This window comes from Cololabis saira, chromosome 14 (genome assembly GCF_033807715.1).
Source record: "Cololabis saira isolate AMF1-May2022 chromosome 14, fColSai1.1, whole genome shotgun sequence".
In the NCBI taxonomy this organism is placed as follows: domain Eukaryota; kingdom Metazoa; phylum Chordata; class Actinopteri; order Beloniformes; family Belonidae; genus Cololabis; species Cololabis saira.
In genome coordinates this window covers 2,197,987-2,342,165 of record NC_084600.1, presented here as the reverse complement: position 1 = coordinate 2,342,165, position 144,179 = coordinate 2,197,987, and the positions used below count along the sequence as shown (strand labels likewise).

General features: G+C 41.0%; 7 protein-coding genes across 7 annotated transcripts; all 7 read right to left on the bottom strand.

Moving 5' to 3' along the window:
- Positions 1 to 3,606: 3,606 nt before the first annotated feature.
- LOC133460202 (olfactory receptor 1E16-like) lies at positions 3,607 to 4,554 on the bottom strand. Its single transcript, XM_061740776.1, has one exon. The coding sequence runs from the start codon at positions 4,552 to 4,554 to the stop codon at positions 3,607 to 3,609; it is 948 nt and encodes a 315-aa protein (XP_061596760.1).
- A 17,298-nt stretch (positions 4,555 to 21,852) lies between these two features.
- On the bottom strand, positions 21,853 to 22,800 carry LOC133460201 (olfactory receptor 1E16-like). Its single transcript, XM_061740775.1, has one exon. The coding sequence runs from the start codon at positions 22,798 to 22,800 to the stop codon at positions 21,853 to 21,855; it is 948 nt and encodes a 315-aa protein (XP_061596759.1).
- Positions 22,801 to 28,920: 6,120 nt separating this feature from the next.
- Positions 28,921 to 29,868, bottom strand: LOC133460200 (olfactory receptor 1E16-like). The gene has a single exon (XM_061740774.1). It carries the CDS (start codon positions 29,866 to 29,868, stop codon positions 28,921 to 28,923), a length of 948 nt encoding a protein of 315 aa, XP_061596758.1.
- A 14,654-nt stretch (positions 29,869 to 44,522) lies between these two features.
- LOC133460199 (olfactory receptor 1E16-like) lies at positions 44,523 to 45,470 on the bottom strand. The gene has a single exon (XM_061740773.1). It carries the CDS (start codon positions 45,468 to 45,470, stop codon positions 44,523 to 44,525), a length of 948 nt encoding a protein of 315 aa, XP_061596757.1.
- A 5,294-nt stretch (positions 45,471 to 50,764) lies between these two features.
- or80a3 (odorant receptor, family 80, subfamily A, member 3) lies at positions 50,765 to 51,739 on the bottom strand. The gene has a single exon (XM_061740714.1). The coding sequence runs from the start codon at positions 51,737 to 51,739 to the stop codon at positions 50,765 to 50,767; it is 975 nt and encodes a 324-aa protein (XP_061596698.1).
- Positions 51,740 to 53,582: 1,843 nt separating this feature from the next.
- On the bottom strand, positions 53,583 to 54,368 carry LOC133460198 (olfactory receptor 1-like). The gene has a single exon (XM_061740772.1). It carries the CDS (start codon positions 54,366 to 54,368, stop codon positions 53,583 to 53,585), a length of 786 nt encoding a protein of 261 aa, XP_061596756.1.
- A 26,102-nt stretch (positions 54,369 to 80,470) lies between these two features.
- Positions 80,471 to 139,040, bottom strand: ubl3a (ubiquitin-like 3a). The gene is made up of 5 exons (XM_061739404.1): positions 138,492 to 139,040; positions 93,154 to 93,262; positions 88,884 to 88,970; positions 84,854 to 84,931; positions 80,471 to 82,102 (listed from the first exon to the last, which is right to left on the bottom strand). The coding sequence occupies exons 1-5, from the start codon at positions 138,516 to 138,518 to the stop codon at positions 82,050 to 82,052; spliced, it is 354 nt and encodes a 117-aa protein (XP_061595388.1). The 5' UTR covers positions 138,519 to 139,040; the 3' UTR covers positions 80,471 to 82,049.
- Between the last annotated feature and the right edge of the window lie 5,139 nt (positions 139,041 to 144,179).

Below are 144,179 nucleotides of genomic sequence, written 5' to 3'. Positions count from 1 at the left end.
TCCAGATATTATTATATAAATCTAATAAAACATTTCTTCTATGTCACAAAGATTAAGCATACAGTATAATCTATAATTTTCCCCTGGAGTCGATTTTCTTATTTAACTGTTGAACGGGAGGAAGACTTTTGGTCGGCCTCGAGGAAATTCTGGAGGACCGTTCGGCGCCTCAGAAGGGGGAAGCAGTACTCTGCCGGCACCGTTTACGGTGCGGGTGGGGAGCTGTTGACCTCGACTGGGGACATCGTCGGACGGTGGAAGGAATACTTCGAGGATCTCCTCAACCCGACTGACATGCCTTCCACTGAGGAAGCAGAGAGTGGGGACTCTGGGGCGTGCTCATCCATCACCCAAGCCAAGGTCACTGAGGTGGTTCGTAAGCTCCTCAGTGGCCGGGCACCGGGGGTGGATGAGATTCGCCCTGAGTACCTCAAGTCTCTGGATGTCGTAGGACTGTCTTGGTTGACACGCCTCTGAGACATCGCATGGAGGAAGGGGACAGTACCGCTGGAGTGGCAAACCAGGGTGGTGGTCCCTCTGTTTAAAAAGGGGGACCGGAGAGTGTGTTCCAACTACAGGGGGATCACACTTCTCAGCTTCCCCGGGAAAGTCTACTCCAGGGTACTGGAGAGGAGAATACGGCCGATAGTTGAACCTCGTATTCAGGAGGAACAATGCGGTTTTCGTCCAAGTCGCGGAACACTGGACCAGCTCTATACCCTCCGCAGGGTGCTCGAGGGTTCATGGGAATTTGCCCAACCAGTCTACATGTGCTTTGTGGATCTGGAGAAGGCATTTGACCGTGTCCCTCGTGCCATTCTGTGGGGGGTGCTCGGTGAGTATGGAGTCCGGGGCCCTCTATTAAGGGCTGTCCGGTCTCTGTATGATCGGAGCAGGAGTTTGGTTCGCATTGCCGGCAGTAAGTCAGACTTGTTCCCGGTGCATGTTGGACTCCGGCAGGGCTGCCCTTTGTCACCGGTCCTGTTCATAATTTTTATGGACAGGATTTCTAGGCGCAGCCAGGGGCCGGAGGGGATCCGGTTTGGGAACCACAGGATTTCATCTCTGCTTTTTGCAGATGATGTTGTCCTGTTTGCTTCATCAGACCGGGACCTTCAGCATGTGCTGGGGCGGTTTGCGGCCGAGTGCTACGCGGCAGGGATGAGAATCAGCACCTCCAAGACCGAGGCCATGGTTCTCCACCGGGAAAGGGTGGCGTGCCTTCTCCGGGTGGGTGGAGAAGTCCTGCCTCAGGTGGAGGAGTTCAAGTATCTCGGGATCTTGTTCACGAGTGAGGGAACGATGGAGCGGGAGATTGACAGACGGATCGGTGCAGCGTCCGCAGTTATGCGGTTGATGTACCGGACCGTCGTGGTGAAGAGGGAGCTGAGCCGAAAGGCGAAGCTCTCGATTTACCGGTCAATCTACGCACCTACCCTCACCTATGGTCATGAACTTTGGGTAGTGACCGAAAGGACAAGATCGCGGATACAAGCGGCCGAGATGAGTTTCCTCCGCAGGGTGGCTGGACGCTCCCTTAGAGATAGGTTGAGGAGTTCGGTCACCCGGGAGGAGCTCGGAGTCGAGCCGCTGCTCCTTCACATTGAGAGGAGTCAGCTGAGGTGGCTTGGGCATCTGTATCGGATGCCTCCTGGACGCCTCCCTAGGGAGGTGTTCCAGGCATGTCCCACCGGGAGGAGACCCCGGGGCAGACCCAGGACACGCTGGAGAGACTATGTCTCTCGGCTGGCCTGGGAACGCCTCGGACTCCCCCCGGAGGAGCTGGAGGAAGTGTCTGGGGTGAAGGAAGTCTGGGCATCCCTGCTGAGGCTGCTGCCCCCGCGACCTGGGAACGGATAAAGCGGCGGACGATGGATGGATGGATGGATGGATGGACTGTTGAACTTGTTCATTTGAAAATTAATTACATTGTTAACCTTATTTTAATCAGCACCTCCTATTTTACTTAATTTTATTTCTTCACTGCTTTTCCTCACTATTCAAATGTTTGCACCAGCAATTCTGCCTTCTCTTTATTACCAGTTCACAATTTCCTCCCCTTTTAAATTATTGGACCATCAAAATATTTTCTTTAATCAGCACAACCTGAGTACAACTCTGTTAAAGTAGTGAGAAGTCAGGGCAAAACGGAGTTTGTTTCTGGATACACGATGGACTCCTGGAAGACGTGGAGGATTGTGTGTCTGTCCATACTGTTGGTCGAGGATGTTGAAGATGTCTACATAATTGGATTTCTGATAATAGGATTTCTGCTTTTTGGAGCGGGCGGCTTGCTGGCATATCGACAAATTCGTAAATTGTCGACAGATATTGTAGCCCTTTCAGAGCTGCCTGGCGTGGCCTAACGTTGGGGGAGCAAAATCCCAAGTTGGATAGGAATTCTTGAATAGAATCGCAGCCTAGCTGCGGTTTTTGATCTCATTGGCAGGACCTTGGAGAAGTTCGACTTGGCGGGAATTGACCACAAATTGGTCTGTTTGGAGTCGCCATTGATGAACAAGAGACTTAAGGCAGACGGAAAATTACTGGTGTCTGCCTGACCCAAAATGCAATCGTTGATTCTACAATCTGACCTTGACAGAGCGGCTTGGCAGGCCGCTCTAGTCACAATCTCCCTGAAGGAATGAAAACAAGACGCTCTGCTCCCACTAGCCTTCCCCTTCCCCTCAGGACACCTGTGGACCTGTATCAGAACTATACCGAGCAGTCTGATAACATCGAGGACAATTGCTGAGGAGTAGATCTGGGCCATAGTTCACAGACTTACCACTCACACACACACTAGGATAAATACACCTCCCTCATTTTCAACACCTTCCCCGGCTCCCCTCTTATCAGCCCCCCAACACGGTCACCAGGTTGGAGCGCCACGAAGGCCGCGCCGCTCACTTGGATGTACGAGTATGTTGCTTTTCTGTGCTGAGGTGTTTTTTGCATCTTGACACTGTACCTATACAGTCTCAAGGTGCCTTTTTTTCCCTCCTCCATCCCAGTGTCATCCTCTTTTGGAAAAATAGTGCCTTATAACAACTATGGTGCCAACGGTGTTAACCGAAGTCAAATTATCTGTTTGATATGTTCAAACGTTGTCATTAAAGCTGATTCTGATTCTAAAGCTGCATTTGGAAACAGTAAGGAGAAAAATAAAGATGATGGCACGGAGAAAGAAATCATATGTTGCTGTTTGTCTGCATGAGTCTGCTGTTTGCATATGTTGCTGTTTGTCTGCATGTGTCTGCTGTGACATTTCCCATTTTCCTTGATTTCCCAAAGATGAAATTTGACACTCATCTCATGAGAACATATTCAGTGTGGATACATCTTTTAATCAAGCCTTTATTTGTCTACATCGAAAACACTTCTTTTCAGTCAGATATCAAGTTATAATCTTGATAAATTCAATAAAATGTCTCTGCCACACCTTACATCATATTACAACAAGATATACAAAAGGTAACCATCCATTTAGCTTTAATTGCAATCAAAGTAACTTTTAACAAAGAGGAGGTACATTGGATCCTTATGTGATTATTTAATAAAAACATATGTATTTACTCTCCACTTGATCTTTATCAATAAAATAGATTACCTCCTCATTTTTAATAATTTCCTCAGTGATCCTCTTATTTCTTGCGTCTGCAGAACGTAAATGATGGGGTTTAACATGGGAGGGAAGATTGAGGCCAAAGACCAGTTGACTATTCTAACATTTGGATCTATTTTTGAAGCCAGGGTGAATATGGTTAATATTGGGATGAAATAGACTGCCACTAATGACAGATGAGCTGTGCAGGTTTTAAAGGCCTTTGCTCTGTCTTGAACTGTGGTTATTTTGGATAACATGTAGCCGATACAAAGGTAACTAGACACAATCAACAGAACTGGAAGCCAAACAAAAATAACTGGAAACAATTGACTAATGAAATCATTAGGAAAGTTGTCGTTGCATGCAAGCCGATAGATTGGGCCATGATCGCAAAAATAGCTGTTAATAACCAGAGAGTCACAGAAGGAAAGTCTCGTAAGTAATCCAACAGCAACAAGAACAGCAAATACAACAAAGATCCAGAAAGAGGCAATCAAAGAAAACATAAACCTGTGTGTCACCTTCACATGATATTGCAGAGGAAAGGCGATGGCCACGAGGCGATCATAGGAAAGAGCAACCAGATTAAGAGTCTGCATTGAAAGGTATGTGAAGCTGAAAAAAAAGAATGTCAGGCAGTTGTTGTACGAAATTACATTATGGTTAAAGAGAGAGACGTCCAGCACCTTTGGAACCAGAGCTGAGCTACCTAACAAGTCCACAAATGCAAGGTTAAAAACTGCAACGTACTTTGGAGTTCTCAGATTATGATCCAGGTATATTACAGCCATCACAGCTGAGTTCCCCAGCACTGAAAAAACATAAACAAAGAAGAGAAAGACATAGTAATACTTGATATTGGGTGTACCAATAAATCCTCTTATTATGAAATATGGAGGACGCACAAAGGTGATATTTCTTCCTAGAGCAGAGTTAAATAAATCCATTGTGAAATTGAAGTAACCCTTATCCTGTCTACGCACTGTTAAACATCACTCTATAGCAACACTGTAATTTTAAGTGTGGTTAGTTCTTCTCTTTGTCATTCTGACTTAGATCATAAAGCTCTGTCAAGCTTTTTATCATATCTTGTTGACTGTGCATCCGATCCCTTGGGATTGCTTCAATTACAAATGTAAGTTGCCTTTGCCGTTACAACTTTTTCCCCCTGTTTGTCCCTTCAGTTTCCTGTGGAAAAATACTACACATGTGCAGCATAGTAAACCTTAAAGATGATATGACATCATACTTTACTTAAACATACTGAATTGCATTAATCATACATTGTAGCAACAGCAACATTTGAATTTCTCTCAAAGCTTAGAATTTGCTTTCATCTGGAGGGTTTCCCAGTTGGTCACAAGATGTGTTCAAATCTCTATTTAGGATTCACCTTTTCTTTGCTTTCAACTCAATGACAGTAGGGTCATATTTATTGCCAATGTCAAGAGCAAAATAGCGTAGCACAACATTTTAACAGACGGATTTATCACTTGTGGTTGCAGAAATAACTGCAATATGTACAAGACAAGGCAAGATCACTGCACCCAATGGAACCTGCCATGTCAGCGTATGACTTCATGGCCAATGCTTTAAGACATCACAGCCTTCACAAGTATTTTTCTCTTTTTTCCGATTGTCCTATTACTAATAATTTACATACATACTACCTACTGGAAATCATCCCCAGGTCAGGGATAAAAATATAAATAAAAATAAAAAATCTTGATACTCTCCCTCTGCCAACCCTGGGAGTGCCCTGCACTGAGCTCAAGTCTCCTCCTTACTTGAGGAGTGAGAAGGCCGCTTCTTTTCACCAGGGGTGAAACAGGGTGGGGCTGGACATGGCTGGACCTTCTAGCTGTGATACGGCTACACTACCAGCTATGTCACCTTGCCCCTTTTGCGTCAACTACATGAAAGCATGGATCCATCCTGCCCCGTATCAACGGTTCAGGATGGTGGTGATGGTGTAATGGTGAGGGGGATATTTTCCTGGCACACTTTGGGGCCCATTAGTACCAATTGAGCATTGTGTCAACACCACAGCCTACCTGAGTATTTTTGCTGACTATGCCCATCCCTTTATGTTCCTAACAGAGCTCCGTTCTCAGAGTGCAGGTTTACTCGTAGTTCCTAGAGTATCCAAATGTAGATTTGGAGGACAGGCCTTCTGCTATCCGGCACCATAACTATGGAACCAACTTCCAATCTGGGTTAAAGGTATAGTCTGTAATCGTATTCAAAAACATTTATTGTTATACTGGGTGAAATGGTCCTTCCATCCTGAGAGTAGCCAGTGAATAATGTGTTCAGAAAAAGTAAAGAAAAAATCCGACCTCTCTGACAGCTTTAATCCTGTAAAAACTCTGACCAATCTGTTTTTTGCGCACCGAATGACATGGATTGGTCAGAGGACCAGAGGATTGGCAGGGGGGAAAGAACCAATCAGATGCCTTCATTTTAAGTCCCCACCACGCCCCCCTCCGTCCCATGCGCGGATTCTGCTTCCAGCTGCCTCCAGCCCCCCGTGTCCACTTCCCACGGCTCCTCCTCGGCTCAGAGTGTCCCTGTGTAACCCCGGGACCCAGTATGGGGGTCCGTGGCAGACCCCCAGTAGCGGACCCCCAGTATGGGAGTCCGTGGGGATGGAGGCGTCTCCATTCCGGCGAGAGCGGAGAGCGTCAGTGCGGGTGGCGGTGCGCTGCGGTGCTGTGCAGGCTCTGAAGCCACGGCTACGCCGCAGGGTACGACGTAAAAAAAATAAAGGATCCCCATAACTTTGATTGGGTGGGCAGGACGCACGTTTGGGTGAGCACACATGTGCGATCGGAGGAACATTACATTGTCATCAAATTCCAGCAAAGCCAGACCCGGCCTCCCCCCAGAGTTTATGGCCCTGTTGCTATCTTCTCGCTCAGGCCAATTTATAACCCTTGTGGCCTGGTTCGAGATGGCCTGCACGATACGGCCCCAGATCGAAAGGGCGCCCACGGAAACAGAACTCAGGTTTATGACACCTAGAGGGGGGTCAAAAAAGCGAACCAGCAGGATTTCTGCCAGGAACAGACTCCCCGGGGGTTTTACGGCACCTGGGGGGGTCAGACACCCGGAGCCCGAACGCCAGACCTCAACCGGCCGGGGGAGTGGTTGGCACTGCCTGTTGACCAGTCCCACCTCCAAAGAGACTACAAAAGGGAGCAACCACCTGATGCTTCTCTGCTTTTTTTCTTCGTTTCTCTGCTTTTTGCATTTTTCCGTTGCTAATTTTTTTGGCATCAGGCCAAAACTTGGAGTGTAGCTCCAAAGTTTTCTTTTTCTTATTTTTTATTTTTCCCTTTTCACTTTTCCATCTGCCCGGCCTTTTTGCCTGCTGGCAGAGGTGCAATTTTTCCTAGCCCGACTCCCACATCCAACCAGCGCAGCATCTGCTCCGCGGATCCTGCCAGCCGACTCCGTGGGCGCCACCGCGGTAAAACGGTCTTCCCCGGGGCATCCCGACATCGGGGCCCGGCGCCGACCGCCAAAAAGGACCACTGGAGATCTCAAACGCTGGTAATAGGGTCGCCGGTCCTGCAATCCTGCCCTGTGTTCCTTTTCCTCAGAGTCGGACAGGGTGAGACGGAGCCCCCCCCCCCCCTCCCGGGTGCGCGCAAGGAGCATACTGCACCCACGGGCTGGACGCAAACCCCCTCCTCCTCCTCCTCAAACCGAGCGGCTGCTCTCTCACCTACTGCAAAGTAAGAGGCTAATTAGTGTCTGGGCAGATTTAGTTTAAGGTTTATTTCGGTTGTTTTGATCCCGTTTATTGAGTTTATGCATTGTGTGACGTGTTGATTGTATTGAACGCCTGTTTACGTGAGCTTTCACCGCCGAGTGATCGGACCGCGGCTCCCGACTATCTCAGAGCGGGTGGGGGTTACTCCCGACCCGGTTCTCGAGTGGGACCTGCGGCCGATCTACCGAACCGGCCGTTAGAGCTCACAAAACCCCTTTGGGTCCCCCCGGCTGCGGTGTGACCACCTGCAGCCGCGCATCTGTGTGACGCGTCGGAGATCCCGCAGGCACGTCGGTGCGACGTCCGAGCGCGGTCCGCTGACCCGCTCCTCCACCCCCCCCCCCCCCTCTCTTCACTAAACCCGCTTGCGCGTCAGATCCACGTGGTGTTTCACCGTTGTTTTATCCGTGATCTGCTGTGCTTTCCGTCACATTTCCCTCACGGCTGTACTGCCGTGGGTCGCCTTCCGGGAGGCGTGTTCACGTAGCGCGACGTAGCACGCCCCTTCTGGCAACGTGCTCACGTACCGCAGCGTGACCCGCCCCCCAGACCGCGTGACGCGCAGCGTAAGCTGCTCTGACGCATACATGCACACACCCACACACACACACACACACACACACACACACCAGTCTCAGCCCGGAGGATCCCAAGAACCCCTCCTTTTTATCTTATGATTTTGTGTTTCTTTTTGTGTGATTAAACGATCAGAATTTGTGAGTGTTGCTTACCAACTGTTTGACACTAATGTGAATAAATTTCTGATCACAAAAGCCGTCTCTGTTTATTCTGTGCATATCTGCCGCCAAGGCTGGGTGACGAAGTGTGTGTTCCGATCTCACCCCCTTCAACTAATAACTGGGTATAGTAATTACTTTGAGACTGATATTCTGCTGTTAAGTTATCATTTCTCCGGATTTAAGGCCCGGAGTGGTGCCCCGAGGATTTTATTTATCATATTGGTCATTCAATTTGATAAATAGTCGACTTTATTAATTATTAATAATTATTAATAAAATTATTAATAAGCCTTCGATAACTGATCAGCTTAGCTACCCGAGTTGCACAACAAGCCACTTCCGGTTGACCTCCGCTTAACAACAAGGAAAGGAAAAAGTGCATTCTCACTGCTTTCCTATTAATAATCTGTCTAAAACAGCCTTTCTCAACCTTTTTTCAGTCATGACACCTTTCAAAAGTGAATAAAATCTCACGACACCCCAGAGTAAAATATAATTAAAAACCGCACTGCATCGCTCTGACTGTAAATGCATAAGTCCAGTTTATTTTGTAGCAATAACTTGAACACGTTAACTGCACCAGAGTAGAAGTCATCGTTCACTGTTGTGCTTGGGTGCCACGCTGATGGACAGAAACTATGGTGACTTTTAAAAGAAAAGACTGCCTAAAGAGACTTTTCCAGCCGGCTTCACGCCGGCCGTTCAAAGTGAAGCCTGATTTATGGTTCCGCGTTAAATCGACGCAGAACGTACGCGGTGAAGCGCACCGTACGTGTGCGTCGCCGCATAACCTACGGCGTAATCTCTGCGTTGGTTAACGCAGAACCATAAATCAGACTTAAGGCTGCAGCGCCGTGTGAGCGACGGATGACTGAGAGGGAGAAGAGTTTCTCCAGGAGTGGAAGGCAGTTATGCCACAGTTTGCAGATGGATTGTTGATGCGTGGGCTAACGTGTCTGCTGGGATTATTTTGCAAGCTTTTGCAAAAGCGTGCATTTCCGAGGCGCCGCACGGCACGGAACGTGACTCTGACAGCGAGGAATTCGGACTGGTAGCTGATTTAGCGGAGCTCAGTTTCTCAGTTATTAATTAGAAGTATCTCATAACCATCATTGTTCTCCATTGTTCTTGTGGTCTGTTGTGCTGGTCTGCCCCCACCCCCCTGTAAGGAGACACTACCAGACTAAACATGTTAACACATACGACAAGCTAACAGGGAGTGACCTGTTAGGTTTCTAAATCATCAACATACATTAATTAACTTAGAAAAAGACACCGGAGACTATGGAATGATTTTTCAGGTGCTCCTGCAGGAGGGGAAAGCAATACTGACAGAGGCAGCCCCCTGACAGCAAATGCTTCCCAAAGACCCTCCCTTGCAGGAAGCTTTTTATTTGGTAAAACTGACAGGAAACTTGACCATATTTGGTAAACAATGGACAATGGTAAAAACAGATCAGATGATAGTTGAAAAGTCACACCTTATGACTTTTCAGTTAGTAAGTAACTTATCTGTGGTGTGCAGAGCAACAGACATCCTTTTAGAATTGGTCAAGGGGGTTTTGTTGTCATGAGATGGTCTTAAACCCTTAAAGACAATGAGACGGCTGTCAGTCGACCCCCCTGAGTCTCTCCAAGGAAGTTTATCTGTTTAGAGCATGTGATGGGGGTCTTGGAACGGATGTGCCTAAAAACAATGGTCCATTTGACCAACGAGGAAGTCAGCAGTTTTAACCTCCTGCGTGGCAGGCGAGAATTCTACCACTGAACTACCAATGCATGTCATGAGAATAACAGGCAGTTTTCTAATTCTGATTCTGGCAGTTTCACAATGATAAACTTGGATTAATCTCACATTTCCCTCCTTTTTATCATTTTGAAACTTCAACAGTAAACAAAATAAAACACTCCAGTGTCATCATAAACATACAAGTAATGAAAACACAGAGAAGTACAAAGACAGTGATAGTCAGAATCGGAATCTCAGTCATTATGTCAGCATGACTCAGTAGTGAAAAAGTCTCTTCCATTCCTCGGACTCCTCTCCTAGTTTGTTGTCGCAAGTCAGTTTGGCTAGTCATCTTCAGGCTGTGGCTGGCGAGATAGGCATCAGATGATTTCTTCAGCGGGCAAAGGTTTGAGTACCGCCCGACTTCCTGCCTACTCAAGCCTGGCACGTTTCTCCGCTAGCTTTCACTGCAACTGGTGAACGCAGTAGATCGTTCAGCAGCCTTTACTGCTGCCGGTGTCCTGAAAAAGCAAAAAGGGTCCGTCCTGACGGAGTGATGACGTTTCACCACTCGACTCAGGATCTGGTCGCCAATTTCAGCAGTTCCTGCTTTAGGAGAGGGGGAGAGGAAGAAAACAGCAGCGTACAAGAAGACGATTCTCATGTACAGGTCGACTAATGGCCGTCATTCAGGCCATGGCTTTCCTTGAGCCTTAACTTAACAGCCATTAGTTCACTCCAAGAATGAAATCCATATGAACAACTTCAAATGGATAGGTCCTTTCATGTTGTATCTGCAACATGTCGGAAAACTCCTACTAAAAATTTTTAAAGGGTATTTAGTATTTAATCCTCATGATGTACCATATGTACCCCTACTCCCTCCTGTTGAGCCATAGAAATTCCCTATGGCTCAACTTAGCCACCAGGGGGAACAACTTCCTTGGAAGCACCAGTTTGCTTCGCTCCAGACAAAGGCCTTCTGAAGTTACAGTAGCTAGTTGCAGTAGCACCTTCATTTAGCCAAATGCTTTACTCTCTTTGTAAGAGCATCGTTTCTAATGTCAACAGGGGTAGAGGGGGTCAGGACTGCCTGAGTCCTGACTCCTCCCCAGATAAGTGGCCCTCCCACTTCTTGACCTCTGCATCCTGGCAGGTCGGCAGGTCTGACTTAATGATTCTCTAGGGTTGGATATCTATGTCCCTCAGAGATCCCCCCCTCCCATCACCAGATTAGATGGGGGCAAAAACCTTTTAAATTCTGTCTCCCACCGTAGATTAGACTACAGAATTTCTCATTGAAAAACGTTCTTACTTCAACCCAAGTAGGTTATGGTCTTATTAAAGTAACACACAAAAACTGTCAGTGCAGCAACTCTCCTGCAACCTAAACAGTAGTCTTCAGTGAACTTATATATATATATATAAACAATAATTCACAGTCACAAAACGTCGGACTGAAAGGAATCATTCTATCAAATAATGCCTTCTCAACTGTTGTTGAGCTATATTTTCCCCAAATCAAAAAAGAAATGCCAGAAAATTGTCAGAAAATTGTCTCCAGATAAATCATGAGTACTTATAAAAGTCTTCAGGAGATTCTTAACCTTCTGTTTGCATGCTGCAACGCAAATGCATGCTCTTCTATGAAAACTTATAGAAGTCTTAAGAAAATTGTGGGATAAATTCCCATGCGTAAACTACACATAGACAAAAACCCACTAACATTAAACACACACTTCAGATCATCTGCATGTGGGTTTGTGTATCAGTGCAAATGTGTAAATTACTTCTCCTCAAACTAAACTAACCAAACTCAATTGGTGCATTTCAAATTATCTCCAAAACTAAATGATAGCAACACTGATCACAAATGTACACATTTTCAGTGTGAATAAGCTAGTATGCACTCAGAGTTCTTCTTTTCTAAAAAGATTGTACAACGGGTTTGTTTCTCCTGCATACAATCCGAGTCAAATACAGTATTACAAAAGTAATCTGCAAATTAAATGATGAATTAACCCAATTTAAAACTTCTATGATTCTATGCCTTCATTCAGGGCTTAGAATGATAGAACAAACTATATTTCTCCATTTTTCTATGTTTTTTCCAAGAGGAGAGCTCAAAACCCCCCTTCTTCCCAACAAACACAAAAAGTTCTCCCTCAGACACAGAGCCTTGCAGCCGCTCGTAAAGCGGAGAATCCTCTCACGCACACACAGACACACAGCTGCAGTCGTTATCATTTTAACAAAACCTTCGACAGAGAAGCTCATACGAATTTAAACTTTTTACCTCTTAACATATTATCTTATAATATCCAAACATATTCTAACATGTTTCTTCTATTCAACCCCTTTCTAATATTTTGTGCTACAGACAGACCCAAACAGCCCCTCCTCTCTCTATTGGAGGCTGCATCTCCAAGCACCATAAAATCTGCTCAAAGCAGATCACGATCTGAATGAGGACTTTTACGTATCTCACCTTTTCTGTCTTGATTCAATTTCTCATTTTAACGTACAACTATGTCAATAGAATCATATTTCTCTTTCTCTTAAAATGACAGAAACTTTCAGCTGTTTACAACGTGTCATTAATACACACACACACTAACAGTGTCTCTCACATACACACACACAGAGACACTCAGAGAGCTGCAGCTTGACACACACACACACACACACACACACAGAGTCACACCCTGCTGCAGCCTTCTGCCCTCCCAGTCTCTCATCAATACCTCTCTCACCCATTTTTCTTCTTGTTTTTTCTTTTAGTCTTAAATTAGTTGATTTTCTTCTTTTTAAGTTCCCTATATTTCGCAAGATTTTACCTAAAGTTTTTAGGGACATCTCCCCATCAATTAAGCATCTTTTAGAGATTCTTTAAGCATAAGTTTCAGCTTAACCACGCATTTGCTATTTTTCGCCAGTTATTTTCTTTCTTAAGTTTCTCTCAGGACACAAGTTTCCTTTTTTAACAGTTTGGTTTTAGCCTGAGCTTTTAGTGAACAATTTAAATTTTGCCCTCTCAATTTTGGAAACCCCACATTGAACACAGTTTCCTGTCATAAACATCAGACAAACATTAGACAAACAATAGACAAGACGAACATTAAACAAAACCCATTAAAAATCATTCCAAAGAAACCTCTTCTTGTTATTCTGTCGGGTCCGAAACCCCCGTGTTGGCCTTACGCACTGCCCCAGGCATAGTATTTTTAGAGGCCCCTATGCCTTCATAAAAATCGTGTCCCCGACCTGCTGCCAATCACCTCTTTCACTAACCTTCTTGTTAGTACACAGAATTTCACTCGTATTTACACAAAAATACTTCAATACCACAGGTATTTAAGTAAGAGGAGGCTTCTCACCATTCTCCTAGTGCTTTCCCCTGGCTGGGAAATCTCGTCGTCTGGACTCTGGAACAGCGCAAGATCAACCTGGCCCCGTCCCTGAAGTCGGGAACGGCTGTCGACAGATTTTTAGATGGCCCGTTGAATCTTACGCCACCCCAATCGTCACAGCTCGAGAGATTCCGGGTCTTTCGGCACCAAAATGTTAGGTTTCTAAATCATCAACATACATTAATTAACTTAGAAAAAGACACCGGAGACTATGGAATGATTTTTCAGGTGCTCCTGCAGGAGGGGAAAGCAATACTGACAGAGGCAGCCCCCTGACAGCAAATGCTTCCCAAAGACCCTCCCTTGCAGGAAGCTTTTTATTCGGTAAAACTGACAGGAAACTTGACCATATTTGGTAAACAATGGACAATGGTAAAAACAGATGGTCAAACAGATCAGATGATAGTTGAAAAGTCACACCTTATGACTTTTCAGTTAGTAAGTAACTTATCTGTGGTGTGCAGAGCAACAGACATCCTTTTAGAATTGGTCAAGGGGGTTTTGTTGTCATGAGATGGTCTTGAACCCTTAAAGACAATGAGACGGTTGTCAGTCGACCCCCCTGAGTCTCTCCAAGGAAGTTTATCTGTTTAGAGCATGTGATGGGGGTCTTGGAACGGATGTGCCTAAAAACAATGGTCCATTTGACCAACGAGGAAGTCAGCAGTTTTAACCTCCTGCGTGGCAGGCGATAATTCTACTACTGAACTACCAATGCATGTCATGAGAATAACAGGCAGATTTCTAATTCTGATTCTGGCAGTTTCACAATGATAAACTTGGATTAATCTCACAGACCGTGCTGAAAAAGTGAAGCATGCTCTGATGATTCTCCTCCACAGCTGCAGCTGGAGCTCATTGAGCCGCAGTATGACGATGAATGGCGCGGCAAACACCAGCAGCTTTCTCTTGTTGACTTTTACTGCGAGCTGGATAAAGACAGGTTTCCAGAAATGCGAACATTTGCTAATAAAATGCTGAGCTTATTTGGCTCCACATATTTGTGTGAGAAGACATTCTCCGTCATGAACTTAAAAAATAACTGATTGAGGTCAAGACTAAGTGACTCCCACTTGCGTGACATTTTACGCATTTCAACCACTGCCCTCAAACCAGACTAGGGGCCTCATGATCAAAACGTGCGGCGCACAAAAAATATGCATACGCCACTTTCTACTCTCACGGTCGTATGATCGAAAATTGATTTGAACGTAGAAAGTTGCGGTCTTTCACGGACACATCATGTCCAACACAGTCTCACTCCGGAGGCGTCGGAATCCGATGAACGGTCAAGAGCCTTTGGCGACACCTACTGACGCACAAGGTACCCTTCTGCGTCTCTTTCAGACGCAAATAGGCTCCTATTGGCTGCAATGTAATCCCGTCTGCGGCTATATTTGACGCTCGGAGCAGTTGATCACCGCGAGCGGTTTCCTCATTCCTCTTTTAAAAAAAAATGCATATACTTCAATTTAAAAGATGGTTTGATGACATTTCTAGCGAGAAATTTTCAGACACAAATAGAATACACCAAATTGTATGACATCTCCAATGTAATCCCGTCTATATGTGACACTCAGAGTAGTACTTCAATTTAAAAGTGTGGCCTCGCAGGCAGTGGGTTGCCTCCCTCCTACTTCTCCCCTCTGTGGGGTTGCTGGTGGCCTGGGTTCCGGGTTCTTCCGTGTCGGCCTCTGGTCTCGCGGGTGGCGGGGTTGCTCCCCCCCCTCCCCCGCTATAGATACACTTCAGGTGGAGCTTTGTTTGGTTTATTACACACACACACACACACACACACACACACACACACACACACACACACACACACACACACACACACACACACACACACACACACACACACACATAGCCACACAAACATATACATACACACACGCATAGCCACAAAGACATGTACACACACACGTAGGCATACACACACACACACACACACACACACACACACACACACACATGATCATATACATACACGCATACACACACATACAGTACGTACACATGCAGCGATTCAACATGGTTGCAGATCTGATCTGATAATGACATGCAGAAGATTGGATCAACTTGTCTGATTACACATGCTGTTCTGAGATCAGACTGAATCAGATTGAATAAGCCACTGTAACCAGAGCATGGCTGACTCCGTGACGCTAGGTGGCGCAGTACCCGAGGTAACCATGGTAACCATTTCAACAAAGAGCCTGTTGGGCTCAGCCCATGTGAAAGTATGATGATGAATTCATACTATGTGCGATCGGAGGAACATTACATTGTCATCAAATTCCAGCAAAGCCAGACCCGGCCTCCCCCCAGAGTTTATGGCCCTGTTGCTATCTTCTCGCTCAGGCCAATTTATAACCCTTGTGGCCTGGTTCGAGATGGCCTGCACGATACGGCCCCAGATCAAAAGGGCGCCCACGGAAACAGAACTCAGGTTTATGACACCTAGAGGGGGGTCAAAAAAGCGAACCAGCAGGATTTCTGCCAGGAACAGACTCCCCGGGGGTTTTACGGCACCTGGGGGGGTCAGACACCCGGAGCCCGAACGCCAGACCTCAACCGGCCGGGGGAGTGGTTGGCACTGCCTGTTGACCAGTCCCACCTCCAAAGAGACTACAAAAGGGAGCAACCACCTGATGCTTCTCTGCTTTTTTTCTTCGTTTCTCTGCTTTTTGCATTTTTCCGTTGCTAATTTTTTTGGCATCAGGCCAAAACTTGGAGTGTAGCTCCAAAGTTTTCTTTTTCTTATTTTTTATTTTTCCCTTTTCACTTTTCCATCTGCCCGGCCTTTTTGCCTGCTGGCAGAGGTGCAATTTTTCCTAGCCCGACTCCCACATCCAACCAGCGCAGCATCTGCTCCGCGGATCCTGCCAGCCGACTCCGTGGGCGGCACCGCGGTAAAACGGTCTTCCCCGGGGCATCCCGACATCGGAGCCCGGCGCCGACCGCCAAAAAGGACCACTGGGGATCTCAAACGCTGGTAATAGGGTCGCCGGTCCTGCAATCCTGCCCTGTGTTCCTTTTCCTCAGAGTCGGACGGGGTGAGACGGAGCCCCCCCCCCCCCCTCCCGAGTGCGCGCAAGGAGCATACTGCACCCACGGGCTGGACGCAAACCCCCTCCTCCTCCTCCTCAAACCGAGCGGCTGCTCTCTCACCTACTGCAAAGTAAGAGGCTAATTAGTGTCTGGGCAGATTTAGTTTAAGGTTTATTTCGGTTGTTTTGATCCCGTTTATTGAGTTTATGCATTGTGTGACGTGTTGATTGTATTGAACGCCTGTTTACGTGAGCTTTCACCGCCGAGTGCTGACCCGCTCCTCCGCCCCCCCCCCCCCCCCTCTCTTCACTAAACCCGGTTGCGCGTCAGATCCACGTGGTGTTTCACCGTTGTTTTATCCGTGATCTGCTGTGCTTTCCGTCACATTTCCCTCACGGCTGTACTGCCGTGGGTCGCCTTCCGGGAGGCGTGTTCACGTAGCGCGACGTAGCACGCCCCTTCTGGCAACGTGCTCACGTACCGCAGCGTAACCCGCCCCCCAGACCGCGTGACGCGCAGCGTACGCTGCTCTGACGCATACATGCACACACCCACCCACACACACACACCCACACACCCACACACCCACACACACACACACACACACACCAGTCTCAGCCCGGAGGATCCCAAGAACCCCTCCTTTTTATCTTATGATTTTGTGTTTCTTTTTGTGTGATTAAACGATCAGAATTTGTGAGTGTTGCTTACCAACTGTTTGACACTAATGTGAATAAATTTCTGATCACAAAAGCCGTCTCTGTTTATTCTGTGCATATCTGCCGCCAAGGCTGGGTGACGAAGTGTGTGTTCGGATCTCACCCCCTTCAATTAATAACTGGGTATAGTAATTACTTTGAGACTGATATTCTTCTGTTAAGTTATCATTTCTCCGGATTTAAGGCCCGGAGTGGTGCCCCGAGGATTTTATTTATCATATTGGTCATTCAATTTGATAAATAGTCGACTTTATTAATTATTAATAATTATTAATAAAATTATTAATAAGCCTTCGATAACTGATCAGCTTAGCTACCCGAGTTGCACAACAAGCCACTTCCGGTTGACCTCCGCTTAACAACAAGGAAAGGAAAAAGTGCATTCTCACTGCTTTCCTATTAATAATCTGTCTAAAACAGCCTTTCTCAACCTTTTTTCAGTCATGACACCTTTCAAAAGTGAATAAAATCTCACGACACCCCAGAGTAAAGTATAATTAAAAACCGCACTACATCGCTCTGACTGTAAATGCATAAGTCCAGTTTATTTTGTAGCAATAACTTGAACACGTTAATTGCACCAGAGTAGAAGTCATCGTTCACTGTTGTGCTTGGGTGCCACGCTGATGGACAGAAACTATGGTGACTTTTAAAAGAAAAGACTGCCTAAAGAGACTTTTCCAGCCGGCTTCACGCCGGCCGTTCAAAGTGAAGCCTGATTTATGGTTCCGCGTTAAATCGACGCAGAACGTACGCGGCAAAGCGCACCGTACGTGTGCGTCGCCGCATAACCTACGGCGTAATCTCTGCGTTGGTTAACGCAGAACCATAAATCAGACTTAAGGCTGCAGCGGCGTGTGAGCGACGGATGACTGAGAGGGAGAAGAGTTTCTCCAGGAGTGGAAGGCAGTTATGCCACAGTTTGCAGATGGATTGTTGATGCGTGGGCTAACGTGTCTGCTGGGATTATTTTGCGAGCTTTTGCAAAAGCGTGCATTTCCGAGGCGCCGCACGGCACGGAACGTGACTCTGACAGCGAGGAATTCGGACTGATAGCTGATTTAGCGGAGCTCTTTAATGCAGAAACAGAGGATGAGACTTAATGGGTTTGATTAATGTAAAAACTGAAATAAAGTAGCCTACAATCAAACAAAGTTTTGCTCCCGCTGTATTTTTAAATACGCACACTCCTGTGCTTGTGTGTGTGTGTGTGTGTGTGTGTGTGTGTGTGTGTGTGTGTGTGTGTGTGTGTGTGTGTGTGTGTGTGTGTGTGTGTGTGTGTGTGTGTGTGTGTGTGTTCTTGTGTGTGTGCCGTTTCGGTCGGTGCGCCGTGTGTGTTTTAAATACAGAAATGACACAAGACTGAGGCTATGCCTTTCCACACGGCGCCCGTATGGTCGCGAAAATACAGTATTTATATATGAAATGTCAGAATTGGAAATATTTTGACGACACCCCTGAAGCAGTCAAACGACACCCCAGGGCGCTACTACTGAGCAGCGTTGCGTCGTCTCCTTTCACTTCCGGGTGAATCCCCTCCCCCGGGGGGAAACCCCACCCGGGGGAAATTCTCGAGCACGCGCAGACTGTAATATCCATGTCCCCGTACACATGGCATTAACAAGGCGGTTGCGACTGGCTTATCTAGGTGCTCCAAGCGGGTTGATGAATCCGGTTTGATCAGATTGACTTGACTGGCTTAAGGTGTTCACATGCAGTTTAAAAGTCAGTACGATGTGTGCAAATGATCTCCAACCAGCTTGAATCGCTGCATGTGCACGTACTGATAGACATACACACTGGCTTGTTCACCTGCATGCTGGCTCTGTAGTTTTTGGGGTTAGGTAGCGGTAGCGGTAGCTTAGCTCAGACTTCGATCAGATCTCAAGATTTGGGTCAATTGCTGGTTGTGTTTTGGTCGGCTCCGTGCCGGTTTCGTGTTTTGTTTGTGGTTTTTTGTTGCAGATTTCCAGTGCTTGACGTGTGTCTCCGTGTGTTCCTGCTTCCCGGATTGCCCCCCCCCCCCCCCCCCCCAAAAAAAAAAAAAAAATCACTGGGTTTGTATGTGTATATTTATGTAGGTGTATGCATATGTATATATATGTATATATATTAAATATAGTAATAATGCACATATATATACCTTTGGTTTATATTCAGTCAGAGTGCAGGTTTACTTGTAGTTCCTAGAGTATCTAAATGTAGATTTGGAGGGCGGGCATTCTGCTATCAGGCGCCACTACTATGGAACCAACTTCCAATCTGGGTTAAGGGGGCTGACACCACCTCCACCTTTAAAACTAAACTTAAAACATTTCTGTTTAGTAAAGCCTATAGTTAGTGTTTAGTAAACCTCTAGCTGGTGTTGGTAAATCTCTAGGTAGTGTAAACTTTAGTGTGTCAGAGTCGCTCCTGTGGTTTCTTGTGCTGGCCCCCCCTTCTCCTCCCTTTTCTCTCTTTTGTCCATGTTGCAGCATCCTTTGCCGGACACCGGAACCTGCAGGTGGTCGTGGGTGGCTTGTAGCTTGCATTACGGAGCACAAGTCTTTCCCCGACCCTGCACCCCAACCTGGGACTTGCTGATTGGGCCGGAGCTTCGGGAGCTGCGTGCTGGCCTGCGGTCCCCACCCCTGGTCATCCCGTTGCTGGCCCCCCCTTCTCCTCCCTTTTCTCTCTTTTGTCCTGCAGGTGGCCGTGGGTGGCTTGTAGCTTGCATTACGGAGCACAAGTCTTTTCCCGACCCTGCACCCCAACCTGGGACTTGCTGATTGGGCCGGAGCTTCAGGAGCTGTGTGCTGGCCTGCGGTCCCCACCCCCGGTCATCCCGTTGCTGCTTCCACCTGCCTGCTGTGCTGTTGCCGTCCCTGACCCACCAGTCTGGCCCTCGGCAGGAGGGTCCCCCCTGATGAGCCTGGTCCTGCTCAAGGTTTCTTCCCTCCTAAAGGGGAGTTTTTCCTTGCCACTGTTTGGCTTAAGGTTTTTCTCCCACTAGGGGAGTTTTTACCTGCCATTGTTTATGTAATAACTGCTCGGGGGTCATGTTCTGGGTATGGGTCTCTGTAAAGCGTCTAGAGACAACTCTGTTGTATTAGACGCTATATAAATAAAATTGAATTGAATTGAATTGGTTTCTACCTTCATGGTATCAATCATTAATATGTGTGCAGACAAGGTAAAAAAAAAAAAAAAAAAATAGAGCGGGAGCAAAACTTAGTTGGATTGTGCTTTATTTAAGTTATTACATTAATCAAACCCATCGAAATCTCCATCCTCCGTTTCTGCATTCATCCGAGCCTGATCAATGAGACCGGGAGAGCTGATCAGCTGCGACGGGCAGAGCCCGCAGCTCTCTGGCCACGCTGATAGCCGAGTCATTTTCCTGCCGTGCGGCCCCTCGGAAATGATGCCGGCTTTTGCAAAAGCCCGCACAACAGTCCAACTCAGCAGACACGTCAGCCCACGCATCTATTCTTTAACAATCCTTCAACAGTAAAAGACGGAGCCCGCCGCCCGAGCGGCAGCCGACGCATCGGCTCCCGCTCGGGCGGTGGTTCCTCCGGTCTTCGGGCCTGTCTCTGCGGTGCAGCTCCGCGTCTCCTTCTCGGTAGTCGCCCCGTCCGCTCCAGGCGCCCCACCACGGAGCCTACGCCGAAGGCTCTGCGTCGGTGTAACGCCGAACTATAAATCAGCCTTTACAATAATACTATGGGCGCATTGCGTCATTGGGCGTGTGGTACATTTAAAAATAAAAAAAGACGTTTATATCCGCCTTATATTCCTAAAAATACGGTAAAAAGCATTAGGGGACCGGAAAAAAATGTACCCTGGAACTAAAGTGCAAAAACAACGATTGACGTTGGACTGTTAATTGCAGCGGGACAATATTTGCAGCATCGGACAGAAAGCTTTAAACATCATTCTTCCCTTTGCCACTTCATATCTCTGCGAGAAGCTTTTCAGCTTTTGCTTCTCTAAAAACTAAGTACAGATCCCAGCTCAACATTGAGCATGATTTGAGAGTGTAAGTTTCCAGCCTGCAACCCCGTTTTGAAAGGATGTGCAGTGCAAAACAGACAACACTGCAGCCACTGGTAATGCAGGGAAAGTTCACTTGTTTATGTTTTTGCAAATTAAGTTATGATAACACAACTGCACTTTTATTTTCTCTTTTTGAACTTTGTGTTATTTGTTGTTTTTGATTTTGATTCAGTATCAAATATGACTGATATACTTGGTGCTAGTAATTTCAATACATTTAAAATAATTTGAAGTAATTCGTCAAGATTTTTGTTGGGGCGACGGGGGCAAGTGGGGCTTGAAAATCCCCACTTGTTCAAAGTGGGGAATGACGAAAAAAGTTTGAGAACCACTGCACTAGCCCTTCCCTTCCCCTCAGGACACCTGTGGACCTGTATCAGAACTATACCGAGCCGTCTGATAACATCGAGGACAATTGCTGAGGAGTAGATCTGGGCCATAGTTCACAAACTTACCGCTCACACACACACTATGATAAATACAAGATGAAATTTGACACTTCTTATCTCATGAGAACATATTCAGTGTGGATACATCTTTTAATCAAGCCTTTATTTGTCTACATCGAAAATACTTCTTTTCAGTCAGATATCAACTTATAATCTTGATCAATTCAATAAAATGTCTCAACAAGATATACAAAAGGTAACCATCCGTTTAGCTTTAATTGTAATTAAAGTAACTTTTAACAAAGAGGATGTACATTGGATCCTTATGTGATTATTTAATAAAAACATATGTATTTACTCTCCACTTGATCTTTATCAATAAAATAGATTACCTCCTCATTTTTAATAATTTCCTCAGTGATCCTCTTATTTCTTGCGTCTGCAGAACGTAAATGATGGGGTTTAACATGGGAGGGAAGATTGAGGCCAAAGACCAGTTGACTATTCTAACATTTGGATCTATTTTTGAAGCCAGGGTGAATATGGTTAATATTGGGATGAAATAGACGGCCACTAATGACAGATGAGCTGTGCAGGTTTTAAAGGCCTTTGCTCTGTCTTGAACTGTGGTTATTTTGGATAACATGTAGCCGATACAAAGGTAACTAGACACAATCAACAGAACTGGAAGCCAAACAAAAATAACTGGAAACAATTGACTAATGAAATCATTAGGAAAGTTGTCGTTGCATGCAAGCCGATAGATTGGGCCATGATCGCAAAAGTAGCTGTTAATAACCAGAGAGTCACAGAAGGAAAGTCTCGTAAGAAATCCAACAGCAACAAGAATCGCAAATACAACAAAGATCCAGAAAGAGGCAATCAAAGAAAACATAAACCTGTGTGTCACCTTCACATGATATTGCAGAGGAAAGGCGATGGCCACCAGGCGATCATAGGAAAGAGCAACCAGATTAAGAGTCTGCATTGAAAGTAATGTGAAGCTGAAAAAAAAGAATGTCAGGCAATTGTTGTACGAAATTACATTATGGTTAAAGAGAGAGACGTCCAGCACCTTTGGAACCAGAGCTGAGCTACCTAACAAGTCCACTAATGCAAGGTTAAAAACTGCAACGTACTTTGGAGTTCTCAGATTATGATCCAGGTATATTACAGCCATCACAGCTGAATTCCCCAGCACTGAAAAAACATAAACAAAGAAGAGAAAGACATAGTAATACTTGATATTGGGTGTACCAATAAATCCTCTTATTATGAAATATGGAGGACGCACAAAGGTGATATTTCTTCCTAGAGCAGAGTTAAATAAATCCATTGTGAAATTGAAGTAACCCTTATTCTGTCTACGCACTGTTAAACATCACTCTATAGCAACACTGTAATTTTAAGTGTGGTTCGTTCTTCTCTTTGTCATTCTGACTTAGATCATAAAGCTCTGTCAAGCTTTTTATCATATCTTGTTGACTGTGCATCCGATCCCTTGGGATTGCTTCGATTACAAATGTAAGTTGCCTTTGCCGCAACAACTTTTTTCCCCTGTTTGTCCCTTGAGTTTCCTGTGGAAAAATACTACACATGTGCAGCATAGTAAACCTTAAAGATGATATGACATCATACTTTACTTAAACATACTGAATTTCATTAATCATACATTGTAGCAACAGCAACTTTTGAATTTCTCTCAAAGCTTAGAATTTGCTTTCATCTGGAGGGTTTCCCAGTTGGTCACAAGATGTGTTCAAATCTCTATTTAGGATTCACCTTTTCTTTGCTTTCAACTCAATGACAGTAGGGTCATATTTATTGCCAATGTCAAGAGCAAAATAGCGTAGCACAACATTTTAACAGACGGATTCATCACTTGTGGTTGCAGAAATAACTGCAATATGTACAAGACAAGGCAAGATCACTGCACCCAATGGAACCTGCCATGTCAGCCTATGACTTCATGGCCAATGCTTTAAGACATCACAGCCTTCACAAGTATTTTTCTCTTTTTTCTGATTGTCCTATTACTAATAATTTACATACATTTTTATTTGAAAGTACACCATGGGATGAGCTACTTATTTTTCATACACAATATGACACCCTGACAGTGTGCTACAGTTGACAAGTTGTACACTCACCGGCCACTTTATTAGGTACACTTGTCCAACTGCTTATTAAGGCAAATTTCTAACCAGTCAATCATATGGCAGCATCTCAATGCATTTAGACATGGTCAAGAATATATGGTGCAGTTCAAACTGAGTATCAAAATGGGTAAGAAAGGTGATTTAAGTGACTTTGAAAGTGGCATGGTTGTTGGTGCCAGATGGGCAGGTCTGAGCATTTCAGAAACTGTTGATCTTCTGTGATTTTCACACACAATCATCTCTAGGGATTACAGAGAATGGCCAGAAAAAGAGATAAAAAGAGATATATATTTTTATCCCTGATTTTCCCATTTTATCACCTAGTGTTCCTACCTACTGGAAATCATCCCCAGCGCAGGGATAAAAATATAAATAAAAAAAAAAAATCTTGATACTCTCCCTCTGCCAACCCTGGGAGTGCCCTGCACTGAGCTCAAGTCTCCTCTTTACTTGAGGAGTGAGAAGGCCGCTTCTTTTCACCAGACAGGGTGGGGCTGGACATGGCTGGACCTTCTAGCTGTGATACGGCTACACTACCAGCTATGTCACCTTGCCCCTTTTGCGTCAACTACATGAAAGCATGGATCCATCCTGCCCCGTATAAACGGTTCAGGATGGTGGTGATGGTGTAATGGTGAGGGGGATATTTTCCTGGCACACTTTGGGCCCATTAGTACCAATTGAGCATTGTGTCAACACCACAGCCCACCTGAGTATTTTTGCTGACTATGCCCATCCCTTTATGTTCCTAACAGAGCTCCGTTCTCAGAGTGCAGGTTTACTCGTAGTTCCTAGAGTATCCAAATGTAGATTTGGAGGACAGGCCTTCTGCTATCCGGCACCATAACTATGGAACCAACTTCCAATCTGGGTTAAAGGTATAGTCTGTAATCGTATTCAAAAACATTTATTGTTATACTGGGTGAAATGGTCCTTCCATCCTGAGAGTAGCCAGTGAATAATGTGTTCAGAAAAAGTAAAGAAAAAATACGACCTCTCTGACAGCTTTAATCCTGTAAAAACTCTGACCAATCTGTTTTTTGCGCACCGAATGACATGGATTGGTCAGAGGACCAGAGGATTGGCAGGGGGGAAAGAACCAATCAGATGCCTTCATTTTAAGTCCCCACCACGCCCCCCTCCGTCCCATGCGCGGATTCTGCTTCCAGCTGCCTCCAGCCCCCCGTGTCCACTTCCCACGGGTCCTCCTCGGCTCAGAGTGTCCCTGTGTAACCCCGGGACCCAGTATGGGGGTCCGTGGCAGACCCCCAGTAGCGGACCCCCAGTATGGGAGTCCGTGGGGATGGAGGCGTCTCCATCCCGGCGAGAGCGGAGAGCGTCGGTGCAGGTGGCGGTATGCTGCGGTGCTGTGCAGGCTCTGAAGCCACGGCTACGCCGCAGGGTACGACGTAAAAAAAATAAAGGATCCCCATAACTTTTATTGGGTGGGCAGGACGCACGTTTGGGTGGGCACAGCCCCCCCTGCCCCCCCCCTAAAACCGGCCTCGCTTACAGGTGAATGAGACATGGGGTTGTTTTGTTGAAAATGTGCTGTCCAAAATGTCCTGGAAAACTCTACTCCTGCAAATGCGCGTTCCCCAAAGTTTGTGGGGGCGTGGCTTTGGACGGAGCACTGACGGGAGGGGGAGGAGGGGGCGGGGCTTAGAGGAGGTGCCACTTTCAAATCTTGCTAGCTCTCCAACATCACAGATTATACCTTTAAGGAGGCTGACACCACCTCCACCTTTAAAGCTGCAGCTACAGGACAAGACTAAAACAGTTCATCTGAAACATAGCTTCGTTGTAGATATGCTGCTATAGGCCTACGCTGCAGGGGGACACAAACATGATCCACTGAGCGGTGCCCATCAACCCTCTTTCTCTTTTTTCCTTTCTCAGTTATTAATTAAGTATCTCATAGCCATCATTGTTCTCCATTGTTCTTGTGGTTTGTTGTGCTGGTCTGCCCCCCCCCCGTAAGAAGACACTACCAGACTAAACATGTTAACACATACGACAAGCTAACAGGGAGTGACCGTGCTGAAAAAGTGAAGCATGCTCTGATGATTCTCCTCCACAGCTGCAGCTGGAGCTCATTGAGCCGCAGTATGACGATGAATGGCGCGGCAAACACCAGCAGCTTTCTCTTGTTGACTTTTACTGCGAGCTGGATAAAGACAGGTTTCCAGAAATGCGAACATTTGCTAATAAAATGCTGAGCTTATTTGGCTCCACATATTTGTGTGAGAAGACATTCTCCGTCATGAACTTAAAAAATAACTGATTGAGGTCAAGACTAAGTGACTCCCACTTGCGTGACATTTTACGCATTTCAACCACTGCCCTCAAACCAGACTAGGGGCCTCATGATCAAAACGTGCGGCGCACAAAAAATATGCATACGCCACTTTCTACTCTCACGGTCGTATGATTGAAAATTGATTTGAACGTAGAAAGTTGCGGTCTTTCACGGACACATCATGTCCAACACAGTCTCACTCCGGAGGCGTCGGAATCCGATGAAAGGTCAAGAGCCTTTGGCGACACCTACTGACGCACAAGGTACCCTTCTGCGTCTCTTTCAGACGCAAATAGGCTCCTATTGGCTGCAATGTAATCCCGTCTGCGGCTATATTTGACGCTCGGAGCAGGTGATCACCGCGAGCGGTTTCCTCATTCCTCTTTAAAAAAAATGCATATACTTCAATTTAAAAGATGGTTTGATGACATTTCTAGCGAGAAATTTTCAGACACAAATAGAATACACCAAATTGTATGACATCTTCAATGTAATCCCGTCTATATGTGACACTCAGAGCAGTACTTCAATTTAAAAGTGTGGCCTAGCAGGCAGTGGGTTGCCTCCCTCCTACTTCTCCCCTCTGTAGGGTTGCTGGTGGCCTGGGTTCCGGGTTCTTCTGGTCTCGCGGGTGGCGGGGTTGCTCCCCCCCCTCCCCCGCTATAGATACACTTCAGGTGGAGCTTTGTTTGGTTTATTACACACACACACACACACACACACACACACACACACACACACACACACACACACACACACACACACACACACACACACACACATATAGCCACACAAACATATACATACACACACACATAGCCACAAAGACATGTACACACACACGTAGGCATACACATATACACACACACACACACACACACACACACACACACACACACATGATCATATACATACACGCATACACACACATAGACATACACACTGGCTTGTTCACCTGCGTGCTGGCTCTGTAGTTTTTGGGGTTAGGTAGCGGTAGCGGTAGCTTAGCTCAGACTTCGATCAGATCTCAAGATTTGGGTCAATTGCTGTTTGTGTTTTGGTCGGCTCCGTGCCGGTTTCGTGTTTTGTTTGTGGTTTTTTGTTGCAGATTTCCAGTGCTTGACGTGTGTCTCCGTGTGTTCCTGCTTCTTGGATTGGCAGTGGATGTCGTCACCCCCCCCCCCCCCCCCCCACCCCCCAAAAAAAAAAAAAAATCACTGGGTTTGTATGTGTATATTTATGTAGGTGTATGCATATGTATGCGTATATATATGTATATATATTAAATATAGTAATAATGCACATATTTTTGGTTTCTACCTTCATGGTATCAATCATTAATATGTGTGCAGACAAGGTAAAAAAAAAAAAAAAAAAATAGAGCGGGAGCAAAACTTAGTTGGATTGTGCTTTATTTAAGTTATTAAATTAATCAAACCCATCGAAATCTCCATCCTCCGTTTCTGCATTCATCCGAGCCTGATCAATGAGACTGGGAGAACTGATCAGCTGCGACGGGCAGAGCCCGCAGCTCTCTGGCTGCTGATAGCCGAGTCATTTTCCTGCCGTGCGGCCCCTCGGAAATGATGCCGGCTTTTGCAAAAGCCCGCACAACAGTCCAACCCAGCAGACACGTCAGCCCACGCATCTATTCTTTAACAATCCTTCAACAGTAAAAGACAGAGCCCACCGCTCGAGCAGCAGCCGACGCATCGGCTCCTGCTCGGGCGGTGGTTCCTCCGGTCTTCGGGCCTGTCTCTGCGGTGCAGCTCCGCGTCTCCTTCTCGGTAGTCGCCCCGTCCGCTCCAGGCGCCCCACCACGGACCCTACGCCGAAGGCTCTGTGTCGGTGTAACGCCGAACTATAAATCAGCCTTTACAATAATACTATGGGCGCATTGCGTCATTGGGCGTGCGGTACATTTAAAAATAAAAAAAGACGTTTATATCCGCCTTATATTCCTAAAAATACGGTAAAAAGCATTAGGCGACCGGAAAAAAATGTACCCTGGAACTAAAGTGCAAAAACAACGATTGACGTTGGACTGTTAATTGCAGCGGGACAATATTTGCAGCATCGGACAGAAAGCTTTAAACATCATTCTTCCCTTTGCCACTTCATATCTCTGCGAGAAGCTTTTCAGCTTTTGCTTCTCTAAAAACTAAGTACAGATCCCAGCTCAACATTGAGCATGATTTGAGAGTGTAAGTTTCCAGCCTGCAACCCCGTTTTGAAAGGATGTGCAGTGCAAAACAGACAACACTGCAGCCACTGGTAATGCAGGGAAAGTTCACTTGTTTATGTTTTTGCAAATTAAGTTATGATAACATAACTGCACTTTTATTTTCTCTTTTTGAACTTTGTGTTATTTGTTGTTTTTGATTTTGATTCAGTATCAAATATGACTGATATACTTGGTGCTAGTAATTTCAATACATTTAAAATAATTTGAAGTAATTCGTCAAGATTTTTGTTGGGGCGACGGGGGCAAGTGGGGCTTGAAAATCCCCACTTGTTCAAAGTGGGGAATGACGAAAAAAGTTTGAGAACCACTGCACTAGCCCTTCCCTTCCCCTCAGGACACCTGTGGACCTGTATCAGAACTATACCGAGCCGTCTGATAGCATTGAGGACAATTGCTGAGGAGTAGATCTGGGCCATAGTTCACAAACTTACCGCTCACACACACACTATGATAAATACAATATGAAATTTGACACTTCTCATCTCATGAGAACATATTCAGTGTGGATACATCTTTTAATCAAGCCTTTATTTGTCTACATCGAAAATACTTCTTTTCAGTCAGATATCAACTTATAATCTTGATCAATTCAATAAAATGTCTCAACAAGATATACAAAAGGTAACCATCCGTTTAGCTTTAATTGTAATTAAAGTAACTTTTAACAAAGAGGATGTACATTGGATCCTTATGTGATTATTTAATAAAAACATATGTATTTACTCTCCACTTGATCTTTATCAATAAGATAGATTACCTCCTCATTTTTAATAATTTCCTCAGTGATCCTCTTATTTCTTGCGTCTGCAGAACGTAAATGATGGGGTTTAACATGGGAGGGAAGATTGAGGCCAAAGACCAGTTGACTATTCTAACATTTGGATCTATTTTTGAAGCCAGGGTGAATATGGTTAATATTGGGATGAAATAGACGGCCACTAATGACAGATGAGCTGTGCAGGTTTTAAAGGCCTTTGCTCTGTCTTGAACTGTGGTTATTTTGGATAACATGTAGCCGATACAAAGGTAACTAGACACAATCAACAGAACTGGAAGCCAAACAAAAATAACTGGAGACAATTGACTAATGAAATCACTAGGAAAGTTGTCGTTGCATGCAAGCCGATAGATTGGGCCATGATCGCAAAAGTAGCTGTTAATAACCAGAGAGTCACAGAAGGAAAGTCTCGTAAGTAATCCAACAGCAACAAGAATCGCAAATACAACAAAGATCCAGAAAGAGGCAATCAAAGAAAACATAAACCTGTGTGTCACCTTCACATGATATTGCAGAGGAAAGGCGATGGCCACCAGGCGATCATAGGAAAGAGCAACCAGATTAAGAGTCTGCATTGAAAGTAATGTGAAGCTGAAAAAAAAGAATGTCAGGCAATTGTTGTACGAAATTACATTATGGTTAAAGAGAGAGACGTCCAGCACCTTTGGAACCAGAGCTGAGCTACTTAACAAGTCCACTAATGCAAGGTTAAAAACTGCAACGTACTTTGGAGTTCTCAGATTATGATCCAGGTATATTACAGCCATCACAGCTGAATTCCCCAGCACTGAAAAAACATAAACAAAGAAGAGAAAGACATAGTAATACTTGATATTGGGTGTACCAATAAATCCTCTTATTATGAAATATGGAGGACGCACAAAGGTGATATTTCTTCCTAGAGCAGAGTTAAATAAATCCATTGTGAAATTGAAGTAACCCTTATCCTGTCTACGCACTGTTAAACATCACTCTATAGCAACACTGTAATTTTAAGTGTGGTTCGTTCTTCTCTTTGTCATTCTGACTTAGATCATAAAGCTCTGTCAAGCTTTTTATCATATCTTGTTGACTGTGCATCCGATCCCTTGGGATTGCTTCGATTACAAATGTAAGTTGCCTTTGCCGCAACAACTTTTTTCCCCTGTTTGTCCCTTGAGTTTCCTGTGGAAAAATACTACACATGTGCAGCATAGTAAACCTTAAAGATGATATGACATCATACTTTACTTAAACATACTGAATTTCATTAATCATACATTGTAGCAACAGCAACTTTTGAATTTCTCTCAAAGCTTAGAATTTGCTTTCATCTGGAGGGTTTCCCAGTTGGTCACAAGATGTGTTCAAATCTCTATTTAGGATTCACCTTTTCTTTGCTTTCAACTCAATGACAGTAGGGTCATATTTATTGCCAATGTCAAGAGCAAAATAGCGTAGCACAACATTTTAACAGACGGATTCATCACTTGTGGTTGCAGAAATAACTGCAATATGTACAAGACAAGGCAAGATCACTGCACCCAATGGAACCTGCCATGTCAGCCTATGACTTCATGGCCAATGCTTTAAGACATCACAGCCTTCACAAGTATTTTTCTCTTTTTCCTGATTGTCCTATTACTAATAATTTACATACATTTTTATTTGAAAGTACACCATGGGATGAGCTACTTATTTTTCATACACAATATGACACCCTGACAGTGTGCTACAGTTGACAAGTTGTACACTCACCGGCCACTTTATTAGGTACACTTGTCCAACTGCTTATTAAGGCAAATTTCTAACCAGTCAATCATATGGCAGCATCTCAATGCATTTAGACATGGTCAAGAATATATGGTGCAGTTCAAACTGAGTATCAAAATGGGTAAGAAAGGTGATTTAAGTGACTTTGAAAGTGGCATGGTTGTTGGTGCCAGATGGGCAGGTCTGAGCATTTCAGAAACTGTTGATCTTCTGTGATTTTCACACACAATCATCTCTAGGGATTACAGAGAATGGCCAGAAAAAGAGATATATATTTTTATCCCTGATTTTCCCATTTTATCACCTAGTGTTCCTACCTACTGGAAATCATCCCCAGCGCAGGGATAAAAATATAAATAAAAAAAATAAATCTTGATACTCTCCCTCTGCCAACCCTGGGAGTGCCCTGCACTGAGCTCAAGTCTCCTCCTTACTTGAGGAGTGAGAAGGCCGCTTCTTTTCACCAGACAGGGTGGGGCTGGACATGGCTGGACCTTCTAGCTGTGATACGGCTACACTACCAGCTATGTCACCTTGCCCCTTTTGCGTCAACGACATGAAAGCATGGATCCATCCAGCCCTGTATAAACGGTTCAGGATGGTGGTGATGGTGTAATGGTGAGGGGGATATTTTCCTGGCACACTTTGGGCCCATTAGTACCAATTGAGCATTGTGTCAACACCACAGCCTGAGTATTGTTGCTGACTATGCCCATCCCTTTATGTTCCTAACAGAGCTCCGAGTGCTGGTTTACTCGTAGTTCCTAGAGTATCCAATTGTAGATTTGGAGGACAGGCCTTCTGCTATCCGGCACCATAACTATGGAACCAACTTCCAATCTGGGTTAAAGGTATAGTCTGTAATCATATTCAAAAACATTTATTGTTATACTGGGTGAAATGGTCCTTCCATCCTGAGAGTAGCCAGTGAATAATGTGTTCAGAAAAAGTAAAGAAAAAATCCAATCTCTCTGACAGCTTTAATCCTGTAAAAACTCTGACCAATCTTTTTTTTGCGCACCGAATGACATGGATTGGTCAGAGGACCAGAGGATTGACAGGGGGGAAAGAAACAATCAGATGCCTTCATTTTAAGTCCCGCCCACGCCCCCCTCTGTCCCATGCGCGGATTCTGCTTCCAGCTGCCTCCAGCCCCCCGTGTCCACTTCCCACAGGTCCTCCTCGGCTCAGAGTGTCCCTGTGTAACCCCGGGACCCAGTATGGGGGTCCGTGGCAGACCCCCAGTAGCGGACCCCCAGTATGGGAGTCCGTGGGGATGGAGGCGTCTCCATCCCGGCGAGAGCGGAGAGCGTCGGTGCAGGTGGCGGTGCGCTGCGGTGCTGTGCAGGCTCTGAAGCCACGGCTACGCCGCAGGGTACGACGTAAAAAAAATAAAGGATCCCCATAACTTTGATTGGGTGGGCAGGACGCACGTTTGGGTGGGCACAGCCCACCCCCCCCACCTCCTAAAACCGGCCTTGCTTACAGGTGAATGAGACATGGGGTAGTTTTGTTGAAAATGTGCTGTCCAAAATGTCCTGGAAAACTCGACTCCTGCAAATGCGTGTTCCCTAAAGTTTGTGGGGGCATGGCTTTGGACGGAGCGCTGACGGGAGGGGGAGGAGGGGGCGGGGCTTAGAGGAGGTGTCACTTTCAAATCTTGCTAGCTCTCCAACATGACAGACTGGACTTTAAGGAGGCTGACACCACCTCCACCTTTAAAGCTGCAGCTACAGGACAAGACTAAAACAGTTCATCTGAAACATAGCTTCGTTGTAGATATGCTGCTATAGGCCTACGCTGCAGGGGGACACCAACATGATCCACTGAGCGGTGCCCATCAACCTTCTTTCTCTTTCCTTTCTCAGTTATTAATTAGAAGTATCTAATAACCATCATTGTTCTCCATTGTTCTTGTGGTTTGTTGTGCTGGTCTGCCCCCCCCCCCCTGTAAGGAGACACTACCAGACTAAACATGTTAACACATACGACAAGCTAACAGGGAGTGACCGTGCTGAAAAAGTGAAGCATGCTCTGATGATGCTCCTCCACAGCTGCAGCTGGAGCTCATTGAGCCGCAGTATGACGATGAATGGCGCGGCAAACACCAGCAGCTTTCTCTTGTTGACTTTTACTGCAAGCTGGATAAAGACAGGTTTCCAGAAATGCGAACATTTGCTAATAAAATGCTGAGCTTATTTGGCTCCACATATTTGTGTGAGAAGACATTCTCTGTCATGAACTTAAAAAATAACTGATTGAGGTCAAGACTAAGTGACTCCCACTTGCGTGACATTTTACGCATTTCAACCACTGCCCTCAAACCAGACCAGGGGCCTCATGATCAAAACGTGCAGCGCACAAAAAACATGCATACGCTGAAGGGTTTTATGCCGTCCACTATGGGGCAGTATGAGCCTTACCATCCTGTAGAGGGAAGTAACAGGCTTCATTGTTGTGTGTGGAGTTCACGTTGTTTCAGAGATGCACGTGGTGTTGGTTGGGAGCTCGCCGCATTATAGTTGTAAATTTACAATATATTGCTCATTGGTTTTGCTCATTGGTTTTATGAAACTATAAGGTATAGTTTCTGTTACATTATATTGTTATTTTATTTCAGGATTTGCTTACTTATATGTTATATAAACAATACAATGATTGAGATATATTATAATGTTATTTAAGCAAATTCCTATATTATTTTCACGTGAGATTAAGCCTGCTTATGTTTATTGTTTACTATTTCTGCAGGGCTTCTTCATCTCTGTCATTAAACTAAATAATTGACATTGAGGAGTGTATTTCTTCATATGCCACTTTCTACTCTCACGGTCGTATGATCGAAAATTGATTTGAACGTAGAAAGTTGCGGTCTTTCACGCACACATCATGTCTGGCGTACGCACTTTTCTGAGGTTTTGTCCGTTGGCGACACTCACTGGTGATGCAGTGAAGTGCAGAATATGAGGAAACGTGACGTCAGCAATAAGTTCACTACCACATGAAGGACACGACAGTCCCCACATCACCAGATAAGTTAAGATTGTTGCAGCTCCACAAGAGTGGAGCTGCAACAATCTCACAATCAACCACATGATCTGAACATACAACTAAAGGCAGGAGCTCAACGATGGAACCCGCAAATCCCCCCGCAGCCAGCACCAAGGACCTGGTGTCCCCCTCAGCCAGCGCAGAGGACCCGGGTGTTAGGTTCCTAAATCATCAACATAAATTAATAACTTAGGAAAAGACACAGAGACTGTTAGAAATGATTTTCAAGGCCTTCTGTAGAAGGTTGGAGAGAAGTCCTGGGGAGCTTTAGGGCAACACGGCCCTCCTCTTTAGAGCTCGTCAGGCCTTCTCACAAATTCTCCCTGCAGTCGAGCCCTTTTTATTTGAGCAAGGGTGACAGGTGTTGTGCAACTCAGGTAGCTAAGCTGATCAGTTATCGAAGGCTTATTATAATTCTATTAAAGAATTATTAATAATTAATAAAGTCGACTATTCATCAAATTGACTGACCAATATGATAAATAAAATCCTCGGGGCACCACCCTGGGGCCTTAATTCAGGGAAATGATAACTTAACAGCAGAATATCAGTCTCAAAGTAATTACTATACCCAGTTATTAATTGAAGGGGGTGAGATCCGAACACACACTTCGTCACCCAGCCTTGGCGGCAGACATGCACAGAATAAACAGAGACGACTTTTTGCGATCAGAAATTTATTCACACTAGTGTCAAACAGTTGGTAAACAACACTTTGAATAAATTCTGATGGTTCAATTACACAAATAGAGACACAAAATCATAAAGGAAAAAAGGAGGGGTTCTTCGGATCCTCCGGGTGGAGACTGGTGTGTGTGTGTGTGTGTGTGTGTGGGTGTGTGTGTGTGTGTGTGTGCGTGTATGCGTCAGAGCAGCGTACGCTGCGCGTCACGCGGTCTGGGGGCGGGTCACGCCGCGGTACGTGAGCACGTAGCCCGGAGGGCGTGCTACGTCACGCTACGTGAACACGCCTCCCGGAAGGCAGATCACGGCAGTGCAGCCGTGAGGGAAAATATGACGGAAAGCGCCGCAGACCACGGATAAAACAACGGTGAAACACCACGTGGATCTGACGCGCAACCGGTTTTTAGTGAAGAGAGGGGGGGGGGGGGGGCGGAGGAGCGGGTCAGCGGACCGCGCTCGGGCGTAGCACCGCCTTGCCTGCGGGATCTCCGACGCGTCACACAGATGCGCGGCTGCAGGTGGTCACACCGCAGCCGGGGGGACCCGGGTCGGGAGTGAAGCCCCACCCGCTCCGAGATACAGTCGGTCCGCGGTCCAATCACTCGGCGGTGAAAGCTCACGTAAACAGGCGTACAATACAATCAATACGTCACACAATGCATAAACTCAATAAACAGGATCAAAACAACCGAAATAAACTTTACTAAGTCTGCCCAGACGCTAATTTGCCTCTTACTTTGCAGTAGATGTGGAAGAGCAGCCGCTCTGTTTGAGTAGGAGGAGGAGGAGGGGGGTTGCGTCCAGCCCGTGGGTGCAGTATAACGCTCCTTGCGCGCACCCGGGGGGGGGGGGACTCCGTCTCGCCCCGTCCGACTCTGAGGGAAAAAGAACACAGGCAGGATTGCAGGGCCGGGCCCCGATGTCGGGATGCTCCGGGAAAGACCTTTCTACCGCGGTGGCGCCCACGGAGTCGGCTGGCAGGGTGCCCGGGGCAGATGCTGCGCTGGTTGGATGCGGGAGTCGGGCTAGGAAAAATTGCACCTCTGCCAGCAGGCAAAAAGGCCGGGCAGATGAAAAAGTGAAAAGGAAAAAGGAAAAGAAAAAGAAAACTTGGAAAACTCCAAGTTTTGGCCTGATGCCAAAAAATGAGGAGTGGCCACGGAAAAACGCAAAAAGCAGAGAAACGAAAAAAAGCAGAGAAGATCCGGTGGCTGCTCCTCTTTATAGTCTCTTTGGGGTGGGACTGACCAGTAGGCAGTGCCCCCCTTTGCAGAGGTCTGGCTTTCGGGCTCCGCTGCGTCCGACTCCCACAGGTGTCATAAACCCCCAGGGAGTCTGTTCCCTGGCAGAAATTCTGCTGATTCACTGTTTTGACCCCCCTCTAGGTGTCATAAACCTTAGTTCTGTTTTCGTGGACCGTCTTTGATCTGGGCATAAGCGGGCCATATCGAGCCAGGCCGCAGGGGTCGTACGCAGACCATCTCGAGCCAGGCCGCAAGGGTTATAAATTGGCCTGAGCGAGAAGATAGCAGCAGGGCCATAAACTCTGCTTTCAGGAAGGAGGCCGGGTCTGGCTTTGCTGGAATTTGATGACAATGTAATGTTCCTCTGATCGCATCATATTTTCACATGGGCTGAGCCCAACACAGGAAAAACCATATTTGGTAAACAATGAACAATTAGAAGAAACAGATGGTCAAACAGATCAGATGATGGTTGAAAAGTCACACCTATGACTTTTCAGTTAATAAGCAACTTATATTGTGGTGTGCAGAGCAACAGACATCCTTTTAAGAAACCTTAAGTGGTCTTGTCATCAGATGGTCCACTAACCCTTAAAGACAATGAGACGGCTGTCAGTCGATCCCCCTGACAAAAACTCAGGAAGTGGCTTCCCTGTTATCTGTTAGAGTATGTGATGGGGGTGTTGAAACAGATGCACCTAAAGACAATGGTGCATTTGACCAACCAGGAAATCAGCAGTTTTAACCTCCTGAGTATGTCAAAGAATGTCACGAGGATAAACAGGCAGTTTTCTGATTCTGATTCTGATTTTGATAATTTCATAATGACAACTGTTCAAATCTTTAATTAATCTCACACGAGGTTCCCCATCAGCCAGCGCCGAGGACCCGGTGTCCCCCCTAGCCAGCTCCGAGGACCCGGTGTCCCCCCGAGCCAGCTCCGAGGACCCGGTGTCCCCCCGAGCCAGCTCCGAGGACCCGGTGTCCCCCCGAGCCAGCACCGAGGATCCTTAGTCCCCTGAAGCCAGCACCGAGGGTCCTTAGTCCCCCAAAGCCGGCTCCTTGGGTTCTGCTATGCCCCGAGACCGACCCCAAACCCCGACCGATCCGAACTGTCTCACCGGTCGGCCGGGCCCCGAGGGCGACCCCCCCGAACTGTCTCGCCGGTCGGCCCAGCCCCGAGGGTGGCCTCCTGAACCGTCTCACCAGTCTGCCCGGTCCCGAGGACGGCCCCCGGAACCTTGACCATGTGTTGGCTCAATAAATCCTGCTTTGTGAACTCCTGCTTCCTGCTCTCCTGCGTTTGGGCCCTCAAGAAACACCAATCGTGACAAGCTGACCTTTATGGAGCATGTTGCCTCGGTTTCCCGGTCTTGCTGTTTCGCTCTTTACAACATCAGGAAAATCAGATCCTACCTGACTGAACATACGACACAGCTCTTGGTTCAGGCTCTGGTCATGTCACGTATTGACTGCTGTAATTCCTTGTTGGTCGGCCTCCCTGCCTGCTCAGTTAAACCTCTACAAATGATCCAGAATGCAGCAGCACGTCTGGTTTCCAATCAACCTAAGGGAGCTCATGTCACTCCGCTGCTAATCTCTCTGCACTGGCTTACAGTAGCAGCATCAAGTTCAAAGCTTTGCTTCTGGCTTACCAAACAATTACCCAAACGGCTCCTCAATACCTTCACTACTTGATTCAGAGCTACACTCCCTCTCCACAGCTCCGCTCAGCCAGTGAAAGACGCCTGGTACTTCCACCACCACGTTGTGTGAAATCAGTAACTAGACTCTTCTCCTCCATTGTTCCCCGATGGTGGGATGTCCTACCAAACTCTGTTCAATCTGCAGGGTCTGTACCTACTTTTAAGAGCAAGCTAAAGACTCAGCTCTTTAAAGAGCACTTTGGCATCTAGTAAGATGCCTTCTTAGACGTAGCTTTCTTATTTAAAAAAAAAAAAAAAAAAAAAAAAAACATATATATTCTAGCACTGGCATGGCAGCACTTGTGTCCAACTGGACTCTCAGCAGTCTGACCAGCTCTGATCCAGCTGGACCTCCTATGTGATTTTGTGCTTGTGTTGTTCTCTCATATGTAAGTCGCTTTGGATAAAAGCGTCTGCTAAATGACAGTAGTAGTAGTAGTAGAAAGAGAGAGCAGGCTCTGCTGTGTTTCTGTCTTTTGATCACTACTTATTTCCTCTCAGAACTTCAAGTTATAAACTAATCAGTAACTAATTGTTTTTTTGCAATAATGTTCCCAAACTGTGATCTTAGAGTGATTGGTCTATAACTCTTTCTGGAAGATGGATCTTTTTCTGGTTACCAGATGAGAACAATTACAGTATGGCTTCTTCCTGTCCTTTAGGTAAGGTCCCTTCATTCCAGATATTATTATATAAATCTAATAAAACATTTCTTCTATGTCACAAAGATTAAGCATACAGTATAATCTATAATTTTCCCCTGGAGTCGATTTTCTTATTTAACTGTTGAACTTGTTCATTTGAAAACTCATTAATTACATTGTTAACCTTATTTTAATCAGCACTTCCTATTTTATTTAATTTTCTTTCTTCACTGCTTTTCCTCACTATTCAAATGTTTGTACCAGCAATTCTGCCTTCTCTGTATTACCAGTTAACAATTTCCTCCTCTTTTTAATTATTGGACCATCAAAATATTTTCTTTAATCAGCACAACCTGAGTACAACTCTGTTAAAGTAGTGAGAAGTCAGGGCAAAACGGAGTTTGTTGCTGGATACACGATGGACTCCTGGAAGACGTGGAGGATTGTGTGTCTGTCTGTCCATACTGTTGGTCGAGGATGTTGAAGATGTCTACATAGGAGCCGGGAACACTTTAAAGAGATTAAAACTTCTTAACCAGATACAAACTCTGCAGGCAGACCTTGTCCTACTGCAAGAAACTCATTTAGTTAAAGTCAGCAGATGCATTGGCCACGGCACAATTTCCGCATGTTTTCTCCGCCTGTTACAACTCCAGACAAAGAGGGGTAGCAATTCTCATAAATAAAAAAGTAAATTTCACTGTAAAGGACACACACATTGACTCAGAGGGTAGATATTTAATTTTAGTCTTGCAAATTCAAAGCTTGAATTTATGTATTTCTAATGTATATGGTCCAAATGTTGATGACTCCTCGTTTTTTCACTCTTTTTTCACCTCACTTTCTGCTCACCTAGACAACACAGTCATCATCGGAGGAGACTTCAACATGGTTCTGGACCCTGGAGTGGACAGGCTCAGTAATGCAGGCGGACACAGGAGTTGGCAGTCAGCAAGTCTTGTTAAGCAATACATGAATGATCTGGGTCTTTGCGATACATGGCGCTCTTTACACCCAACCCTTAGGAACTACACTTTTTTCTCAGCCGTACATCACTCATACTCTAGGTTAGATTTTTTTTTAGTCAGTAGCTCTCTGATGAGAGATATCTCAGAATCACAAATTCACCCAATCATTATGAGCGATCACGCACCTGTTTCTTTCACTCTGGGGAAGAGGGGGAGCGTATCATCCTCCAAAATTTGGAGATTTAATACATCATTGCTCAAAGACCCCGACTTTACTAATTTTTTTGAGAAAGAATGGGATATATTTTTACAAAATAACGACCAGCCGGAAATATCAGCGAGCGTTCTATGGGAAGCAGGAAAAGCAGTAATGCGAGGCAAAATAATTTCCTTTTCCTCAAATAAGAAAAAAAAAGACAACTTAAAAACAAAAGAATTAGAATGTGAAATAAAGACGCTAGAGGAGGCCTGCCAGACCTCTGCAGACGAACGTATCCTTAACAGAATAAGGAAAACTAAAATAGAATTAAATAAAATAATTGACGCAAAAACACAGTTTCTAGTACAAAGGCTTCGCCTGGAAAACTTTGCACATGCTAACAGATCGGGAAAATACTTAGCCAATCAACTAAAAATAAACAAGTCCAGTCAGGGGAAGTTACACATGATCCCTGTTTAATAAATTCAGTCTTTAGAGACTTTTACTATAAATTATACTCGTCACAAATTGAACCATCTGATCAATCCATTAATGAGTTTCTTGGAGACATTAATCTGCCGAAGTTACATCAGGAACAGGTTACGAATTTAGATTCACCGCTCTCAATAGGAGAACTCCATGAAGCTCTTCAACATATGCCCAATAATAAAGCTCCGGGCCCAGATGGTTTCCCAGCTGAATTTTATAAGGAATTCTGGAGCATATTAGCACCAACATTTTATAAAATGATTCTAAATGCTAGGGAGAATAAAAGCTTACCCTTAAATATGAACTCTGCTAATATTAGTCTTTTATTAAAACCGGACAAAGATCCCTTGCTCCCATCGAGCTACCGCCCAATTTCATTGATAAATGTAGACCTTAAAATAATTAGCAAGGCCCTTACTGAACGTCTGAAAAGAGTCACCCCTTCTATTATACATCCGGATCAAACAGGCTTCATTAAAGGTAGACATTCCTCTACTAATATTCGCAGATTATTAAATATTATAGACTATTCGACTATCAATAAACAGGAGACTACCATTATATCCTTAGACGCGGAAAAAGCATTTGATAAGGTAAATTGGAAGTTTCTATTGGCAACTTTGCATAAATTTGGATTTGGCGAATCTTTCATTGACTGGATAAAAATATTATACAGCTCTCCCAAGGCACGTGTAAGGACAAATGATCAAATCTCTACAAGTTTTACCTTGCAAAGAGGCACTAGACAGGGTTGCCCTCTCTCTCCCTCATTATTTGCAATATTTATTGAACCTTTAGCAGCAGCTATTAGACAAATTCAAAATATTAAAGGTATACAATGCAAAATATTAGAGCACAAAATAAGTCTTTATGCGGATGATGTACTCCTCTTCCTCCAGAACTCACGATCTTCACTATCACAGACAATTGCACTTATAGAGGGATTTTCATCTCTGTCTGATTATTCTATTAATTGGTCTAAATCCACTGTTTTGTGTGTTAACTGCAATTTTAGGAATATAACCAATACTCAATTACAATCAGGGAACATTAGATATTTAGGCATAAACATCTCCCCTAGGCTGTCAGAGTTAATAAAATTAAATCATGTTCAGCTTATAAAGAAAATAGAAGATGATCTTTCCAGATGGAGCTCTCTCCCCATCTCGCTCATGGGTAGAATAGCCACCATTAAAATGGTGGTTTTACCAAAAGTAAATTATTTTTTCTCAATGATACCATGCAAACCCCCTCTTTCCTGGTTTAAATCGTTGGACTCATATGTTTCAAAATTTCTGTGGAAAATTAAAACTCCACGTATTAGTTTAAAGACATTGCAAAAATCCAAAGAATATGGAGGTTTAGAGTTACCTAATTTTCAGTATTACTTCATAGCCAATAAATTACAGTATATTGTAAACTCAGAGCAAGTGTTTTGTAATGAACTAGAAATCTCAGAGTTACCATTCATTAGTCAAAGTATCAAACATCATCAATGTTTCAAAAGCATTGCTATTAGCACAACTTTATCAGCTTGGTGGGAATTTCTAAAAGTAGCTAAAATTTCACTTTTTCCATGTGACCGTACACCCATATGGAACAACCCAGACATCGTGAAAAATGATAAAAAGATGGTTAATTTCGTTCAATGGAGAGATCAAGGAATACGGTATTTACAGCACGTAATTGTAGGAGGACAGTTTGTACCTTTCAATACACTTATTTTTCAATACGGAGTTAGCAGGAATACATTTTTAGAGTATCAACAACTTAAGGCAATAATAAATAAAACATACAAAATTAGCCAATTAGATTTACAACTTCCCGCTAAGATAACAGATTTATTGAATCTAAGCACTTTAAAGTTGTTATCAAAACTCTACAGGTTAGTGTCTAAACTGGACGATTCAGTCTCTCTCCCGATCTCCAAGTGGGAGGCGGATCTCTCTCTTAATACCGACCAGTTTTCTTGGTCACAAATATGCTTAAATACGTTTACTATGACTAAAAACCCAAACTTACAACTTATACAGTACAAAGTTCTTCATAGAATACATTATACTGGACAAAGGATGTTCCAGATGGGCTTTGTCACCTCTAATATCTGTTCACAGTGCACAGAGAACACTCCTGATAATTATATGCATGCTTTATGGTTCTGTACACCGGTACAGAGGTTCTGGAGGGAGATTTGTGAGGATTTATCCACATGGATCAACCACAGAATCCCAGTGTGCCCCACGGTATGTATATTAGGTCACCTGGGAGACACTCAAATAGAACCTAATTGGACACACCGGCTTTTCACTGCCTTATGTATCGCAAAGAAAACCATTCTAGTAAATTGGAAACAAAAATCCAGTTTATGTATTAACCATTTTAGGAATCTTTTATCAGATCATATTAGTAGTGAGATAATGTCTGCCTCCACTGAACAACATTCGGCTGAATTGCACTCTCTGTGGTCCCCGATTATTGGCTTCGTTACCTAGTGGGGGCGGGGGGGGTGGTGATCTCGTAGCCCTTGGGGTTGGGGGTCGGCTTGGGGGGTCTGGGGCGCGGGCCTCCGGTGGCCCCTGGGGGGGCGGTGGGGGGGGGCGCGGGGCCCTGTCCCTGGCCGGTGGGGGCCTTGGGGGCCTGTGGGGGGGGTTGCCTCATGGCGATGGGGGGGGTGGCTGGGGGGGCTCGGGCGGGGGGCTGTGGCTTGGGCATCTCCGGGTCTCCCGGAGGCGGTGGGTTGCCTCCCTCCTACTTCTCCCCTCTGTGGGGTTGCCGGTGGCCTGGGTTCCGGGCTCTTCCGTGTCGGCCTCTGGTCTCGCGGGTGGCGGGGTTGCTCCACCCCCTCCCCCACTATAGATACACTTCAGGTGGAACTTTGTTTGGTTTATTACACACACACACACACACACACACACACACACACACACACACACACACACACACACACACACACACACATATAGTCACTTAGTCACATGCATATACACACACACACACACACGCATGATCATATACATACACACACACACACATAGACATACACACTGGCTTGTTCACCTGCATGCTGGCTCTCTAGTTTTTGGGTTTAGGTAGCGGTAGCGATAGCTTAGCTCAGACTGCGACGATCAGATCTCAAGATTTAGGTCGATTGCTGTTATTGTTTTGGTTGGCTCCGTGCCGGTTTCGTGCTTTGTTTGTGGTTTTTTGTTGCAGATTTCCAGTGCTTGACGTGTGTCTCCGTGTGGTCCTGCTTCCTGGATTGGCAGTGGATGTCGTCACCCCCCCCCCCCCCCCCCAAAAAAAACCCAAAAACACTGGGTTTGTATGTGTATATTTATGTATGTGTACGCATATGTGTGCGTATATATATATGTATATATATTACATATAGTAATAATGCACATATATATACTTTTGGTTTCTACCGTCATGGTATCAATCATTAATATGTGTGCAGACAAGGTAAAAAAAAAAAACAAAAAAAAAAAAAAAGAAGATGTCTACATAATTGGATTTCTGATAACAGGATTTCTGCTTTTTGGAGCGGGCGGCTAGCTGGCATATCGACAAATTCGTAAATTGTCGACAGCTATTGTAGCCCTTTCAGAGCTGCCTGGCGTGGCCTAACGTTGGGGGAGCAAAATCCCAAGATGGATAGGAATTCTTGAATAGAATCGCAGGCTAGCTGCGGTTTTTGATCTCATTGGCAGGACCTTGGAGAAGTTGGTAGTTCGACTTGGCGGGAATTGACCACAAATTGGTCTGTTTGGAGTCGCCATTGATGAACAAGAGACTTAAGGCAGACAGAAAATTACTGGGGTCTGCCTGACCCAAAATGCAATCGTTGATTCTACAATCTGACCTTGACAGAGCGGCTTGGCAGGCCGCTCTACTCACAATCTCCCTGGAGGAATGAAAACAAGACGCTCTGCTCCCACTAGCCTTCCCTTTCCCCTCAGGACACCTGTGGACCTGTATCAGAACTACAGTATACCGCGCCGTCTGATAACATTGAGGACAATTGCTGAGGAGTAGATCTGGGCCATAGTTCACAGACTTACCACTCACACACACACTAGGATAAATACACCTCCCTCATTTTCAACACCTTCCCCGGCTCCCCTCTTATCAGCCCCCCAACACGGTCACCAGGTTGGAGCGCCACGAAGGCCGCGCCGCTCACTTGGATGTACGAGTATGTTGCTTTTCTGTGCTGAGGTGTTTTTTGCACCTTGACACTGTATCTATACAGTGTCAAGGTGCCTTTTTTCCCTCCTCCATCCCAGTGTCATCCTCTTTTGGAAAAATAGCGCCTTATAACAACTATGGTGCCAACGGTGTTAACCGAAGTCAAATTCTCTGTTTGATATATTCAAACGTTGTCATTAAAGCTGATTCTGATTCTAAAGCTGCATTTGGAAACAGTAAGGAGAAAAATAAAGATGATGGTACGGAGAAAGAAATCATATGTTGCTGTTTGTCTGCATGAGTTTAACGCTGTGACATTTCCCATTTTCCTTGATTTCCCAAAGATGAAATTTGACACTTCTCATCTCATGAGAACATATTCAGTGTGGATACATCTTTTAATCAAGCCTTTATTTGTCTACATCGAAAACACTTCTTTTCAGTCAGATATCAAGTTATAATCTTGATCAATTCAATAAAATGTCTCTGCCACACCTTACATCATATTACAACAAGATATACAAAAGGTAACCATCCATTTAGCTTTAATTGTAATTAAAGTAACTTTTAACAAAGAGGATGTACATTGGATCCTTATGTGATTATTTAATAAAAACATATGTATTTACTCTCCACTTATCAATAAAATAGATTACCTCCTAATTTTTAATAATTTCCTCAGTGATCCTCTTATTTCTTGCGTCTGCAGAACGTAAATGATGGGGTTTAACATGGGAGGGAAGATCGAGGCCAAAGACCAGTTGACTATTCTAATATTTGGATCTATTTTTGAAGCCAGGGTGAATATGGTTAATATTGGGATGAAATAGACTGCCACTAATGACAGATGAGCTGTGCAGGTTTTAAAGGCCTTTGCTCTGTCTTGAACTGTGGTTATTTTGGATAACATGTAGCCGATACAAAGGTAACTAGACACAATCAACAGAACTGGAAGCCAAACAAAAATAACTATAAACAATTGACTAATGAAATTATTAGGAAAGTTGTCGTTGCATGCAAGCCGATAGATTGGGCCATGATCACAAAAGTAGCTGTTAATAACCAGAGAGTCACAGAAGGAAAGTCTCGTAAGTAATCCAACAGCAACAAGAACAGAAAATACAACAAAGAACCAGAAAGAGGCAATCAAAGAAAACATAAACCTGTGTGTCACCTTCACATGATATTGCAGAGGAAAGGCGATGGCCACCAGGCGATCATAGGAAAGAGAAACCAGATTAAGAGTCTGCATTGAAAGGAATGTGAAGCAGAAAAAAAAGAATGTCAGGCAGTTGTTGTACGAAATTACATTATGGTTAAACAGAGAGACGTCCAGCACCTTTGGAACCAGAGCTGAGCTACCTAACAAGTCCACAAATGCAAGGTTAAAAACTGCAACGTACTTTGGAGTTCTCAGATTATGATCCAGGTATATTACAGCCATCACAGCTGAGTTCCCCAGCACTGAAAAAACATAAACAAAGAAGAGAAAGACATAGTAATACTTGATATTGGGTGTACCAATAAATCCTCTTATTATGAAATATGGAGGACGCACAAAGGTGATATTTCTTCCTAAAGCAGAGTTAAATAAATCCATTGTGAAATTGAAGTAACCTTTATCCCGTCTAAGCACTTTTAAACATTAACACTCATAGCAGGACTGTAATGTTAATTGCAGTCAGCTCTCTATGTCGTTCTTTCTCATATCATAAAGCTCTGGCAAGCTGGTTATCATATCTTATTGACTCTGCATCCGATCCCTTGGGATTGCTACGAATGTAAGTTGCTTCAAAGCCTTTGCCGCAACAACTTTTTTCCCCTGCAGCCCACATTTGTCCCTTCAGTTTCCTGTGGAAAAATACTACACGTGTGCAGCATAGTTAACCTTAAAGATGATATGACATTATACTTTACTTAAACATACTGAATTTCATTAATCATACATTGTAGTGTAAAGTATTGTAATTGTAAAGTTTTCAGCTCCCACATAATTGCCATTTGCACTCATCCCTAGCAATAGTAAATGTTGTGTTGTGTTGTATTTATTTTATGTGAAACTTTTAAGAATGTCTATCTGCTGTGCCTGCGCACTTTATATGTCTATATGTTTATATGTCTATATGTTTACATGTCTATATGTTTATATGTTTATACAACACATTCTCACTCCCAGTGACGCTTTCAGATTTCAGAATTCAGATTTCTACGACTTCTGCAACAGTGTTTCCTCCAAAACGTTCTGGCTCGTTAGGAGGGTGTAGAAACCTCTAGCTCTGAGAGCCTCCTGACTAATGGAACTGGGCCTATTTTGTCTTTTTTTGCATAGTTCACTAACGCCTTTAGCTAGGAGTCTGCATTTTGTATATGTTGTTTGGGGGCATCTCCTGATCAGACAGACGTTAGTTTGGTGCAGATCAGACCTGTAATTTTCAATGGGCGGGGCTTTGAAACGTTCCAACATTCGAACGGACACCGTTGCCACAATATTTGACCAAACCAAGTGAAACTTGACCTGTGGCCTCCATATGGGGCCTAGATTGGGCTTGCCAAGTCTCAACTCTGTGAACCCTCTGCAATGCCAACTAGCTCTGTGGAAATCCTACAGCCACGGGACCAAAAGCTCCTAGCAAAGGGCCTTCTGCATTGCAACATAGTCAAAAATCAGCCTCCCAGCTCAAAGCGTTAGTGAATTATTCAAAAAACACACAAAAAAGGCCCGAAAAAGGCACCACACACGGTGACCTTTGGCACTTCCGAAGGTCGCATGGGTCTGGACCTCGGCACAGTGGATGAGAGTCACCTCCTGATACAGAGTCTAGAATTTCAGCCTCCTAGCTCAAAGCATTAGTGAACTATGCAAAAAAATACACAAAATAGTCTTCGCAGGCCGAAAAGCAACAGACGCGGTGACCTTTGACACTTCCAAAGGTCACACAGATCTGAAAATCCGCACAGTGGATGAAAGTCACCTCCTGATACAGAGTCTAGAATTTCAGCCTCCTAGCTCAAAGCGTTAGTGAACTGTTCCAAAATAGACATGAAATAGGCCTCATAACATACATAACAAACCTCCTGTGCCTACTGAGCATTAATAACATGTCATAATCGAAGGAGAACTAATTAAAACAGATGTCCTTAACATGAACCTATTGTATTATTGAATTATCAAGTATTGTGTTTTTGTGTTTAGAAATGTTAAAATAGTTATATATAAATACAAATGATAATAAATAATAATAATAATAATAATAATAATAATAATAATAATAATAATAATAATAATAAATAATAAATAATAAATATAAATAGTTAAAACGATTTTGTCAAGCAAAGCGGACTGGCGTCCTCTCTATAGCAACGGTAGCTGAGGATTATGGGTAGTGTATTGCCTACAGTTATCCATCACTGATAAAACAACTCTTTCTTTCTCAGAATCGAAGGGAAAAACATGAAAATTGATGTGCAGGAAATTAACCCACTAATGTTGTGTAATTAACAAGGATACAGTGGTGTTTCTGCCTTAAGAAATGTGGCAGATATCACTGTGAAAATCGCCGTTAACGTCAAAACGGACAGTAATTAGAATACTTCTGTGTGTCCGATCCTCGGTTATCCAATGGGACTGATGCTCTCAGCGGCTTGAAACGACGCGGCCGGTCCTCACTTATCCAATGGGACTGATGCTCTCAGCGGCTTGAAACGACGCGGCCGGGTTACATTAGAATCTGTTGAGAGCCCGCTGCGTCGGTGCTTGACGCTGAGGGCGACCTCGTGCGTCAGAAACTGACGCCGAAGGGCCCTGACCAAGCATCGGTTTTTGACGAGCTGGGAGTGAGAATGTGTTGCTATTTGTGACTTTTTTATTTCAGTTTTAAGTTTTTCATTTAATATTTATTTATTATTTCAGGTTGATTTTTTTTTTTAATTTCATTTGACTCATACAGTCAAACTACTTTATCTATACATACCGTACATTTGTTAAAGGAGACCTATTATGGCAACTAATACCAATATTAAACAGGTCTTGAATGTCTTAAAAACAAGCTTTTGATTGCTTTTGATTTGTTTTTGCTAAATAAATTAGAAATTCAGCCTCTGAGCCATGTCTTTATCTTCCCATTCTCTAACCTCATTATCTATGTGGGATTCTGAGTGGGTGGGAAGGCTATGTTAATGAGGCACTGTGCTGATTGGCTGCCTGGATGACGCGATACACCGCTATGAAAAAATGGCCGGCAGAGTTAGTTGTGGGTGTGGTTTGATGCATCGGAGGCCAACCTATGTAATTCGCTCCTGCCGTTACGTAACAACGGGCGCAGAATCTAAACGGCTTGTAGAAGTCACATCACACTGGACGGCTCATCCAGGCGGCTGTACAGACACTGCAGAATCTGGTTGCTTTCCTCCTTCTCTGAGTTGGCAGGCTGAGGGGAGACCACTTTATATATTTTAAAGCAAGAAAAAACGTGTTTTTCATAATAGGTCCCCTTTAAATGGCATGTTGTGATACGGTGATTATGTAGCAATTATACATTTGGGATGGGGAGAGGTTTGAGGGCGGGGGGGCCTCCAAATAACATTTCATCATAGGGCCCCACTTTGGTTAGGGGCAGCCCTGCCCATACACACTCAGTGTCATCACTCTCCAGATCCATTCTCCTTTTTGCCTGCAGTGTCTCTCTGTCTCTTCTGAAGAGTTCATAATCCTTAACTGTCAGCGATTCATCCGGTACAGTATATTATCATGCGCCCACGTTTCAGTAACACATCCAATGTCAGCGTTCAGGGTATTCAACAATAGTTCATATTCATCAGTCTTTTTTATCAGTGATCTCGCATTGCATAGAGTCAGTTTTGGCATCCGGCTTTACTCCGGTGCAGATTTTTCACAGCGTATTTTAGTCAGTACACTTGTTTCCTCCTATGCTTGGGCTTCGGTCTGTGTCCTTCTATTATTTTTATTTTCCCCCGTCTGTTCTTACCGGCTTTAGATCCTCTTGCCCGGCTTCTTTTGCAGATTATCCCAATGCTTTTCAGTGTTTGTTTCATGTTCCCATTCAGCTAGGTTGCGCATTTCCTTAGATTAACTAAGAGGTGCGGAGAGTATTTGTAGTTATTAACTCCTTCCATCTCCTTTCAGATTTACCGATGGCCACACATGATGCAAAAACAGTTAATTGCAGGCTGCCTTGAAATAAAACTTTCAAAAATACGACTAATCAAAAGTAGAAAACCTTTAGCACACCGCATATGCAGAAAGGTGCGTCGGAGGAGGAAAGCTGCAGCCAATTTAAAAAGAAAACTCCTGCAAACCATCTTCTCACCAGACTAGACTCAGACTCTCACTAGACTTTATGTTCATGTTCTGGTCTCTGGAAAGCGTCTAGAGACAACATCTGTTGTATTAGACGCTATATAAATAAAATTGAATTGAATTGAATTGAATTGAATTGAATTGAACTAGTGTTTTATTGGGCCAACATTTCGGTCATAGACCTTTCTGCCTTGATGATAGTCTGGTGAGAAGAAGGTATGCAGGAGTTTTCTTTCTAAAAATACGACTAAAACATTTTTAAAAAGACATAAATAGCTGAGGGCGCACGCCGACGAGAAACACCTGCGGCTGCCTTGAAGCGCCACTTAATTCTGACTTCACTACTGTCTTTGGCGATGTTTACACAGAGCCGGGTATTTACAAAAATGGATATTTACTTATTTTTATTTATCTACAGGGGGCAGTGTAACGAGAAGCATAAAGTCGTGCTAGCCAATAAGAATCCTGGAAAAGAACGTCAACAAATGACACTAGTAACTTCCAGTTACTTCCAAGATGAACGACAGTCTTTCGTTTGGCGTGACAGAGAAGTGGAGTTACTTTTAAGTGTGACTTTAGAATATAAAACGGGTAAAATACGAGAAAATATTGACGGTGGCCAAACATATTGTAAACACAGGTCGCACACATGACGCTGGTGACGTTTCTGTCTCATAATGTGATGTTCTGAAGCCTAAATGTCTGTTTCCCTCTGTTTAGAAGCAAACGTGAAGACAGAGTTTTTGCAAATCTCCACTTTGGCTGGAGTTTTCAAAAATGATCATTTTTGGTGACTTTGAGCTTTGTTTTCGTGTAAACGAACGGCCAAAACGCATGAAAACACCACCGTTTTTGCTACGTGTAAACGGGGCCTGAATGTGGCTGTTAAAATTACGTTCTTAGTCCAGAGCCACTCCTGGATTTCTGGCTTGGCTATTGGTTCTTAGCCTCCCTTTTGTCTTCATTTAACTAAAGTTCTGGCACATTCATTCTTTAATTTGATCAATGCTTTTAATCAGTGGTTGAACTGGAATATAGTCTCCTGGTGAAATAGTTATAAAGATGTATGTAATCTGCATAGTTATGGTGACACATTTTGTTATTTCTCATAATTTGAGCAAGTGGGAGTAGGTGTTAAACAACAAAGGCCCCTGCATTGGGGGACTCCATGTCTTTTTTTTTTAGCTCAATTTTTTGCTTACTTGCAACCTCCCAGCTTTTCAGTTTGATAGCATTCTGAAATTTATAAAAAAATCAAAAATGAAAACTGCTTTTCTTTCACCGCTAAGCTTTGAGTGATACATTGGCTGCCTACTTTCTACAGATCAATCAGACACAGGTTTGGTGAAACAGGGACAGCGGCCAAATGATCTTGTCAATGGTTCCTTTACTTTTTCGATGTGCTCCTACTTGTGAATGGTAATAGCTTTAGGAGTTTAATGCATAATAAAGTTAGAATTCAGATACATGGTTAGGTTTGGGTGTCAGCAAAGTACGTAGAATGGGAAAATTTCACATTATACCAAAAAATAATACGATTTTAAAATCAGCTCTTTTACTGGAATACTATTTAATGTTCACCAATTTACAGCTATGTTGTTCAGCCTTTGTCTTCTGAACAGATTCTTAATAGCATTCAACACTTCTTCAGTCTTCAAAGAGTACACAATAGGATTGAGCAAAGCTGGTACAATGTGTGTCAGAGATGAGTTTATCATTCTTGTGTTAGGATGGAGATTAGACACTACTACAATTATATTTGTTACCACCAGTGGTAGGAAGAAAATACCCACAAGTATCAGGTGAGAAGTACAGGTTTTCAGTGCTCTGAGTTGCTCTTCTCTTGATGCAATCCTGCTCAGAGCTATGGAAATACAAACATAAGTTAAAGCTATCAGTATCACAGGAATGCACAGGACTAAAAGTAAACCTGCGTATGCCATTATGACATTTAAAGATGTGTCATTGCAAGCCATTTTGAAAATTGGTCCATGATCGCAGTAAAAACTGTGTACAACCAATGATCCACAGAAAGAGAGGCGATCAATAAGGCCAACTGTAAGTGCTAATAGACTCAGTAAAAAAGACCATGAAAACAGCAACATTGCAAGAACAGACTTCTTAGTCACGATACTGTGATACCTTAAAGGGAAGCAAATTGCTATAAATCTGTCAAATGCCATAGTGACAAGTGTCCATGACTGCACAGATGCAAAGAATAAAACAAAGAACATGTAACTTAAGCAAGCCTCATAGATGATGTATCTCCTGTTAAACAAAAAAGTGTCCAAGAGTTTTGGGATCAGAGCGGTGCTCCCACACAAATCCGTCAAAGCCAAGTTGAACACAATCATATATTTAGCAGTGTGAAGAGTCTTTACAAAGTAGATCATTAAGAGGAGGAACATATTTCCAAAAGCTGTCATGATGTAAACAAAACACAAGAAGATGAAATAATACTTAATATAAGACATGTTAATAAATCCTATAAGATAGAACTTTGCAGGACGAACAAATGTAGCATTGAATTGAGGTCTCACTTCTGTGTCCATTACCAATATATAGACAGTATAGTAAAGATTATGTCGCTGCTTGATAGAAGTAACTATGACAAAGCGCATCCCACACAAGACTAGATTGCACTAGAGTGGGTGGTGCTCTGTAAGACCCCATATTTATGCTTGAAACCATAGGACATTAGAAATGCAGATAGATGAGTCACGTGGTCATGAATAGGATGCAAATCCCCTTCGGCTCATTCACAGTTTCTGTTATTCGTACTGATCAACGTGACTTCGTCAAAATTGTGTAACCAGCTCAACCTGATCTCACAAAAATCCGTGAAATGCCCACGACCTCTCACCACTATTTTCCGTGGTACCAACACGGAAAGTGTTGGTACCACCACAAATGGGGGCTCGTCCGATCATATTTTGGTAGTATTTTTTTGGCTACTTTTGGGTGGAGTATCACACATGACTGTAGTGTTTTGTTAGTTTGGGGAGCATTAATTATTTTTCTAATCCATTTTGGGCTAATTTTTTGAGGTAAACGGATAGTGTTAAAATGTTTGGTGTGGCATTAGTTTGACTGGTGTTCTCCTCTGTGAGGCTTAGCAGCAGGTTCTACTAGAGAGTCTGTTCCAAGTTTTTTTTTGTTAGTGTGACGGAGAAAGTGGTTAGAGCCATTGGCTCGGGATCACATTCAGGGTTTTTTTGGGGGGTCGCTGTTTTATGCAGTTGCCTTCCAATGCCAGAATTGCTGCTGTTGAAGTTGGATCATGAAAAGGAGTTGGAAAAAATCAAATACAAAAGGGAACAATTGAAATTTGATTTGGAATTGCAAAAATTGGCGTTGATTAGGGAAGGTAAAATAGCTGCATCTGCTTTAAATGAGGAAACCACTGGCTCACGTTTTGATGTTGCAAGTAATTTGAAGTTGGTGCCAAAGTTTACTGAAAAGGATGTAGAGGTTTTTTTCTGTATGTTTGAGCGTGTTGCTGACTCAAGAAATTGGCCTGATGAGGCACGAACTCTAATGTTACAGTGTGTCTTTACAGGTAAAGCACAAGAGGTTTACGCCGCTGTATCCTCTGAGGACTGTACAGATTACAATACAGTAAATCAGCTGTCTTGAAGGCCTATGAGTTAGTTCCTGAAGCCTATCGTCAAAGTTTCAGGGCCTGGCAAAAGACTAGTAAACAGACCCATGTGGAATTTGCAAGGGATTTAATCTCACATTTTAATCGCTGGTGCTCTTCATCTGGTGTGAAAACCTTTGATAAGTTATGTGACTTAGTTGTTCTGGAGCAGTTAAAACAATCTGTTCCCGATTACATTGCAACATATATTAATGAACGTAAAGTCATATGTCCTGGTGCGGCTGCAGTGCTGGCTGATGAATATGTATTGACACACAAGCGTATATTTGGTGAGCCGTATAATAGTGACACATCTGAGAAAGCAGATTTTTTGTCCCCAAAGTGTGTACAGCAGCCTTATGGAAAATGTGATCTAGGTGTGTGTAATTATTGCCGTCAAGAGGGTCCCTATGTGAAGTCAGTTGGTTTGGCTGCACCTATTCCTAATCCCACAATTGGTGATGCTGCAGAACTGGTGGCTCCATTTCAAATGCAGGTTCAGCCAATAGACATCTTTGATATTGACTTGGGATATGCTCCATTCATGTCTGATGGCTTTGTAACGTTAATTGGGAGTGATAAGGAAGTTCCCGTTAGAATTTTGAGGGACTCTGGAGCTTTGCATACCTTTGTGAGGGAGGCAATCTTGCCTTTTTCTGCATGTTCAGACACAGGAAACTGTGTTCCAGTTAGAGGGATGGGTCTGCAAACTATTTTTGTACCTGTGCATAAAATGTTTTTGTCCTGTGGTCCAGCTAGGTTGGTAGGAAGAAAATACCCACAAGTATCAGGTGAGAAGTACAGGTTTTCAGTGCTCTGAGTTGCTCTTCTCTTGATGCAATCCTGCTCAGAGCTATGGAAATACAAACATAAGTTAAAGCTATCAGTATCACAGGAATGCACAGGACTAAAAGTAAACCTGCGTATGCCATTATGACATTTAAAGATGTGTCATTGCAAGCCATTTTGAAAATTGGTCCATGATCGCAGTAAAAACTGTGTACAACCAATGATCCACAGAAAGAGAGGCGATCAATAAGGCCAACTGTAAGTGCTAATAGACTCAGTAAAAAAGACCATGAAAACAGCAACATTGCAAGAACAGACTTCTTAGTCACGATACTGTGATACCTTAAAGGGAAGCAAATTGCTATAAATCTGTCAAATGCCATAGTGACAAGTGTCCATGACTGCACAGATGCAAAGAATAAAACAAAGAACATGTAACTTAAGCAAGCCTCATAGATGATGTATCTCCTGTTAAACAAAAAAGTGTCCAAGAGTTTTGGGATCAGAGCGGTGCTCCCACACAAATCCGTCAAAGCCAAGTTGAACACAATCATATATTTAGCAGTGTGAAGAGTCTTTACAAAGTAGATCATTAAGAGGAGGAACATATTTCCAAAAGCTGTCATGATGTAAACAAAACACAAGAAGATGAAATAATACTTAATATAAGACATGTTAATAAATCCTATAAGATAGAACTTTGCAGGACGAACAAATGTAGCATTGAATTGAGGTCTCACTTCTGTGTCCATTACCAATATATAGACAGTATAGTAAAGATTATGTCGCTGCTTGATAGAAGTAACTATGACAAAGCGCATCCCACACAAGACTAGATTGCACTAGAGTGGGTGGTGCTCTGTAAGACCCCATATTTATGCTTGAAACCATAGGACATTAGAAATGCAGATAGATGAGTCACGTGGTCATGAATAGGATGCAAATCCCCTTCGGCTCATTCACAGTTTCTGTTATTCGTACTGATCAACGTGACTTCGTCAAAATTGTGTAACCAGCTCAACCTGATCTCACAAAAATCCGTGAAATGCCCACGACCTCTCACCACTATTTTCCGTGGTACCAACACGGAAAGTGTTGGTACCACCACAAATGGGGGCTCGTCCGATCATATTTTGGTAGTATTTTTTTGGCTACTTTTGGGTGGAGTATCACACATGACTGTAGTGTTTTGTTAGTTTGGGGAGCATTAATTATTTTTCTAATCCATTTTGGGCTAATTTTTTGAGGTAAACGGATAGTGTTAAAATGTTTGGTGTGGCATTAGTTTGACTGGTGTTCTCCTCTGTGAGGCTTAGCAGCAGGTTCTACTAGAGAGTCTGTTCCAAGTTTTTTTTTGTTAGTGTGACGGAGAAAGTGGTTAGAGCCATTGGCTCGGGATCACATTCAGGGTTTTTTTGGGGGGTCGCTGTTTTATGCAGTTGCCTTCCAATGCCAGAATTGCTGCTGTTGAAGTTGGATCATGAAAAGGAGTTGGAAAAAATCAAATACAAAAGGGAACAATTGAAATTTGATTTGGAATTGCAAAAATTGGCGTTGATTAGGGAAGGTAAAATAGCTGCATCTGCTTTAAATGAGGAAACCACTGGCTCACGTTTTGATGTTGCAAGTAATTTGAAGTTGGTGCCAAAGTTTACTGAAAAGGATGTAGAGGTTTTTTTCTGTATGTTTGAGCGTGTTGCTGACTCAAGAAATTGGCCTGATGAGGCACGAACTCTAATGTTACAGTGTGTCTTTACAGGTAAAGCACAAGAGGTTTACGCCGCTGTATCCTCTGAGGACTGTACAGATTACAATACAGTAAATCAGCTGTCTTGAAGGCCTATGAGTTAGTTCCTGAAGCCTATCGTCAAAGTTTCAGGGCCTGGCAAAAGACTAGTAAACAGACCCATGTGGAATTTGCAAGGGATTTAATCTCACATTTTAATCGCTGGTGCTCTTCATCTGGTGTGAAAACCTTTGATAAGTTATGTGACTTAGTTGTTCTGGAGCAGTTAAAACAATCTGTTCCCGATTACATTGCAACATATATTAATGAACGTAAAGTCATATGTCCTGGTGCGGCTGCAGTGCTGGCTGATGAATATGTATTGACACACAAGCGTATATTTGGTGAGCCGTATAATAGTGACACATCTGAGAAAGCAGATTTTTTGTCCCCAAAGTGTGTACAGCAGCCTTATGGAAAAAGTGATCTAGGTGTGTGTAATTATTGCCGTCAAGAGGGTCCCTATGTGAAGTCAGTTGGTTTGGCTGCACCTATTCCTAATCCCACAATTGGTGATGCTGCAGAACTGGTGGCTCCATTTCAAATGCAGGTTCAGCCAATAGACATCTTTGATATTGACTTGGGATATGCTCCATTCATGTCTGATGGCTTTGTAACGTTAATTGGGAGTGATAAGGAAGTTCCCGTTAGAATTTTGAGGGACTCTGGAGCTTTGCATACCTTTGTGAGGGAGGCAATCTTGCCTTTTTCTGCATGTTCAGACACAGGAAACTGTGTTCCAGTTAGAGGGATGGGTCTGCAAACTATTTTTGTACCTGTGCATAAAATGTTTTTGTCCTGTGGTTTGGTAGAGGGAGACGCAGAGGTTGGTGTCCGTCCAGAACTGCCAGTTGCAGGAGTTGACATCATTTTAGGAAATGACCTGGCAGGGGGCCGTGTGTGGCCAGATTTAAGACCAGACTCAGCTGGAAACCCTATGACGACCCCTGCTAAAAAGGTACTGACGCCGAGTTGGGAGATAAGAGAGGAAAACGTCATCGACTCCAGTGCCCCAGCAAAGAGTCATGCTGTACAGCCACTTCTGCCAGTCACTGAGGAAGCTATGTCACCTGCCGGAGGTCATCTGAGCACCCCAGGGCAACCACGCAGACCTCGAACTCCAAAGGCCACATTGATTACAACCACGGCTCCAGAAGAGACCAAGTGGAAGCCTCGTGTTCGAACCCCTAAAGTGGAAAAGATTAAGAATGCTGAAGAAGTTGCCACTAAAGGAGAAGGGGCAAGGGGCAGAAAAAGGAAGAAAGCTCCCAACATTAATGTTAAAGAAACCTCAGTGGTGTCAGGGGAGATGAGGCCTTTCGCACAGGAGGTTGATCCAATAACAGCCGCACTTGAAGCTGTTCTGGCCAATGCTTCAGTCATCCGCCCGACAGTAGGGGAAACTTGGTATTACACTCCTTGTGGAAGAAGAATGAAGTGGGTCCTCTTGGCTAATGAGGAGGTTCCTTCTATAATCATGGCCATCACTGGGCGACGCGGTCGACCGCCAAATCCTGATAAAAAGAAACCTTGCAGAAAAAAAATGAAATGAGAGGCAAAGAAAATGTAGTTGCAGATGCATTGTCACGTGCGCCTTGGTACTAAGATGTCCTTTGGTGGAATGGCCTATCGTTCCTTTAGATTTCTATTTTTCCAGTTTTCGGATGTACTCTTAAACTGCTTCCTCTGGATCTGAGGTTGCTGGGTTGTGTAGACTGGGAGGAGGTGTTAGGGAAATTGTGTGTTGCGGGATTGTTATTATGAGCTGATCTCATTGGATGTTTGGAGATCATAATGGATTAGAAAATTGTCTTTATTAATTGAATGTATCTAAAAATATCTTTTTTGTTCCAGGGTCTGAGGTGGGACCTCACTCTTAAGGAGGGGGGTGTGAAGGCCTTAGGCTTCAAGGCCAAGTTCCTGTTGTTTGGTTGCTGGGATCTGGGGAGTGGCTCGTTAGGAGTGATGGCTGACACCTTGGTTGGTGTGACTGCTCACCTATATATATGGGTGCCTGAGCAGTCAGTCTGTCTCTCCTCTCTGGGTTACTTGTTTTGTTTGGATTTTGGGGGTTGATTTGGTTTTGTTTTCTTACATCCTATAGGTTCATACAGTCACACTTACTTACTTTAAATTTATTTAATACATTTATTTTTTTGAACTTTAAAGAGTCTTGTGTGGTCTCCACTTTTTGTCCTTCCTTGAGCCAGGTCGTGACAATATATTATTCTTTGTTATAGTGGCTAAAGTATACGTTTTTGATGCGCAAGGTACTGTTTGTTACTGTCAGTTTGTAAAAGCATGTTTTTAACGCATTTTTAGCAGTGTTTTATTGAGGTTTTAATGGGAGCACCGCGGATATAGTACTATGCAAAGTCAATGGGATCCGTGGTCTCGATATATACACGGATTATGACATTATTATTTACATATTATTCTTTGTTATAGTGGCTGAATTTTGAGTTTTTGTCGCACAAGGTACTGTTTTTCACTGTCAGTTTGTAAAAGCATGTTTTTAACGCTGTTTTAAACTTAAACTTAAACTTTATTTATTTATATAGCACTTTTCATGCAACTGGAGTGCAACACAAAGTGCTTTACAAAGATACATAAAAAAAACAATCTCCCTTGACCCGCCCCCCCACACACACACACACACACAAACACACACACACTCCCCGTACCCTCATTCATAAGACATACACACACGTACACACAGCATACTATACAGATGCAGACCCACCCGGCACCCCCCACCCCTTGTGATAAAAATGGAGTATGGCTGAGCACTGATAGACCAGGTGAGGAAACACCGTCCTATGGGAGCCATCCACACCGAGAGCTGTCCAAGCCCATGACTACAGGGGACGCCGCCGCAGAGACCCCCCGGACCCAGACAGAGAGGGGCACACAGCACGGCTATAAAGCCCTGGAGCAGGACCCCCAAATATCCAGGCCAGGACAGCAGGAGCCACAACTATCCAGGCCCTGGAGCAGGACTCCCAACTATCCAGGCCAGGACAGCAGGAGCCACAACTATCCAGGCCCTGGAGCAGGACCCCCAACTATCCAGGCCCTGGAGCAGGACCCCCAACTATCCAGGCCAGGACAGCAGGACCCCCAACTATCCAGGCCAGGACAGTAGGACCCCCAACTATCCAGGCCAGGACAGCCCCCCGTAGGCAGACCAAGCTCCCGGCGTGGAGGGCCCCCATGAGGAGAACACTGGCGCTGAGAACTAAGAAACAATAAACAAGATATGAACAGAACTAAAAGGAGTGTAAAACATACTAAAAACAGCATAAATTAATGTTAATATAAAAGATAACTTATGGGCACTAACAGTGCCCATAAGTACACTGACAGTAGAAGCAACATTAAAAAATAAGTAATAAAATAAATAAGTAATTAATAAAAGCTTTAAGAGGAATAAAATGACATAGAGGAAAACATTAATAAGTAGTGCTAAACAAGTAAAAGGAGATTCAGTTAAAAGCTAATTTAAAAAGGTGAGTCTTGAGCCGACCTTTAAAAGCATCGACAGTCTCTATGGCCCTGAATTCCTCCGGCAGGCTGTTCCACAGGCGTGGGCCATAAAAATGAAAAGAAGCTTCACCAAAGGTTTTGGTTCTAACTTTGGGAACAGATAAAAGACCGGTACCGGAGGATCTCAGGGTCCACGAGGGCTGATATGGTAAAAGCAGGTCTGAAAGATAAGAAGGGCCAAGGCCGTTAAGATACTTAAAAACAAGTAAAAGAACCTTAAAATCGGTTTTAGCAGTGTTTTATTGAGGTTTTCAGACACCTAGCTAAAAGCGTTAGTGAACTATGCAAAACAAGACACAAAATAGGCCCCATTCCATTAGTCAGGAGGCTCTGAGACCTATACGTTTCTACACCCTCCTAACCAGCCAGGACGTTTTGGAGGAAACACTGTTGCAGAAGTCATAGAAGTCTGATTTTGTTATATGTTGTTTGGGGGCATCCCCTGAACAGACAGACGTTAGTTTGGTGCAGATCGGACCTGTACTTTTCGATGGGCGGGGCTTTGAAACTTCACCTTTTCCAACATTCGAACGGACGCCGTTGCCACAACATTTGACCAAACCAAGTAAAACTTGACCTGTGACCTCCATATGGGGCCTTGATTGAGCTTGCCAAGTCTCAACTCTGTGAACTGTCTGCAACGCCAACTAGCTCTGTGGAAGTCGTACCGCCACGGGACAAAAAGATCCTAGCAAAGGGCCTTCTGCATTGCAATATAGTCAAAAATCAGCCTCCCAGCTCAAAGCGTTAGTGAATTATTCAAAAAACACACAAAAAAGGACCAAAAAAGTCACCACACACGGTGACCTTTGGCACTTCCGAAGGTCGCACGGGTCTGGACCCTGGCACAGTGGATGAGAGTCACCTCCCGATACAGAGTCTAGAATTTCAGCCTCCTAGCTCAAAGCGTTAGTGAACTATTCAAAAAAAGACACGAAATAGGCTTTGCAGGGCCGAAATGCAACACACGCGGTGACCTTTGACACTTCCCAAGGTCACACAGATCTGAAACTTGGCACAGTGGATGAGAGTCACCTCCTGATACAGAGTATAGAATTGCAGCCTCCTAGCTCAAAGCGTTAGTGAACTGTGCAAAAAAAGATACAAAATAGGCCCCATACCATTAGTCAGGAGGCTCTCAGACCTATAAGTTTCTACACCCTAAGCATTAATAACTTGTCATAATCGAAGGAGACCTAATTAAAACGGATGTCCTTAACATGAATCTATTGTATTTTTGAATTATGAAGGACACTTTCGTGTTTTTGTGTTTAGAAATGTTAAAGATATTAAAAGAAAACCATAACACAATGAGGAAAATACTGTGGCGAACAAGTCGTGCCCAGAGCGTGTCTCGAACCACAGTCTCCCCGACCACAGTCAACTGCACTAACAAGTCGGCCAAATGCTGATGTGTTGCCCAGGCGGGCAAGGCCTTATCTATCTGTGGTCGTTACACTATGTTCCAAAACGTATTGTTTTTAATGGACAAGATCCGGCATTTTACGTTGAAATTTTATTGTTCAGGTTTTAAAATTCTAGTTAAATACATAATAAAGGGAGGTGAGGTGTGAGCTTCATAACAAAACTTCTGTGCCTACTGAGCATTAATAACATGGGGTTAGCCATAGAAAAGGGTGATAATGAGGTGTGAGCTCCATAGCAAGCATTAATAACATGGGGTTAGCCATAGAAAGGGGCGATAACAGCCTCCTGCGCCTACTAGTAGGTAGAGTAGGGCCCTACTGGCCCATATCTATGGGATTATTTTTATCGTTTTGTCCTTCATTCAATGGTATGACAGCAGTCAAATCGGGTGACGGATCCCATTGACTTCGCATAGTACTATATCCGTGGTGCTCCCATTAAAACCTCATTAAAACACTGCTAAAACAGCGTTAAAAACGTGCTTTTACAAACGGACAGTAAAAAATAGTACCTTGCGCGACAAAAACGCATAATTTAGCCTCTATAACAAAGAATAATATATAAATAATAATAATGTCATAATCCGTGTATATATCACGACCACGCCTCCCATTGACTTCGCATAGTACTATATCGGTGGCGCTCCCATTAAAACCTCATTAAAACACTGTTAAAACAGCGTTAAAAACATGCTTTTACAAACTAACAGTAACAAACAGTACCTTGCGCGACAAAAACGCATAATTTAGCCACTATAACAAAAGAATAATATATAAATAATAATAATGTCATAATCCGTGTATATATCACGACCACGGATCCCCTTGACTTTGCATGGTACAATATCCGTGGTGCCCACACGGAATTATACCACTTTCCGTGTCTGATGTTCCAATAAATGTGTTTAAACAATTGTGAAAAACTGTAATATTGGCCAAATTTCTAGAAATAAGAGCTGCCCCATCCCTGGTGGGAGGAGGCCGTCTCTTCTAACCAGACCGGGCTTTCCCCAAAACGTCTTCCAATTGTCAATAAAGGCCACCTCGTTTTCTGAACACCACCGAGACAACCAGCGGCGTAGTGACGACATGCGGCTAAACATACTATCACTGGTCAGATTGGACATGTTTGGCTATTTTATATGATGTCTGATAACCACAATGCACAGCGTAATCAAACACGTTTTGAAAACTGTGAATCTGTGAATATCTGTCCAACTTTACCGGACCAGCCGCCAGGACCCGGGAGTGATCTCACCGGCCCACCAGGGTTTGTCCTGGTATGCCAGCTGACAGCTGGCCAGTTCACCACTGGGCATGGCGTAATTCCACTTGTATGGGATGAAACACGAGCTATATGCCACTGCTGCTAAAGTCCACAGACTCTTTATGCTGCAATGTCACGCATGTCGTTTTCTGAGAGCGTTGAAAGGCGACACACAAGCAGCTGCCTTGGCAAACATAATTTTAATAGATAAATGACTCTTCCTTTCATACATGTTGTGATTTATTTTATTTATTGGTATAGAAACATTAGCGTTGAGCCATTGGTTGACACCACTCTTCCATGTGCTTACGCTAAGTATAGACGAACGTAAAGCGACAACTTCTTCCTAGTTCCACTAGTTTTGCCTGATGCAAGGACCTGGGATGGGTGGCACAAAATATTGAATGGAAAAATCTCTCTGAATTTGAATAAAAAGAAGTGAAACTGAAAAATGAGAATTAATTAGGCAGCTGAACTTTTCAATAGAATGAAATACAGTTTTTTATTTTATCGTGATATACATTCACACCAATAGATTCAATTTCAAATTAGTCCATTCAGATTCAGATATAATATTTTATATAATATTTTTGTTACAAATCAATCTGTATTTTGAATAGTAAATCAAACTGGCCAGTGTGCTGTTCAGTGTACTTGAATATCTATATGATGATCTGCTATTAACATGTACAAGTGGATCAAATGCAACTTATTTTATTCCTCATATGAGTACATGATGATACTTTCTTACATAAAACTTGTCTATATTCAGAAAGTTAGCTTGAACAAACTTCATTACCCACTGACTGGCACATTTTCCTTAATGAGGCTGGTAATGAGTTGTTTGTAGTTACTGTTGTGTAGGGTGATGAAACATCCTGAGCAGTGAGGCAAACACTCTGTCCCTGACTGCAGGGGACATTCAAGGGACAAATAAAGAGACGACATTAACATTGTCAAATTAAAACTTTTTATGTTGTGGTTCATTTCTATGTAGTTGTGTTTAAAACAAATGGCCATTTGACTTGTGATGATAATGTGAATGTATTGACATGGAGTCTTCTATGTTGTAAAATCATAAATTCAATGTAGTTGTGGTTTTATACACTTTTATACACGACCAAAAATTAAATTGAATGGAATTCTTCAGAAAAAAACTAGACTGGACCATGTGAGCACAGTTAAAAGAAAAAAGATGGTGGACAAATAATGCATATTATGACTTTAGTTCAGCATTCAATACCATAATCCCACAACAACTCATCTGCAAACTGGACCAGCTGGGGCTCAATGCCTCCCTCTGTAACTGGATACTGGACTTCCTCAGTGAGAGGCCACAAGCAGTCAGAGTCGGCAACAACATCTCAAGCAGCATCACACTCAGCACAGGGGCCCCACAAGGCTGCGTGCCCAGTCCCCTGCTCTTCACCCTGCCTACTCAAGACTGCACACCAACCTTCAGCACCAATCACATGGTGAAGTTTGCGGATGATACTACTCTGGTGGGTCTCATCACCAAGAGCGACGAGACCCACTACAAAAAATCCCCCCAAAAGCAAATCCCCCCCCCCCATGAACACTCAGGACTACGAAACAACTGCGTCATATATATATATATATATATATATATATATATATATATATATATATATATATATATATATATATATATATATATATATTTATAAAACTGTTTTACATACTGCAAAAATTAAAAAATAAAAAAAAATTGCCTTTTGCACTCAGGTCAGTTCCAGTAAATGTCTGTGTTGTGTTGTATGTATTCATGTGAACTCTTTTTTAAATCTTTATCTGTTGTGCCTGTGCCCGCGCACTTTATATGTTTCACCGAGGGAAGTGGGAAACGTCCTCTCGATTCCTTGTATGTCTGACATGTGATGAATCGATAATAAAGCTACTTTGACTTTGACATATTCCAATCCATATTTATTTGCCCATACAGTTAAATATATAACCAGAAGGAAAATCTTATTATACCAACACCTCTACAGGTGGCAGGAGATACTTCACAACACATATCAGCTGCCATATTGGGTGATTGCTTAAAGTTTTGAGTTTAGAGTTTTGCTCTGATTTGGACAAACTTTAGGAATAAGTTGCAATCCTTGTTGAGGAGAAGAAACTCATGACCTGCATAAGGAAGTGTAAAATCTATGATGGGTAGGAACACAAAAGTACTCTTTTGTAATGGTAAATCAGATTTTGAGCTGGCAAATGACCTGAAGAACTTTTAAGGATGGCTTTGATGATGAAGTGTGTGTTTTGAAAAACAACCCCCTAAGCGTTCTTAGACTCATCAGGGGAGTGAAAGAGAAGAAAAATCCACACACGATCCTCCACGTCTTCCAGGAGTCCATCATGTATCCAGCAGCAAACGTCCCGTCAGGGGAAGAGGGCTCCCATCCTTAGACTGCCAAGAGAAACGCTATTATTCAACTCAAACACTGTTTTGGAATCAGGCCAAGGTAAATCGTCAGGATCACCATCTTCATCAAGGAATCGTTGCACCATTTCATTCGCAGTTTTAGTAACGGCCTGGCATGTGTCAATTTTCATTCTAATTTCTGGATCAGGGCCTTAGTGTATTGTACATCTATTCAACCCAGTCTTAAACTCTCCTAACAAGTCATCCAGAGCTTTAAGTAGCCGTCCTAGTCTGCAACATAGCAGATATATTTTGACTCCCGGAGAAGTTCTGCAAAGGTTCACGAATGCTATTAAGACACCTTTTAACATTTTTCTTTCAAGAGACTTGAAATGCTTGCTTACTTAATCTTTAACTTGTTTTCAAAGCCATTCTATCAGAAGTCCCAGCACCTTTGGCACCCCCTGCTGGTTAATTGCATCATACAGCTTCAGCAAGTATGATGGCCTTCTACGTGCAAACGTGTAAACACAAACAAAGGTTCAAGGTCCCTTTTCGATCAGAATCAGAATCAAGTTTATTGCCAAGTAGTTTAACACACACAAGGAATATGTTGTGGTGATTGGTGCAACACAAAAGAAAAAATGATATTAAAAGAAAAAAATGTACTACATTGTTTATTCCAAGTGTCAACATCAAACCAACACTGGCAACACCCCCGTAGAACTAAAACATAAATAACAACACAAATGTTACATATAAAATACAGTTACACGACAATATATGCAATAACAAAAATAAACGTACCACTTTAGCCTGTCTTCTTTTATGAATGACGTTAGTGGATGGATGCATGGATGCATGGATGGATGGATGGATGGATGACGGACGGACGGACGGACGGACGGACGGACGGACGGCCGGACGGACGGACGGACGGATGATCAAAGGTAACACATGGACCAGATTTCTCCACAGGAAGTGAAGAAATGTTTGACGAAAATAAGTTTAGAATTACCAAAAACTCTCTGTGAGGATTGTATTTACTTTAACTTAGATCAAATAACTTGGGAATTACTATAAATTCATTGGAACTTCATTGGAAGAAATGTCAAAAAATACAAGAATAGAATAATTCAAATATTATTAAATAATAATCAAATAATTATTTGAGGTGTAATTAAGTAGCTGAGTGATTCCATGCATGAGCATACAGCCTAGTTAGATTCTTATGTGAAAGAAGTCATGGAAAAGGTTTGAAACTAGAAATAAGTAAACACACTATTAAATTACATGGTATGTCATATTACTTTTACTATTTTTTACTTTAAGGACAATAGAAACCAGTGACAAAGGGCACTTGAGTTTATCAATCAATCAATCAATCAATCAATCAATCAATCAATCAATCAATCAATCAATCAATCAATCAATCAATCATTCAATCAATCAATCAATCAATCACATTTTATTTATAAATCACTTTTCATACATTAGATGTAGCACAAAGTGCTTTACATGTTTAAAAATGGTACAATTTAAAAAGTTAAAACAGAGACCAACACCCCCCTCCCCCCCTCACACAAACTCCACTCCCCCACAGTTTAAGGATTTCTCGGAAGATTTATCCAGAAACGTGTGGAAAGGTTAATTAAAAATAACAGTAGTTGAGTGATATAGATATTGGAAAAAAGATACCTCTTTTCTTCCTCTTTTCAACTTTCTCTTATGTAGCTCTGCAATACAAATTAAGAATTTGATTGCAGAACAGAAATTTTGGCCTCCTCAATTTTTTTCTTCAAGATGTTAAATTATCCTAAAACAGTTATTCTGCCTTAGACAGCACTTTAGATGAGCAAATTAATTAACTTCAAATATATAATTATCCTAGCGTGCAAACTACACCCAAACTACACTCCAAAACCAAGAAAGAAAATCGAGTAATCCCAAGGTCCGGATGAAGCTCTGAGCTTCTTCATTCATAATTCTTATTAATTCCATGTGGCCCAGTGTGCTGTGCCTAAAAAAATATTAAAACATATCTCAAGAGGCTATTAAAGCCCCAAGGCGTCTTGAGACAAAACGCTACATCAAGTGTTATCCGTAGGGATTAACTATTAGGTATTGTTGCCAAATAAATGAAATTAGCTCCCTGGGTATAAGATAGGTGTTTAAATTGTCCCTCAGTGATAGATAAGCTCTGGAAATAGATAAATAGATTTACAAGACATCCTTTTGCATCAGTCCCCTGCAGTGGTGTAAAGTAAATCTTACTTAAGTACAATAACAAAGTACTTGTACTGTTATTGTACTTAAGTAAGATTTTTGAGAATTTGTACTTTTATTGATACTTTCATTTTTCTGTACTTTTACTTTTACTTCGTTACATTTTCATGGAAAAAATCGTACTTTTAATCCGCTATATTTAAAATTGGACTTGCTACAAATTAAAGTCTTAAAGTACTTTTGGTACTTTATTATATTTAATTTGAGGTACTTTTATACTTTTACTTAAGTAATGTTCCTAATGGGTACATTTTACTTTTACTTAAGTAATTTTTTAAGCAGAAAATTTGTACTTTTACTTAAGTACAATATTTTTGTACTTTTTCCACCTCTGGTCCCCTGGTCCACAAGCTCGGGCCTTAAGGACTTAACGTTTTTGACTCATATTTACTGTTTTTCAGACTTTCTTCTTTCGCCTCTTACTGTGTTGTGCTTTGATGTACAATGTGCACCGCGATGGTTCTGTTGGGTGGTGTAAGTAGTTGGCATTGTTGCATCAGAGCTAGAAGGTTCTTGGTTTGAATCTCAGAAGGGCAGTCATGAACTCCAGCGTCCCCTAACAGTCCAAAAATGTGCATTTTTGAGCAATTGGTGGTTTTAAATTGTCCATGTGGATGCACTGTCTATAAACCTCCCCAGGGACAGCTGTAATAGGTTCCAACCTTGTTGAGACCTTTTTAATGGAAAAAAACACGTAAGTAAATAAACAATCGATAGTTGCCACATTTTTGCCTGAAGCCATAAAGTCTTTCCCACACCTTTAAGAAACCAAAGGGTCCTGATAAAATGGCAGTATGACACCTCGATAACTGAGGGCAGGCTCAGAGTGTTAAAAGTACAGGACTGTCTCAGAAAATGAGAATATTGTGATAAAGTTCTTTATTTTCTGTAATGCAATTAAAAAAACAAAAATGTCACACATTCTGGATTCATTACAAATCAACTGAAATATTGCAAGCCTTTTATTATTTTAATATTGCTGATTATGGTTTACAGTTTAAGATTAAGATTCCCAGAATATTCTAATTTTTTGAGATAGGATATTTGAGTTTTCTTAAACTGTAAGCCATGATCAGCAATATTAAAATAATAAAAGGCTTGCAATATTTCAGTTGATTTGTAATGAATCCAGAATGTATGACATTTTTGTTTTTGTAGTTGCATTACAGTAAATCACAATATTCTAATTTTCTGAGACAGTCCTGTATAGAAAGCAGTACAGAAATTGAGAAAGTATCATAATTCTCAAGTTAGAATGTATGAAAGGATTCAGAAACATTGACAATCATTGTGGAAAGTAGAAAGTTGGAGTAAGTTGTTCTTACTATCTAACTCATGTGTGGGGAGACCGTGGGGAATCCCACCAAAGTTTGCACATCCGTCCTCTGGGAGAGCCCGTGTTTTCTTCTGCTTCCACTGAGCTTTTACTCAGAGCAAAACAGTCTCACGCACACATGTTGCCAATGGACTAATTGATCCTCGGAGACTTTGTGCCAACCACAATCTCCACCTTTTCTTTAAAGACAGACACAAACACAAATATTTATCATACAGATGATGTACAGTAGCTTATTATTGTTACTGTTGTTTTTCTAAGACCCGTTTGGGATCCGTGGCCCTGTTGACTAGGGACTTTAGTTGTGTGTCTATGACGTCACTGTTCTTTGAGCTGTAATATTGTTTATGAACATTGTTCAACTTTTAAAAAAAGTTTACAGAACCGGTCAGATGTCATTTTTGTGCTAATTTACTCTTTTCAAATGGCTTGTAAAATTGTTAAAATTCGTGTAAACGAAAGAACAGAGCAGTTTCATCCCAATAAATGTTTTAATCTCAATAATACACAAATAAACACCAGATGAATAGTATGAATGGGGTTTCAACACTACATTAGTTTTGAGAGATCAGGCTGCACAAGGTTGCTGTTAAACTTCTTTCTTTTATGCCTTTTTAAAATGTTATTTATTCACACACTTTAACCACGTGAAACACAAAGTATTTTAGTTCAATTTTGCATTTATAAAATCATCTTTGTTCTTTCATCAGCCTCCTATGTTTACTTGCATTTGATTACATGTTACAGACATGAATGTCACCTCATCATCATCTCTAGGCCTTCAACTGTACCTGGTCGTGTTCATCACTGTTAATCCTCTACATTTAATTAATCACACTGCATTTATTAAAATCTGCCTAAAGTACCTGTATGTGGCGTTGACATCATGCAGTCATGCTGTGCAGACACATCAGCTGTTCACAGGGTGAACGCTCACACTCACGCTGAGCATGGGAGTCATTTGACATTTTGTTGAGACAAAACAGCAATGGTCTTCAAGATATTAACCAAAAATGGCAAAAAAGGAAAACTATATATATTAAATAATGATGATAATATAGAGTATGTTGATAATATCAGTATACAGGACTGTCTCAGAAAATTAGAATATTGTGATTTTCTGTAATGCAATTACAAAAACATAAATGTCATACATTCTGGATTCATTACAAATCAACTGAAATATTCTATCTCAAAAAATTTGAATATTTTGGGAATCTTAATCTTAAACTGTAAGCCATAATCATCAATATTAAAATAATAAAAGGCTTGCAATATTTCAGTTGATTTGTAATTAATCCAGAATGTAAGACATTTTTGTTTTTTTTAATTGCATTACAGAAAATAAAGAACTTTATCACAATATTCTAATTTTCTGAGAAAGTCCTGTATATAAATGTTTTATTTGATCTACAATATGTGACAGGACTGGCTTGTGTCATTGATTGAAATATATAAAACTGCAGCAATAATTTTTATTAAACAGTTTTTGTTCTTTCAGGATTGTTCAAAGAGGGACCTTGTGGTGATTAAAATATCATGAAGGCTTTTTAAAGACTGGTCCTGGATTGGGTCAGGCCCTCGTTGGACTCCCTGGAACCTCCTTGAGGGAACTGATATAGGGAGCAGTAGTTACTTCACCAACACCCACCTTAAAAGGCTGATAGTACTCTGAGAATCCTGTCATCCCACTTCTTCAGTCAACATTTGTACGCAGGGAACACGTGGTTTACACATTGTTTTTGAAATATTGGCTTCATCTGTGTTTTTCCACAGATTGGCCCTGTCAAGTTTACCCTGGTCAAGATGGACATTTTGAGCGCTACGCTCTTGCTATGTAGTGTTTATAACAATCTCAGTACATGATATTAATAATTAGAAAAAAAAAGAAATAATAAAAATAATAATAATGGAAAAAGTAAAAACAAAACAGCCAAAATTTGATTCATGAATCTTAAGAGATAACAAAAAAACGTATACTGCTGTTTACCTAAATTCCAGCAGAGGGCGATCATGACACGACTGTTGGTTTTAAATAGGTCTCTTGTTCATCTTCTTTCACAAGCAGGTCAAAGGTTAATAGCAACAACAGGATGAAAGTTATTATGGATCAATCATACTCCGTTTCAGTGGTTTCTTTCATATCACAGATATTTTGGTTTTATCAAAATTATTTTAAAAAAGCTGTGCAAATGTTTCAACAATTTCTGACAGAAAGTTTTGTCATCGAAACTGCAACCCAGGACCTCCCTCTCAATTTGTAAGAGACAAAATATTATATAGCAGTCTTTTATGTCTAGTTTTTGTTTTGTTTTGGTTTTTTTTAGTGATGTTTTTAACTTTTCTCATCAGTTGATTAATGTGAGGCCCTTCGAATACTTAAACTAAATCAAGCACCTACTTGAGCAACTTTCAGCCTTCAGAGGCTCATGAAATGTGATGCATACATCAGTCATAGCGCCAGACACACAATCCTTCAGTCCTCGGTCGACATATAATTTCTGCGACACACAACAAAGTTGGTAGGTGTACAGACGGATGGATAGTAGATTACTTGCCGCGCTCTGTCTACACTACAGTATGGTTCAGGTGGATGAGAACACCCACATGAGTGTCACAGCATTTTCACATAGTGGTTTGGGTCTTAATAATCCTCTACGTTATCACAGTGGAGGGAAACGTGATGCTTGTGGCAGTGTTTGCTTTGCAGTTTCCAGAAACCCTTGAACATCATTATGTTCAATCTGGCTTTCTCAAACATTGGTCAGTGTATTGGTCAAGTTCATACTTCTCATGAACTAATTCAAAGTTCAGTTCACATAGTTTAAAAATGAACAGTTCACGTTCATAGTTCACCATTTTCACTTTGAACTAGTTCAAATTCAGTTAATTTCAAGATTTTTACTGTAGGTGAGAAGTACGAATGAAACGTCACCCTATCCTAAAACTGGATGCTTTAACTCCACATGACGTTTCAAATTTGAAGTTGACGAGGCAGACGCTCAGAATTGTTTTCTCAGTGCAGGTGGACATAATTTGCACAGAAAGGTTAGATTTCAAATCAAATCAAATCAAACATTATTTCTAGAGCACCTTTCATGCATAAAATGCAGCACAAAGTGCTTTACATAAAATAAAAATATACAAACATAAAACGTTTAATGCCCTGCCCCACTCCCCGCACACACAGACAGACACAAGCACACCACAATTCACCCAGGTTCAGAGGTGTGAAAAGTATTCACATTCATTACTCAGGTAGAAGTATAGATACAGAGTTTAAAAATACTCCTGTAGAAGTTGAAGTATCAACTAAAGTTTTTTACTATAGTAAAAGTATAAAAGTACTGGTTTCAAAACTACCTAAAGTATAAAAGTAAAAGTAATGTAAGGGGGAAAAAAGCCATTGAAAATGAATGCATCTTAGTATAATGTAAATATATTAAAGAACCATATATGTGTACTATTGAGCATTAACATGTGTTTCAGAGAGCAGTAGATATGATGATTAGTTGCCTATAAGTATTGTAATGGTGCAAAAAGTCAAACTTCAGAGGCATGTTATCATTTATCCTAACCTTTATTGGAATGTACATCCAAGTTTAGTTGCAGGAATCTGAGGGAACGGATGTAAGAACAAAACTGGACAAGAACATCTGAAACAACCACAACCAAATTCACTCTATCCGGATGGAGCAATTTAACTGGATAGTTTTTATTAAAGGCCGAAATGAAATAGAGTAACGAGGCTGTTTTTAAAATGTAAGGAGTAAAAAGTACAGATAATTGCGTGAAAATGTACGGAGTAAAAGTAAAAAGTCGTCTGAAAAATAATTACTCCAGTGAAGTATAGATAACCAACATTTCTACTTAAGTAAAGTAACAAAGTATTTGTACTTTGTTACTTGACACCTCTGCCCAGGTTCCACACACACAGACACACAGACACACACACAGACACACGGTGCAGACAAGGCTGAGCTCTGAGGATCCAGGTGAGGAAACGGTAACAGGGAGCCGTCCACGCCAGGAGGTCTCATAACCTGCAGCTACAAGGGGGGAACAGAGACCATCCCGGCCCGGACGGATAGAGGAGTCCACAACACCACAGCGGTGCAGCCGTGGTGCAGAGCTCCACAACCATCCAGGCCAGAACAACCCCCAGGACGACCCCAGGACGACCCCCTGCAGGCCAGAGTCACTCCCAGCATGGAGGCCCCCCAGGAGGAAACACTGGAGATAAAAGCTACAAGAAAGCAGGAGAAGATAGGCTATGATGTTAAAATACTCACCAAAAGAGTTTAAAAGTATAACATAAAATCCTAAAAGTAGGTCTAAAAAGCAAGACCTGCTAGAACATGTATAAGAACAATTTAAAACCATAAACCCTGGGTTAAAACAACAAGAACGGCTAGTTGAAACAAGGGTATACAAGAAAGACTAAAAGGAATCAGCTAAAAGCCAATTTAAAAAGGTGAATCTTGAGCTTTTAAAAGCATCAACAGTCTCTAACCCTGAGGTTCTCTGGCAGGCTGTTCCACAGACGTGGGCCGTAGTAGTGAAATGATGCCTCACCGTGGGTTATAGGTAACGACCTGCAACCTGTTTGTTTCCATAGTAAGGTGGTCATTTCCTGGTGGCCACCACTACCCCTCTCCTGGTACCAGGGTCCAGCAGATCACTGGTTTTCTTTATCTTTAAAAATGTTTTGTGAACTCTCAATAAAATTCCTTTGTCTTATACTGACGTTTCCGTTGTAAAGTTCATGTGTGCACGGGCCTGTTTGCCTCAACAAGGGGTCCCAAGGTCTCTCTGAACCTGAAATACATATTTAGTCTGTATTGTTAAGACCTAAAAACCCAGTCCAGTCACACAATGATCTGCAAGTCTCATAATCCATGTTTAACTCCCAACAGAACACAGACAAGATGGTAAACGGAGACAGTTTCCCATTTCATATAAGCTAATTTTAAGCTCAACAGTCCAAACATCTCAAAGTTGGAGCAGGGGTGACAAAATACTGGAGAAGGATTTGGCATTAATAAAAATACAACTGGAAGAGAATCTGATCCTGCAATGCCTTTTATGTGGTCCAAACCGAATAACCCAGGCCTGTGACACCACGTCTCTTAAAGGGATTGTGACATGAAAAACACATTTTTCTTGATTTTTTGTGTTTTGTTGGGTGTCTTGACATCAATTACACCCAAAAAACAACGAACTTTTAACATTCAGTGTATTGTGTGCTTTCTGGGATTTGCCGCATAACTATGTAAAAACGGCGCATGTGGTTTGCTGGCGGGTCGTTACGTATAGACCCGCTAAATCACCGCCCCCTCCACCCAGCTCCCTGCCTCCTCTCCTCTCCAGCGCACCATAAAGGCTGATTTATGGTTCCGCGTTACACCGACGTAGAGCCTACGGCGTAGGGTTACGCGGCGACGCGCGCAGTACGCTGAACCCTATGGCGTAGGCTCTGCGTCGATTTAACGCGGAACCATAAATCAGGCTTAACACGGAGCTGTTTAGAGCCCCCTCTGTTCTCATCACCGGAGGAAAACTGCTAAAAAGACCCGCGGCCACTGACTGGACTTAAGATAAGGGGACACTGTTGCTTCGCATGCCTTTATTTTTATGATTGTTTGCGGTGGACTGCTTTTCCGTGCATGCTTCGCCTGTCGCTCCCGGCTTAACTCTCCGACGCCGCTGTTAGAAGTCCGGTTCGGTGTGCGCACGGACTTCATCCCCGGGCTGTAGTCGCCCTGTCTGGGCTGTGTGTGTGGGTGTTTGTGGCATGGATGTATTATAGAACATTATAGATACATTATATGTATTATAGGTTTGTGGTCGGTGTGCGCGCGTGTGTGTGGAGACGCGGGCAGAAGTTTGTAGCAGTTTGTTGGAGGAGGAGGTATGGAGGAGGAGCGGAGCAATGATTGACAGGAAAGGGGGAAAGGAAGCGTTTTTCACGGCGCAAAAAAAGACTGTAATAAAAAGCCAGGAATGGAGTACTAGAGTGAAGTTTTTCTTGTTACACTCTTTTAGACACATTTGAGGGATGTTGGCCAAGACTTTTAATAGTGTTAAAAGCATTTTAAAAATGATGTCACAATACCTTTAAGGCTGTAGTATGTGAGGACATAAACTGCTATATCTGCACTTACTTGTGCAGTCTGTCGTATCAGCAGTGGGCAGGTCAGATCTCCTTTCAGGAAAAAAATCTATATTGTTATTTGTACATTTTACCAACTTACTAAAGCATAAAATGTATCGCTGAAGGCAAAGGCAAAGGCAAATTTATTTATATAGCACATTTCACACGACGAGCATGGACTCAATGTGCTCAAATACATAAACAAACAGACAAAATTACAGGGTTACAATAACAGAAACAGACAAAAGGATGTCAAGAGAGAAACAACAATAACAACAATTCCATTAAAACAAAAGTGCTATCACTCAGCCAACCATGTAGAGTTTAGTCAAACGCCTGTGAGAAAAGGTAAGTTTTTAGTCAGTTTTCAGTTTTTTAATTTATAGTTTTATTTTGATCCCCATTAGCTGCAGCAAAACTGCAGCTATTCTTCCTGGGGTCCAACACATAATATACAATACAAGACAAAACATTAAAAGCAAACCTAAAGAGGTAGCAAAGGAAAAGAAAAATAGAAAAGAAAAAAGGAAAAAAAGGAAATTCTACTACAAAATATATTCTAGATTTCTGTCAAATAAGACCAGTGCTCCTTTTGACACTCACATTAAGGTTACACTCATTCCATTAAACATTTAGATGTAATGCATTACAATACAAAATCATACATTCTTTAAATAGCGTCAACCAATTCAAACAATGTATATTCATCGACAATGCGTTAGTTATAATCACTTATCATAACTTGAACCAATGACCATTTTTAGTAAACCAATAACCATTTAATAATAATTAAATAAGTTTTATATGTATTTATTTAAGAGATGTTTCTTTACTAATAATTTGAATTCTTTTATGCTAGTAGTTCACTCAAAGTGTTTGGGAAGTAAGTTCCATTCATACATAGCTCTGTACATCACCGTTCTCTTACTATAGTTTGTCTTTATTTTTGGCAGTGAAAAATGACCTCTGGCACCATGTCTCGTGCTATAGCTGTGATTTTCTGAACTGTAACATAGTTTTCTGTGTAAAACTTGCGGGGTTTTGGATATGGATACATTTCTTATAAATATTAATAACGAATATCAACGAAAATCACAACCAAGGACAATGCGGGCTGCTCTATTTTGTACTATTTGAAGTTTATTGATCATGTCTGCTGTGGCGTTTAACCAGACCACTGGGCAGTAGTCAAGATTTGACAAGATTAAAGCTTGTATTATTCATTTAGTTGATTTTGGTGACAAATATGCCCTGCATCTTCTAATGACAGAGATGCCACTTCCCATTTTATTAACAATTTTATTTCAGTGAGCATGTCAACCATGTAGGAGGGAGCTAAGCCATTCATAGATTTAAAGACAATAAGAAGAACTTTAAAATCTACTCTTTGTTTAACAGGGAGCCAGTGAAGAGAGGATAAAACAGGAGTGATGTGTTCACACCTCTTGGTTTTTGTTAGAATTCTGGCTGCAGCATTTTGAATAAGCTGGAGTTTATGTAACACTTGCTTTGTTAGTCCTGCAAAAAGTGCATTGCAATAATCTAATCTACTGGAGATAAAGGCATGAAGCAGCTTTTCAGAGTGTGATTGTGACAGAAAGCATTTTACTTTAGATATATTTCTGAGATGATAGAAGGCAGTCCTGGAGACATTAGCTATGTGTTTCTGGAAGTTAAGATCAGCATCTAACATAACACCCAGGTTTTTGACAAGCTCACAAGGTTTTACTGACAGAGGAGTTAACAAAGGGAGAATATGAAGCTGAGTATGCTTTTACTGTATTATTGAACTGAGTTCACAGTTCGAGTCAATATTATTCAAAGCTGTACACACTGTGTATATTGCACTAAATTAATCTAAATTTGTATTATCTAAATTATTGGGGGGGAGGGGGTTGTTTTTTGTAGATATCAGAAAAAGACAAATAGGTAAAAGGGGGAGAAGGCTTGACCACCAGGAGGAAGGGACAGACACTGACACCCACACTGCATCTAACATGGTGAAAAAATACATGTAAGATGATCTACTTCTGCAATCATATCAAGCTGAGCGTTTAAAAAAGAAAACAACTACTCTTTTAATTGAATGTGTGCTTTCTTTTAATGGAGATAGGAGGTTTAGTTTATATAAATTGTTGGTGGAAGAAAGTATCTACTGTAATACCTCTGTGTAACAGCATTTAACCACTAGGTGACACCAATACGTGAAAAAGAATGAAATAATATAATAGCACTTTAAAGACTTGGCAATATGGCTCGACTTGGTAAATTATCTAATTATCTTTTGCATGCAAAAGGGTCAAAATGTACATCTCATTGGAAATCTGCTAAATATCCTTCCATTTCCCGGTGGCTTAAGGACACCGTGTTTTTCTTAAAACTGGAGAAAATTAAGTATACATTGAGAGGATGTACGGAGAAGTTTTTTCACAAATGGCAACCCTTTATTTCTTGTTTTACAAATTTAGAGGTACTGCCCAACTGAGTGTGTGTCTGTTGTTGTACTTTGGAATGCGGGAGTAACCAGTAATATCTGTTGTCATGATGAGCCGTGGGAGGGGTAGGAGGGAGGATAGTTTGTTAGTTCATTGTTCATTTTTTCATAATTTAACTGTATTATTTACTATTCTATTTGCTTTTTTGTATTTGAAGTTTTGTATATGTTTAACAGGAAAAATGTAAACTGTGATTCAGTGACTAGAATTGTCTTATGTTCTTTTTCAATAAAAATATTATTAAAAAAAAATGTACATCTCATATTTGAGTGCAGGGGTGACACAGTCACGGTACAGCAGTTTTACTAGTCAGGAGAATACAATGTGGTCCTATATGCTGATCGTTAAGTTAATTTGTCCTTTCATCCATCTTTCACATTTAATAAAAACAATACATTTCCTCATTATTCTCTTACCAAGACTACTTCTTATTTAGTTGCCGTCTTGTTTTCATCATGAAAAAGGGTCATTGAAGTATATTTATCATCTTAGTTTTTCATTATAACACACATAACGCGCAGGCAGCAGGGAATTAGTGCGTTAGGTAGCAGTGCTGCGTGTGAAAATGCGCTGATAGTGATCGGTGATCGATTTACCTGGCATCGATTGATTTGGTTTCAGAACCGGACAGCTCCTCCAAAGAGCTTCTAAAAGAGCGAAACTAAAGGACGGTGTTAAGAAGTCATCTGGGAAACACCCGTATCTTAGGGTCCTTTCTTAGTTGAACCCTTCTTAAGAGCCTTCTTAAATCCTTAAGAGAGGTTGGATCTGGGAAACCCGGCCAAGGTTGATAAGGAGCGCATTTGGAAATAAACAAGGCGCTTAACATGTAATACGTATGTTTGACCACAGGATGGCGCCATCCTCAATCTTTAAGTTAGTCTACAAGACTAAGAATTAAAAGGTGCATATGAATAACAAAATAAATTAAGCATTTCAATTTACATAATGGAGCATAGAAAAGGAGAGGAATTATTAAATTAGAATAATAAATAACGAGCAATGTCTAGACTTATTTTACTTGCATTTTTGTTTTCTACTCTTTTGAAACATGTGGAAAAAAATCTTAAAATCGTTAATAAAACCCCGGAAGGAGGGTTTACAATTTCTCCATTTGGCACAATGAATATGGTACTTACCCAGTAACACAACTATATTAATAATATCAGAAACAGAAAATTCCAAATCATCCATGAAGAAAATAATATGGCTTAATTCAAAAGGTGGAACATTATTAATTTTAAGAGATATCCAATTGTGTATGTCTGTCCAGAAACAATGAGACAAAGGACATTGATAAAACAAATGATCCAGTGTTTCTTCATCCTTTTTGCAGAAGGAACATTGATCTACCTCAAATTTAAATCTTTTTAAAGAAATTCTGTCACAGGATAATAAACCTTATTCATAATTTTAAAATGTACTTCTTTAACTTTAGGCAAAATAGGCCATTTAATAAATTTGGAATGCGCTTTGTTTAGTGTGTTTATATTTACCATGCAAGAATCCTGTCGAATTATCCTTCTGCAAAAATCATGGAACCTACAAGAAAGTCGCACACCTAACAATGAAATAAAGCATTGGGTAATTATGGATCTACTCAATAATTATACTTTGCTAGTATAATTCACACAAACACGTGGATTCAGTGGGAAGGAACAGCATTTCTAGGAAACACGTTGACCCCCTCAGTTCACGTGGTGTGTTGTTTGGACTGAGTGTCAGACACACTTTCCAACAAGCTTTATTCATTTCATTTATATGTACACATGTCACATCTTGTAATGGCACAGAAATGTTTTTACTCATGAAGATTCATTACGGCCTGAGAAGCATTAGCTTGACCTTAAACACTAAGCTGCGACGATACTGTCTGGTTTCTGTGAGGTTATCTTTTTCTGCACCCAGACCATGAGGAGGAAACGCTTACATTCATGTTGAATATCTGGCTTTTCTTGCTGCGTAGTGGACTCATGACTGCAGGAGGAGTGATGGGGGGATGAAAACAGGAAAGAGGAAAGAACAGCTACAGGACTTCCCTGAAGGCAACAGAGGTGCAGTCATCATCAGTGAATGAAACAGCTTGTCTCCTCTGGCTGTGCCGCCGTGTCACAAGCTAATATTAACAGATGTTTCTTTCTTTTTTTCTCTCTGTCTCTTAATCCTTGACTTACCACCAAGGTAATTTACCGTAGTTTGTTCACTGCGTCAGTAACCAGGTCTATGAATAATACCGTGTGGAAAGAAGAGCTCTTAGGATGTTATGCTGAAAAAATACATTAAAAATCTCTATTTTCCTTTTTCTGCTCCACATCAACAAACTCACTGTTTTGCAAACTGACAAATGCCTTTACATCATCACATGCTGGTCACAAAATGAAGCTATGCTATGTTATTTTTTGTATCTCTTATACTGAAATCTGATCATGAGAGGACAGGCTGTCCTCATCGTGTTTCAGAACATCCAAGTGAACAATATTTGTCCTTATTTATGTTCATTTATGTTTGTTCCTGAGGAAGATCACAAGAACTCTGTTACATACAGTCAAGTAACAGTCTGTGGTTCTCTCAAACCCATAATGACAACTTAAGTGCTGGAACCTTGTCAATATCTCTGGTGACCAAACGGATAACGGTCTTGAGTCAAAGAGGATGAATTGATTTCATATTTTAATCAAGATTACTTTTGTGGTAACGTTCACTGTTTCACAAGTGTTTAGAGAGAAAATCACAGTATGACAAATATGACATTTCTGGACTGTTTTACAATGTGGTCCAACTCCTTTCAGCCCATAACTTTCTGATGAATATTTTAAGCGTTTCATGAGTGAAAAGGAGCTGTGATTCTTACTTCAGACAACTTTAGTCACATTTTCAAGAGTATTTTCAGCTGAGTTGTTGCAGTTCACATCAAGATCACACTACAAAAACTCAAAATCTTAACAAGAATATTAGTCTTATTTCTAATTAAAATGTCTAATTTTTAGTCAGAAAAATCTCATTACACTTAAAACAAGACCCATCACTGGAAAAAACAACAATTTTCACCTGTTTCAAGTAGATTTTCCCTTAAAATAAGTAGAAAAATCTGCCAGTGGAACAAGATTTTTTTGCTTGTAATAAGAAGATAAATCTTGTCCCACTGGCAGATTTTTCTACTTATTTCAAGTGAAAATTTACTTAAAACAGGTGAAAATTGTCAAATAACAAGTTATTTTTCTGGTAATGACTCTTGTTTTAAGTGTAATTAGATTTTTTTGACTAAAAATGAGACATTTTAACTAGAAATAAGACAAATATTCCTGGTAAGATTTTGAGTTTTTGCAGTGCAGCTGAAATACCGAAAACCCGATTGGCCTCATCTTTTCACAGAGAGCATGCGCAATAAAAAAAAAAGACAGAAAAAGTGCCAAAACGTACGTATACAGTAGATAGTATTGGTCTAACGTGCTATATGTAGTCGTTACTGGCAGCAACGGCTACATATAGCATGTTAGACTGTACTGCCCACGTCTGCCCGGCCAATTCCTTGTTCAAACACGACGTCGTCTTTTCTTTTTTGATTTATCGCCACACAGAATGGCACAAATTGCCAAGGCAGCGCGTTTGTTTTTGCTGAGCATCTTCGGTGTCTCCCACTTCTTTTTGACGTTGCAGTTCCAGTAACAGAAGTCCCACGTGAGGATTATGATCGTATAGTGTGAGCAGACGGGTCGCATCAGAGCATCGGGTCGTACAGTGAGACCATAAATCGTGGGCTGTGAACTTTTGAACTCAGCGATCTAGTCGTGCAGTGTGAGATGGGGCTGAATCAAACCATTTAAAATATCGCACAGTGTATGCCCAGCTTAAGACTTTAAAATAAACAGAACCCGTTCCCTGTCTACCCTCGACAATGACTGTCTACAGTACTGCATGCAGCTTTTAGTTTTTAGCCTAGTGTCCTTATCTTTTAGTGTTTAGAGTTTGTAGTGTTTTTATTGCTTGCTTTGAGCCAGTGACAACGGAATTTTGTTCCACTTGTACTTGGTCTTTTGGAATGACAATGAGGTGAACCTTGATACGTTGATACGTTGATACCTTGATTTCAGGTCCATGTGGATTCTTCTTGACGGCTCGGTGACGGGATCCTTACACCATTTATGAGCAATAAATCACCACAGGAGGAAGCGCACTTCAATAACCTTTATTTAGTTTACAGATGTACTCCATTTTTGAAGATTGGCGGAGGGGAAAAGGGAGCATTAGTGCTATTTACAATTGGTTTGAAAACGTTTATCTCTGTACAGATTTGAACCCTGATCAATACAATATTTTTTTAAGACCTAGTGCTGTTATAAAGTGATTCTTTAAAGCAAAAGATAAAATAACACCAAGAAAGAGGATTACATTAAATTATAAACAAATGAAACAAAAGAAAAATGAAGAAAAAGAATACAAATTCATCAGTCCATCAATGATTAGGGAGGATTGGCTGTTAAGCACAAGACACCGTCAGCAAGCGACTGTGAACTGGCTAGAAGAGAACCGTAAACACAATCATAGACTAAACACCAGTATAATGTTTATCAGCAAGATCTAAAGTCATCGTGTTCTATGTAAGATTCATATTAAATATATTCTACACATGTTACCTTAGTTTGGAACATTACTTCCATCGGAAACACAGAAAAGAAAACAATAAACCTCTCATACATTTGTATTAATCTGATTTTCGCCTAGGCTTCAGTTGTGCAAAAATGGACCTATTACTGCAGATGTGAGAAGAGAGAAGTGAATTAAGACGAAACAAATCATTTTCATTCGGGGTTAATTTCCCTGCGTTTGCAGAAATCTTTCACAACACTGATTGAAGAGGGAGCACGGGGAGGCCGGGGAAGGTGTGTCAGCAAAGGAGGAAAAACGTCACTTATTTCTCTTGATAAATCACAACACTAGTCGCTCGGTAATCTGCACAGACTGCCGTAACACGGTCACTACAGTCGCGGACAAATAAATATCCAAAACAAGATGCCAACACTGGATGTTTCTGCCGGGCAGGATGTGTTCGGTCTGCAAACTAAAAACAAGTCCGTTTTTCTTTCCACCTTTAAGGGCACGTGTAGATTAGAGCAGTAAAAAGTGCACAGATGTGTGTTTTGTCTACCGTTTGTGTGAGCGAGATCATCTCGGGGTGAGTTCTCCGATCAGGCACATCTGCGTTTTTGCTGCCGCGCTGATGGATTTCCCACCGACACCTCCGTTTGAGCGGATTTACCGGGTGTTAATGGTCAGCGCGTTGGTGAAACTGTTAGTGGTTCCAATTCTCAGCGGGGGCTGTGCAAAAACAGCAAAGACCACACCCCCAAATTTGGGCCCAGCATTGCAAGGATGAGCCGGCTGGAAGCTGAGGTGGGTGCATGTGTGCTGCATGAAGGGGAGCTTGTGTGCACAAGTGAATAACAGAAGGCTTAAGAAGAGAAAGAAAAACGCATGCAAATCCAGTTCCTTCCTGTCGTGTTTCAGCTATGACGTCAAATTAATGAGCAAAAAAGGGAATCACTTCTACTGATAATGTTTCTGCTCCCTAACACTGCGTTAGACCGGTCTGAGCCTGATTTCTATTCCTATCTAGGTGTGAATGCGTGTTTGTCTTGATGCATATCCACGTCGGGGACCAGCTCCGGGACGGGGGACGAGCTCGCTGGGTCCGGGACACTGATGGCGTGAACAGATGAGGAGGATGGAGGGCTGGCAGCGCAGGTGTGGATTTAAAGAATGACACAGCAGTTACTCTCCCCCGTCTTCTCTCTATTCCTTTGACCTGCACACACACACACACACACACACACACACACACATAGAGCCGTCAGGCACAACATGATCTGGTGTAATTTCATCACTGGACTTGTAAATGTGATCTGTGGAGCGTTTCACAAACATACTGGTGCTCTGAACGGTCCATTCAGAAGAACTGAAGCCCCTTGATTCACTCCGGCTGCTGTTGGACCACAACGCACTGCAAAAACTCTAAATCTTAACAAGAATATTTGTCTTATTTCTAGTTAGAATATCTAATTTTTAGTAAAAAAAATTTCATTACACTTAATACAAGACTCATCACTGGAAAAAACAACAATTTTCACCTGTTTCAAGTAGATTTTCACTTGAAATAAGTAGAAAAATCTGCCAGTGGGACAAGATTTTTTTGCTTGTAATGAGAAGAGAAATCTTGTCCTAAATCTTGTCTTATTTCAAGTGAAAATTTACTTGAAACAGGTGGAAATTGTCAAATAACAAGTTATTATTCTGGTAAGGACTCTTGTTTTAGGTGTAATGAGATTTTTTGACTAAAAATGAGACATTTTAACTAGAAATAAGAAAATATTCCTGGGAAGATTTGGAGTTTTTGCAGTGCGTCGTATCATTCCAGACAGCTCTGTGCTGACCAGTTTGAATACTCTTACAGGTAGATGAGTTTATAAAGCTTAAGTGGCATCACTACCTTTAACCCTATTAGTGTTGCATCACATGATTAAACGGCACAAACACACAGTCCTGCAGTGATGTTTGAACTAGGGCTGTCAGTTTAGCGCGTTAATTAGATTAATTAATTACACTGCTAATTAACGCATTATGAAAATTAACGCAATTAATTATGAGTGGCAAAATGCACAAGTATTTTAAATGTGTCCCATTGAGGGAGCCGTAGTTCACTTGGCAGTGACAGGTCACTTCCTCCTGCTGCTAGTCAAACTAACAAAGCAGTGACAGACCTGGACGACTCAGGGGAGACTCAGCTAATCTTTGTTAGGGCCTTTGAACGGCAAGTTTATGTATAAAAAGAAAGAAGACGGGACTATCAACAAGAACGGGGTGATTTGTACATTTTGTAAAAAAAAGAATTTTCCTATCAGCGGAGCTGCTCCAGACAGAATTTCATTTATGAAACACACTTCACCATTAAAAATGTGGATTTCAAATCTTCTCTTCTTAGTGTCTTCAATTGATTAGTCATGGACTGCAATTTTGCAATGTCCTAGAATCCTAATTCTTTATTTGGGGACCTTTAGCAGATATGAGATTAAAATGCAATTAATTAGATTAATTAATTATAAATCCTGAAATTAATTAGATAAATTTTTTTAATCGCCTGACAGCACTAGTTCGAACTTTTTTCTGAAATCTTTGCAAGGTTTTGCATTTCAGCATATGAGCAACTGGAGCAGTCAAAAGTCATACTTAGCCCTTCATTTTGAATGAGGAAGTCGATCTAAACGTTTGACTCGCACTTATAAAAAGATTTTTAGGGAGTATGGTGGCCTTTAAGATAGTTATAATCAGATATTTAGATCGATTTTGACAGCACTAATTTATGAAAGTGCAAAACCAAAGGAAGAAAGATGGGATTGATCTACAGACAAAAAACAAATGAATAAAACACAGATGACACCCAAAAAGAACCTTCTGCTCCATGTTATATAATTTTGACCTTTGTCTGTTTCTGGATCATGATAGCTCCATCATTTCTGCAGGATTTTATTAGGACATTTATCTTCACTAGTGAAGGATAAGTGACTTCAGAGACTTCTGTCCATGAGCTTAATCTGAACTGTGAAACCAAGACATAAACCTAAACATATAAGCTGTTCAACTGAAGAAAGGTCAAAGATGAAATCCTATTAACGTTTTGGAATTAATCATACTTGAAGTAAGTTGGAGACTTACGGAAGAGTATTAGGGCCAGGCAGGAGAAAAATAAAAATAAGATTTTAGAGGAGGAAGAATTTTTTTCCATTATGCACTCAAAATGTCGAGAAAAAAGTCGATATGTCGAAAAAAAGTCGAAATGTCGAGAAAAAAGTTGAAATGTCGAGATTAATGTTGAAGTACAATTTCGAGAAAAAAGTCAAAATGTTGAGAAAAAAGTCAACATTTCGTGAATAAAGTTGAAATGTTGAGAGAAAAGGCGAAATTTCAACTTTATTCTTGAAATTGTATTGCAACATTAATCTCGACATTTTGACTTTTTTCTCGACATTTCAACTTTATTCTCGAAGTGCACAATAAAAAAAACAAAAAAAACAGATGAGGAGTTGTTTCAAATCTAAACTACCGGTATGTGATTTTAGATTTGTCTTCAGCAATTAAGCAGAAACCGAAAAGTTCGACATGTTTCATCTGTACATAGCAAATGTGTACTCCTTTTATAACTAAACCATACCGTTGTTACTGGTCACAGAGCTGGCTGAATTCACTACTTATACTGAGACATTTTTTAACAATTCACCTTTTAGTATCTGGGCTTATTCTCCAGATCAACAACTACGGCTGAAATCCCAACACGGCCATACAATAAAAACCTGTCATCTGGTATGATTCATACCAACTGCACAATCTCCACCATGTGCTGTATCTTGGGGAATAAAGGACCCAATTATTTGCACTAGTGGCTCTTCTTGAAACAGAAGCCATGTGTGGAAGTAAATAATGGCTGGGAGCAGAACATTTGAACTTTTTCAGCGTGTGAAAAGCCCTCTGAAAGGAAAAAGAGGGGAGACGGGGAGCTGGTTACCTTGGGAATTTGGCTCAGGCAAAGTCTCTCTGGCAACTAAATGCATCACTGTGGTCTTCCCCAGGGGCAGCTTGAGAGCTAGGGAGGAAGAAACGGGAGCGACAGAGAGAGAGAAAGAAAGAAAGAGGACATAAAGGTCATTTTCTGTGAGCTACATGCAGTGAAACTGTCGTTATGGAGTCATTCACCATCTGTATCATTTCATTCTTCAGCAGCTTTTCAGAGCTGAGCACAAAGTGCAACCCTGGGCAGAGCTGAAGCTCACTGGTAGGAAACACAAGCTGTAGGAGTCAAAACAGATGACTGACAGGTACAACCGGGACTCTGCAGCGTCTTACATGGAACCCACATATCTGAACAATGTCGCTTATTGGGGTAACTTTCTAATTGCGGGGTAAAGGGGAGGTAATTATCAGACGTTTTGCCAATTGTTCAAATCTTTATAATTATAATCTACAATTACCAGGTAATTTTATGGAAACAACACACGCTTTCTTTTACAGTCCAGTTTCACTTTAATTAATGGGTAAATATCAGGTAATTATTTCTGTACTTAATGAGGAAGTACCAGGTAATATTATGGAAACAACACACGCTTTCTTTTACAGTCCAGTTTCACTTTAATTACTGAGTAAAAGCCAGGTAAAAATGTCTGTACTTATTGGGTAAATACTTAGGAAATAGAATTACTGGGCAAGTAACTACAAGGTAAGTACCTGGATTACCAGGTAAAACATGGTAACTATCAGGTTAATTACAAGGTCAATAGAGTCATTTACACCCTCGGGGGTACCTGCACCAATCCATTGATAATACATAAATCAATAATGAATGGGTAAATACCCGGTAGTTATCCATGAAATGTATAGTAAATACAAGGTAACTACATGGTCATTGAAGTGTAATTAGCTGGTAAATACCTCAAATATAGGTTATAATTTCCTGGTAGTTTGCAGAAAAATACTTAGTAATTACCTGGTACTTACTTAGAAATAATTCATGTAATTTCAGAGTAATTACATGGTAAATTGACTGGTAGTTACCAATATTAACCTAGTAAATACCTGTAATTTCCCTCATAGTTCCCATCTAATGTCTTTGCAATTACCTAGTAATGTTTAGTTTAAACAACCAGGTATTTACCATGTTATTACATGGTAAATACACATAATTACATGGTGCAAGAAAATACGTAATAATTACCTAGTACTTACTGGGTAAATTACCCGGTAGTTACCATGTAATTACCTTGTAAATACAAGGTACTACTAGGTAATTACAGTGTAATTACCATGGTATTACCTGGTTATTACTGTACTGTAAAAGAAAGGGATACCACATTAAGTTGTGCTACTATGTATGTATGTATGTAACGATATAAATAATTATAATGCATAGTATTACATTATCATTACTTTACTATAATACTACAATATAATAGAGAACAATAGACATTAATGGTATAACTATATACTTGAATAACTATATAAGAGTAGATATGCTGTATATACATTGGTTCATATATTTACCTCCAATTATATACATAAAAATGACTGAATTGTGCTATACAAATAAACTTGCCTTGCCTATATGACACACAGTGAAACTAGCTGGACACCAGAAGTGTAACGTACATTAACGCAGCACAGTCAGTGCAGCGTACATGAACTGATTTGTGTTCTGAACATCTATTAGGATGAAGGGACATCCCTAAAATCTCTGGCTTCATGTTGCAGTAAAACCACAAGCCCAGAGTCGTAAGTAGAGACACCACTTTATCAGGTTCACCCGGTGCAACTGATAAAGAGGCCGGTGAGTGTAATTGTTAGGCGATTAATATCACCGAAGGCTTTAAAAGCTACATGTGATATCCTGCCCAAGCTCATGAAACCAGTCGAAGGGCAGACAATCTACCGACTGGTGAGCTATAATTAAAATCCACAGGTGGACTGGAGTCGATTAGGCTGCACCTGCTCCCGTCCAGCAGCTCTAGGAACGCAGAGACGCTGCTGAAGACTGCAAAAGATGAAAATTACAACCATGCCCTCAAGGGAGTGGATTCTTCCCCTCAAAAAGAAATGAAAAGCCACGGCGTCTGACCGGTTTACCGAGCAGGTTCCTCGAGTGGCCAAGCAGCGCCGGGGAGGTGAAGACCTTTCAGACTCACATGACGTACAAACTGGAAGACTTTTATCAGGTGATGCGCTCAACTGTAAGAGGATTTGGTGACAGTGTGCAAACAAATCACGACAACGATAAGGGAATTAGCGGATGGATGGCCCTAAAGGGATGAGTTCAAAAGCAAAACAAACAAAAAAAAGGCCAAAAGCGAGGCAGATCCACACTGCAAAAAACTCAAAATCTTAACAAGAATATTTGTCTTATTAGGGCCCGAGCACTGTGCGAAGGCCCTATTGTATCTGTAGGAATTATTTTTTTTTTTTAATTCTTTCTTTCTTTCTTTCTTTATTCTGACAAAAGGAGGGCCTTTTTTCCCCCTAAACGTGCCCCAAAAGTCACCAAATTTTGCACACAAGCCAGACCTGGCAAAAAATTTGATATTTCATGGTTTGCATTAATGGGCGTGGCCTAATGGCTCAACAGCGCCCCCTAGAAAACTTTGTGCCTCAAGCCCCACAATACGGTTTGACGTACATGCACGAAAATCGCTGCACACCTGTATCATGGCGCAACTTAAAGAAAAGTCTCTTGGTGCCATGGCCCAAACCCAACAGGAAGTCGGCCATTTTGAATTAATCGTGTAATTTTGGCGCAATTTATGCAATTTCTTCGACAGTTAATACGGCCTGAACCGTAACGTGCACCCAGGTGTGTTATACATCACAATGTGTGTCTCCATCCTGCGACGACGCGCATTACTTTTCTCAGTCAAAAGCGTTACCGTGGCAACGCTAGATGCCAAAAAGCGCGCCCCCCTTCATCTGATTGGTCCATTTTTGATAGTTGCCCCAAAAGTCACAAAATTTTGCATGCAAGCCAGGCCTGGCGATAAATTTGATATTTAATGGTTTGCATTAATGGGCGTGGCCTAACGGCTCAACAGCGCCCCCTAGAAAACTTTTCTCTGCCATAACTTTTGAATGGTTTGACATAAAGACTCGTGGGTGGTGTCATCGGACATGGTTTTGAGTCCTTGACCATAATTGGTGCAAATTTGCCCCGCCCCTTCTTCTGATTGGTCGATATTTCATAGTTCCTATTTTCTGCTATAACTTGAATGGTTTGACATAGAAAGTCGTGGGTGGTGTAATTTCTGATATGCTTAATGGGGGCGGTGGATGTGAGTGCGAGGGCCCGTTCATCGCTGCTTGAAGCTTTCATTTCTAGTTAAAATGTTAGTTTTAGTCAAAAGAAATCTCATTACACTTAAAACAAGACTCATCACTGGAAAAAAACTACAATTTTCACCTGTTTCAAGAACATTTTCACTTAAAATAAGTAGAAAAATCTACCAAGATTTTCTTTGCTTGTAATGAGAAGATAAATCTTGTCCCACTGGCAGATTTTTCTACTTATTTCAAGTGAAAATTTACTTGAAACAGGTGAAAATTGTCAAATAAGTTATTTTTCTGGTAATGACTTGTTTTAAGTGTAATGAGATTTTTTGTCTAAAAATGATTTTTTTTACTAGAAATAAGGCAAATATTCCTGGTAAGATTTTGAGTTTTGAAGAAGGCATCCTTTCTCACTTGTAACAAGCATTTTTAAGCCTCCACTTTAGTTTCTGCTTTGTCTTTCCTGAGGTCTACACAGCACCCCCCCCCCAAACAAGTCTCCTTCCTCTCTTTTTCTGTATTTCCTCTCTCCTCCCTCTCTCTGTCAAAGCGGGCTTGTCCGGAGCACTGAGCTACCTCTGTTCTGCGGCTCAGGAAAAAGATGAGAGCAGCAAAGAACTTTCCAGCAGCAGCAGCAGCAGCAGCAGCACACTGCTGTCATTCTGTGTGCGTGTCTGTGAGCTCAGGCCCTTTCCCCGGTGGGTGTCGCCCGGCGCCCCGGCGGCCCCTCTCACCTCCTAGTGTCACGTTGCCGTGTAGGAAGCGTCCCTGGTAGATCAGCCTCAGGATGCTGGGACTGGTGACCTGCTCCACCTCCCAGTCTGACAGAGAGAGACACGGAGGGAAACAGGGGGTTAAAGAGAATAACCATGATGGAGACGGACACATTTGAATGTTTTCTCTTTCTGCTCATCACGTTAGCTTTGTCTCTAAATGTGAGACAAACCTAACCTTGTGACGTAGAATTGTCAAATTGGTTTGATTCACTGCACGAATCGGCACAGATTACTTTTGTAATACTGTATTTGACCCGGTCTTTGTACGTTTTGACCGTATAGAAACTTAATTCTCCTCAGTTGTGTAAAATAAAACCTGGAAACAGACATTGTGGCATAGAATTGTCAAATTGGTTTAATTCACCATACGGATTGTTACAGATTACTTTGTTATACTGTATTTGACCCGGTCTTTGTACATTTTGACCCTTTAGAAACTTTAATTGTTTAATTGTAAGAATGAGATGTACCTGCTGTACTCTACTGCCCTTACTTTTTAACAACTTGTGCTTTTTATTATTTTACCTCTTTTCTTATCATTTTATTTGTTATTTACTGTTTAATTGTGTCTTGCCGCTTTTAATGTTGATGTAAAGCACTTTGAATTACCTTGTGTTGAATTGTGCTATACAAAAAAAACTTTCCTTTATTCCCCCTAAAAATCTCACCATTATTGACATTTTCCAAAGTTTTGCACCATTTTGCATAATCGACAAGTTAAACTGACAGCTAAGGGTTTATGTATTAAAATAAATAAACTTTTTAGGTTTTATTTATTATTCCCAGACGATGAAAAAGCATTTCTGTGAATGATATAAGGATTTTAGGCGGCGCAGATATTATCAGAAGCTTTGAATCAAAAGTGTTGTTTCATTCCTGTTCAGACACTTCACAAAGAGTCATGAGAAAAGGGCGGTGAAATGCACAAAGAAAATAAAGGAGGGAAGAGAAAACCAGGGCGAGCTATGATGAACACAATTCAAGACATTAAGGAGCCTTCCTTTGTGGTATTGTATCCAAAATGTGGAATATTTGGACTTTGGAGGCATCAGAGTCGTGGCAATAAACGGCTGCGAGGTGTGGCTCGGGAAGAACTGGAGACAAAAATGAAGGCATTAAATAAAAGAGAAAAGTGTGGAAGGAGTTACGGGGCAGAAGAGTCTGGCCACCAGATGTTTGTTTGGCGCTCCGGCGAGGGTGTTGTTGCTGACGGAGTGCCTGCTCGGGGTCTCACGGGGTTCAGGTCTGTTGTCTGGGAGGAACAAAAACACTCTTCCAAAAGAGACTGGGCGAAGCACAACAGTCCTGTCGTCAGGGAGAACCAAAGCCTGTGTGTGTCATCTCCAACAGGACTGGACTCCATGTAAAACAGCGTGATAAAACAGTTGCTTCAGTGGAGACGGTGGTGGAAAGCCAGCGGTATCAAATGAATTCAGTCTCTGGTGGAGAAGACTTCAGGGAGTGGGTGTATTACAGAGATCACACATTCCTTTATGCAGGGATAATCCAGCTGAAAGGACTTCACTTCAGTTACCTAGCGCCCACACCGCAACACAGACGGACATTTAAGTCATTCAAAATGGATTGAAATTATCATGCTTTTCTTTTTCTTTAAACTTATTGTTTTTAATGAAAATTCTAGTTTTATTCAACTTTCTAGACCCCACTGGCCCCATTTTGTTACTGTCTTTAACGCCTTCATGTATAGAGGGTCTGCATTGAAGTCACTTCCCCACTGAGTGACAAAAACATCAGCAAAAACAGCTGCAACTAGTGGAGAAGACGGGATAACAGCCGATTATGGGTTTAAATTAAAGGCAGTTGGACTTGACAGTGACCCGTACAGTTACCCCAAGAACCAGTGGTCCATGGACATCAATATTTGGTACAGTTACCAAGAACCAGTGGTCCATGGACATTAATATTTGGTACAGTTACCAAGAACCAGTGGTCCATGGACATTAATATTTGACCACGAATCCAGTTTCCTGATATTTATATGTACTTAATTTCTACGCCGGGGAAATACACGGAGCAAAGCTTGAAGGCTTACAAAAGTCTTGACGCTTGGTCCGACTTCAAGGCAGGATTTGTTGTAGAAATTAAAGTGATGAGGACACCGAACTTTATGATTTGACCGTTTAACGTTAGCTACCCAAAAATCCAACATTACCTGATACAAAATGGCAACCACAAATCCACGTTTCGGTGCCTGGAATCCAGTTGTTTCTGTGAATTGCAGCGATCCATTTGTCTCTCTTAAGCTTATTTTTCAGCAGTCTGTAAAACGATAACTCAGATTTCTTGCTAAATCTATGAGTACAGTCGATCGCACAACAGCTCTTTCCCATTTTAGATGTTTTCCAGTTGCTCAAACTGAAAGTTTACTCTGATACTCTTCTTCGTCTTTCTGAGACGTCATGCGCATTCCCTTCATATTCTGTGATGTTGTCAAGTAATGTCTGTGTTTTTCTTCAATAAAAATAAAGTTAAAAAAGAATTCCGTCAACAATTCCAGTGTCAGGTTTTACAAACTTCACAAAGCAATTATTCTCATATCAATGTCCTTATTGTCCAGTGGTGATGGTGGTGTCCTCTTGCTGTGCTCTAGAATCTGTCCATTTTTCCCATTCTTCCTGAAATTGTGTCTCTTGTAATCGTAGTTTATATGTCATTTTTTCCATTCAAAATATTTCTTCCCGCAGGTCTCAGCCACTGCCCCGCGGTCGCTGGTTCTGCTTTACACCATGACCTTGTTATTACTTTTTTACTTGCCGATAGCAGAACTTTAAGATATTCATCCTCTTTTTTTATTATATCTTGTGTCAAATTTCCCAAATAAAGTATCTTACAAGATTTGGGAATCTCGTATCCGAAATGATCCTGCATTTCATCGCACACTGAGGCCGACGTTATGTACGTCGATGTTCAGGGTGGGAGAACAGCAAGAACAGCACATACTTGAATGCTGTTAATGTGTTTAGCGTACAAATCTATCTACAACTGAGCAAAACAGTGTAGAGGAAGGAGATATACTAACTTAATAGTTTAGTAGTAAGATAAAAAGTGATTCAAGCATCAGTGTCTTCCATCTAAGTGTTTGTGGAACACTGAAGTTTTGTCCTTACGCACATTTACTTGGGAATTATTCAGTGTTTATTACAATAAGAAATGTAGAATGAACATCTTCCATAATTATCAATAAACTGTAATCTCCTGAACGCTTTCAGGTGATGTTTCTTCGTAGATAGAGGAACCGATTTCAGCTGTTTCCCAGCTGTGAACAAAGCTGCCGCCTGCAGCTGGAAGCAACAGCGGAAACACAAAAATGTATGGGTGGGACAGCTAAAACTACAACGCTCAGTCAAGACGCCATGCAGTTTGAGAAGGATTTGAAGCTTAAATTTATAGCTGCTTCATAACACACGTATACTCAGATAGATTAGGATTCACACTGTGGTGAAAATGAATGTATACATTAGTGGTGCAAATTGAAGTGTGAAGAGTAGTAAATGGAAAGAGTGTTGAAGAGTAGGAAGGAAATGAGTACCTCTCAATTAGGCCTGTGTTGAAAAAAAATCAATTTTCCGATTCTAAATCAATTCTCGTATTAATTCCTAAAAATCAATTCATATGTCTAAAGATCGATTACTTTTTTTTCATCATTACATTACAACTTTTGGTATTTTTGTGTTAATGCCCAAAAAAGGATGTTTTGTTGGGATGTTTTTGCCTATATGTTTAAAGGTATGAAAACCTTAACGTTTTTAGTTATAATTGCATAAATTGTCTATATTTCATTACTTTATATACTGTCTTGGGGTTACATTTGGATAAATGCTAAAAACCAAATTCTCAAAAATTAAAAACCCGAAAAGTTTGGTAATCCTGCCCCACGATGTTTCTGAAAGCAGTTCTATCAGCATTCTGGGAGGTGACTGGTCCTTACACCATCATTAGTATTAATATGTTGCAGAACTACACAGTCATATAATTCATGCAACAGCTCAGAAAAAAGTTTTAATAACACTAACACAAATCGATATCGGAATCGAACTGAACCAAATCTTGATAATCGATTCTGAATCTTAAAAATCGGAATCGATTCCTGACATTTGAATCGATTCCCAGCCCTGCTCTCCATGAGAGGTTTAATTCATTTGTGTCATATAAAAGTGATATTTCAATATCTAATGTCAACTGCCACAAACAATCAGAAGCTACTCACCCATTGGCCAGTTGTCATAAACATGTTTGGCGATGTCTGCTGCCGAGTCGTTGGGGGAGAACAGGAACTCTTTCGTCTTCCCGCTGACTAAAATAAGCCGCAGGTTTATCTGCAATGTACAAGAAAACACAACCAACGGATGAGACACAATAACGGACACAAAAAGCCTAGTCACCATTTTTTAAATTAAAACAGTTGGATCAGCAAAAATAAAAGCTCAAGTGAAGTAAATTGATAGGAAAGGAGATGGATATGAGGAGTCTGTGGAGCATCCGTCCGCTGGATCAGCGCCCATCCGTCTCTGCTACTTCCTGCTCAGTTTTCTCTCATCTCTGCGACTGTATTTCTTTGTGCTGCGTTCCTGTCACAACGTGACACAGCTCGCTGCAGCACAGCTAACTAAAAACTTGGATGTTTCATTCATAGCTGATGTGCGTTGCCTGATCTCCAAAAACAGACCCTCATTTCCTCAATTCATTATCGATTTTAATAAAAAGTTGAAATTGGTTTGCACTGGGAAAAAAAACAAGATCTTAAGTAGTTGTTGCTGTTTATGTAGGTGTGTTTTTAGCAGAGGTGTCAAGTAACAAAGTACAAATACTTTGTTACCTTACTTAAGTAGAAATTTTGGTTATCTATACTTCACTGGAGTAATTATTTTTCAGACGACTTTTTACTTTTACTCCTTACATTTTCACACAATTATCTGTACTTTTTACTCCTTACATTTTAAAAACAGCCTCGTTACTCTATTTCATTTCGGCCTTTAAAAAAAAACTATCCAGTTAAATTGCTCCATCCGGATAGAGTGAATTTGGTTGTGGTTGTTTCAGATGTTCTTGTCCAGTTTTGTTCTTACATCCGTTCCCTCAGATTCCTGCAACTAAACTTGGATGTACATTCCAATAAAGGTTAGGATAAATGATAACATGCCTCTGAAGTTTGACTTTTTGCACCATTACAATACTTATAGGTAACTAGTCATCATATCTCCTGCTCTCTGAAACACATGTTAATGCTCAATAGTACACTTATATGGTTCTTTAATATATTTGTATTATACTAAGATGCATTCATTTTCAATGGCTTTTGTCCTTAATGGCTTTTTTCCCGCTTGAATTACTTTTACTTTTATACTTTAAGTAGTTTTGATACCAGTACTTTTATACTTTTACTTGAGTAAAAAAACTTGAGTTGATACTTCATCTTCTACAGGAGTATTTTTAAACTCTAGTATCTATACTTCTACCTGAGTAATGAATGTGAATACTGAAGACACCTCTGGTTTTTAGCATAGAGGTGATGAGAAATGGTGTTGATAGTATACCCACATGTATAAAAATCTATACATAAACCAGTCTAGAATGGATTGTACCACGTCTGCTATCCAGGTCAAGCCTGGGCCAGTTTTGTCTCTTTTACCAGCAGTTTACCACCTACTCTACTTAACTATTAACACACATACGTGCATTTCCATGTTCCTTTGCCCGTGTTTAACATAAGCTTTTATCACATATTTCCCTGGCGGCCATTGTAAGGCTCTCTCAGTCAAACATTCAGTTGCAAATTAGAAACATGATGCACATTTTCATTTTCTGCCTCACATCTTCCAATTTTCCTCTCACTTGGGAATCTTTCTCTCTCTTAATTCCTTTTACATCGCTGCGTTTTATTTTGCCGTGCATTATTTAGGTTTATTTGCAGGAATGGAGTACATTATTCATTATTCTTCTTTTTAACAAGTTAATTAGGACATACTGTACAGAGCATCTTTAGTGCATCAACACAATGCAACATGGACCCGCCAGCAGAACTGAACGTTGTTACTGTGTGAACTCTGCCCCAAACAGATTATTCATGTAGGAAGTGGTGGCAGAAAGTCTAATAAAAATGAGTAATGGGCCAGTTTGGTTTCCTCAAGGTACAGTAGGCCGTACGGAGATAGGGAGGAGGTGAGCTCGCGTCCTTTACAGCCTTCCTGAGTGAGGAGCTGAAGCAAGGACATCACATCATTATCTTGACTGAGAGATTGTGAATTTAAATTACCAATCTTAGTGAAATACAGAACTACGGAAGAGTATTAGGGCCAGGCAGGAGAAAAAATATTTGAGAGGGGAAGATTTTTTTTTTATTGTGCACTTCGAGAAAAAAGTAGAAATGTCGAGATTAATGTTGATATACAATTTTAGAGAAAAAAGTTGAAATTTCGTGAATAAAGTTGAAATTTCGAGAATAAAGTTGAAATACAATTTGGTGAATAAAGTGGAAATGTCTCCTCTGGCCCATCAAATCCAGTTAGGAGAGCGGCTGACAGTTTTGCACGCAGTCTTTATGAGCTAAAAGAAGCCAATTCTGAAGTACATTTTCACCATATCTATAGGGCTACGAGGCATTTTGTAAAGACTGTCTCAGAAGGTTGATTTTATTCTCAAAGTTTCGCCCTTTTTCTCAACATTTCAATTTTTTTCTCGACATTGTACTTCAACATTATTCTCGACATTTCGACTTTTTTCTAGACATTTTGACTTCTTTCTCGAAGTGCATAATAAAAAAAAAATCTTCCTCTCTAAAATATTATTTTTATTTTTCTCCTGCCTGGCCCTAATACTCTTCCGTACAGAACAAAGTACAAGCTGCGAAGCGATCGCTGAGCAGGCTGCGTCTGTAGCGCTTTCTGTGCAGAAGTGTGCAGGAGTGTGCAGAAGTGTGCACATCGTCGCTGCACAGCAGATGGCAGATGGAGTTTCAAGCACATCAACACTGTACCAGAGCGTGTGAAGAGTCAGAGTGGAGGAGGAGGGAGAGGATTTAGATGCACTTTGTGATAAAGCATCTTTGACTGTAGCATTATAACGAGGAATGACGACTGATGGAAGCAGCGAACTTCATGAGCTGAGCTCAGAGATGAACGACTGCCAGAGCTCACTTTACATTCACTCGCTGAGCTGACTGATGAATTTCTTCTTTTTTTTCTTTATCATTCCATTGAAAGTTGTTATATTCTGTATATTCTGCATTCTGTTGTATATTTTGTACTGAGTACAAGATATTATAAGAGTTCATTTATTGAATTGAACACTCTTTAGCAATCTTCAATACAAGGACAGTCAGAGTATTTTAGTTTTTTTCTTCTTTTAAGTAAACAAGCTTAACAGAGTAGGACAAAGTGACATTTCTGGAAATGCATTTTTACACTAAATGTTAGTTATAGGTTACCTAAAAAAAGTAGTAGCTGATGTAATCTCTGGCCAGCTAGGGGATGATTTATGACGCTGACATGCTGGGTGCTGGGTCAGTTTTCCTTTTTCTTAAATTAAATGGAAATTTAATTGATTTATATGTGGATATTGAATTGTTCTAATACAACTAGAATAATATGATTCACACATTTGTCTGGATCAGAAATATTTTTTTTTTCTATGATTGCCTCTTTGATGAGAAAACACTGAATGGAAAGATGTTTATAAAGCCAAGCAGCTTCTGGTTCACATCACTGCAGTGAATCCCACTAGGAATCCCCTAAACCAAACATCTTAATGGATGTTACTAACAGTGAAATTAGAGAGGCTGCAGCTCCTTAAAGGGATTGTGACATGAAAAACACATTTTTCTTGATTTTTTGTGTTTTGTTGGGTGTCTTGACATCAATTACACCCAAAAAACAACAAACTTTTAACATTCAGTGTATTGTGTGCTTTCTGGGATTTTCCGCATAACTATGCAAAAACGGCGCATGTGGTTTGGTGGCGGATCGTTACGTAACGATCCGCTAAATCACCGCCCCCTCCACCCAGCTCCCTGTCTCCTCTCCTCTCCAGCGCACCATAAAGGCTGATTTATGGTTCCGCGTTACACCGACGCAGATCCTACGGCGTAGGGTTACGCGGCGACGCGCACCATATGCTGAACCCTACGGCGTAGGCTCTGCGTCGATTTAACGCGGAACCATAAATGAGGCTTAACACGCCTCTTTTGTTCTAATCACCGGAGGAAAACTGCTAAGAAGACCCGCGGCCACTGACTGGACTTAAGATAAGGGGACAGTGCTGCTTGCATGCCTTTATTTTTATGATTGTTTGCTGTGGTTCGTCCTCCTGCTTTTCCGTGCATGCTTCGCCTGTCGCTCCGACGCCGCTGTGAGCGTATGGCTGGAGGAGGAGGAGGTTTGGAGGAGGAGCGGCGCAATGATTGACAGGAAAGGGGGGAAAGGAAGCATTTTTCACGGCGCAAAAAAACACTGTAATAAAAAGCCAGGAAAATATTACTAGAGTGAAGTTTTTCTTGTTACACTCTTTTAGACACATTTGAGGGATGTTGCCCAAGACTTTTAATAGTGTTAAAAGCATGTTAAAAATGATGTCACAATACCTTTAAAAAACATTTGGATGGAAGAAATGGCAGGAGGACACAGATGGAGAGAGAGGAAGCTGTGTGTGGGTCCACATATCAGAAATGAAACTTACAAAGCCATTACCACACCCACACAGTTGTACTGCCGTTTGTTCATGCATTGTTATTTTTACAAACAAAATGTTCATTAGCATTTATAGTGGATGTAAGACTATGTTGTTTTTTTTTACACAAAGATTAAAATCCGTCACATACAAATCTGTAGCAGCTGTTTCCCAGTGAGCAGCAGATGTAGTGGCTGTGATAGTCGGCTTAGCAACAGAAGCTGCTGTAAAACTCAAAATCACTGTTCAAACACACATAAAAAGATGCCATTTAAGTGCGTGTGTGGGATGGGGGGGGTTAGTAGTGCCTTTAAGAGCCGGGGGGGGGGGGTTAGTAGTGCCTTTAAGAGCCAGGGCAGCAACGCGTTTCCTTTTGCTCACTTTACATGTGTGGCTGCCCTGCGGTGCACGCATGGCACAAGCACGTGTGTCATTGTTGCCAGAGTGTTTCCATGTGCTGAACGTCTGTAGCCTTCAACCCCACACACACTCTCAACCCTACACACACTCCCAGACACACACACACTCTCAACCCCACACACACTCCCAACCCCACCGGACCCACCGAAACACACACACACTCAGAGTCAGCTGTAGTGATGTAAGAGGGCTAACACCAACGGATTGAAACAGAGATCTCTATAAACACATTGCCAAATCAGCTTATAGGATAAGCAAGGAGGAGTCTCACACACACATTTATTCTTAAGTATATATATATATATATATATATAAATAAATTAGAATCAGCTGGCTGTGTCCCAAAGACTAAAAAACTGACAGATAGACAGAAACAGGCCAAATTGAATTGGTTAAGAAAATTGAAGTTGGGTAGAATACAGTTAATATGAATACAGAAAGTAGAAAAGAAGCAAATGGAGCTTATTTTTGAAACAGCACCTGGAAATACTACACATGCATGAATTAAAACTGAAAAAAAAATATATACGTATATATACACACACACACACACACACACAACATTGATATGCATTGCAATGGCAGGTTTCTCTCAACTAGCTGCATTTCGCAACTTTTTCCTCTTGCAGATCATGAAGCAGGTGACTAATACTCTCATTTCCTCTTTCATATCCAAACACACGCTGAAAACAAGTCCGCTGCTGAAGCTTTTGTATTTAGAGACGTCAAAATCTTAGCCAGATATTACACAGCTGTTGTCTTTCTGACTTTTAATTTGTTACCCAAACATGTCAGTCAAGACTGCATTTATGCTAAATGTATCTTCCAAGGTGAATGGATTACATTTGTTTAATCTCTTTGTATAAAATCCTGATCAATTAACAATAATTGGTCATATTATAATCTGTTACACCAATTATAACTCTGGTCAAAACTAGGAGAAACTTTTGCACACTTTTGAACTTAGGTTTAATTACCACTAATGAACTAATTAAACTCCTTGCATTTAACATCTACATGTGTTGACAGAAATTTATGTAAGAATATCTGAATATTTGATATTTAAGTCATAAAACTGGCAGGCCTGCCTCTTATCTGTACTTTGTTGTGCTGAATTAATGTATAATTAGTCCAAAGAGGACGGCTGTTTTCATAGCGGGAGCATGAGGTAATATCAGGGTGGACACACTTATTGCTGGCTGAACTTTATTCAGGCTTTTTGAGTATGCGGAACACATTGTGCCGTAACTGGAAACACACATCCAGCCAGGCAAACAGTCAGGGATGCACAAACAGTCTACAGATACTGCACTTTTCAGCAACAGTACACCTCTGTACAGAACGTTCCCGACTCACTGAATCAGTCACGTTTAAAACATGACTTATAACTGTTGTAAACACAAAGAAAGATGAAGAAGAAGCCAGTTCAGGAACACTGGGTTGTCACCATGGTGTCACCATGGTGACCAGCAGCCGTGGGTGGCTTAACCCAATAACACCTACAGACAGCAGCACCACGTCGTGCTGGCTTCCCCTCCCTGCAGCAATCTCTGTCCCTTCACTCGCCTCACCTGCTGCTGCTGCTGCTGCTGCAGCCTCTGAAAACCTCTGAAAACCTCTGAAAACCTCTGAAAACCTCTGAAAACCTCTGAAAAACCTCTAAAAAACCTCTGAAAACCTCTGTCCAGGACAGGAGACAAAGGTACAAGGCCAGAAAAACAAGCCACGTGGAGCCAGTCTCAGTTAAAAGGCTCTCAGCTTCTCTCTTCATAACGTCTTGTACAACATATAGGGTAACGGTAATCGTTTCTCTCTAATTTCTCATGCATCTTTCTATATCTCATCATTTTCATCATCTTTTTTACTTTTTCATCTGATTTTAATTCATATCCACCAGGACACAGTGGCATCTTCATTTACCCTTGTGTGGAACATCTGGTCATCAATTTAATATTACATTTAGAATCCAAAACTCTGGAATGACTTGAATGTGTCGCTGAAGTCAACATTATCGGTGCGTCCGAAATGCCGTACTAAACAGTATATACTAAAAAGTATATTTAAATTCAGCACACTTTTGAGTAAATATCAGTAGTGTGCATTAATTTGGACGAACTATTAAGAGCGCACACATCACTTCCTGCCGTTGGGAGGAAGTGACTTGTCACAGCATCAGTAGCAGCTGTTACCATGGTAACAGCAGCAGTAGCAGCTCTGCTCCGCTATTTCCCATTTATTCTGGCCCAAACAAGATTAAATTATATAATATTATTATATATGAATATTATAATATTAATATTATATATGAATATTATTATACTTAATGATTATACTTAATAATAATTATACTTATGACATATATGTATCACTTAGCAACCAAACACCGCTGCATTGCATTGTGGGAAGTTTCTGCTCAGCTAGTGTCCATCAATCTACTAATACATTTCTCCAGAATGAGTATAGATAGAGCATACTATTGAGCATGTTCTAATGTTTCGGACACACTAATAAATCTCGCATACTCATTTTGCTACTCATTAGGGTGGAAGTATGGGATTTCAGACGCAGCCAAACTTTTACCTCCTTCAGAAAGTTATTAAAAAAACATCTTATTCTGTCTTAACCTTCAATGTCTTAATCTTAAATGTAATCCAGACCTTGTAACCATGTTCTCTTTTATGTTTATATTTATTTTTTTTTTAATTTGTTGTACATTATCTTTGTTATTTCATCACAGTTGTTGATGGGAGCTGAACTCTGTACAAGCCCTTCGGGCTTCGTTCCCCTCCATGGACTGTTTTTAAATAAATTGTGCTAAATAAATAAATGAAAATGAAATGAAATCTCCACAAGCAGCTTTCCTCACACTGCTTTGCAAGACAGACCAGTTCTTACAATCTTGGCATGCGGTTGAGCTGATTGATGGTTGTTTCAGTATCAAAACTATTCCGATCCAGTTGCCTGTGCCGTAAGCAAATTAAATATGGCAGGACTGTGGAATCCTGCGTTAAGACCACCGCTCCAGTAAAGACAATAAATACATCAGGAAATATCTATCTTTTTTTAGAGAGAACAGTTTTCAAAGTTTTTTTTTTTCTTCTTTTTTTTCATCCCTTGATTTACACGTTTAAGTTGAACACGTTGTGTGATATGATTTCTCCTCTGCTCAACCCCATCAAACCCAGCCACTAATTGAATAAAATAGATCTTTATTATCATTGTCACCAGGTACAACGAAATTATGACGTATGGACGCTCTCCAGTCAGTGCATCATATAAAAATAAAATAACTAAAAAAATAAATAAAATGAAATAAAACCAAATAAAATAAAATGAATATATATCTAGACACATTCACCCTCCACACATACATCAACACACGGACATTACAAGAACTTTCATTAACATACAATCATTTTTGTTATTGCACATTAGCTCCAGTTTTTGTTGAGAGGTTATTGCTGTTGAGTAAAAGCTGTTTGAGTCTGTTTGTCCTCGTTTTCATGAGTCTGTATCGTTTCCCAGATGGCAGCAGTTCAAACAGTGAGTGTCCGGGATGTGAAGTGTCTTTTATTATATTTTGGTCTTTTTCCTGACGACGGGAGTGGTGGAGGTGTTCCAGTGTGGAGAGAGGAGAGCCGGTGATCTGCTGGGCGGTGCTGACGACCCTCCGGAGGTCTTTCCTCTGATACATGATGCAGATCATGTCCACCTGAGAGTCAATGTGCCTCGTTTCTGGGTTCTCCACCATAAAGGGGTGAGTTCAGACGTTTCACAGCAGTTCTGGCAATAACATTCTCTTTGGTCTCAGGCCCTGGTCCCACTGGCAGCAGAAATGCTGGAGTCCAGCTCCATCCTCACAACAACATCAGGCCCTACCGAGAGCATTCCAGAGAATTTCCAAGCGCTGCCTTCCTGGCTGGATTTGTGAGGCTGCACCATTAGGTTTGGACACCTGGATATAATATATATAAGACCTGGAAACAGGCATTGTGGCATAGAATTGTCAAATTGGTTTAATTCACCGTGCTAATTGTTACAGATTACTTTTGTAATACTGTATTTGACCCGGTCTTTGTACGTTTTGACCATATAGAAACGTAATTGTTGCCATTGTAAGAATGAGATGTACCTGCTGTACTCTACTGCCTTTACTTTTTAACAACTTGTGCTTTTTATTATTTTACCTCTTTTCTTATCATTTTATTTCATTTTATTTGTTATTTACTGTTTAATTGTTTCTTGCCGCTTTTAATGTTGATGTAAATCACTTTGAATGACCTTGTGTTGAATTGTGCTGTACAAATAAACTTGCCTTGCCTTTTGAGATCACATGAGAATCACACGGCAACCTGCTTGTTTTAAAGTTATTATTCTCCCCATGTCTTCTCTTTTCTGAACATGAAAGTATGATTGAGTGTCAAATAAAATGGGATTCTTGTCTTTTAAAAATGAACCTCTGCTCACAGGTGGTTCATATCTCCTGAAAAAGCCTCTGAATTGTTTACCCGCAGTCACCACAGGTCAATGAAGTCCGGCTTTGAAAATTGACCAGATTTTTATTTCTGACTTCTTGCCAACTGGATCTGCTGTGTGTGAATTGATCTGGCTTAGCTGCTGTCGAGTGCAGGTCTGTTTAGCAGAGCACACTCTCTGAGAGGAAGGTTGGGATTCTAGGTCGTATGATACAACCATCTGCATCAGTACATTTCATTGATTTAATGATGAACAATTCAATGGTAGTGATATAAAACAAAAATATCAGAAATATACAGGACTGTCTCAGAAAATTAGAATATTGTGATAAAGTTCTTTATTTTCTGTAATGCAATTAAAAAAACAAAAATGTTATACATTCTGGATTCATTACAAATCAACTGAAATATTGCAAGCCTTTTATTATTTTAATATTGCTGATTATGGCTTACAGTTTAAGATTAAGATTCCCAGAATATTCTAATGTTTTGAGATAGGATATTTGAGTTTTCTTAAGCTGTAAACCATGATCAGCAATATTAAAATAATAAAAGGCTTGCAATATTTCAGTTGATTTGTAATGAATCGAGAATGTATGACATCTTTGCATTACAGAAAATAAAGGACTTTATCACAATATTCTAATTTTCTGAGACAGTCCTGTATGTATCAGACATCAATACATATCGAGCCTCTTGAAAACTATTGTGTATTAAAAATAACACATTGTCATGTTACTATCTCATGGACTACTATCTCCGCTAATGGAAATGCTGCTCTTTGGTTAGTGTGAGGGAGCCATTTCATTCTCAAGTATTGACACTTTTCCACCAGCACCTACTCGGCTCTACTGGTCTCAGCTCAGCTCGACTCGACCTGGTTTCTTTCCCATAACAATTCAGCACCTGGAGCAGAAGTAGGAGGTTGGAGTGAAGCTGCTGTGACGTATTTGATTGTGTGATCTAAAGGAAGAAGACAACAACACTAAAGATGTAGAACCTGGAGGAGATGATAGATGTGCTGCTGGATCTGTGGTTTGTGTGTTTGATATCAAGTTAAAAAATGAGAGTGAGAGAAGCTTCAAACGCCGACGATTTTAATTTTTTTTAGTTTGTCTCAGCGCTGCTGAAAAGTCAGCTGGAGCCGTGAGCAGCTATGAAGAGACAGAGCTCCTGGTAGATCTGGTCGTTCCTTATCTCCGTCTAGATCCCTTTTTAATTCTCTCCTCAGCACCAGGTTTATGAACATCTGCACCTCAGAGTTGGATCATATAACAGACGTTTGTGCTGCCATTTGCCTGTTGAATAAAATAAATAAAGAAGCCGTCGTCAGAGTCTCTTTCTCTGATTTCCTCCTCCTGACTCAGACGTCTGACTCCAACCCCCCGACCAATCGGTGGCCTGTAGTGTGATGATGTCAGATACAGCCCACTCAGCAGCTTAGAACCTCGGCAGAATAGTTACAGAAAAGTATCTACTCAGCACGTTAGACCCCTGGTGGGAAAGAACCAAACCAAGTGGAGGCGAGTGGAGTCGGGCTGAGTAGGTACTAGTGGAAAAGCACCACATGTCACCACCCCTGGTCTCCAGCATGATTGGAGGAGACAGGCTTGGGCTTGGCACAGCGGCACATGCATGACTGGCACGGATGTGGCGTTTCCTCGTCACAATCATTTCACAACACAGCCTAATTGAGGAACTTGCTATCATATTTTCGACACTGTTCTCGACTGTGCTGATTCTCTGAGACCATAAGCACTTTGAATGAACAAAACCAGCACTTAATGTAACATATCGAGTGGCAATCGTTCGAGCTGGATTGAAACTTGAGTAAAGCGAGTATAGACCAGTGGGGTGATCGGGGGAGAGGGTCAGCTGTGTCAGGACGTGGCCTGCTGGAACTCAAATAGCCCGAGTGCAGCCTAACCTACAATACCCAATACCAATAACCTAAGTTATAATACCAGGCGGACTACTAGAGGTTCTTTAGTGAAACCAAAACCCAGAACAGATTCAGTCCGGAGGTCTAAAATATATCGGGTTCTTTCCGTGTGGAACAAGTTGCCAATTATGATTATTGAAGCACCGACTAAGGCAAGTTTTAAAAAACTGTTTAAAAAACACATTCATTTGAATCCAAATGTTATCTAAATCTGAGGGAATTAGATGGGATATAGTTTCATCTATTGTGATGGTTAGTTTTAGTGTACTTTAGTTTGTTTTAATTTGAAGCTGATACCGTTTGTTTTTATGTCTTGCATTGTTTTTGTATGTTTGCTTTACTTGTTTTTATGTTTTTATGTTTTGTAAGACATGATATCTATTGTGTCTCATGTGATGTTTTGTTGATGTCTTATTGTGTTTTAGTTTTGTTGATTTATTGTGTCTTATGTGATGTTTTGTTGTGTGTGGACCCCAGGAAGGGGGATCCAATTAAATAAACAATAAATAAACAAACAATAACCAATACAAAAGTACAAAAATGTCAGGGATCACATCATACATTAACAGTTTATGTACAGTATATAAGAATCTGATCTCCAAAGTCTGAAACATCCAGATGAAGTCACTCTTACGCTAATCTAGAGCTGAAAACATAAAAGTGAATAAACGGGTTACATTTGCAGAGAACCCGGTAGTGTCAGACCTCCACTGCAAACATGCAGACACAACACAAGAATGTGACCCTGCTGCTGCCAACGAGTGCCAGGGTGCAAACATGCAAAGCAAGCAAACAGTCTTGGCTAAACACTGTTTGCACGCAGGAAATTCAATGCCATCTATAATTATTCCATCCTGAGTACAGCTCTTAACTCTTTCTCGAGGCAAGATAGAGTGTGTGTGTGTGTGAGTGTGTGTGTGTGTGTGTGTGTGTGTGTGTGTGTGTGTGTGTGTGTGTGTGCGTGCCGTGTGAATGTTTATGTGTGATTGTGTTTACAAGTGCATTAAAGAGTATTGCTCTTTAGACCCTCTGCAGCAGCCAACAAATTACAGAGTGGGAAGCCTTCCTGTGGGAATATATTAAAGCAGCTTTATACGTAGTCTGTGTGGGGAAGTTGGGCACTTCTGTTCTGTCGGTGCGGAGCCCCAACAGTATGAATGAATTTCAGCGGAGGGGAAGGAGGGAAACAAGCTTTACTGGGGTCTGTTTAAAACCGAGGAGTCGACAGGCTTTGATTTACCCGTAAAATCTGGAACCAATTCAGCTGTAAACTACACTAAACAACAGCTATACAACACTTTAAAAACAAATCACACAGTTATTATATGTGACTGATTTTAGCTGATAAATACAGACGGACACGGCTTTTCAGCAAAAATATCAGTCCGTCAGCATTTTTAATTGAATATACCAATGAACTAAACGCTAAACGGGAGAAACAATTATTTGTGGCTGGACAGAAGGACAGAAAGGGCAACTCCAAAGGCCTTTTTCAGTATTTTAATCACTTTAAACAGCTCTTAGCGATTTTTGCAAATGCATGAAGAGCTCCCACAAATCCTAGCCCCAACTGGCATAGAAATCGGAGCCATTGTTTCCTTTAATTAAAAACACACTGGAAGGGGTATTTTTAGACAATCTCTCTATATGATTTAATTATATCCATCAGAAGCAGCTTCGCTTTTTCGGAGGTTAAAATTTTGAGCAAACTCAGGAGGAAAATAAACGTTTTTGATTTGTAAAATATCCAGTTTTATACATTAAAAAAAAAAACGTTTTTTTTGGCTGGTTCTTTTTTCTCTTGTGCACAAACGTACACATAAAGCAGTTACGCAACAGTGGCCGACTGTTAATGGTATGATACAAGAAACGTAGCCAAAGGCAAGGTCTTGTAATCTCAGACTGAGTATCAGTGTCTAACAGAGCTGGGGGAGGATATACTATGTAAGATTTTAGATTCACTTTATCAAGCTAATCTTTGTTTGTCCTTAAATATGGCCTCTTTGTTAGTTATTTTGAGACATGGAGCATGACTAACTGGAGTTCACCATACATGCCAGGGCTACCAACTGACTATTTATGACCTGGAAAGTGCGTCACTGTTGAACACACAGCACAATATATTCAAAATAAATCTGTGAAAGTTTGACAGAGGTTATAAAGAAGTGCTGGCTGAACCTCAGAAAGACAGAAACACAGTGACTGTGTTTCCATGCATCAATAACCCTTTTAAAACCTGAATATTAGCAATAACCCAAATTTGCACGGCCATGTAAACACCAATAACCCCTTTGAATAACCCGAATTTGCTCATATTCGGGTTTTTAAAAACCTGAATGAGCCCTGGGTTACTGCTTTTAAAACCTGAATATTGGGTCATGTAAACGCCTAACGGAATATCCCCATCAAATGGAACAGGAATTTGTTTTCTGCACATGCTCTGTTCACAAGGAATCCTGGTCTTTTGAGTCCAGGAAGTTCTTATAAACACGGAGAAACACAAGACCAGTAGGAGACTAATCACTTCATAAATGTAATGAAGGATATGAACATTTCTGCATTTGTAGACGGTAGAAAGTACCGGGATAGAAGATTTACAAGAAGGTGAGAGAAAAGTTGCGCGAAGCAGCATTTGTTTTGAATTTGGTTTGATCGAGATATTCCAAATGATTAATTACCATGTATACAGGGATAACCCTTTTGCTCACGCATGTAAACGGATTATTCCGAATGTTTCAGTAACCGGAATATAAGCAATAATCCGAATTTTGACTGCATGTAAACGTAGTCAGTGACTTGCATCACAATAACCTAAAGTAGAACACTGAACAACTGAAGAGGATAAATCCAACGCTTCAAAACTTTTTTTATCTTACAGATTAGCCTTTTACCTGCTGCCACTCACCATCATGCAGCTTTCAAGCACATTACCTGCGCACAAGAGACTTTGACCCAGCACAAGTGTCTTCATCGTTAACGTCACAGTCAAAAACCTGGTCATTCTAAGCACACACCTTGTATTTTCATGAAATATGAAGGCTGGTGAAATACGGACTGCGTTTACATGCATCAATAACCCTTTTAAAACCCGAATATTGGCAATAACCCGAATTTGCACGGCCATGTAAACACCAATAACCCCTTTGAATAACCTGAATTTGCTCATATTCCGGTTTTTAAAAACCCAAATATGACCCCTGGGTTACTCCTTTTAAAACCTGAATATTCGGTCATGTAAACGCCAAACGGAATATCCCCATCAAACAGAACAGGAATTTATTTTCTGCACATGCAAGACCAGGAGGAGAATAATCACTTCATAAATGTAATGAAGGATATGAACATTTCTGCATTTGTAGACGGTAGAAAGTACCGGGATAGCCAGATTTAAAAGAAGGTGAGAGAAAAGTTGCGCGAAGCAGGATTTGTTTTGAATTTGGATACAGGAAGAAGAAGCGGAAATTATGGGAATTGTGTCATGATGTTCTCCGCGCGTCGCTGGTTTGATCCAGATATCCCAAATGATTAATCACCATGTATACAGGGATAACCCTGTTTGCTCACGCATGGAAACAGATTATTCCCAATGTTTCAGTAACCGGAATATGAGCAATAACCCGAATTTTGACTGCATGTAAACGTAGTCTCGGTTGCTGAAAATCTAACCATGGAAGGACTTACTATCCTCACGTGCTCACATGTAGGCGAGACGAGTCAGAAAATGGACAGAATGAGACGTGAGAATCTTTCCATCCGGTGCCAGACGTTCAGGCAGCACCGTTTCCTGTACTCAGATGTGTTTAGCTTAAAACTATTTGTCGTTTTTTGCTGTTACACCAGTAAAAAGCAAGCTCCAACCATGCAGTGGCCAAGGCTTATTCCAACTCTGCTGAAAATGCCTTCAGTCATGCTCTGTTCGTTGCCATGACAACACGCGTTAACCCCTGAGCTCGTTAGTCATCTGTGCCATTCTGTCTTGTTTTCCTGGCGTCGTGCTACGCAGGACTCCTGTAAATCAGTAATTTAAACAAAAAACATTTACAGTACAATACTACTGTCCCTGGCTGGTTTTAACACACAAAAACCAGCCATTTTTAGTTCATTTTTTTAGGTTCTGTTATTAATCCAGATCCACTTTAAGGCACCTCGAGAATCTACAGGACTGTCTCAGAAAATTAGAATATTGTGATAAAGTTCTTTATTTTTTGTAATGCAATTAAAAAACAAAAATGTCATACATTCTGGATTCATTACAAATCAACTGAAATATTGCAAGCCTTTTATTATTTTAATATTGCTGATTATGGCTTACAGCTTAACATTAAGATTCCCAGGATATTCTAATTTTTGGAGATAGGATATTTGACTTTTCTTAAGCTGTAAGCCATGATCAGCAATATTAAAATAATAAAAGGCTTGCAATATTTCAGTTGATTTGTAATGAATCCAGAATGTATGACATGTTTGCATTACAGAAAATAAAGGACTTTATCACAATATTCAAATTTTCTGAGACAGTCCTGTACGTGCTAAACTGGAAAAAGAAAACAGTAGAAGGTAATGATATGAGCTTGTCATGCACTGTTTAGGTCATCAGGTTTGCCATTTCTGAGGCCAAACTTGTGCCTCCTCATTTCTGAATAAAGCAAGCAGGCGCCTCAGTGACAATAAAACACCAGCAATCTTCCTGCTCCACTCATCAATCATTGAAGAGATAATGTACTTTAAGAGAAGTGCTAAGAGTCAACGCCACATACCTTTGTCAGATACTTTTGTGGTGCTGCTTGCTCGGTACAGGAAGCTAAAGGCCCTAATGTGATTCTAATAGCGTCAAACACAAGGACTTCCTGTCGTCTAAGGACTTCTTTGAGTGGCATTTTAACAGCATAAAGTAAAGCAGCCTCCACTTGGAGCTTTTCTTTAAAGGTTAGATAATAAATGCTGCAATTGATTAGGAAACTCTTTATTTCATATAAGGTCTTGAATTAAATCTCTCTTTTTCAGTGTTGGATGTGCAGATATGACCCAACAACCCCCTTGAGCTGCTCTCTACTCTGCCATACATCTCGTTATTCAGTCACCCCATCAGGTCTCATGTACCATTTATTTCCAGGCCCATGTCCCTTTTTTCCTTTTTACCTTAATTTAAAAAAAGAAGACATTTTTCAATATGACATCCTTTTCAAAGCCAAAATCCACTCTGCACCTCTTCTTTCTTCCATTTCCTCCCTGTCAAGAGCAAAAATGGGCAGTTTCCTGCACTTCTGCTGCTCTCTTTCTTCTCTCTTCAACCGTCTCTCCTACAAATAACCCTGAATGCACGCACAGCTCCTTTACTGCTATCATGTTCCTTTTTCTCATCATCTCCTTTAAAAAGAAAAAAAAAATGTTTAGCTCCTCTCTGTCACACACACACACACACACACACACACACACACACACATCCAAATCTGAATTCCTGCTTCAGTCGACAGCAGGAAGGTTAGTTTGATCACACTGTCCTCATGCTTCTGTGTTTACGTGTGATCCCAGTTGTCAGAAGGAGTTAAGGGCAGGTTTTCCTCTCAGTGATACGTCCCGCATCTCCATGCTCAATGCTTGGTTCAAAAAATAAAATGTAAATGTAGTTTATTTATATAGCCCGTTACAGCCACCTCTAGGTGAGCCAAAGTGCTTTACAGAATAAAACATTCAGAAATACAACACACAATCATAAGGCAGAGCAAAAATAGATTCGAGTAAAAAGTGTCACCACAATACTGGGTATTAGAAGCCATTATAAATAAATAGGTTTTAAGCCTTGATGATAATAATGTTAATAATAATAATAATAATAATAATAATAATAATAATAATAATAATAATAATAATAATAATAATAATAATAATAATAATAATAATAATAATAGACATGACATTACAGACATGACATCCCAAAAGACCAAGTGAAATATAGCTTTTTCCCTCGATAATAATAATAAATTATTATTATTATTATTATTATTATTATTATTATTATTATTATTATTTGGATAATTAAATAAATTTTCTTTTATATTGTCCTTTATATTATGATTTGCGTCACGTCTTGTTTGAAAGAATTTATAATCCTGATTTAGATCTGTTAAGTATGGAGGAAGGCGTTTTAATTGAAAATCTTTTTGAAAATAGTTTTGCTTTTTCTGAATTTTTATTTAAAGCCTGGGATAGAAGGAGAAAGGTAACTTATATGGGATAAAATCCTCAATTTGTGTGTGTTTCTCTGTGACATGGACTGCATATTATTATTGTATGGATTGGTTCAATTGTCTGTAAGTTTATTGGCTGTTGTGGAGTGAGTTATGATATGATCTAATTATGGACTTGGGTATGGGGGGGCTGTGTGCGTGTGGGTCGGTATTTCTGTGGGTGTATTTTTTGTATTTTTTGTTCGTTTTCTAGTTTGGGATATTTTATTTTATTTTGTTTTAATTGTATTTATTATTTATATTATTATTATTATTATTATTATTATTATCATTATTATTATTATTATTATTTGTTGCTGCTTATTATCATTATTATTTGTAGCTGGAAGTAGGTAGTTCACACACCCGAATGTTAATTTTGATGTAATTAATGTGTCATAATGTGTAATCCCATGAGGGATGGGTCATTTAAATGTCCGGACACAAAAATAAAATAATTAATTAATTAATTAATTCATTCATTCATTCATTCATTCATTCATTCATTCATTCATTCACTATAGAAAAAGAGGGTTCAAACTTCAAAAATGACTGTTTAGCATCCCCGGGATAAACAAATTAACATGCCTAATGCGGATCATGCAATAAGATGTAAAGCTATTATACATAATCTTCTTTCATCTACCCACGCTGGCAGAATGCTGAAACTGGAAGCAGAGGCGTTGCATAGATGATGATCTACTGTCAATATGCGTTAACAAGTAGCAGACAAAAGCCAGAAAGATGGTGCAGGAGCTGCTGGACACTATCATTCATTGCTTTGTTAGCCGACTCCAAGAGGAGGAGTGAAGGCCGCCTGAGATCAGTCAGACCGTTAATGTGCATTTGTTCTGGTTGGATCTGCCTGCTGCTCCTCTTTCTTCAGCAGCCTTTCCTGCCCAGGCCAATTATATCCACTTATGTAATAGGAAATGGGTCTGATACAGTAGAACAATACAGAGGTGCGTCACCGAGGCTTCTCGGTCCTAAGTGATTGTTTCAGTTGCCCTGATTCGGTTGTAGGTGTATTAACTTGTCTTTAGAAAGTATTTCACAACTGAGCCAAAATGGAATTTGACTGCTAACTGCAGACATTTAAAAGATTCAGTGTGAGTACATTCAGTGGTCTGACATTTCTTGCCACCACAGGTTCCTCTCTGTGATTTGAAACACAAGAATGTCATCTGATATTTTAATGCTTCCATATTTTCATCTGAGTCCTTCTTAGAGGTTGATCAAACGTACATTTCATCTACACGTCTCTTGTGGTGTGTTATGTTGTTTTTCAACAATAATGTTTACAGGACTGTCTCAGAAAATTAGAATATTGTGATAAAGTACTTTATTTTCTGTAATGCAATTAAAAAAACTAAAATGTCTGGACATTCTGGATTCATTACAAATCAACTAAAATATTGCAAGTCTTTTATTATTTTAATATGTCTGTACAATTTAAGATTAAGATTCCCAGAATATTCACATTTTTTGAGATAGGATATTTGAGTTTTCTTAAGCTGTAAGCCATGATCAGCAATATTAAAATAATAACAGGCTTGCAATATTTCAGTTGATTTGTAATGAATCCAGAATGTATGACATTTTTGTTTTTGTAATTGCATTACAGAAAATCACAATATTCTAATTTTCTGAGACAGTCCTGTATTTAGTAATTTTGCCAGTTTCCGACACAGCGGAACAGAAAACATGTACCTGTTCATTTAAACTTTTAAGTAACAACGAAATAATACTATCAAGCGTCCATATTCACTTGCACCAAACAGGATACTTCAGAGAACGGGGGAAATATGTAAACAATGCAAGACCGGACTTGGCTTATTGTGCAACTGGTGAGATGACGGAGGAAAAACAACATTCAGACCAGAATACCAGACAGTCGGCAGTAGATTAAGGTATTTTTCATAGTGTTACTAATCTGCCAAGAAACATCACCCGCAGCTTGCACAACCTGTGAATCCCTGATTTACCGACGACAGTCTTTATTATTAAACGAGCAGCACAGTCAATGTCCCTTCCATTCACAACATGCTAAACCATCTGCTAATTTCAGGATTTAAAGGATTACTGTTTATCGCACTGAAGGGGCTCTGGGGTCGCGAGCCGCGGCTGCTCCAACGTTACGGACACATTCAGACCACGTTAGCACTTAGGTACAGTACGTGAAAGAGAACTAAGAACCACGGTGGCTTTTCCCTTTGTCTCAGCTCTGCTCATAAACATCTGACCTTGCTTTTGAATTGTGGTTCAACAGAAGCATTTTGGGGGGAAAAAAGACTTATGAAACTGGTCTGGACAAATTATTGGTACCCCTGGAAAAAGATTATAGATGATTTGACTATAGTGACACATTAAACTACCACACCTGAATGAACGTGGATCAGAGAAAGCAAAGAGAGTTGTTTGAGGAAGTCAGAATTAAAAATTTCGTGTTTTTTTCTATTGAACAATTCAAAAGCAATGTCTGATTTTCATAATGCAGTTTTTAGTAAATTATTTTTTTTGTCAGTTTCAACTTATTTCCGTGACGTTTGTGGATTTTTTTCTTTCTTCACTAAAATAGTACAGAAATGTGTCTATTAACCCATTTGGAGTGATCACAGTAACGCTTCATAACAGCTGTTTAAATGCACCTGAATTCCCATCAGAAATCCTTTAACCAGCATAGCATCCAAACAAACACGTAAATATACTTAAAATAATAAAAGTTCAGTCAAAAAATGTCAAGATGTTTCAAAGGAAGTTGCAGCTTGACAAAAGCAACTTCAGCAGGACTAGAATTCAACGTTATGGACACATTCAGACCACGTTAGCACTTGGGTACGGTACATGAAAGCGAACTAAGAACCACAGGGGCTTTTCCCTTTGTCTCAGCTCTGTCAGGCCTTAAAGAGAGAGTTACAGGGAGCGTTTGTTTTTAAGGAACAGCATAAACTTCTTACTTCCTTAAGTTTATGATTGAGGAAGTACACGTCCAACCACACATCTCAGGTGGAAGAAGCTCGATCCATCCCCATCACAATAGGAAACAATAACACCACTTTGAAAGGTCTTATGGCGCTTTTCCACCAGCACCTACTCGGCTCTACTCAACTCGGCCTGGTTTCTTTTCCATAACAATTCAGCACCAGGAGCAGAAGTAGGAGGTTGGAGTGAAGAAGCTGTGACGTATTTGATTGTGTGATCTAAACGAAGAAGACAACAACACTAAAGATGTAGAACCTGGAGGAGATGATAGATGTGCTGCTGGGTCTGTGGCTTGTGTTCCATATCAAGTTAAAAAATGAGGGTGAGAGAAGCTTCAAGCGGCAACGCTTTTTTGTTTGTTTGTTTGTCTCAGTGCTGCTGAAAAGTCAGCTGGAGCCGTGAGCAGCTATGAAGAGACAGAGCTCCTGGTAGATCTGGTCGTTCCTCATCGCCCGTCTAGATCCCTTTTTAATTCTCTCCTCATCCACCAGGTTTATGAACATCTGCACCTCAGAATTGGATCATGAAACAGACTTTTGCTGCCGTTGCTGGTTGAATAAAATGAACAAGAAGTCGCCATCAGAGTCGCTCTGTCGCTGATGTCACATCCTGACTCAGACGTCTGACTCCAACCCCCCGACCAATCGGTGGCCTGTAGTGTGATGATGTCAGATACAGCCGACTCAGCCGCTTAGAACCGCGGCAGAATAGTTACAGAAAAGTATCTACTCGGCACGTTAGACCGCTAGTGGAGAAGTGCAAAACCGAGGCGAGTCGAGTAGAGCCGAGTAGGTACTTATTATAAGTATCTCATAGCTATCATTTTTGTCCATCCCTCCTGTAGTCTCTTGTGCCGGCCCCCCTTTTTTCTCTTTTGTGCATGTTTGCAGGCCGGAGCTTCGGGAGCTGCGTGCTGGCCTGCTGTCCCGGTTACCCCCCCCCATCCCCGGTCATCCCGTTGCTGCTTCCACCTGCCTGTGTGGATGTCTGCTGTGTGCTGTTGCCGTCTCCGACCCCCAGTCTGGCCTTCGGCAGGAGGGTCCCCCCTTATGATCCAGGTCCTGGCCCAGGTTTCTTCCTCCTAAAAGGAGTTTTTCTTACCACTGTTTGGCTTAAGGTTTTTCTCCCACTAGGGGAGTTTTTACCTGCCATTGTTTATGTAATAATTGATCGGGGGTTTATGTTCTGGATCTCTGGAAAGCGTTTAGAGACAACATCTGTTGTATTAGACGCTATATAAATAAAATTGAATTGAATTGAATTAAAAAAGCGCCATAACAGACATGAGATCCCAAAGACCAAGTGAAAGATACCTTTTTTTCCTCGACTGTAAATAGTTAACAGAGATGTGCATACTTAGTCCCACAACACCGCCAAAGTGCTGACACTGAACAGACAGCTAGAGCAATGACGAGGTGCGATGCTTCAGAGGACAGAGGAAGTGCTGACACTTCTGGAGGCGGGCCTGAGGGACCGAGCTAGGAAATGAGAGTGTGCTGGAGGGGACGGGCAGAGACGCAGAGAGGGAACAACAAAGGTGAGAAACAGGAAGCTTGACAGTGAACGAGGCAATATGCTCCTTTGATCATCCACTGACGAGTTGGTGTAATACATTTCCACATACATGAACACACAGACCATTGTGGTGAACTCCCAGAAACCACTGTTGGAGGTGAGGACTGACACGTGAAATTGGTTCTGTATGCTTCAATCAATTCTTTTCTCATCCCTCTGTCACGTCTAGACCGCCTGCCTGTCCCTCTTTCCCAGTTACAGGACTGTCTCAGGAAATTAGAATATTGTGATAAAGTTCTTTATTTTCTGTAATGCAATTAAAAAAACTAAAATGTCATAAATTCTAAATTCTAAATATTCTGGGAATCTTAATCTTAAACTGTAAGCCATGATCAGCAATATTAAAATAATAAAAGGCTTGCAATATTTCAGTTGATTTGTCCAGAATGATGACATTTTTGCATTACAGAAAATAAAGGACTTTATCACAATATTCTAATTTTCTGAGACAGTCCTGTATATTTAAAGAAAGAAAAGAGACAAAAAATGAAATAAAAAAAGAAAAGCACTCATCAGTGAAATAAAGCTGGAGTGATCAGTGCTGCTCAAGCATGAAGAAGGCACGGTGTCAAAGAGGAAGTGAAATGGTACTTTCTACAAATGAAGTCAAAGAAGTTGAAAGAAGAAAAAAAAACCACATCTGGAGATGATAAGAATTTCCGCAAGACAGTCGTCTCCCTACACGGAGATTGAGGCCCATATGTTCCAGTTTACCCACTAATAACATCACCCTCTTTTCCCACAGGCAAACTGTGAAACCACCAGCCATTTGTCACTAAACTCCTGACAGTTCTGCAGAAGTACAAGAACACACTGCTTTAAACTCACAGCGGATATGCAAGACAGAGCATCAAAATGTACTAAATAACTGCTAGATAGACTGCAATCTAAATAACATGCTTGGACATTATGAGATAAACACAATTACACAATAACAATAGATAACGATAAGTCATTGGAACAAACCGATTGTACAAGGAAGAGGAAAGAATACCAATTGATAATATCTGGGAATTATTCAGCTGACTTTCTCATTAATCCATTAAGTAATACTGTTTCACAGCGTTTTATTTCTCAGCTATAGTGGTGTTTGGCTTTGTACAGTTCCCTTCCTTGTACACCAAACTCCTGTAATGCATGTGCCAGCAATCTCACACTGTCACTGACAATTAAGAAGAAACCGTTTAGGCTCTGTCCTCGTTCCTCTGCATTTTATTCCTGCTCTGCATCAACAACTCATCTTCCACCCATCTGGACACAGACATTAGGAAGGATTTAAAAAGCTTAGTCATCTGCTCCCATATCCACGTGGACAATTTTGTTGGAATTAAAGAAAGAAAAACCTACAACGGTCACTATAACTTGAAGCAGACAAAGTAATAATAAATAATACTTTACTGAAAATCAGCTCATAAAAATCTTGACCTTGCTTTTGAATTGTGGTTCAACAGAAGCATTTTGGGGGAAAAAAAGACTTATGAAACTGGTCCGGACAAATGATTGGTACCACTGGAAAAGGATTATAGATGATTTGACTATAGTGACACATTAAACTACCACACCTGAATGAACGTGGATCAGAGAAAGCAAAGAGAGTTGTTTGAGGAAGTCAGAATTCAAATGATTTTGTTTTTTTTTCTGTTGAACAATTCAAAAGCAATGTCTGATTTTCATAAGGAAGTTTTTAGTAAATTATTTTTTAGTTTCAACTTATTTCAGTGATGTTTGTGGATTTTTTTCTTTCTTTACTAAAAGGGTACAGAAATGTGTCTATTAACACATTTGGAGTGATCACAGTAACGCTTCATAACAGCTGTTTAAATGCACCTGAATTCCCATCAGAAATCTTTTAACCAGCATAGCATCCAAACAAACACGTAAATGTGCTTAAAATAATAAAAGTTCAGTCAAAAAATGTCAAGATGTTTCAAAGGAAGTTGCAGCTTGACAAAAGCAACTTCAGCAGGACTAGAATTCAAGCTGGCAATATTCCAGGAAGCCATCAAGTTTTATATCACTTTTTAAACAAAACTATTATACTACATACAGGACTGTCTCAGAAAATTAGAATATTGTGATTTTCTGTAATGCAATTACCAAAACAAAAATGTCATACATTCTGGATTCATTACAAATCAACTGAAATATTGCAAGCCTTTCATTATTTTAATATTGCTGATCATGATTTACAGTTTAAGAAAACTCAAATATCCTATCTCAAAAATTTTGAATATTCTGGGAATCTTAATCTTAAACTGTAAACCATAATCAGCAATATTAAAATAATAAAAGGCTTGCAATATTTCAGTTGATTTGTAATGAATCCAGAATGTATGACATTTTTGTTTTTTTGAATTGCATTACAGAAAATAAAGAACTTTATCACAATATTCTAATTTTCTGAGACAGTCCTGTATACAATATGTTGGCAAAATACATAAATAAATAAATAAATAAATAAATAAATAAATAAATAAATAGGCCCCACTGATGGAAAACATAAATGCTGTAATATATAGCATTTTATAGTGTCATCTCCAGTCAACATTCTTGTTCTGAAGCAGCAGTTGGGTTTGTTTTGTGCAGTTTGGTTATCCAAAACATTGTTTGACATTGTTTATTAAGTTCCACCTGCATGTCTGCAACCACTGCTTAGTAATTACAAGAAGACCGGCTCCCGGGAAAAAAAGCCAACATGCAACATGTCAGCAAGCTGCCATTGTAAAGGAACCACAGAGCGGGTTGATGATTGCTGATGCTCGTACTAAAGGACCTCCTGTCCCTGGTTTTCCTCATCGTGCCATTTGCTCTGCAGCAGTCTTGCCTGCTCTCAACCCCTCCTGTCAACCTCCTTCACTTACATCACAGTGTGTCTCACCAATGTGGTTTCCTCCTGCGTGATTTCCTGCTCCCCGCTGGGTGAATACCCTGGAGTCATGTAAAGCATCCCCATGCAGATTATAATGTGACCTCTGCTTTTTACCCATCACCCCCCTCTTCCTTCCTCCAATGTCTTTAGAAAGCCACTCATCTATTTCCCTAGGTGGTCTGTCTCCAGCAGCGTGTAGCCGGTGCCCTGCTGTCAGGAGTCACTGCATTTGTAACCTTTCAGGTTGTCCTTTCCAAGCACAAGCATGTGCACATTAGTTTGTGTTCTTAATCTGGACATTTTGAGAGTAAAACTAAGACACTCACAGGAAGGATTCATGGACTGCGTTAACATGCATCAATAACCCTTTTAAAACCCGAATATTGGCAATAACCCGGTTTTGCACGGCCATGTAAACACCAATAACCCCTTTGAATAACCAGAATTTGCTCATATTCGGGTTTTTAAAAGCCCGAATATGAGCCCTGGGTTACTCCTTTTAAAACCTGAATATTCAGTCATGTAAACGCTAAATGGAATATCTCCATCAAACGGAAAATGAATATGTTTTCTGCACATGCTCTGTTCACAAGGAATCCTGGTCTTTTGAGTCCAGGAAGTTCTTATAAACACGGAGAAACCAAGACCAGGAGGAGACTAATCACTTCATAAATGTAATGAAGGATATGAACATTTCTGCATTTGTAGACGGTAGAAAGTACGGGGATAGCCAGATTTACAAGAAGGTGAACGAAAAGTTGCGCAAAGCAGCATTTGTTTTGAAATGGGATACAGGAAGAAGAAGCAGAAATGAAGGTAATTGCGTCATGACGTTCTCTGCGCGTCGCTCCAGATATCCCAAATGATTAATTAACATGTAAACAGGGATAACCCTGTTTGCACACACATGGAAACAGAATATTCCGAATGTCTCAGTAACCAGAATATTAGCAATAACCCGAATTTTGACTGCATGTAAACATAGTCATTGTGCATTTTCACTTTTGCAAATAAGGTATCTTTTCAATGCTGAGGCTGAAATGAAAACGATGGTACATGTTGGAGAGAAAAGGAGATATCAGTGCAGAGAGAAGAAACGGCTGCCAGACAGCAGTTACATCCACAATGCTGCGTTTCCTTTTTCCTTCAGAAAAGAGCACTGCCCTGCAGTCACAGCTCACGTGATCCTGAGTGTGGGGAAGACAAAAAGTGCGTGCTTGAAAGTGTCTGACTGTATGTCTGATTGTGTGTGTGTGTGTGTGTGTGTGTGTGTGTGTGTGTGTGTGTGTGTGTGTGTGTGTGTGTGTGTGTGTGTGTGTGTGTGTGTGTGTGTGTGTGTGTGTGTGTGTGTGTGTGTGTGTGTGTGTGTGAGAGCAGGAGAGAAAGAGAGAGAGATACACAGAAATAACTGGCAAGCTAAAATGCCCTCTGTGCTGGAATTTACCAGATGGTACTGGACAAAAACCAGGGCCATTACTCATGCTCTCTCTCTTACACACACACACACACACACACACACACACACACTGCTTTTCATAAGCACAGGCCAAATAGCACCCTCGCACAAGTCTAGTCTGCAACTTTATTATATATCCGTGCATCTGACAGCCGCTGACCTCTCGTTCAAAACAATACAAGCATGATGAGAGATTAAATAAGAGCAAAAACATGTCTGTTGAGCACTCAGGTTAGAGGTTGTTTCGTGCCAAGTAGAGAGCAGAGTCATCTCCCCGGTTTCAGTGGCGATGGTTGTGTGATTGATGTGTGTTGTGGTCAACCCTCCCACACTTACACACTGTTATGCAGCTGTGTGTAGGCCCATCCATCACTGCTGGATCTCTCTGCACACGGGCTAATTTAGACTCGTAACATAACCTTGCTCTACTCGTGCACCTGTTGCGCAAAAAGACTTGCTCAACTTATTCTTAATGTTTACTTTAAATGCTATTTTCAGGCCAGATAGCTTAGCAGTTAGCAGTTACCCTCATCTTACTCCCCTCCTTTATGTGTGTCGAACATTTTAGGTCTTCCCCTGCCCCTTTTAGCAGCAACTATGTTTGTATTAAATGTAGACTTTGATCAGAATGGAAAGTAAGACTAACTGAATACAAAGCAAGGCTCCTCACCACTGAAAGTTGCTGTCAGCTGTGTCTGTTGGACCCTTGTTCTCCAGTGTGGACCGGTGCAACGCAGATGTTACTCTACTATCTAGACCTGATGTGGCAGCATAAGCCCACGTATGCATAGTTATAACAATTAAAGAACCAAGCATCAAATACATTAATAAATACTGGTGGGGAGGGGAAAAAAAAAAAAATCGATATTGCAATATATTGTTGCGCTCTCTGTCGCAATAAATAATATCGTTATTTTATTACAACACACATAATGGATTTACGCGGTTGTCACCGCACTATTGTTCATGCACTTTAATTCATCCCGCTGTCCAGTGTTTACATTAACAAGCTTAGCAGGCAGTGAGGAACTATGCAAATTCCATTTCTTTGTACATTGTATGAAGTTTTGGCATTGAATAAATGCATAGACGTTTTCCTTTTTATGGGTATTTTTTCTTTTTCAGTCACATATATCGTGATATATCGTTGATGACATTTCTTACAATATATCGAATATCGTAGATATCGTGTATGGTGATATTATGGTTATCGTGGGCCACATATTGCCACAGTATTGAATCGTGAGTCGCCCGTATAGTCCCACCCCTATTAATAAAGTTACCAACCACATCACAGAGTTTTTCAAAACTTCACCATCACACATAGACTTGTTTGGTTTGCGCGCTCATAAAACAGCATGAGCTTAACACTTTTTTGACTCCGTTTTATTCACCTAAGGAGTATTATCGAAACCCAACTACTTCATTTTGTTTTACTTTTAAAGAGGACCGGATTGAGATGGTCCAGGAGCTATTTCTGTCTCTCCAGACAGATTGGACCAGTATGGGACTTAGCCTGTCCAAATCTAGACACGCTGTTGTGTTCCGTGGGGATTTATCAGGGATAAAAACACAAGTCCAGTAAACACAGTTAAAAACATTGGGAAGAAATTGTCAAAACAAAAACATTTTCTCCTTAAAATGTGTTGCAGTTTGGAAATGAGTGACATACAGAACTAGACAACAAGTGAAGTTATTGCTATATTTATGTGAGGGATTGTTTTTTAGACTGTAATGTTCGATCAATGAGGAAACCACACCCTCAGTAATGATATTAGGCAAATTCATCCAATATGTTTTATAGTTTTAAAAGAAAAGAGGAAAAAAAAAAGGAAAAGAAAATGATAATAATACAGGACTGTCTCAGAAAATTAAAATATTGTGATAAAGTTCTTTATTTTCTGTAATGCAATTAAAAAAACAAAAATGTCATACATTCTGGATTCATTACAAATCAACTGAAATATTGCAAGCCTTTTATTATTTTAATATTGCTGATTATGGCTTACAGTTTAGGATTAAGATTCCCAGAGTATTCTAATTTTTTGAGATAGGATATTTGAGTTTTCTTAAGCTGTAAGCCATGATCAGCAATATTAAAATAATAAAAGGCTTGCAATATTTCAGTTGATTTGTAATGAATCCAGAATGTATGACATTTTTGCATTACAGAAAATAAAGAACTTTATCACAATATTCTAATTTTCTGAGACAGTCCTGTATATTAAGTAATCAAAGTGATATCAGATTAGTGTTTGTTTTTGTCAGCAACTCTGGGGGTTTGGCTCAGGTTTGGAGTTTTGAGCTCCTGATTATAACTGCATTGTACACCACAGGAAAAACGAAGCCTCGGTGGAGGCAAACAGATGAGCAAAAACAGGAAGAAACAGGGCAGTTACGAGAGAACGAGGGGAGCAGTCAAGATCTTTGACGCACCGTTCCATTACAAGGCAACAAAAAGCTTGGAAGTTCGCAGGGTGACATGATCAGGCAGGGTGTGGTGTTTATGGGAAGCTGTGCTTCCTGCTACGTGACCATAATCAACATGTCTACATGCATGCATAAAATATATTTTAAGCATTTGCTTTGCACATAACTTCCTGAGGTAAAAGAATTCCCTCCAAACAACTAAAGACACTCTGGGTTCATGGATCCAGGCCTGTTTGCACGACACTGTGAGCTTAAATTTAAACAGGAAACGTGCTACTGTCCCTTTGAACAGGCAAACGTCCAGTGAGCTTTAAACTACATAGTTAGTGTACCAAGATCAACTAACTTGAAAGTCAAGTGTCAAGATAAATGGAAGTGAGGTGAATTCAACTAAAACGTGCCAACTTTATTCCCAGATAAGCATCTGAACTTTGAAACCCACGAGCCTAAAATGCTGATTTAGGACTGTATCCTGCTGTAAATGTTACTTAAATCTGACACAGAATGGAGCAGAAATATGCAAAGTACAATAAAGCTTGATGTTTTCTGTTCAGCTGCTTCCTTTTACATTAACAATTGTTCCTAATTACAAAATAATACGTTTCCAAGCCCTCAATCATTCTAGTCTAAGGTCCACTGCTTCATTAAAGCAAAATAGCTCAGATGCACAAAACACACACACACACACACACACACAGAGAGAACCCCTGCCGGGATCATTAGAGATATTCATAGTCGGAGTGCTCCATAGCGCCCAACATGCAATGACAAAATTGTGCAAGACAGCATGAAGGCCAAATATATCCTCCCTGCATGTTCTCTGCTCTCCAACACACACACACACAAACACACACACACACACAAATCTGTGCTCTTTGAACTGTCTTTAACTCCAGTTTCTCTTTTCCACATCATCCACTTTTCCACATGGACATCCTAAAATCAGAAATCACAAAGAGGCAGATAACGATTCATCCGACCGTACAACAGCGAAAACAAGTCTAAAACACATCCTGTCAAGTTTCTGTTACCCACCACATACCAGTAATCATCACATCCTGTCCATTACATGACTGCATTGTGTAAGCATTTGATATACAAGAAATGTTTACAGTGCATGGACGAACAGCTGAATTTGTGCTGAGCGATACGTTCAATTAATTCGCTGAATTTTATCCTTTATTACAGACTGATGTAAAAAAAAAAAAAAAAAATGCTGAGTTGGAAATTAGTGCTTCCTCTGCTTCCTCTGCTACCAATGTGTCACAGTTTCCATGGAGATGCCTGTAAATGTGAGCTTGAGAAAAAAAAAATAATAATCCTGGAACGCAACAGACAGCTAAAGATGATGAAATACGCCAAAGAAAGTGAGTCATATGATCTTAGTTGTATGGAATTGGTTCATTTGTGCAGGGAAAGACCTCAGTGCCGTGTAAAGTTTCTAAAAACTCAATTAAAACAATGGGCACTGAAATCTCAGAAACAAAAGCATGCAAAGGAATGTGCGCCTCCTCAAAGCAGTCACTCCACATGACACAAAAGGGTAGTGGTGAAAGGAAATTGCAAAAACTGTGGCATTTCATAACCTGACAGTTAAGTAAGGCTGGGTTTGTTAAAAAACGGCCAATCTATGTACAAACACCCATTCAATAACATTTCATTGGTGCTTCATGGCAGTTAAATTCACATTTCTGACCTAAAAAGTGCAGTTTGGTTGCCGTCTTTTGGCTTTAGTTTGGCTTCAGTTTAAAAAGAAAGCAACTTTTAATGAGCGTATGCTTGGAGTTCATGTATAGATGAATGCAGATAAAGATGTGGAACAACCCGAGGGGCGTGCGTCACGTCCTGGTGTGTAGTTGTTGGTCATTTTAGCTTTGTTCTGCTGTGGAAAATACACAGGCCAATTATCTGCTCAATGGGCTCAGACTAAACGGTTAAATAATGGAGATTGTATAGTCACGCTATTGTCTGTGGTTTTTTTATTGTATTTTATTTTTATTGTCAGTCACCTACAAGCTCAATGTAACCAGTCAGGTATAGCTGTTTGGGGGGGGGGGGGGGGGGGGGGGGGGGGGGGGGGGGGCGTTACGCAATCCCGCTTGCAATGGCTTAAGAGGCAAAACATCAGCAAAAACAGCTGCAACTAGTGGAGAAGACGGGATAACAGCTGATTATGGGCTTAAATTAAAGGCAGTTGGACTTGACAGTGACCCGTACAGTTACCCCAAGAACCAGTGGTCCATGGACATTAATATTTGGTACAGTTACCAAGAACCAGTGGTCCATGGACATTAATATTTGGTACAGTTACCAAGAACCAGTGGTCCATGGACATTAATATTTGGTACAGTTACCAAGAACCAGTGGTCCATGGACATTAATATTTGGTACAGTTACCAAGAACCAGTGGTCCATGGACATTAATATTTGGTACAGTTACCAAGAACCAGTGGTCCATGGACGTTAATATTTGGCCACGAATCCAGTTTCCTGATATTTATATGTACTTAATTTCTACGCCGGGGAAATACACGAAGCAAAGCTTGAAGGCGTACAAAAGTCTTGACGCTTGGTCCGACTTCAAGGCAGGATTTGTTGTAGAAATTAAAGTGATGAGGACACCGAACTTTATGATTTGACCATTTAACGTTAGCTACCCAAAAATCCAACATTACCTGATACAAAATGGGAACCGCAAATCCACGTTTCGGTGCCTGGAATCCAGTTGTTTCTGCGAATTGCAGCAATCCATTTGTCTCTCTTTAGCTTATTTTTCGGCAGTCTGTAAAACGATAACTCAGATTTCTTGCTAAATCTATGAGTACAGTCGATCGCACAACAACTCTTTCCCATTTTAGATGTTTTCCAGTTGATCACACTGAAAGTTTACGCTGACACTCAGTCTTTCTGCCGCTCAGTCTTTCTGACACTCACTGGGCGTAACCCACTGTGAAGTTCCATCTGTTACGTTATGCGCGTTCCCTCTGTAAACTGAACAATAAGCAAATCCTTCACTCTGCATGAGGACAGATACCTTAATGCTACCATGAAAGAGGCCTTAGTCAGGCTGAGTTATCCTTGTGAAAAAAAAACCTGACAGTCTATTTACCTTTTCCAAACATAAAAAGGTCATTCTTTAATTGCCAATCACAATGGAGTAAGTGTCTGGGTTAAAGGCACATTAGTGATAATCACAGGCCACTAGATCCTGATGGAACATCCAGTCAATGCCGCCTGACCTTTGGCTGACTTCTCCGTGGCTCAGTCTGCCCTGGCCGGAGCCTGGAGAAGAGTCTACACGCTGACCCTCTAATTCTCACAATAAGTTGTCTGTCCGACCAGCGAGACATTCAACCCAGGACGTTCAAAAATACGCACGGATTCAAGCAGCGGTTTTAAAGTGGCAGCTTGTCACAGAATCTCTGAGAAAGAGGCAGCTGATTCATGCAGGGACCTGCTCCGACACACATACAGTGTCTGCTGGCAAAGCAACGCTTTAATATAAATGTCCCCTCAGCTGGAAATTGTTTCCAGGGCAGCTGAAAGGCTCTTTTATTGAGTCAGTCAAACACCACCTCCTACCCATCATCTACTACTTCAACACAGCCATGAATACACACAAATACACATACAAACAGTCTCTTTCTACTGCACAAGGGAAAAAGGGGGTTCTTCTTTCCATTTGAGTGCTTTTACTACATTTACAATTATTATACACAGGAAAAAATTAAGCGCTCCAAAGCTTTATTTAAAAGTTACCCGTCCAGACCGAACTGGAATGCAAAACAAAGAAAAAACAAAGTATTGCTTCCCAGAATTCTGAGCGAGCATGTTTATAAAAAAAAAAAAAAAAAAAAAAAAAATCAATGTGAAAACACTTAGGTAAAACAAAAATCTTCAAATTGACTCCAAACATATGATTTAAATTGGTTCAAATTATTACCTCCTGCAGCGGTCGCAGGTTCGAATCCCGGCCTGCGCACCTTTGCTGCATGTCATCCCCGATCTCTCTATCTACCCCTTTCATATCTGCAGCTTGAATAAAGGGCCACTAGAGCCCAAAAAAAATCTTTAAAAAAAAAAAAAAAAAATTATTACTTGGACAATCAGTCCAAGCAGTCTCTTTTCCAAACTGTTTATTGCGAAATTAAATTCCAAAGAGTCAGAGACTATGTTTACATGCAGTCAAAATTTGGGTTATTGCTAATATTCCGGTTACTGGGACATTCGGAATATTCCGTTTACATGGTAATTAATCATTTGGGATATCTGGATCAAACCAGCGACGCACGGAGAACGTGATGACGCCATTACCGCCATTCCCGCTTCTTCTTCCTGTATCCAAATTCAAAACAAATGCTGCTTTGCGCAACTTTTCTCTCACCTTCTTGTAAATCTTCTATCCTGGTACTTTCTACCGTCTACAAATGCAGAAATGTTCATATCCTTCATTACATTTATGAAGTGATTAGTCTCCTCCTGGTCTTGGTTTCTCCGTGTTTATAAGAACTTCCTGGACTCAAAAGACCAGGATTCCTTGTGAACAGAGCATGTGCAGAAAACAAATTCATGTTCCGTTTGATGGGGATATTCCGTTTGGCGTTTACATGACTGAATATTTGGGTTTTAAAAGAAGTAACCCAATTCGGGTTATTTAAAGGGGTTATTGGTGTTTACATGGCCGTGCAAATTCGGGTTATTGCCAATATTCGGGTTTTAAAAGGGTTATTGATGCATGGAAACACAGTCAGTGAAAGAACAAAACCTCTAAGAATAATCTAAAGAGGTTTTCTCATTTTTATGTGACACCCAACTCAGATTTCTGTTCTGACTTTTAGTCTCCATTCATAAATGCACTCTCCGTATTAAGCTGTTTGTAAATAGTTTGATACTGTAGTTAAATGTGCACTAAATGGTCTTTATTCTGGTTAACCCCACCCCCAGGAAGACTGTCTGGGATCAGGAGGTGCCGTCCGTTCAACAAGTGGGTAAAAACAGTCCTCCCATGGAAATGATGAGACTGGGATGCAGCTCGGTCTGCGCTGGGATCTGCAGCAGCAGCAAAGCAGTGTGGGTGTTATTATTCCACTAGCAAGCCTTACAGCAGGTACGTCATATTCAACAGGAAGGACAGATTGTGCTTTAGCAGGTTTTTTTTTTTTTTTTTTCCATGCAAATGTGGACAGACACACACAATTCTGCGAACAAATGACACACACGGCAACTGAAAAGAGGCCAGAGGTCTCCAGGGTCCAGTGAGAATCACTTGGCACGTTGGCAGATTTTTGTACATTACTCATACCCACACCAACTCCTTTATGTCACGCTAAAACTTTGAAATTTTTTGGCATAAACGTAAAAGGAGTGTCCTCACATAAATCCTGACGTGTCCAGAGTCCAGATTGTTCTAGAGACTATTGCAAAGCTCAGGGCTCGTCAGCTGACACTGCTGATGTTAAATTAAAGACATTCTGCAACGATCACGTTCAAATCCAGTCACTAGAGACCAGAGGTGGCAGTAACGAGTTACATTTACTCCGTTACATTTACTTGAGTAAGTTTTGGGAAATTTTGTACTTTTAGGAGTAGTTTTGAATCACTATAATTTTTACTTTTACTTGAGTAGATTTGTGAAGAAGAAACTGTTCTTCTTCCTCCGCTACATTAGGCTACGTTGAGCTGTTACTTTTCTTTTATCCCTTTTATCCGCGTACACGTCAATCCCATGACATCACTGAGTGATTCTTTGGGGAAAATGTTTGTTTTTGCATGTTTTGTCACATTTACACAGACTCAAACACACACAGAGTTTCTATGAGTTCATGTTTGTTCTAGTTCTGCCTGGTTAAAAAAGAAAAGTACAAAGGCTTGAAATTTTGTGCTACTTGTGCTTAATTTATTTTTTTATTCTGTTATTATTTTATTTATTTTATTATTTATTAAAGTACTTGAATTTACTTTCAGATTATTTTAATTTTAGCCATTTTTTATTAATTTTAATTTATTTTATTGATTTTATTGATTTAATTTGCCTGAAGATGATTATTTTGTACTTTTGTCTGTTTGAATGGTTGTGTTAAAAAATAAATCAGACGTTACTCAACAGTTACTCAGTACTTGAGTAGTTTTTTCACCAAGTACTTTTTTACTTCTACTCAAGTAATTATTTGGATGACTACTTTTTACTTCTACTTGAGTCATATTATTCTGAAGTAACAGTACTTTTACTTGAGTAAAATTTTTGGCTATTCTACCAGCTCTGCTAGAGACTGAATAGCAAGTCCAAGAGAAGCATTTAGCCTCCTGTAATGAGCCCTCTGTCATCCCGTCTGCTTTGAACATCGTATTGCTATATATTATTGATATCTCTCTCGCCTATGAATTGAGTCTAAAGATAACTTATTGAGCTTATAACCTGACATTGTTGACAATAAACCTGTAGTCACCATGAACAGCACTGTCTCCGTTAACATCAGCAGGCGACAGACGGTTGCAGCACAAAAGGGACAATTAGGGACAATGATTTGGATTTGGAGTTAAAAGAATGTACAAACATAAAACAATTTAAGAAGAAATATAAAGACATAGTTTACTTGAGGTATAAAAGTGAAGACTGTGTTTAAAGATCAGCAGCTGTGTGTGTTTTGCTATTTCGTCATGTCGTCTCTGTATGTTTGTATAGATATACGTATTATATTTATATCATAGTTATATTATATTTATGATAGAGCTTACATTTGGTAGTAAACAGGTAATTTTTGTAAAAATGATATATATTTATTTATACAAATTAGTGTATAGTATAAAAAGTAAATACAGGCCTATAATTTATGTTTAGTTGTGGAAAGGGGTGGGATTAAATACGTTTATACTTCCTCCCACTCCTTTTCCAACATGTAACTGAAATATGTGTTTTGATGTTGTTGTTTTTTTCTTTATGTGGTGGAATGCCCACCTGAATTTGTTTCTCTTATCTTTTTTTCTTGTTTTTTTTTTATACATGTTCAAAATAAATAAAAATGAATGAACGAATTAAGCTATAACTTCTTACCTTCTTACATATAAACAACACTGTAAAATGTGAGATGTGTTGCAACTCAAAGTGAAATCCCAGACTCCAGTCCCCATTTCTGGCTCATCCGAGATAAATGTTAAAGACATCAAGTATCCAACAAGAACCTATAAACTGTCAACAGTGATTGGGACAAATATCCAGAGTTTGGAGCAGAAGTTTCCTCTGGAACAGCAACCGTCGCCCCACCCTGAAGTGGGGAGGAAGTTCACATTCCTGAGCCGAGGCAAAGCCCACCTGTCAACATGGGCCCATGAAGAACGGGGGATTTTCCAGCAGAAGGAGATCTTATCCCAACACTCAGACTCTGCCTTTCCTTCAAAATCCTCCACGTAACTTGCTGAGAAATTCAGTTTTCAAATTAGGCTGATCAGAAATGCAAACCGACTACGAAAGAGAGGAGCTACAACTGGGAATCTAGTATTGAGCTTCAGGTTGAAGATGAAATCTTTGATGTTAATAAAGTTTGCTTTCTCAAATCTTTATTTCAACTACATTATCTTTAGCATGAAGGTTAAAACAAACATGAAAAAGTAACTTACAGAGTATAGAGAACATTAGTTTTCCAGAAAATCAAACCTTATTTTGCTGTTTATTTGTTCATCTTTTCTAATGTATTACTAAACTGCAACTACTTCCTGTGTCTGCAAACACGCAGTAACAAATCAGGTCTACGCGGATTGAGGAACCGAGAACAATGACAAATATTCAATAACAGAGAAATAACTCATCAGCTGCAACAGTTAAGAAAGCTCGAAAAGAGGAAACTGTTGACTGGTTTGTAAACTAGGTGTGTTCATCGGTGTAACTTTCCATGGAGGAAAACACATGCCCTGACACATGCACCAATAAAAATCACAATGCCAAACATGAGTATAAAACTGTTATATAAGAAATCAATGGATAAGAGCTTCTCAATTGGACTTCCTGTTGTGCATATGCATCAATACATGACCAAATTAACTCTCCACCATCACAGATGACCGCGCACATGCACATGAAGGATTTACTAATAACAGGCGCCTGTCAGTACAAAAGCAAAACAATCACCATGTAGAGAGAACGATTATAAAAACATCAGCACTTTCTGGAAAGAGATCTATAAATGAGCCATTTATATCACAGCTTTTTTCAGTTCGGATCAATCAAAAGACGTCCTTCGTGTAAAAAAGTAATTCAGGCCGAGCAGGACCTTCGTATCTGTCAGTGCTTCAATTTGGAGTCTCCAATTTCCTAAACATGTTTGAAGTAACTATAAATCTAGCACAGTTCCTGCACTTTCACGGCTGCCATCATCTCTCCACGGCTGTGGAGGACCTACATGTGACAATGTCACAGTCGATATATCAACCGCTGCGCCGGGGCGGCGTGACGTAATCCTGCTGTGTGACTCCAACTGGCAACACATGGCACATCGGCGATACACGCGTATCCGCCGACTAGGGAAGGGCGGATTTCTGGCATTTATCCGGATAACGATAAAAATGACGATAAAAAAAATACCAATTCAACTCCACCTTTGTAACTATAAATCTATCACCACATTCAGTCTTTGGAGCCCCCAAAACACTGCTGTAAAAGAATACTAAATACTACTAAACTACACCAATTACATTGAATTGATAAAAACCAATTAAATGAGTTAAACCTGTACTGCAAAACTGGAATGACTCCTCGCTCTCAGATCCGCTATGTTTGTTACACAAACACGCCATCAACGGGAATTTATTTATCTTTCTTTCTTTCTTTCTTTCTTTCTTTCTTTCTGGCTCATTTTCTTCCTTCCTTCGTTCCTTCTCAATTCCTTTCTTCCTCCCTCCCTCCCTCCCTCCCTCCCTTCCTTTCTTCCTCCCTTCCTTCCCTCCATCTTCCTTCCTTCCTCCCTCCCTCCCTCCCTCCCTCCCTCCCTTTCTTCCTCCCTCCCTTCCTTCCTTCCTTCCTTCCTCCCTCCCTCCCTCCCTCCCTCCCTCCCTCCCTTCCTTTCTTCCTCCCTTCCTTCCTTCCTTCCTTCCTTCCATCTTCCTTCCTTCCTCCCTCCCTCCATCTTCCTTCCTTCCTCCCTTCCTTCCTTCCTTCCTTCCTCCCTTCCTTCCATCTTCCTTCCTTCCTTCCTTCCTCCCTCCCTCCCTTCCTCCTTCCCTCCCTTCCTTTCTTCCTCCCTCCCTCCCTTCCTTTCTTCCTCCCTCCCTCCCTCCCTTCCTTTCTTCCTTCCTTCCTTCCTTCCTTCCTTCCTTCCTTCCTTCCTTCCTCCCTTCCATCTTCCTCCCTTCCTTGCTTCTTTCCTCCCTTCCTTCCTTCCTTCCTTCCTTCCTTCCTTCCTTCCTTCCTTCCTTCCTTCCTTCCTTCCTTCCTTCCTTCCTTCCTTCCTTCCTTCCTTCCTTCCTTCCTTCCTTCCTTCATGTACGTTGTGCATCGATTTAACGCAGAAACATAAATCCGGCTTTACACAAAAACGTCAACGATGACAAATAGATGACAAATTCTTACCGTGGGGAATTTTTTTGACGGTATATCGTAAGCGGTAAAATATCGCCCATTCCTACCGCCGACGTGCTCCATCCAACTGTCAGGATCCAGAAGTGTTTTAGCCCTCTTTGAATGTGTCAATCAAAGCCTTGTTAGCAGCCCCGGCCGGAGGCGGAGGAACGTTCTGTCTCCAGCTACTCGCTCATTCATGCTGAGCTAAGCTCAGGCTGAATCTGGGACAGAGAGAGCCAGTCTCAGCGCCAGGATTCCCCGTCCATTGTTCTTTCATCAGAGACCAACACACAGTTCACCCCTGACCCCGACCTTTGGCTCCTGTGAGAGTGAGTGTGTGTGTTTCTCTGCAGCCCCTGGGGTTCGTGTGGGATGAACTATGAGCTGCCGTCAAAGCCACACACGGAGCAGCTCCCAGCCACGCTGCTGCAGTAAACAGTAATCCATTAACCTGAACACATGTTTACTTTATAGGGTAGTCACAGAGGCACAAACACACTATCACATGTGTTTTCTGGGTTAATTAACATTTGAATTTACACTGAAAGTAAAAGTGGTTAATGATTAAAGCTGTTTGAGTCAATTACAGCCAAAAATGTAAACAAAAAAAATTTGCTTCTGGACTTTTTGCTGATTTATCTTTATCTTATCTAGTAAAACAAATGTCTGAATTTAGTTTTGGACTATGCAGAATTTTTGGCTTAAGGAAATTGTAAAAGGAATTTTTTTGTCCGATTACTTCCAGAATAAATGTTTAATCAGTTAATTTACAACACACACACACACACACACACACACACACACACACACACACACACACACACCAGTCATCCAGGCTACCCAGGTATCCCTCATTAAAACCAGCTCCAGGCCCACCCACTGCTGGCAGCTTGCAGTAACTCTGAAAACAACAGAGGACATGTTGATTTATGGGATCAAGCTGTTTGCTGTTGGACAACATGGATGGATGAATGAATGGATGGACAGATGCATGAATGATGAAGGTGTACACTGAAATTAGACCTCCTTCTGATCTGTTACCCATTCAATTTTGTAAACTATTCTCAATAAAGGTCTGCTGATATTCGACACTTGTCGTATTATTACCTGAAGTTTGAGGGTTTAAAGGCGCCTTTGTGCCTCCTGGTCTGCTTGAGTCAGGGCTGTTATTGCCACCTCCAACACAAATTAACATGTTCTCACCACTGACCAAATGACAGGGTGTGTGAATACTACCCACCGAGTGCGCCTTTACTCCTTCATCAAGGTTGTGTGATCTCTCAGCTGTAATCTCTCATGACCACAAGAAGCCCCAGAGTTACACCAACAAGACATCATGTAACTAAAGGTTCATCATGTGGACTGCAGATTTACACTGACCTCTTGTTGCTGACTCTTCTGCATTAAGTTACTCCATAAAATAGGTCCTTGCAATTCAAAGCAGAGAAAGAAAGACTGAGTGTCAGAAAGACTGAGTGTCAGCGTAAACTTTCAGTTTGAGCAACTGGAAAACATCTAAAATGGGAAAGAGCTGTTGTGCGATCGTTGTACTCATAGATTTAGCAAGAAATCTGAGTTATCATTTTACCGACTGCCAAAAAATAAGCTTAAGAGAGACAAATGGATTGCTGCAATTCACAGAAACAACTGGATTCAAGGCACCGAAACGTGGATTTGCGGTTCCCATTTTGTATCAGGTAATGTAGGATTTTTGGGTAGCTAACGTTAAACGGTCAAATCATAAAGTTCGGTGTCCTCATCACTTTAATTTTTACAACAAATCCTGCCTTGAAGTCGGACCAAGCGACAAGACTTTTGTCTTTCAAGCTTTGCTTCGTGTATTTCCCCAGCGTAGAAATTAAGTACATATAAATATCAGGAAACTGGATTCATGGCCAAATATTAATGTCCATGGACCACTGGTTCTTGGTAACTGTACCAAATATTAATGTCCATGGACCACTGGTTCTTGGTAACTGTACCAAATATTAATGTCCATGAACCACTGGTTCTTGGTAACTGTACCAAATATTAATGTCCATGGACCACTGGTTCTTGGGGTAACTGTACCAAATATTAATGTCCATGGACCACTGGTTCTTGGTAACTGTACCAAATATTAATGTCCATGGACCACTGGTTCTTGGTAACTGTACCAAATGTTAATGTCCATGGACCACTGGTTCTTGGTAACTGTACCAAATATTAATGTCCATGGACCACTGGTTCTTGGGGTAACTGTACGGGTCACTGATAATCGGCTGTTATCCCGTCTTCTCCACTAGTTGCAGCCATGTATGCCACTCAGTGCGAGTAAGGGGGCTGGTCCAGTGGGAAAGTGACGTCAATGCAAACCCTCTATAGATTAACTGACTAGGTAAGAGAACCTTCAGTGAGCTAAACAGACATTTCTGACTTGTTGGGGAAAAATGAGATGTAAAGCAGATGTTTATAAGACACAATTACCTTCAGAAAAAAAGGATAAAAGGCCTTTATTAGCTGTTACTAAACAGTTTATGATAAAGCAGCATTTCTCTGCGTCTGCCTCTGCATGTGGGTGTCAGCTGGACTTCCCTGTCTTATCAGCAGTGCTGGGACACACAGAGCATTGATGACTCAAACTCCCTCTCGGTCGTGTCCTTCTCATTTTCATTCAGCAGCTCTTATCTGAACTGATGGGCTTTATACTTCTCCTGTTCGGACGCTACTTTGTCTCCTGTTGCCACAACAGATTCGCTCACACGGGCATCCAGACGTCAGGTCCAAGCGGCCCACTGTTGCCATGGGGGACCATTTTGACTCTGTCAGCACTTCTAAGTTGTAGCCTTCCACCTCTCGAAGGTGGAAAAAAAAAAAAAGAATCCTATCCTCCATTCTGGTGAAACATGACTATTCCTGCACCTATTCTTCCCCTCAGATTCATTCAGCCACAGTGTTTGGCAGCAGCAGTCTCCTCTCCTCCTACTCCAACTCCCACTCTTTAGTCTCTCTAAGAATGTGTGTGTACACTTGCTCCTTCGGGCAGGGAGGGTTGGGGGGAAAATGAAGGAAGGATGTGCATCTGCTGCTGATTTCAGCTCCACAGGATAAGCCAGATCCTGGTAGCTGATATTTGCCCAGAATTCCTCGGGGAACACAAGAAGCTCATTTGATGTATAGACAAAGCTGCACCACAAAGGGAAGTTAAACGTTTATGGAGAGTTGGAAATCTTAAATACTGAAGCGCAAAGTTTTGTGTTAATGTTTCTGCCGCAGGCTTGAAAACATGCTAGCTGTCCATTTATAATGATGTTCAAAACACAGCAGTTGACATAAAGAATCGTCCTTCACCACTGAATAGACACATTGGGCCTGTACTGTAGCTGGGGGTGGATTATGTAATAATAATGTGATACTTTCCCAGACTGGGGAACTCTCATACTACAAGCCAGGCTTCATTTATAAATGTGCTGCCAGACATTTACACTGGTGCTTATAGACACGCTGGAGGCTCAAAACTAAACATGTCTGGTTAAATAATAATCTTCTATGACTGTTCTACATAGCAATAATTGGAAAAGTATTAACCGTCACCACAAGAGTTAAATGATCCATAAATCCATGGCTTACATACTATATCTTAGGCTACAGTAAGAAGACTCTTCCATCAATGTTCTTCTGGCTTCGCTCGGCTTAATCTCCCAGTCATAACAGATCAGGAGAAGAGAAAGATTCAGATCATGATTATGTCCGTAATCCATGGGAATTCCACATGCTGTGCTATTAGATGTTTTAGCTCTGACGGGACCACGTGCACACGGAGGTCTGCTCTTATTTGATTGACAGTGAAATGGGGCTGCTGTTCCTGGACGGGCAAAAGCACAGTGGCAGCTGGAGTAGCTGCTCTCCGTGTGGAGCGGCACATTACGCGGTTTATCCTTTCCACCATGCACTAACAAGAAATATGACATAAAACTGCCAGAGGGGAATTACCATGTATAAGACTGGGTAAAACCTTGTCTAAATGCATCTTATATGACTTTAATTTGTGGAATTGCTTGCTCATGGGAGACTTTATGATGAGGGCTCAAAATACGTTGCACATCCAGTAAGCTGGTTTTAAAACGAGTTAATGTATCACATGAAGATGATAACAGAGAAAGGTTTAAATGGCCTCGATAAGTCATATGATGATGGCCATAGGCTGAAGAGGTCGTATACCAGCTTCTGACTACACCAAGGCTGTGGCAATAAAATTACCGCTCACTCAAAAGTAGATACATAAGAAACAACCAACCATGGACACTAAGGTTTCAGACCTGTGGCCCGTTTGTTTTGTTCCGATTCAGAGGCCAAATCGATACAATTGTTTCGTTTTTCGTTTGTGTTCACAAGGCAACTGTCTGTAGCGGTTCAAAGCTGTTAACAAATGCCATGAACCAACTGTTCTCTCATTGGTCAGAAATGAACACGGAAGGAGTTTCCTCTTCCGTACCCCGGGAAAAACAACAACTATGGAGCATTAAACCACAGTTATGAGTGAGTTGTGTCGGTTGCTGTGTCGATTATGTTCTCACTGCAAACCAACCGCTCCAGGTCTCGAATGGAAGCATAATGTAACAAAAACTAAATAACGTAACAGGCATGCCGTTGGGTTGTATTTGGACACACTCCCTGCTGTGAGGTCCCAGATGAGATTACGACCAAGAATTTTCTTGCAATGAGGAAACAAAGCTAACCAACAGACCACCACATTGCCATATTCACTAAAAAAGCTATACTTCCCATTACCAAAGTTAGTAATTTTGCAAACAAAGTTGCTGATTATCAAAGAAGATGAGGTGTTTTATCTACGTTTCAGGACGCACTTATCTTCCATCAACTACAAGTGAATAAATGACTTGACTGTCCTTCCTGGATGGTCCATCAAGGGAAGAACATGACGGTCCAAGGATGGATAATACCACAGACCCAAACCTAAGCAACCTTGCATCCCATCTTTTTTTTGTGATCAACTGTTTTTTATTATTTTGTTGATGCATACAATTAAATCAAACAATAATGCACGCAATTGTATAGCAAAAACCTTTAAATCAGCCGTCCCCACACCCACCCTGTAGCCATCCAACAAGACAACAATAACACAATAACAGGACAAAACAAGCAAGACAAGAAAGCCAAAAAATAAATAAATTAGATAAATGTTCAGTCAATATTCAGTTCTTTAAGGTTTTCAATGGCATGTGTCCATATTTTTAATGTCCTGGGTCCCGCACCATGAATTCTTGCCACTGAAAGTTCCATGTAAAATGTCCATAAACAGATTAAACCAGTGACATGTTGGTAGATCGTGTGGTGGTTTCCATCGAAGAGCAAGCATTTTTTTTAGCGGCTGTTAATGACAACAGGTACACAACTTTTTCTTTGTAATGTAAATTTAACTGAGAGTCATCATTAATCAGGAGCACCCTGGGAGAACATGGGATTGGCTTTCCAGTGACATTGGAAATATATATACGGACTTTTTCTCCAGAATGATAATACATTGCCAAAAGAACATGGCGGTCCACGGATGGATTATACCACAGACCCAAACCTAGGCAACCCTGCATCCCATTACTGGACCAACGGGCCTCAAACAGGAGAAAAAGTGCAGAGCCAGAGGACTGGCGGACGGATAATCAAGCAACAGTAGATTTTGTGGACATCACGGTATCTCGTCGGCCCAGATACTTCAACCTGTCAATCAAATGTCTTTTCTCCATTGTGTTTCCTCTTTTACAGCCATAATATGGCCAGTATTTTCTTATCTACTAGTAGCAGTCTCTCTCCTCATGGATTCATTCCAGTTTTTGACATCTGACCATCACTATTTTCTACCAAGAACTCAACATCACCATCCCATGCAATATTGGTTTACTCAAATGTTGGGAGACTGGGAGGACCCATCGCAGATCCAGATGAAACATGTATTGTTTGATCTGTCCAGCACTCAGAAAACAAGAAAGTCTTCAAGTAATAAAAACTGGACCTCAGTAATCATGTGTATATTTTAATTTTTGTCCAACTAATCAATGTAGAATTTAATCTTTGATGAACACACCTGACCACATCTACTTTTGTCACCTCTGTCTCGGTTTGAAGAGGGAACCAAATGTGAAAGAAACACAATGTTTTATCACATATCATGGAAATGTAGATAGAAAACAAAAAGAAATCATAGCAAGAAATAATCCTTGGTAAAAAATAATCATAATTCATTACTGATCATTTTAAAAAGACTCCTTGAACAGCGAGAAATACTACTTTTACGTTGCTGGAAGCCTGAGAAAACAGCCAGATGTTGACGGTAAAGTGTGGGGTGTCTCTCACCATGTCTGAATAAAGTCGTAATATTATGAGAATAAAGTCGTAATATTATGAGAATAACGTCGTAATATTATGAGAATAAAGTCATAATGTTGCGAGAATAAAGTCGTAATATTATGAGAATAACGTCGTAATATTATGAGAATAAAGTCATAATGTTGCGAGAATAAAGTCGTAATATTACGGGAATAAAGTCATAATGTTGCGAGAATAAAGTCGTAATATTGCAAGAATAAAGTCGTAATATTACGAGAATAAAGTCGTAATATTACGAGAATAACGTCGTAATATTACGAGAATAAAGTCGTAATATTACGAGAATAAAGACTTTATTCTCGTAATTTCCTATTTTTTTTTTTTTTTTGTCTTAGTTTGGCCCTAATACTCCGTTGTAGAATGCACTATAAAGCCTGAAATGTGGTTCCGCGTTAAATCGACGGCCTACGGCGTACGGTACGCGGCGACGCACACCGCTCTGCGTTGGTGTAACGCGGAACCATAAATCAGCCTTAACAGTGAGACTCCTTGAACAGACAGAAATACCACTTTTCCGCACTGGAAGCCTGAGAAAACACAGATATTGACGGTAAAGTGCGGGGGTGTCTCTCACCATGTCTGCCGGGGTGCTGCCCGTCATGGTGGAGCTGTTCCCGGGACAATCACTGCACAAATGCCCCTGGTATCCTCTGTGTTTCCCCTGCTCTTGCTCTGGTAAAAGCGTCCGGGAGTCGCGGGAGACGGAGTGTGTCCCCCCGGGGACGGTGCTGTCTGTCCGGGTCCTGAGACGGTTCCCTGGCCCGTCAGTGCGTGGACATGGCGGGGGTGAGTACGGCTGGGTAACCGGGCAGAGGTGTCGCCCCCCAGGGCCTGGCTCCGACCCTCAGATCAGCGGATCAGGCTGCCTGGCTGCGCCATGAAAACACCCAGCACCGCGGGAACATCCGGACACGGAGACGGCGCTCTGTCGTGGAGAAACGGAGGAGGAGGAGGGGGAATTATCCGCAATGTTCATTAATGACGTTCACTTGATCTATTCGGACAAACTCCGGCGGTTGGTTAAGCAAAATAAAGGCGTTATAGGGTGAAATGTAGCCCCGTGTTTGGAGCGTGTGTGTCGGCTGCTCGGACCGCACTGCCGTCCCTTCACATCCCGCTCAGCTGTCAGTCTGGACCATGGCAACATCTACACACACATCCGGGGGAGATTTTCAAAATAATTTAGTTTTTACTTTAGTTTAGTTTAGCTTATTGGTCCTTACAATTTCCATAACAAAAAGGAAAAACAGGGGGGATGGTGGATTTTATCATATGGGGACAGATCATATAATATATTACAAATAATAGCAGTGACCAAAACACCTGCAGAAATACTGCAGGAATGACATAGCAGCAGTTAAATGCAGCCTTCAGTAAGCTTTAAATATCCACTGGGCTTACATCAAATACATCAAAACACAACAATAAAAAACACTTTTCTGAACTTATCAATATGACTCTGTCCTTCACAGGATAAGTAAAATGGATCACTGCAAAAACTCAAAATCTTAACAAGAATATTTGTCTTATTTCTAGTTAAAATGTCTAATTTTAGTAAAAAAAAATCTCATTCCACTTAAAACAAGACTCATCACTGGAAAAAACAACAATTTTCACCTGTTTCAAGTAGATTTTCACTTGAAATAAGTAGAAAATTCTGCCAGTGGAACAAGATTTTTTTTGCTTGTAATAAGAAGATAAATCTTGTCCCACTGGCAGATTTTTATTTTTATTTCAAGTGAAAAGGTACTTGAAACAAGTGAAAATTGTCAAATAAGTTATTTTTCTGGTGTTATTTTTCTGGTGATGACTCTAAATGTTGAAATAGCAGTAAAACCACATTCATTGATGAAATGACATAAGGGATGGAAAATATATTTATATATATATATATATATATATATATATATATATATATATATATATATATATATATATATATATATATATATATATATACAGTATATATATAATATATATATATATATATATATATATATATATATATTAGTTGTGGGGGAATATATTGTTGCGCTCTCTCTCGCAATAAATAATTGAAAAACTGACGGCAAGTATCGATATTTTATTACAACACGTATAATGGATTTACGCGGTTGTCACCGCACTATTCATGCACTTTCTTTGTACATTGTATGAAGTTTTGGCATTGAATAAATGCATAACTACAGACGGTTTCCTTTTTATGGGTATTTTTTCTTTTTCAGTCACATATATCGTGATATATCGGTGTTACAATATATCGAATATCGTCAATATTGTGATATTATCGTTATCGTGGGCCACATATCGCCACAGTATTGAATCGTGAGTTACCCGTATCGCCCCACCCCTAATATATATATATATATATATATATATATATATATATATATATATATATATATATATATATACATATATATATATATATATATATATATATATATATATATATATATATATATATATATATATATATATATATACAATTTTAACTAAAAACCAAGATCCAAAAGGTGTAGACTGAAGCCTTAGGTTATGACACCTACCCTTTTCACAAGAAAAAAATAAAAAATGTTAGCTTTTATAAACTAGTGCATTTAGGATTTAGTGAATGAAACAAAATACATAAATAAATCCATATGAAAAGTTGCCCGAGTATAAACAAAATAATTGTACACAAACATACAGTATATTCCACATGTCATTACTAAATATCATTCCATACAGTAGATATATAAGCACACACATACACATACACATACACATACACATACCTACACATATTTCCAATACATCACATATTTCCAATACATCACATATTTCCAATACATCACATATTTCCAATACATCACATATTTCCAATACATCACATATTTCCAATACATATATTTCCAATTCCAGGTGTGTGCCCACAGGTGTGCCCAATCAGCTGAGTGGCTGCTCCTCCACCCTGCCACAAGGGCCATGCAGGAGAAAAAATATTTGAGAGGGGAAGATTTTTTTTTTTATTGTGCACTTTGAGAAAAAAACGAAATGTCGAGATTAATGTTGAAATACAATTTCGGAAAAAAGACGAAATGTCGAGAATAATGTTGAAATACAATTTCGAGAAAAAAGTTGAAATTTCGTGAATAAAGTTGAAATAAAGTCGAAATTTCGACTTTATTCACGAAATTTCGAGAATAAAGTTGAAATACATTTCGACTTTTTTCTCGAAATTGTACTTCAACATTAATCTCGACATTTTGACTTTTTTCTCGACATTTCAACTTTTTTCTCGAAGTGCATAATAAAAAACAAAATTGTATCTTTATTTTTCTCCTGACTGGCCCTAATCCTTCCGTAATTAATGGATTACCTTTCATTTAACAAACACTTTTATCCAAAGCAGCTTACAAAAAAGTGGACGACACTCAAGCCAAAAAGTGGAAGGAGAGTTACAGTATAGTGCGTCAAAAGAGACATTTCTAAAAGAAATAGCTAATTACTAGGTGTGAGCAACAACAACAACAACAGAAAACAATCAAAATTAAAGCTGCAAGCAGCGACGAACGGGCCCTCGCACCCTTGTGCATGTTCAGGCTGCAGTGGAAGCTTGTATGACTTGATGTAGATTCTTCAGGCCTGGACATTTAGCGGATGAAACCAGCCACGACTCTCTATATCAAACCATTCAAAAGTTATTGCAGAAAGTAGGAACTATCAGATATCGATCAATCAGATTAAGGGGGGGGGGGGCTAATTCATGCCAATGAAGGTCAAATACTCAAAACCATGTCCGATGACACCACCCACGAGTCTTTATGTCAAACCATTCAAAAGTTATGGCAGAAAGTAGGAACTATCAAATATGGACCAATCAGATGAAGATGGGGCGCACTTTTTGGCATCTATCGTCGCCACGGTAACGCTTTTGACTGAGGAATGTAATGCTCGTCGTTGCAGGATGGAGACGCACATTTTGATGTCTAACACACCTGGGTGCACGTTACGGTTCCTGCAAAGAAGTGGCCGAAGAAATGGCATAAATTGCGCCAAAATTACACGATTCATTCAAAATGGCCGACTTCCTGTTGGGTTTCGGCCATGGAGCCAAGAGACTTTTCTTTAAGTTGCGACATGATACAGGTGTGTACCAATGTTCGTGCATGTACGTCAAACCGTATTGTGGGGCTTGAAGCACAAAGTTTTCTAGGGGGCGCTGTTGAGCCATTAGGCCACGCCCATTAATGCAAACCATTAAATATCAAATTTTTCGCCAGGCCTGGCTTGGTGCAAAATTTTGTGACTTTTGGGGCACGTTTAGGGGGAAAAAAGGCCCTCATTTTCTTCGAGAAAAAAAAATAAAAAATGAGAATAACAAAAATTCCTTCAGATACAAAAGGACCATCACACTGTCAGTGCTCGGGCCCTAAATACAGCTGAATTGCCCTAAACAGAGAAGTCCAAAGGACAGTGTGGTCAGATTTTGTTAGTTCTGCTTGGCAGTCATGAGAGCAAAAAGGTGAGTCATGAACATAATTTTTAAGTATAACATGCGGCAGGAATTTATGCCATTAAAATGTCAAAAATATAATTGGACTAAATGGCACTCATATTATTCTGTCATGTCTAATATATTCAATTGTAAGGTGATATGGATCTGTCTTTTACAATTAAATTACAACATGTTCCAGGGCGGGGTCAGACAGCTCTGATGGAGCAGACCAGCAGCTCTCCTGGGGAAAGGCAGGGAACACCCTGGATGGCAGCAATGTAGAATCATTCATTCATTGTCAAGCATGTTTTTGCACCGTGTGAGGGAACAGGACCTGGAGAAAACACACAAGCACAGGAAAAACCTGCAACTCCAGACAGAAAGATTTGAGAGGGGGAGTTGAACCCGGATCCTTCTTGCTGGGGGGACACGGTGCTAACCGCTAAGCCACTCTGTTACCCCACTGTATTTTTTCATACACAAAATCGTTATATAATATTATAATATTTATACCTTTTTTTGTTATTTTCTTTCCTTTGTAAAAAGTGTAAACATTCCTGTTTCAAGAGGCCTGTACTTTCATTGCCATTATATAAAAGTATATATTATTATGGGCATGTCAAGTAATGGCATGACCATATTGCAATCATCCAGAATGGCCCAAAGGGCAGTGTTGCTAGCATTTTGCTAACAAGCTAAAGTCGCAAAAGTCCCGCTGCGCACCAGCGGGTGTACAGCATGACCCCACTCTGATGTGGAAAAAAAAAATCCCCAAAAAATAAAACATGCCTGAAAAAACGAGAAAAAACATGAAAATGAAGGCGATATAATGGTATACAGGAAGGTTTCCCTTTTCTTTTTCCGCATGCTTTTTTCATCCGTTAATGCGCCCATGCATGGCATACATCGTTAGATGCGTGTCCATCGTGCCTCGATGGGCATTACTTTTCTCAGTCAAAAGTGTTATCGAGGCAACGCTAGATGCCAAAAGGCCAAAAAGGCGAAAATTCGGACGCTTATTGCTCGACCGAACTTTATCGTAGAGACATCGTTCAAATTTACAAACACTCGGCCCGATTGGCACTAAAGGACCGTACAACCTCATGATGCTACAGTACGTATTACGGTTTTTGCGATATTTAACTTTCAATTTTAAAAAAATTTCCATTTGACTTTGGACACTTGTTGCGTCCGTTTCAAGGCATGTCCATATCAAAATTTCCTGAAATTTTCTAATTAAATAAATTAAATAGTAAATACTAAAAATAGTAACGGATGATAAACAGCATAATATATGATTAGGAATATGGGTACTAAAATCCCCAGGAACAACTGTCAGTAACAATCTGGTGGAATTTTTTGCCTCAAAGTGGAACGAGGCATCAGAAGTGTGAGTTTGAGAGTGTGATGAAGTGAGTTCCTGTCATTTTCTGCAGCAAAACAAAATAAGTTTTGTCCAAAAAGAATGATGGTCTGAGGGATGAGGAATTTGATGTAATGACTTGATTGGGTATGATGTGTCCTGTTGGTCGGGTGAAGCAGAAATGACAAATATGAGGGCGTTTTGCCCGGAATGGATGTATAAATAAAAAGGATCCAATGGTGGAGGCACTGTGAATGAAGGGAGAACCAACCGCCCAGTTTATAGAGATCCCAGTGAGGGATATGGAAGGGTGCGTAGGTGGCAGTATGATGTGATAGTATGATTGTGGATAATCTTTCAAAACATCTTTGTAAATTTGTTCCCCACTACCACTAAAAGCTACATGACATAAAAAAAAA

What these genes read in the sequence shown, in the direction of transcription:
- LOC133460198 (XM_061740772.1), bottom strand. Translation starts at nt 54,368, where the DNA reads ATGGACACAGAAGTGAGACCTCAATTCAATGCTACATTTGTTCGTCCT.
- or80a3 (XM_061740714.1), bottom strand. Translation starts at nt 51,739, where the DNA reads ATGGACACAGAAGTGAGACCTCAATTCAATGCTACATTTGTTCGTCCT.
- ubl3a (XM_061739404.1), bottom strand. Translation starts at nt 138,518, where the DNA reads ATGACGGGCAGCACCCCGGCAGACATG. An exon ending in GCAGCACCCCGGCAGACATG is followed by an intron (nt 93,263 to 138,491) that starts GTGAGAGACACC and finishes TGTACATTGCAG; the next exon opens with ATAAACCTGCGGCTTATTTT. An exon ending in GCCTGAGCCAAATTCCCAAG is followed by an intron (nt 82,103 to 84,853) that starts GTAACCAGCTCC and finishes GTGTGTGTGCAG; the next exon opens with GTCAAAGGAATAGAGAGAAG.
- LOC133460201 (XM_061740775.1), bottom strand. Translation starts at nt 22,800, where the DNA reads ATGGATTTATTTAACTCTGCTCTAGGAAGAAATATCACCTTTGTGCGT.
- LOC133460199 (XM_061740773.1), bottom strand. Translation starts at nt 45,470, where the DNA reads ATGGATTTATTTAACTCTGCTTTAGGAAGAAATATCACCTTTGTGCGT.
- LOC133460200 (XM_061740774.1), bottom strand. Translation starts at nt 29,868, where the DNA reads ATGGATTTATTTAACTCTGCTCTAGGAAGAAATATCACCTTTGTGCGT.
- LOC133460202 (XM_061740776.1), bottom strand. Translation starts at nt 4,554, where the DNA reads ATGGATTTATTTAACTCTGCTCTAGGAAGAAATATCACCTTTGTGCGT.